Source organism: Pinus tabuliformis, chromosome 2_1 (assembly GCF_031772625.1).
Source record: "Pinus tabuliformis cultivar Carrire ecotype Pingquan chromosome 2_1, CPIR1, whole genome shotgun sequence".
In the NCBI taxonomy this organism is placed as follows: domain Eukaryota; kingdom Viridiplantae; phylum Streptophyta; class Pinopsida; order Pinales; family Pinaceae; genus Pinus; species Pinus tabuliformis.
Genome location: NC_142299.1, coordinates 190485736 through 190629914, shown reverse-complemented (window position 1 = coordinate 190629914; position 144179 = coordinate 190485736). Strand labels below are relative to the sequence as shown.

Genomic DNA, 144179 nt, shown 5'->3' with positions numbered 1-144179 from the left:
CCAAGGGATTACGAACCAAAGGGAAAAATATAAAAGTGAAGGGACAAATATTATAAACCCAAAGATAAATATTATAAACACTAAAATAAACATCCTTAAATATGGTTGAATTCCATATTGAGACAATCCTTATGACAATGCGACATTGGAATATGGTTGACCATGGTTCATATCATAAACTGAAGGGTTAATATTCAAAAACAAAGGGAGAGTAAACCCAATCAACTAATATACCCAAGTGATTGATATTATAAACCAAAGTGAATAATAAACCTAAGGGACAAAAATTATAAACCCGAGGTATATTAACCCTAAGATAAATATTGTGAACCCTTAATTATACATTGTTCACCATGGTTTAGCATGGTTCCTTTCCACATGGAAAAGTTTGAGCATGGTTGATGATAGTTGAAGGGATTATAAACCGAAGGGATCAATATTGAAAATCAATGGGATTATATAACCAATGGAATAATATTAAAGCCAAGGGAATATTATTAAACCCTAGAAATATGAACCCTTACATTAATAAACCCAAGAGATTGATATTATGAACTGAAGGGAATAATTAACCCAACCAACAAAAATTTTAAACCTAAGGCATACAATGCCTAAGATAAATACTTTAAACCCTTAAATATACATGGTTTACCGTGTTTGTCCTTGGTTTATTTCCACATGTAGACAATTGAAAGACAATATTTGTTAGAATGCAACATTGAAGACTCATTGACTATGTTGACCATGATTGCAACATTGGACCACTTTTTACCATGGTTGACCATGATTACAACATTGGACCAATTTTTACCATGGTTGACCATGATTGAAACCAAAGATATTTATATTAAACTCAAGGAGAAATATTAAAACCCCCTTTAATATTAATAAACCCTAGGAATATGGCCATTACCTGAATGAACCCATGGGATGAAAACTGAAAACCAAAGGGATTATACATGTAAGGCAATGAGAGTAAACGTATGCCCAAATATCGTAAAGTGAAGACATAAATATTTAAAACGCTTAATAAACATCTTCCACAATAGTCCACGATGAAAGATTTTGCACTAGAGAATAGGTTTCACAATGCAAAGCTCGGGTATGGTTGAAAACTCTCCTACAAGATTTTCAACAATACAACTCCACACAATGGTTGTCCATGCTTTATTTTTCTCTTCATAAATTCATCAACATAAAGCAACAATTAACCATCATTGACAATATTTCAAAATGTCAAGTCGTTGAAAGAATATCTTTCACAATAGGAAAAGTTTGGTTTATTATCCTATAAATCAAAATCAAGAACCAAATGAAACTGATAAAATATATAGCATATGGCAATGACAATCATATGGAAATTGAATATCCTCACATTTGAACTCGGAAAATAAAATAAAAATTAACATTTTATTGTAAACTGTATATAGAGGTCAATTTATTTCACATCTCTCAACATTTTCAAATTCGTGAACAAAACGATAAAATGGTGAAAATGTCGATACTAAACTGTTGAATTGGGGATGCAAATTTTGCAGGTGATTGGAGACGGCGGAGGCTTTGCAACTTGATCTAGGGTTGGTGTTAGGGTTTGAAGTTGGGTACCATGGCAAGAGGCATAGGGGGGAGTGCTGCTCCCTCCTACAGTCAATTAGTCACAGATATAAGCAAGGACATTGGAAAGCAGCATTTCAAGAAACCTTTGGAGAAGACAACAGAGTCAAGTAACACAAAAATATTTGGAAGAAACAAACCTCATGAACAGGAAGGGGATCAGCAGGAGGCTAGCAAGGAGAAGTAGAAAGGTGATAGCAGTAAAAAAACTACTTCTACAAGGACAACCGGGGTATGTGAACCCAAGTCAAACATCATTACCCGGGTCATCTTAAGCATCCTAGCGCTACAAGCGCATATGGATCATATGGGAGAATACGTGGTTATATGCAAATTCATGGGGATATGGCCGACGGAGAGCGCACTGCACGTATGGATAAGGAGCCACTGAAAAGCAAAGGGGAAAATAAAACTTCATCTGGGATCTAAGGGCTTCTTAGTAGTGTTCACAAGCCTAGAGGATAAATATAGAGTGTTAAAAGGAGGACCATATTTCTACGTGGCTGCAGGCCTCTACATGCAATCATGGATGATGAACTTTGTCCTAGAACGTGAAACATTCACATCGGTACCAGTATGGATTAGACTATACTCCCTTCCTCTAGATTACTGGCTACCAGAATCTCTGAAAATAATAGGCAACAATTTGGGGAATTTTCTAAAGATCTCAGATGTGACTCTGAAAGGAAAATACACCTACTTTGCCGAATATGTGTGGAAATGGACTTATCTGGAGCACTTCTGGATGCGATAATTTTAGAAGCATATGATGAATAATGGGTGCAGGCCATGGAATATGAGCACATCCCATCTAGGTGTCACAAATGCCATGAGCATGGGCATCTATATAGAGACTACCTAGCAAACAATATGGAGAGAAATGTGAAAACCATTGTGGATAAAAATCTCAAGGATTTCACCAAGGTTGGGGGCAAAGGGAAAGGCGGGAAGCGGCCAGAAAAAAAGATCAATGAGGATAGACAACCATGCCACAGTAGGTTTAAGATCCTAGGAGAAGAAGATGGAAATAAAGAAACAAACCAGGAAACAGAGAACATTATCACTGAGAAGGAAATGGATGCTAGCATGGAAGATATCATAGAAAACAGCTAGCAAAATGAGGATTTTCCAAGGATTATGGAGATAAATAGGGACCATGAGATGAATCAAAGTGAGGCGAGAATAGAGGACCATGAACTGTAGGAGGTTCTAGAAAGGGAAAATCAAGATCTAAAGAAATTTCTGGAACAAGGGATGACCAAAGGAGTGGACTATCGGCCAAAAGAGGAATATGATAGAGTTCAACAACTCTTCCTATGGAGATCACAATTGAATGGCTCTGGAGTCAAAAGAAATCACGAAATCCAAGAGCATAGAGGTGTCAATATGATGGAGGAGATACAGGCACAATCTCCAAAGAACCCAGGCACAAAAAGAGGAAGAAAAAGATAGAATGAGTTGCTGAACAAATGTGGGAAACTCTTGATCAACTAAGGTAATATGAAAGATCTCACCAATTATTCCTTTAGAAACCTTTCTTAATGAAGCTCACAACTTGGAATATTAGAGGTGTAGGAAATAGAAGGAAGCAAATAAATCACTGTAACAGAATAAAAGAAGAAAAACCAGATATGGTTTTTATTCAAGAGACAAAATTCTCGATAGATAAGATTAGAGAAATTCATAATAAATGGCTAATAAAGTATGAGTATCTAGATGTTAAAGCAAATAACTCGGTGGGGTGGATTCTCACGCTTTGGGATCCCCAGAAATTTTGAATCCTGGATGTTGAAGCGTCGAGGAACTATCTTTCTTTGGTATATTAACCTTTAGGGGATCAGAAGATATACATGATCACAAATGTCTATGAACCTCAAAAGAAAGAAGTTAAACTCAGGCTTCTCACCTCCCTTGAGGAACTAAGAGCAACACACCCCAATATGCCCTAGATCATTACAGGAGATTTCAATATGGTAAGATCTCTTATAGAAAGAAAAGGCGGTGTCAGACAGCTAGGAAGAGACTCCATGGCCTTCCAAAACTTCATAAGCAACATGGTATTAGTGGACACTGAAACAATCAAGGGGACCTTCACCTACAACAACAAGAGGGTAGGGGCTTCACAAGTCACCTCTAAACTCAATAGATTTATTATTTCAGAGGACCTCTTTCTTTCAGGCCCTGCCATGTCAGCTTCTATTCTTCCGATTGGAGGTTCGGACCATTGGCCTGTACAACTGGAAGCCAATTTCATGGGTACACCAAGAAACACACCCTTCAGACTTGAAAATGACTCGCTCTCTCACCCTAAATTCACTAGCAATATTGAAAAATGGTGGAGTAAGGATCTGAACATTCAAGGCACTAGAATGTTCCTACTCCAGACAAATGGTGGAGTGAGGATCTGAACATTCAAGGCACTAGAATGTTCTTGCTCCAACAGAAAGTTAAACATATCAAATCTAGGCTTAAATATCTGAACAAAAAGGAATTTGGCAATATCTTCAAAGCCAAAAGAGAAGCTGAGCAGAAACTCCAGGAGATCAATCAGATCAGCATCACAGATGGCTTTACCGAGGAGCGAAAAAATCTAGCTGTCTCTCTGCAGGAAGAATGGGAATATCGGTGCATGCAAGAGGAAATTTTCTGGAGACAGAAATCAAGGGTGCAGTGGATTAGAGAGGGAGAAAGAAACATGAAGTTCTTTCCTAAATTCACATGGATCATAGGGCACACAACAAAATCACAAAGCTCAAAGATTCTCCAGGGATAGAACTCATCTCTCACAAAGATATGGAATATGTCCTTGTTCAACACTTCCTTAGTATAGTAGAGGAGCCTCTGGTGGATAGATCCAGGGTCATCAACAATTTCAATCAGTACATCCCTCAGCTGGTCACCAGAGAGGACAACCACAATCTTAATAGGCCAATGTCGGAAGAGGAGGTCAATGAAGTGATTAATGAAATGCAAAGTGAAAAAATCCAGGCCCGGATGGGTTCAATGTAGACTTCCTCAAATGCTGATGGAAAACAATAAAACAGGATATCCTTTAGGTGGTGGAAGACTCAAGAAGATCCAAAAAGGTTTTTAAGACTCTTAATGCTTCCTTCATAGCTTTGATCCCAAAATAGGAAAAATCCATGACTCCGGAGGGCTTCAAATCCATAGCTTTATGTAATGTGGTGTACAAAATTATTACCAAGGTGACCGCCAATAGACTCAAGCCCCTTTTACCAGATCTCATCTCAGAGGAGAAAACATGATATGTGGAAGGAAGGAAAATCCTTAATAACATCATCCAAGCTCACGTGGTGGTACACTCTCTTTAAAGCAGCAAACATGCTGCTATGATCATTCAGCTAGACCTAGCAAAAGCTTACAACAAGCTAAGTTGGTCTTATATAAGGGCAGTTCTAGGAGCATATGGCTTCGACCAAGACTGGATAAGATGGGTTATGGCACTAATCACAACGACCAATTTTTCCATCCTAATCAATGGCGCTCCTTCAAGAACCTCCACACCCTCCAAAGGTCTAAGACAAGGGGATCCACTCTCATCCTTCCTCTTTGTTCTCATGATGGAAGTGCTAGGTAGAGCGATTAAAATGGCAAATGCTGAAGGAAGAATCCAAGGTATCAAACTCACATTGGATGGAGCGGCAAATACTCGTCAACAATTTGTGGATGACATAATGTTGTAGGGCATACCCATAGTCAGGGAAGCCAGAGCGATCAAACAAATCTTAAATGACTTTGCTATGGCAGCTGGCACAGAGGTAAGCCTCAACAAATCAAAAGATTTTTTTCTTTAAAAATGACATTGCTATTTAGAGAAACATCACCAGGATTCTTTGGTTTCAAAGGGACTGGTTACCTTCCAAGTATGTGGGCATACCTCTTACAGATAAGCTTCTAAGCAAGGGAGTATGGGAGCCACTAATAAATAAAGTTCATGACAAGATCAGAAAATGGACATGAAAGTCTTTAAATTTGGTGAGGTGCCTTGTGCTCACATAGGTTGTCTTGCAGGCAATTCCCATTTTCATGTTCTCATCTCTTCCTAGTCCTAAAGGAGTTTAGTAACAGATGAGGAGCATATAAAAGGATTTTTCTATGGGGCAGAGGAGAAGGGAAATAGAAATGGGCTCTAGTGGCCTGGGACAAGATATCAAAACCCAAGAGCCATGGTGGTTTGGAGCTTCATGACCCTGAAACCCTCAACAGAATTTTGGGGGCTAAACTCTAGTGGAGGTGGATCAAGGAATCTGAAACACCCTGGGCCAGGCTTTGGAAACTAAAATATGTCAAGAATTGGCAGGAGAAGGATCACATTCGAATGTCAGGGCATATTAAGGGCTCCCACATTTGGAACCTTGCTTGCAAAAATAAAGGTATTGTTGAGCAGCATAGTTTCTGGGAGATCTGAGATGGGAGCTTGGCTAGGTTTTGGGAGGATAACTGGCAACAGGAACCCAAGGTGTATAATGATGAATTAGCAACTCTCAAGAATGATACCGATAAAAAAGGTCTATTCATGGTAAATGAATTCTGGGACTAGGTAAGAAACAATGGAAAATGGAGAATTTGGAAGGATCTAGGCCACAGTGAAGAGAGCCCTCTAAAGGCCCATGTAGACTCTCTTGCTCAGGATCTAGAACATAGGAGGATTTTGGTATCCTCCTTCCCTAACCAACTAATATGGGGAAGGAAAATTGAAGAAAACTTCAACCTCAAAGAACCTAAACAGTTAGTAACATGGTTTTACTACAAAAACCCTCATCAAGTATGGAAGAATCTTTGGCAGAGCCTCCATTGGATGAAAATAAAGTTATTCATTTGGTTAGTTCATCAAAGGAAAATTTTAACTTGAGAGAATCTCTTGAAAAAAGGCTTCACTGGCCCATCCAAATCTTACCTATGTGGCTTACAAAAGGAGACGATGGATCACCTTCTCAACCTCTGCCCTTTCACCTCTACCATGTGGGAATGGGTGGCTTCAACATTTAGGCACACTGATAGGGATAGACTCAGTATCTCCAACTCTTTGAGGAATTGGAGGAAAAACTTCTCAGGGAATGAAATCATCAATAAAGCCTGGACTTTGATTCCAGTCTTTGTTATCTGGGATGTTTGGAAAGAATGTAATAGTAGGATCTTCAAGAACAAAGCAAGCAAGCCCTAGCACATAATTAATCAAATTTTAAGGCAACTCAAAGACATAGTCAGAAGCTTCTTGTGGAAACTTCCCAAGGACCCTCCTCTGCCCCAAGATGTGTGTATACTACTACATTTGGGTCTCCAGTCTATAAGCCCACAAGGCATAATTAAGGGTGTGAGCCAAATAAATGTAGATATAAATATTTGGAAGGCTCCTCCACATGGTTTCTTAAAAGTCAATATAGACAGAGCGTTTAAGGGCAACCCAGGGTTAGCTAGGTTTGGGGGTGTTATAAGAGATGAACAGGGACGAATAAAGGAGATCTTTCACGGCCACTTGAGAAGGCCACTAATAACATGACAGAACTCATGGCCTTAGAGCAATGCCTGGAAATCTTGGTGGACTCAAATTCACATAATGTCATCATTGAAGCAGATTCAAAATTAATTATTGGAGTGACCACAAAAATATGCAATGGTACGACACTAGATAAAGTGTCAAAACATTGGAGGCTATCGCAGGTCTTTCTGTGTATTTATACCCACCTCCAAACCTTAAAAAATATAAACTTTGTCCATGTGAAAAGAAAAGCTAATATGTTAGCTGATCATCTGGTGAACGAAGGAGTGATTAGTAAGGAAATGGACACTCAGCACGTTTGAAAGTTGATACCCTGAAGCAAACTTTTAAAGGATTGTCTCTATCAAGCTACCAAGGATAGGGAAAGATGGCATGACAGGCTTGATTGATGAGGCTCAGGAGACAGGTTGGAGTACATGGAAGCTTAAACTGTTTTCTTGTTGATTGGTAGTAGTCTACAGATTGTACTGGCATCAATATTCCAATGGACTTCAACCGATGGTCGAGATCAGCGCAGGAAGACCAACGACGCAGTGGCATGGAGATTGATTTTGGACCGATAGATCTTGATGGAGTTACATCTATAGTGTTTGGACGAGGGAGTTACCCGATATTTAACAAGTAGAGGTGGGTTGGAGAAACCCACAAGTGGATTTCGGGTGGAGGAAGGGCCGTAAGGGGTAATTCCCCATTGGCTCCGATTCCATACACATAATGACATGCAACACTGAGATGAGAGAGGGAAACCACTTTTTGGGCAGCTTTGGAGTGTGCAAGTCAACTAGTTGAAATAGGTGTGAGTCGTTAGATCTAGTGGAGTGAGATCGACGGTTGACAGTTGAGGAGCAAGTTTCGAAGTCGGGAACTATTGTGACTGTTGGATCTTTTATAGATCAATGGTGTAGAAGTGTTGATGTTTCTTCAGAAGGGTGAATTTCAAACTTTTTTAAACTTTGGTTTGAATTACCGTCGAGTCCTATTAAGTAGAAACGGGTTGAGGAAAAGCCGTAAATGGTATTCCCTAGTTGGCTCTGATTCCACTCACTTAGTGACACGCATCAACGAAGTGAGAGAGGGAAACTGCTTTTCGGGCGGATTTGAAGTGCACAAGTTAACAGGCCGAAATACGTGTGAGCCATTAGATCTAGTGGAGAAATATTGACGTTTGACAGACGAGGTGAATTTTTTGAAGTTGGGAAGAGTTGTGACCATTGGATCTTGGATAGATAAATGGTGAAGAAGTGCTGAAGTTTCTTTAGAGGGGCATATTTCAAACTTTTCAAACTATGGTTTGTGTTAGTAGTAGTTTAGCGGAACTCTGCGACTTATGGAGGGGTTTGTTAGCTTAGCGGAAGCTCTAAAGTTGTCAGTGGATGACAGAGAGCCCTTAGGAGTTTAACACTCCTTCCCATTTAAAGGTTTTCAGAAATCCGTGAGAATTGGTTTGATCCTGGCTTTTGTTTTTCCTGTTGATCACATCCCCACAACAGGTTGGTTCTTGTTTAGGTATTTTCATTTGCAAAGATGTGTAACATATGTAATGTACCTGTATGGTTAATAGAAGGCTCCATTCTTACTTGACCAAAAAAAGAAATTTTCTTCCAAAACACACCGTGGACAGTGACAAAAACAACACCATCTCAAATCAACATCAAAATGGTCATGATACTTAATGCTCTCTAAACAATCCCTTCTAGTTTTCCTCTGAGCTTCTCTTATGTGCAAATGTACAACGTTTGCACATCTGATTTCATTACACCCAAGACACGAATATGATCATCAATGAAACAAGGATGGAATCCATGTTTTTTATCTAGTTTTTTACGAATATATGAAACAAATCCCAACCTTCAAGCAATAGATTTAATCGCCTCAATGTAATACATGCCATCATTCTTGTCCATATCTTCATTTCAACCAGACAAAGGTAGTAAATAAATAAGTGCACAAAGAAAGAAGGAAATAAATATAAAGAAACATAAAATGGGCTGAAATTTTTCTTTTTTCTATTTTCTTTAATAGGAAATAAACAATTTCTTTGACATAAATCAAATATAATTGAAATTATGGAGAGAATAAGGAAAAAGAAAAATTAAAATTATTGAAGCAAAGTATATAAACCCTCACATATTGTTTTATCGTAGCAAAAAAGAAAGACAATGGGCATAAATGTAACAACATTAAAAACCAAGAGAAAAGATACCAAAATCAGGTCACATTAAACAAAAGAAACAACTAAAACCAAAGAAAGAAATCAAAGCTGCATGCAATATTTTGAAAAGGCTCATTTTTTTGTTTGACTTTTACAATGGACAAATATATTGAAATGATGAGAAACAAAGAGAAAGAAATTGAAAAAAAGACAAAGAAATTATCATGTTGCATCTTTAATGTGTAAGAAACAACAAGATATATATAGAAGTATTGATCTTTTGAGAAACGTATGCATAGATAGTAAATCATTCAAAAAATATGAAACCCTTCAAATGTCAGTGGTAAACATTAACAAACATAAAAAATTGATATGATAAAGAAAGGTACATAAACAATAAAAAAAATATGAGCAACGCTATGAAACAATTAAGAAAAGTGATCAATAGTAAAAGCCAAAACACATTGTAAACTGAAGGGAAATATATTAAACCCAACGGATGAAGATAAGAATCCCAAGGTGGATGAACAACAACACGTATGCCATTTTTTCTTCAGACGTTTAACATAAGAAAGAGAAGAGGTAGAACCTTCAAAAAGTAACTAAACACATGGCAAGGAAAAATCATTAATGATTTGTAGCATTTCCACCCACTTTACCACACCCATCAACTCATTTTTTTATTAAAAAACCTAAAAATGATATAGACTTCAATCGCTCCTCCTCTTTTTTCTTGAGTGTGACATAAGCACTTCTTTGCATTTTTGCATAGTGTTAATAAGAAAAAGGAGGTGAAATCCACAAACAGTCAATTGATATCACACTCAATATAGTTGTAAAGGTGAATCCTTGCCTCTGGCTTTCTCCAATATCTATAGTGGCTAGTTGCAAAGTCATCGCTTGTGACTTATGTATAGTCAATTCCCAAGCCATTGTTAATGGAATTTGTTTAAGATTCCCTCTTACAATAATTTTTATCGACACAACATTAGGACAATCATTGTTAACTGCAAGACAATTATACTTCTCGATAATAATGCTTGCAAATTGTGGAAGTTAAGGTGGGTGTGTAGCACGCCAATAAAATATATCTTCTACAAACCCAACAAGACCATTTACCAAACCAGCTTCCACCCACAAATTACACATAGGCATGACACGCTGACGATGACAAAATAAGGCCTCAAGATCCAACTTACAATCGTCATTGTCAACAATACCCACTCCCCTGGCACATTTTGCAATACATCTAGCAATTGGGCAATTCAAGGATTTGAGCATTTTATGATTGGGCAAATTAACGCAGTCATTTGTTGCAAACAAATGTACTAAAGAGTCAAATAAATCCCTATATCGAGAATCAAAGAAGCTATCTACATGTGTCATAAGAAGATCCCAATCATCCAGAAAAGGCTCAACATTTCTTATATTAGTTAAAAGTCTACGAAATGAGGCCTGGCTCAGATCATCTCCCTTTTACCTATAAATTTTATCCAATGTGAAAACAAGGTTGAATCATTCCCATACACTTTCACTATTGTTCTCCTTGCATAAAGGGGCTGATCCCTAACTGAAGGAAATTTCCCAAGATCACCCACAAGAATCATTGACCTGCCAACAAATGGAGAATCCCTCTTTTCTCAAAGGCCTCCCGCAAATGTGAATCTATCTGTAGAAACAACTTGGGCACAAGAAAGATCATTTCATTAATTAAAATATAAAAAACACGGCTCATTTATTCCTCAAAATTTCATGGAGCTGGACCATTAAGTGGTTTCATATCTTTAATAGGAATTTTCAGAGTAGAGTGTCTTGTTTTAACATGTATATTAAAAGAAGCCAAACCATTTGGAACAAGCAATAATATTGCATTGTTTCCACCGATCGTTGCAGCTGAAAGAGCATGACAGATACAATGAATGAAAGAATATTTTCCCATTCCACTAGCTCCTGGAATAATCAACATCAGAGGATCATCCTCCGGAGCATTTGCAAAGTGGCGAAACACAATTTCAAAAGCACCACGTTTTTTCCTCGATAAATTTGAAGGCAATAAACTTGTCTTCTGGATAAAATTTATAATAATAACATCCGAACACTTTGTGTATTCTATAAAATGGATTGCTTGTTAAATAATTTCATCTGAGAACCATGTTTCCTGCCAATTATGGTGAATATCAAAGTCCCTTCTATTAGAAAATTATATATTACAGAGCAACGAAACACATAAAATATATTGCAAAAATACAAACACAGAAAACACATAAAATAGGAGAGACACAGATATATGTGCTTGACCTAATTTGGGCTACGTCCACAGAGAAACAGCTAGTCATTCCTTTTATATTATACAACAAACTGAAAAGATAGAACCTACAACAGATCTGCTGTAATTCCCTCTTCTCTCTCACTCAATCTCCTCTCTCTTCTTGCTCAGAATACATATCTACATAGACACAATACAATTCCCTCATATATAGCGAGGGGTTGCCTTCTAGGGCAAAAAACCCGAAATTAAACATAACTTCTACCATCAAATAACTGCTTAATGAACGACTCAGATTGACTATGAAATTACAACATTTTACAAGGCAATTTGACATCTATTTTTAGCTTCAGGGGCACTGCCCCCTATCCCCCAAACAAGGGGAGGCTCTCAAAGGTCACATTCGCCCCCCCCGGACCCCCCTGCAGCGAATATTTTATGGGAGGTGTTGTCACCACATTACGAAGTGGGGTCCAATGTAGCGATACCTCTAAATAAAGAAGATAATCAGGCTCCACACCCAACACCTTTTACGAAGGATTTGAAGATCTGAAATCTGCACATCGTTTGGGGGAACTATTTGAGATAAAATCTTCCACTCTTCAGAATCTCAATCAACATTTTCCTCTTGCACTATGGGCTCAACATCTTCTTCATTTATTTCATTTTTCAAAGGATTGTAATGAACATGCAACAAATTATGTTTGAAATTCCTCTGGTACTATATGATTGTTTATGTTCTGGTCCCAATATCTAAATCAATATCATTAAAGGGCTTTTACAACAACAACTCTGAGAAACAAAATGTTTCTAATGATTCAGATTCCTCATCTGGAACAACATAAAAGCATGGCCAGACCTAAACAATACCATGTGTTTCTCATTCTTTCCATTGCTCTTTTTTACGGCCAACATCAAAAGTCCGTGATCTTATTGTTTCAATCAAACACAAATGGGCCAAAAAATGCAGCTTGGTTTGATAAACCTCTACAAAATTTTTCCCACAAGAAATGTCATTAAAATGTACTATAAGGCTTTGTAAGACTGTCTTTGCAAAATTCAAAGAAAAAAATTTACGACTACAAACTGTTAACACTCAGATTTTCCTTGAAGTTGTTGGAAGAAGGAAAGGGGTCTGAGGTCACCACAAACCAATATTTTAAGTACAGAATATAGCCAATCTGTACTCAGAGAGGGCTCTCTCTTTATGATTTAGCTTTGTTTATGGGATATTAGGCTACTTATGAAATTTTGGGGGGTTTTGATTTTGTTTGGTGGTGGAATTCAGGAGTAGAAGGATAGAACAAGGTATCTCAAGCCATTGGGTTATGGAGTCAACTGAAGATGGCATAATTGGATCAAGTTGATTTAATAAAGGAGGGTTTCACAGGGGAAGATAGCTAAACCAAAGACAAATGATAGCTTAAAAGGGTGAAATGGTCTTGAAAAGGGAGGAAGGGAAATTAAGAATCCTTCAACAAAGTTCAAGATGTGGGAAAGTGGGTGGTCATTAACAAAAAGGAATTAAGAATTCTTTTTTAAATGGTCACAGTGATAAACTATGAAAGCAGGGAGAAACTAAGAATTCCCTACCTATAATAGCTTGGAAGAAAACATTTAGAAAATAAACGATTTTAAAGACAGAATGCAGTAAAGCTCTTTCTGAAATATAATTTTTCAATTATCATTGAGATATGAAACTCATATGAATATTTAAACCAGAAAAATGTAAAAACATAAGATACAGAATACTCATTTGTTTCTCCTTTGACACAGGTATCCTGCAAAAGTCCTTTGCTTTATTACTTTGTCTGTTATGAAACCAGCTCAAGAAAAAGATAGAAAAGATAGATCAATGCCTTAGAATTCAACCTCTTCGAGGGGGCAACCTCCTTTACATTACATAAATGAACAATTCTTGGATGATACAAATGAAAAGACCTCCATTCTATATATAGGAGTCTAAGGGTCATAATATAATTAGAGCTGACATAACAATAATAATGTAAGGGTACAATAATAACACTAGTGGGCTTCTATGGGGTAGAATAGTAACAATATGGGCACTACATGGGTACATCAATATAATAAGGGGGTTGTACTAATAACAATAAGGGGTTACACTAGTAGTATAGGGGCCTAACATGCCCCTCTCCTTCAAAAAGCGTTGTCCTGAATGCTTGAGTAGTTCTTGATGATTCTCTATAAAATTCTTGTCCTCCCATGTGGAATCTTCAGCAAGTAAGTTCTTCCACTTGATGAGATACTCTAAAATTGATCGATTTCGTAGCTGTCGGGTTCTTGTTTATGTGACTGCTCTAGGTTCCAATATGATTTTTCCTTCCTCTTCAATTTTTGGCAATATTGTTTGAATTGGGATCTTTTGCAACTTTTGAATAAGTGGCCATAATTTTTCATCCTTCTTCCATTCATCCCTTGCTTCGTTTATCCAATCTGGTTGGATAATAGAAATATTACAAAACAATGCTTCCACATCCTCATCCTTGAAGAGTCTTCCCATTCGGTAAGGTCGCCATTTTTTAAGTGCATGTAGTATTTCCAACATTTCCTTCTCATAAATATCTTGCTTGATATGTAACAGTAAAAATACCCAATCACCTACATCAAAACATTTTTCACTATGACATTGATCTACCTGTTGTTTCGTTTGATTTTGCACCAAAGTGGCATTATCCTTTAAAATTCGGAGAACTTGTTGTTGATGCTCAATGTGATATTTCACTGCTTGAACCTTTTTCTTCTTGATATGCCCTTCTATCTCTAGAGTTTGAGGAGTGGTAATTTCTTCTAATCCTTTACAAGATATGGTCGGATTCATTTCTCGATGCTCGATGTGATCTTTCACTTCTTGAACATTTTTCTTCTTGATATGTCCTTCTATCTTGATAGTTTGATAAGTGGTAATTTCAACCAATGAATTAGAAGATATGGTTGGATTCATTTCTTCTTTCTCAATGTGATCTTTCACTTCTTGCACCTTTTTCTTCTTGATATTTCCTTCTATCTTGAGAGTTTGAGGAGTGGTAATTCTTGCCAATGCTTTACAAGATATGGTTTGATTCATTTCTTCTTTCTTCAGAGTGGGGTCCTGGCGTATATCTTCTTCTTTTGATGTTTCTTGATCCCTTTTTTCCTCCTCTTCATATTCTATGTAAAATAATTTCTTCTCAGCACACTTATGACCTTTAGTGCATTTTCTATCACAATTGTAACATAGCCCTTTTTATCTTTTTTCTTCCAATTGTTGTGGTGTAACCCTTGTAGGTTGTGGAAGACTAGGAGAAACAACATTCCATCTTTATAGTTGTGAGGGGTATGCTTCCTGGTTTCCATAATTTTCCTTTCCACTATGTCACAAAGCCCTTTTACTCTTTCCAATTGTTGTGGTGTTTCTCTAAAGAAGGTGTTGCTCTTTGTATCCTCATAATGTGCTATCATTTCCTCCATGAAAATTGACCATGTAACAAGTTGTTTATGAGAACAAAGCCCTTCATACCATAAAAATTGATCCGGTTATAAATATGAAGATGAAATACATACCTTTTGTAACAGTGGTACACCATGTAGATCAAAATATTGCTCCATCTGAAGTATCCAATTTACTGAATCCTTGCCATCAAACTTCCTCATCTTGCTTTTTCTTGATTTTAGGAGCTCGATCTTCAAATGACTGTACCTCTGTACTTTCATATCTTTAAGTTCTGAAATTATGACCTATAGTAGCCCTTTGTGTCCTATTTCCAATGCCACCAATCTGATCCAAATTGGATTCTCCAAGAAAGAGTTATACACAATCTCCCAAGATGACCTGATTATAGACCTTTCCAGAAGAGAGAACTTGTATGAAGTGCCACGTGTCCCTGTTTTGACCTTTGGCTCTAAAAAATATCTACAAGAAACTACAGTCTGTTGTCTTTCTATACCTTCTTATGAAATTTCAATCCGATGCTTGGAGAGAAAGTTATGATGATTTTCCCCAGGTCACCTGTTTGGAATGTAATTCAGGAGTCCGCAAAAAAGACCAACTTCCTCAGATCATATCTCCCCAAATATAGCGCGAAAAGATCTGAAATTCAGACTCGAGGTTCAACGCGATTTCTTCTCGAATGGTTTTTTTTTTCAACTTCTGAAACATCGCAGAAAAAAAGTTATAGCAAAAATTCCATGATGACCTATTTGGAGTAGCGAAACCCTAGAATCCAAAGCTCTGATACCAAATGTTACGAAACCAACTCAAGAAAAAGATAGAAAAGAGAGATCAACGCCTTAGAATTCAACCTCTTCGAGGGGGCAACCTCCTTTACATTACATAAATGAACAATTCTTGGATGATACAAATGAAAAGACCTCCTTTCTATATATAGGAGTGTAAGGGTCATAATATAATCAGAGCCGACATAACAATAATAATATAAGGGTACAATAATAACAATAGTGGGCTTCTATGGGGCACAATAGTAACAATATGGGCACTACATGGGTACATCAATATAATAAGGGGTTGTACTAATAACAATAAGGGCTTACACTAGTAGTATAGGGGCCTAACATTGTCCAACTAGCCATACAATAGTTGTTCAACAACACTTCTATTCCAAAATAAAGTGTCTACAAAAATGTCTAAGAATCCACCCAAAATACTTCAAATGAAGAATTATTTATGCTAATTGTAAATTCAAATATCTTGAAAAAATATCAAGATTAGTTTCACAAATATCTCCAGCTGTTTACATTAATAGAACTTAAATAAAGGATATTCAAAACTAATGAATCTATTTGGCACTATTTCTATGGATTTATGGTGAAAAAGAAAAAAAATTTGAATCTGACAACAACTCTTAATTGATGATGAGGCATCCCAGTTACTAACTACATCCTTCCTTTGTGCATTATGCCCCAGAAATTCTGCAAACTTAGGGTCCAATGATACGCTTGTATATCTCAATTTGTGATAGATATATAAATAGTGAAAGAGGTTTTTGTAGATAGGAAAGTTTTTGAGATAAACCTTTCTCAGTTTCCAAAATTCATCTCCCGTTGTTAACAATATGCTTTGGAAAAAGATGTCAAAAACAAGACTTTGCACAAACTGAAAAATAGGCTGTAAAGACATGCACTACTCTCCTTTTTGGTAATACCTGTGTAAAACGTGAAATAGGTTTTTGTAGATTGGCCTGTCAAGAACAAAAAAATCTTCCAGTTTCTCAAAATACTTCTTGGATTGGCCACAATAATTTCTGCAAAACTATGACGTAAACAGGAAATTTCTGAATAATGTGCCATTTCTGCTCTGATTTCATATTTTAACCTTAAATTTGTTTCAACTGTTTTTCACTTTTACTTTGGATAATCTTGATTGTAGCTGGTGAAAGTGTTTTCATCTTTGCTTAACCCTTAATGTCTTCATGTTTACTTTTATTGTTTATTGTTTACTTTTTACTTTTACCACTCTGTCTGTTCATCTGTTTTCACTTTGACATGAATTTGTATGCTCTGTTTTGTAACTGTCTTCCCTACTGTTTATCTTCATGCTAGCTGATTTACTTGACTTGGTCTTCAATTTGATGCTCTTTAATCTTCATACACTTTGACTGTTCTTTATTGTGTCATTTTACCTTCAATGTGTAGTTTAGGTTTCTACTGTCTGTTTCAACACTAAATCGTTTAATTTCATGTTTCCTTTGCTTGTATTTTTACTATATGTTTTATCTTCCACATCTATTTGAATATATTTGATAACAATCTCGAAATAAATAGCCCTTATGACTAGTATTAAGACTATTTATCCAAGGCTGCGGTCTTTTGATCAGCTGTAAAACCAAACAAAATGTTAAGAAAGAATTAGTTTGTATGGGAGGTAAAAAAGGTTTCATTTGAGATTGAAAAGTTTGTGGAGTGAGTCTAGAATGTTTTTCTAGAGGTAAACCATGCCCGAATCGATTAACACAGGCTTCAGGTGGTGCAGATGGGTTACATAGGGTTTTACTACATAATCAAGTGAAAACGAGTAAAACTGGGGTTTTGTGTTTAAACGGGTAAATGGTTGATATTGGCGGGTAAAATTTGAATGAACAGTGGAAAATTTCACATATGCAGAGAGTGGGAAGCACGGGCGGTAATCGGATTTTATCGGACCGCTTTTGGAGGGTAAGTGGTATTTTGGGGCAGCCGTGTGATTCCATACATTGCTCGACACGTAGCATCGGCACTATTAACAAAACCATTCACTTTTCACACTAAAGGTTGACCAAAAGGCTCATGCGATACGGGCGAGGGCCATCAGATCTAAAGGATCTGATCGAACGGTAGACGGGCAATGACATGACTGATGGATAACAGGGGTGGGCCCGATATTAATTAAAGGAGTTAATTATATCGGGGCCGATTTTATTGGTTGGGAGAGTTATTAATTAGTCTGGATGACTAAATTAATCCTCATTAAATAGTGGCAGTTTCGAGTTCTTAATCAACTACAGATTAGTTAATTAATCCCATTTATTATTTGTTATACGGTTATACTTAACCATCGGGGCAGGATATGTAATAATTTTTGGTTTTGCATAATATAATAATACAGGCGTGGGTAATTTTATTTTATTTTGGAATTATATAATAAAACATTAATGGTTAATATGACCAAATGAATGGGAAAACGCTAAGTCCAATGTTTTCTGAAAGTATTTCATCATATAACAGATTGACTTAGGCTAAAGTGTATAAAAGGGTTTTTATGAAGGTTTATTTCAATTTCCCTATGTAAAATAGGATTTTACTTAGGAAAAGTTTTATCAAATGAATTGGTGATCTTATGGGGGGGTAATGTTGATGAAAGGGACTTAAGTACTTTAGGCATTTCCAATTATTGGGCTGAGGGTCCGCTTCCTCCAAAAGACAGAGAAATGCTCTGAGCCCCTCTAACTTTGGCAATTACCTTTAGCACTTAGGGAATTAGTGAAAATTTTAGGGGAATGAGTGGGGAAGTTAATTGTTTTGACTTTAAATGTTGATGTGCCTTTCCATGTGATACATGCCTTGCTTAGTGGTGAAAGTAAAATATTTAAGCATTGTACTTAACCATTTCATACAACCATCATCTACTCACCCTACCTACTTTATCCTAGCATTTTAACTTCTTTCTTAGGGTGCACTTAGACTGGAAGACCCTTATCAAAATTTCTTTTCTTTTACATATGAATTCATATCTAAGACTACACTTATTACATCCAAGGGCTTAGATTAAACTGTTGAGCTCCTTTCTCACTCTAGTTATCTACTTATAGGCCAAGATTAAACTGTTCGGTCAAAACTTTATTCTCTACTTCTAAAACATGCAATTGAAAATATGAGTTAGTCAAGCTTAAACTATTTGACTATTCATGAATTGTGGCATAAGTAAAAAGTTGCACACAATCTTTACTATGCATAAGGTAAATAATAGTTGCATTTAGACTTGCACACTTTCATGGTCTTTTCTTTTTGTTGGGTTTCATTTTATTTCCCTTATTGACTTTTTCTTTATTCTTTTTGTCCTTTTATTCTTTTTCTAGGACATACCCTCTTTTAGTTTTTTAAATTTTTTATTTTTCACAAATATGGAAAATATTTGCAGCAAGCAAATGTATGAACATATTTTAGAGCTAAACAAAGTCAATCATGATATGTGACACCTATTGTATCGGAACCTAACAGTGGCTTCACTTGGGGATGGCTTTCGCTGGGGAAATTCAAGAACAGTAGATCAGTGGCCTTTGAAAAATTGTGATTATGCTCTGCAAATCTCCTTTTTCCCGCTGCTTTATTTGTATGTATGATAGTAATGCTTTGCGTGCTTAGGGCCTTCTCTTCAGGCTTCAACTCCAAAATTACCATACAATCAACACCAAACCTTTATTCTCCCTTCTTGAATCCCACTTGAGCATCTTGTCACTTAGGTAGGAATCTTCAGAGCTTTGAGATCTGGCCTGAAACTAAAAGGTGTTGCAACCTTCAAACAAAATTAGTAAATTGTCAAGATTTAGGGTCTTTTGATTGGATTCAAATCTTTTAGGATTTATTTCATAATATAATTAAATCCTACCTACTCTATATTGTTTGAGAATCAGGCTGATTTAAAAATTACAAAAATGCCAATGAAGCCAATCAAGCAACTACAAAACAGATGAACTGCTTGACTGATTGTCAGTAAAGTCAGAAGCATAATTTGATCATGTAACCAAATAATCAAAATTGTGATATATAAAGGCCACTACTGATGTATTTGGTCCTCATAGAGAAAACATGTTAAAGAACTTGAGTTGAGAAGAACCTCCATATAATCTGCTATAGGATCAAAAAAAGCATCAAATATGATAGTTTCTTCTAGGCCTTCAATGTCTAATTGATCAGTTGTATCCTCAATACTAAATCTTGAAACTACTTGTTCAGTCTTGCTCTCAAAAGCATAATCATCCTCAATCTGCAAATCAAAAGGCAGTACAATTTCCTTTTCATTTAGAGAGGGATGATTTTGTAAGAATTCTTTAGGATCTCAGAAATTATATGACAAAATTTGAGAATGCAAAAGTTTAATTTCATTTTCATATTTTTCAATAACTAAATTAAGAAAACACATTTTAGTTTCATGAGAGAATTTTCTTATTTTGACAATTATAAACACAACTCTTAAAAAATCTTCATCAAGCTGAAATTTTGATAACTCATCCCTGAATTCATTTAAAATTTCATCAAATGAAAGATTTTCCACAAACCTTGTCATCTTGTCTCACTATTAATGCTTTTGAATATGGATTATTTGGTTGTGGAATTTCTCTGAAATTTGAAGCTCTGGATCTTTGAACAATGGAGTCTTGATTGTTTGGGGCTTCTTGATTGGAAAATGATCATCAAAAGCATCAGAAGAATGATGCTCAAATGTGCAAGGATATTTTATATTTATAATTTCCAAAAGAAAATAATTAAAATCTAATCTACGATCTTCTCTAAAATACTATATATATTGAAAGATTTTCTTGATGAGAAAGAACATAATGTCTCGAATAACAATCCAAGTTAAAAGCCTGATATTTTCACATAGTTCTTTCATGTTCATTCCTCCAGTGGAGTCTTTATTGTAGAATTGTTTTTGGAGTCGACAGGTGGACGATTTTAACCTTTATGTGCCTGATCCCTGTCCACCATCATAGATCAGATCTAAACCTGTAAAACAATTCTGAAGAAAAAGTTAATTCTCCAGGAAGCCAAATTTTGAGTAATTTATGATTATTTTGCTTTTTTTTTTATGAATTTTCAAAATAACTTCTAATAATCCTTTAATATGCTTCAAAATTAAACTTTATGGTTCTTAAAGGATTATTTTAACTAAGGATTTGTTCTTCCCCAGTGGAGTCGCCACTATGTTATCACTCAGATTTTCCTTAAAGTTGTTAGAAGAAGGAAAAAGGTTCGAGGTAACCACAAACCAATCTTTTAAGTACAGAATCTAGCCAATCTGTACTCAGAGAGGGCCCTCTCTTTATGATTTATCTTTGTTTATGGGATATTAGGCTAGTTATGAAAGCTTGGGGGTTTTGATTTTGTTTGGTGGTGGAATTCAGGAGCAGATGGATAGAACAAGGTATTTCAGGCCATTGGGCTATGGAGTCAACTGAAGATGGCTTAACTAGATCAGGTTGATTTAACAAAGGAGTGTTTCAATGGGCAAGATAGCTAAACCAAAGAAAAATGATAGCTTAAAAGGGTGAATTGGTCTTGAAAAGGGAGGAAGGGCAATTAACAATCCTTCAACAAAGTTCAAGATGTGGGAAAGTGGGTGCTCATTAACAAAAAGCAATTAATAATTCTTTGTTAAATGGTCATAGTGATAAACTATGAAAGCAGAGAGCAATTAAGAATTCCCTACCTATAATAGCTTGGAAGAAAACATTAAGAAAATAAACAATTTTAAAGACAGAATGCAGTGAAGCTCTTTTTGAAATATAATATTTCATTTATCATTCAGATATGAAACACCTATGAATATTTAAGCCAGAAAACTATAGAAACATAAGATATAGAATACTTATTTGTTTCTCGTTTGACACAGGTATCCTGAAAAAGTGCTTTGCTTTATTACTTTGTCTAGCCAGCCATATAATAGTTGTTCAACAACACTTCTATTCCAAAATAAAGTTTCTATAGAAATTTCTAAGAATCCACCCAAAATACTTCAAATGAAAAGGTATTTACACTAATTGTAAACTGAAATGTATTGAAAAAAATATCAAGATTAGTTTCATAATTATCTCCAACTGGTTACATTAATAGAACTGAAATAAAGGACATTCAAAACTAATGAATCTATTTGGCACTATTTCTATGGATTTATGGTGACAAAGAAAAAAATTCGAATTTGACAACAACTCTTAGTTGATGATGAGGCATCCCAATCACTAACTGCATTCTTCCTTTGTGCATTCTGCCCCAGAAATTCTACAAACTTAGGTTCCAATGATACGCTTGGATATCTCAATCCATGATAGATATGTAAAAAGTTAAAGAGGTTTTTTTAGATAGGAATGTTTTTGAGATAAACCTCTCTCAGTTTCCAAAAATGTATCTCCAGCTGTTCACAATATCCTCTCCAAAAGGATGTCAAAAACATGACTTTGCACAAACTGAAAAATAGGCTGTGAAGACATGCACTTATCTCCCTTTGGGTAATGCCTTTGTAAAACGTGAGATAGCTTTTGTAGACTAGCCTGTTAGGAACAAAAACCTCCCATTTCTCGAAATACCTCTTGGATTGGCGAAAAATATTTTCTGCAAAACTATGACTTAAACAGGAAATTTCTGAAGAATGTACTATTTTTGCTCTGATTTCATCTTTTAACCTTAAATTCCTTTCAACTATTTTTCACTTTTACTTTGGATAAACTTCATTGTAGCTGGTTAAAGTGTTTTCATATTTGTTTAACCCTTAATGTCTTCATGTTTACTTTTATTGTTTATTATTTACTTTTTACTTTTACCGCTCTATTTTTTCATCTGTCTTCACATTAACATGAATTTGTATGCTCTGTTTTGTAACTGTCTTTCCTGCTGTTTATCTTCATGCTAGTTGATTTACTTGACTTGGTCTTCAATCCGATACTCTTTAATCCTGATACACTTTAAATGTTCTTTACTGTGTACTTTTACACTCAATGTGTAGTTTAGGTTTTTATTGTTTGTTTCAACAGTAAGTCGTTTAATTTCATGTTTCCTTTGCTTTTCTTTTTACTGTATGTTTTATCTTCCATCTCTATTTGAATAGATTTGATAACAATCTCAGAGTAAACAGGCCTTATGAATAGTATTACGACTGTTTATCCAAGGCTGCGGTCTTTTGATCACTTGTAAAACAAAACAAACTATTAAGAAAGAATTATTTTGCAGGGGAGGTTGAAAAGGTTTCATTTGAGCTTGAAAGGTTTGTGGAGTGAGTCCAGAATGTTTTTCTAGAGGTAAACCATGCTCAAATCAGTTAACAAGGCTTCAGGTGACATAGATGGGTTACATAGGGTTTTACTGCACCATCAGTTGAAAACGAGTAAAATTTTCATATGCCGAGAGTGGGAAGCAGGGGTGGTAAGAAGATTTCATCGCACCGCTTTTGGAGGGTAAGTGGTATTTGGGGGGAGCTACACAATTCCATACATCGCTCGACACGTAGCATCGTCACTGTTCACAAAATCACTCACATCGCACGCTAAAGGTCGACCAAAAGGCTCGGGCAATACAAGCGAGGGCCGTCGGATCTAAAGGATCTGATTGGACGGTAGAAGAGGCAATGACGTAACTGATGGATAACAGCGGCGGGCACGATATTAATTAAAAGAGTTAATCATATCGGGGTTATTTGATTGGTTGGGAGAGTTATTAATTAGTCTGGATGACTAAATTAATCCTCATTAAATGGTGGCAGGGTCAAGTTCTTAATCAACTATAGATTAGTTAATTAATCCCATTTATTATTTGTTTTATGGTTATACTTAACCATTGGGGCGGGATATGTAATAATTTGGGGTTTTGCATAATATAATAATACATGCATGGGTTATTTTCTTTTATTTGGGAATTATATAATAAAAAAAAATAGTTAATATGACCAAATCAATGGGAAAGCGCTAAGTCCAATGTTTTCTGAAAGTATTTCATCATATAACATATCGACTTAGGCTAAAGTGTATAAAAGGGTTTTTATGAGGATTTATTTCAATTTCCATAAGTAAAATAGGATTTTACTTAGGAAATTTTTTATCAAAGGAATGAGTGATCTTATTTGCGGGTAATGTTGATGAAAAGGACTTAAGTACTTTAGGAATTTCCAATTATTCGGTCTAGGGTCCGGTCCCTCCAAAAGTCAAAGAAATGCTCCGAGCCCCTTTAACTTTGGAAATTACCTTTAGCACTTAAGGAATTACTGAAGATTTTAGGGGATTGAGTAGGGAAGTTAATTGTTTTGATTTTGAATGTTGATGTGCCTTTCCATGTGATACATGCCTTTCTTAGTGGTGAAAGTAAAATATTTAAGCATTGTACTTAATAATTTTTTGCAACTATCATCTACTTACCCTACCTACTTTATCCTAGCATTTTCACTTCTTTATTAGGGTGCACTTAGACTGGAAAACCCTTATCAAACATTCTTTTCTTCTACATATGAATTGCTATCTAAGTCTACACTTATGACATCCAAGGGCTCAGATTAAACTATTTGGTCAGATCTTTATTCTCTACTTCTAAAACATGCAATTGAAAATATGACTAGTCAAACTTAAACTATTTGATTATTCATGAATTGTGGTATAAGTAACAAGTTGCACACGATCTTTATTATGCATAAAGTAAATAGTAGTGGAATTTAGACTTGCACACTTTCATGGTCTTTTATTTTTGTTGGGTTCATTTTCTTTCCTTTTTTTACCTTTTCTTTATTTTTTTTGTCCTTTTAATCCTTTTCTAGGACATACCCTCTTTTCATTTTTTAAATTTTTTATTTTTCACAAATATGGAAAACATTTGCAACAAGCAAAGGTATGAACATATTTTAGAGCTAAACTAAGTCAATCATGATATATGACACCTATTGGTATAGGAACCTAACAGTGGCTCCACTTGGAGATGGCTTTCACTAGGGAATGTCAAGAACAATAGATTAGTGGCTTTTGAAAAACTGTGATTATGCTATGCAAATCTCCTTTTTCCTGCTACTTTATTTGTATGTGTTACAGTAACGCTTCTGGAGCTTAGGGCCTTCTCTTAAGGTTTCAACTCCAAAATTACCATCCATTCAACCCAAAACCTTTATTCTCCCTTCTTGAATCCCACTTGAGCACCTTGTCACTTAGGTAGGAATCTTCAGCCTCGGTCATTTTATTAAAAAAAACTTTAAACTTTTCTTGCAGAACTTTGAGATCTGACCTGAAACTAGAAGGTGCTACAACCTTCAAACCAAATTAGTAAATCATCAAAATCTTAGGGCCTTTTGATTGGATTCAAATCTTTTAGGATTTATTTCATAATCTAATTAAATCTTACCTACTCTATATTGTTTGAGAATCAGGCTTATTTAAATAATACAAAAATGCCAATGAAGCTAATCAAGCAACTGCAGAAACAAATGAACTACTTCACTGATTGTCAGTAAAGTTAGAAGCACAATTTGATCATGTACCCACATAATAAAAATTGTGATATATAAAGGCCACTGCCGATGTATTTGGTCCTCATAGAGAAAACATGTTAAAGAACTTGAGTTGAGAAGAACCTCCATATAATCTGCTATAGGATCAACAAAAGCATAAAATATGATAGTTTCTTCTAGGCCTTCAATGTCTAATTGATCAACTTTATCCTCAATACTAAACCCTAAAACTACTTCTTCAGTCTTGCTCTTTAAAGCATAATCATCCTCAATCTGCAAATCAAAAGGCAGTACAATTTCCATTTCATTTACAGAAGGGAGATTTTGTAAGAATTCTTTAGGATCTTGGAAATTATATGACTGAATTTGAGAATGCAAAGGTTTAATTTCATTTTCATATTTTTCAGCAACTAAATTAAGTAAACACATTTTATTTTCATGAGAGTATTTTCTTATTTTGACAATTATAAAAACAACTATTAAAAAATCTTCATCAAGCTAAAATTTTGATAACTCATCCCTGAATTCATTTAAAATTTCATCAAATGAAAGATTTTCCACAAACTCGGTAATCCTGTCTCACTATTAATGCTTTGGAATATGGATTATTTGCTTGTGGAATTTCTATGAAATTTGAAGCTTTGGATCTTTGAACAATGGAGTCTTGATTGTTTGGGGCTTCTTGATTGGAAAATGATCATCAAAAGAGTCAGAAGAATGATGCTCAAATGTGCAAGGATATTTTATATTTACAATTTCCAAAAGAAAATAATTAAAAACTAATCTACGATCTTGTCTAAAATACTATATATATTGAAAGATTTTTTTGAAGAGAAAGAATATAATGTATCAGATAACAATCCAAGTTAAAAGACTGATCTTTTCACATATTTCTTTCATGTTCATTCCTCCAGTGGAGTCTTTATTGTAGAATTGATTTTAGAGTCGTCAGGTGGATGATTTTAACCTTTATGTGTCTGATCGCTGTCCACCATCATAAATCAGATCTAAAACTGTAAAACAATTCTCAAGAAAAATTTAGTTCTCCAAGAAGCCAAATTTTGAGTATTTTATGATTATTTTTCTTTTTTTTATGACTTTACAAAATAAATTCTAATAATCCTTTAAGATGCTTTAAAATTAAACTTTATGTTTCTTAAAGGTTTATTTTAACTAAGGATTTGTTCTTCCCCAGTGGAGTCGCCACTATGTTATCACTCACGTTTTCCTTGAAGTTGTTAGAATAAGGAAAGGGGTCCAAGGTAATCACAAAACAATCTTTTATGTACATAATCTAGCCAATCTGTACTCAAAGAGGGATCTCTCTTTATGATTTAGCTTTGTTTATGGGATATTAGGCTAGTTATGCAAGCTTGGGGGGTTTTGATTTTGTTTGGTGGTGTAATTTAGCAGTAGATGGATAGAACAAGGTATTTTAGGCCATTGGGCTATGGAATTAATTGAAGATGGCTTAACTGAATCAGGTTGATTTAACAAAGGAGGGTTTCACAGGCCAAGATAGCTAAACCAAAGACAAATGATAGCTTAAAAGGGTGAAATGGTCTTGAAAAGGGGGGAAGGGCAATTAAGAATCTTTCAACAAAGTTCAAGATGTGGAAAAGTGGGTGCTCATTAAAAAAAAGCAATTAAGAATTCTTTGTTAAATGGTCACAGTGATAAACTATGAAAGCAGGGAGCAAATAAGAATTCCATACCTATAATAGCTTGGAAGAAAACATTAAGAAAATAAACGATTTTAGAGATAGAATGCAGTAAAGCTCTTTTAAAAATATAATTTTTCGTTTATCATTTAGATATGAAACACATTTGAATATTTAAACCAGAAAACTATAAAATCACAACATATAGAATACTTATTGGTTTCTCGTTTGACACAGGTATCCTGCAAAAGTCCTTTGCTTTATTACTTTTTCTATCCAGCAATACAATAGTTTTTCAACAACACTTCTTTTCCAAAATAAATTGTCTACATAAATGACTAAGAATCCACCCAAAATACCTCAAATGAATAAGTATTTATACTAATTGTAAACTGAAATATCTTGAAAAAATATCATGATTACTTTCACAAATATCTCTAACTGTTTACATTAATAGAACTTAAATAAACGACATTCAAAACTAATGAATCTATTTGACACTATTTCTATGGATTTACGGTGACAAAGAAGAGAAATTCAAATTTGATAGCAACTATTAGTTGATGATGAGGCATCCCAGCCACTAACTGCATCCTTCCTTTGTGCATTCTACCCCATAAATTATTCAAACTTAGGGTCCAATGATACACTTGTATATCTCAATCTGTGATAGATATGTAAATGGTGAAAGGGGTTGTTGTAGATAGAAATGTTTTTGAGATAAACCTCTCTCGGTTTCCCAAAATTCGTCTCCAGCTATTCACAATATTCTCTACAAAAAAATGTCAAAAACAGGACTTTGCACAAACTGAAATATAGGCTGTGAAGACATGCACTTATCTCCCTTTTGATAATACCTATGTAAAAAGTGAGATAGGTTTTTGTAGATTAGCCTATTAGGAACAAAAAAACGTCCAGGTTCTCGTAATACTTCTTGGATTGGCCACAATAGTTTCTAAAAAACTATGACTTAAACAGGAAATTTTTGAAGAATGCACCATTTCTGCTCTGATTTCATCTTTTAACCTTAAAGTCCTTTCAACTATTTTTCACTTTTACTTTGGATAAAATTCATTATAGCTGGTGAAAGTGTTTTCATCTTTGTTTAACCCTTAATGTCTTCATGTTTACTTTTACTGTTTACTGTTTAATTTTTACTTTTACTGCTCTGTTTTTTCATCTCTCTTCACTTTGATATGAATTTGTATGCTCTGTTTTGTAACTGTCTTCCCTGATGTTTATCTTCGTGCTAGCTGATTTACTTGACTTATTCTTCAATCTGATACTCTTGAATCCTAATACACTTTGACTATTCCTTATTGCGTCCTTTTACCTTCAATGTGTAGTTGAGGTTTTTATTGTCTGTTTCAACAGTAAATTGTTTAATTTCATGTTTCCTTTGCTTGTCTTTTTACTGTATGTTTTATCCTCCATCTCTATTTGAATAGATTTGATAACAATCTCAGAGTAAATAGGCCTTATGACTAGTATTAAGGTTGTTTATCCAAGGTTTCGGTCTCTTGATCACCTGTAAAACAAAACAAACTATTAAGAAAGAATTAGTTTGCAGGGGAGGTCAAAAAGGTTTCATTTGAGCTTGAAAGGTCTGTGGAGTGAGTCCAGAATGTTTTTTTTTGGAGGTAAACAATGCTAAAATCGGTTAACACTGGCTTCTAGTGGCACAGATGGTTTACATATGGTTTTACTGCACAATCACGTGAAAATGAGTAAAACTGGGTTTTTTTTTTTTTTTTAACGGGTAAATGGTTGATATTGGCGAGTAAACTTTGAATGAACAGTGTAAAATTTGTCATATGTGGAGAGTGAGAAGTGGGGCCGGTAAGCGGATTTCATCGAACTGCTTTTGGAGGGTAAATGGTATTTGGGGGGAGCTGTGTGATTCCATACATTGCTCGACACGTAGCATCGACACTGTTTACAAAACTTCTCACATCGCACGCTAAATGTCGATCAAAAGCCCCGCACAATACGAGTGAAGGCCGTCGGATCTGAAGGATCTGATCAGACAGTAGACGGGGCAATGACATGACTGATGGATAACAGGGGCGGGTCTGATATTAATTAAAGGAGTTAATCATATCGAGGGAAATTTTATTGGTTGGGAGAGTTATTAATTAGTCTGGATGACTAAATTAATCCTCATTAAATGGTGGTGGGGTTGAGTTCTTAATCAACTACAGATTAGTTAATTAATCCCATTTATTATTTCTTTTACAATTATACTTAACCATCGGGGGGGATATGTAATAATTTGGGGTTTTGCATAATATAATAATACAGGCATGGGTAATTTTCTTTTATTTGGGAATTATATAATAAAACATTAATGGTTAATATGACCAAATGAATGGGAAAGCACTAAGTCCAATGTTTTCCGAAAGTATTTCATCATATAACATATTGACTTAGGCTAAAGTGTATAAAAGGGTTTTTATGAAGATTTATTTCAATTTCCCTAAGTAAAATAGGATTTTACTTAGGAAAAGTTTTATCAAAGGAATGAGTGATCTTATGGGGGGGTAATGTTGATGAAAGGGACTTAAGTACTTTAGGCATTTCCAATTATTGGGCCGAGGGTCCAGTCCCTCCAAAAGTCAGAGAAATGCTCTGAGCCCCTCTAACTTTGGCAATTACCTTTAGCACTTAGGGAATTAGTCAAGATTTTAGGGGAATGAGTAGGGAAGTTAATTGTTTTGACTTTGAATGTTGATGTGTCTTTCCATGTGATACATGCCTCGCTTAGTGGTGAAAGTAAAATGCTTAAGCATTGTACTTAACCATTTTATGCGACCATCATCTACTTACCCTACCTACTTTATCCTAGCATTTTCACTTCTTTATGAGGGTGCACTTAGACTAACAAACCCTTATCAAACTTTCTTTCCTTCTACATATGAATTCCTATCTAAGTCTACACTTATTATATCTAAGGGCTCAGATTAAAGTATTGAGCTCCTTTCTCACTCTACCTATCTACTTATCTACCAAGATTAAACTGTTTGGTCAGATCTTTATTCTCTACTTCTAAAACATGCAATTGAAAATATGACCTATTCAAGCTTAAACTATTTTACTATTCATGAATTGTGGCATAAGTAACAAGTTGCACACAATCTTTACTATGCATAAAGTAAATAGTAGTGGCATTTAGACTTGCACACTTTCATGGGCTTTTCTTTTTGTTGGGGTTCATTTTCTTTCCTTTTTTGACCTTTTCTTTATTCTTTTTTTCCTTTTATTCTTTTTCTAGGACATACTCTCTTTTCATTTTTTAAATTTTTTATTTTTCACAAATATGAAAACATTTGCAACAAGCAAAGGTATGAACATATTTCAGAGCTAAACCAAGTCAATCATGATATATGACACCTATTGGTATAGGAATCTAACACAAACAACAAGAGGCAACTTTAACAACATATGGCAACCTTTATGTGCTCCTAAGTCACGCTCAACAAGAGTTTCAACAAGGAACTTTCTATATTCAGCCATTGCAGGACCATCAGATGCACTGCCAGAAGCAATTCTTGTCAACATACCATGGTAACTTTCAAATCTTCTTTCTTCCTTTGAAGCATACTTTTCAATATATTTCAACACAGAATGATGGGAAACAACAGGTTAATAATCAGCGTTTTCTCGCCACATAGTAAAAAAATCGGCATTGTGAACATTTAATTGATCATCGCTTTGGGCAGGCACATATTGTTTTTCCCTTTTTGATTGACATACAAAAATGACTCTTCTCGATCCTCCCATGGACCTTCGTACCGACAACAGAGGATCAACCCCTTCTTCCTCAAACACGAAACCACACCACATTTCGTGTGCCTCTGCACTCAAGTGACCAGATGCTCATAATTTTGTTCAGCGTTAGTAGAAAATATTGCAGGGAATTTAAGAGGCATGGATCATCATTCATAATTCTAGACACCATGACATTTCGATGATGTATTCCATGCAGATTCCAAGTTGTAACATATTTATCAAGAAATTGCTTTGCTAGATTGAGACTCAAAGGGTCTGATCAAACTATTCTCTCAACATCAGGAGCCGCATGAAACCATAGAAACTCGTGGATGTGTCAAGAACCTCTATGTTTCCATTCATATCTCACAAAATGAGACATTTATTGGCACACACAAACATAAAAACAATTTCAAACAAGAAGTTCAAAAGGAATCACGACATAACAAAAACGAAACACAACAAACCTTTACCAAAAATCGCTCACCCCAAGATATTTCTATAACGTAACCTCACAGAAAATAGTAAATATCTATTGCATATAATTATAAATAATATGTAGATATTGTATAACATTGGAAACTTTTCTCGCATGCTCATTTCAATGTCCATACTGGCTATTCAAAGGCATGACACTATGCGAGTGTGGCCACTTTGTGTCTGCTATGGTTAGTTTGAAGAACAGAGTAGGACAACCCAACTGGGTGATCATGTTAGTCAACTCTAAACGACACTTTTTCCAATATTCCCTTATACACCAAATGGACGAACCACATGCATCAATTTTTCATCCAATTTATTGTTTAGAAAATCACAAAGTTCTTGCCTCAATTCTTCACCAGTTGAAGGGTGAATTTTCATGTAAACCCGTTTAAAAAAAATATGTTATCGTTCCCTGACTACGATCCGCATAATTATATTCAAAATAAAGTACTAAAATCCAAGGTGGCTCCCAAATCTTTGATCATTATATCTCAGTAAGTGCAACCCATATTCATGCATTTTAATGCTGCAAATATGCAGCTGCAACCAATTAGCATCTCCAGTGGGGAAGAAAGTTGGGAATGCCATGCCTAACAACCCTTATGTATTGTATTCATTGATAGGAGATGTAGTTATATCTGACTATTCTAAAGGCTCTGCATCTGTCGCTTCTGCATTTTTAATAAATCTTCTTATTTTATCAACCTCCATGTAATCATTAGGTAAGCACAACAAAAATGACGATGGATAGATTTCAAGGAATCAATACACTCTCTTTTGATGTCATCCCCAACCCCACATGTTTCATCTAAATTGTTATCAACATGTTGTAGAATCCTTGACACATCAGTAGGCCTTTCGGGGATTGATGCAACCAGATCCATATCAATTTCAACATCCCTATAATATTTATCCTTTTTAATTTCCTAAAGCAACGCATCCAGCCCAGAGTTTCTCTTCACATGGGATTCATAATATCTCGATTCAACAACAGATCTTATCACAATAATAGAATCTTGTTGTTCAACACGAGGAGGAAGTTTCTTCACAATTGTGGAGATATAGTGTGAGGAAATTACTGTATGTCCACTATATTTATATTGACCACCATAAGCATGTGACATTTGAAGTATTGGATTCACCCTTGCTATGAGCATTTCCTAAACATGTTTCAAAACGATTAGAACTTCACGCTGCTCCCCTTGATCCATGTTGTTAAAATGTGAAAAATAATGTGAGCCTTTCTCCCCTTTGCACCTTTTACATATAGGCCCTTTGTGCTATCTTATAACTTGTATAATTGGACATGACTCATTACACACTTGGCCCATTTTCACAATAGACAAGTCATCAAGCTTGGAACAAAATTTTCTATGTGTGTCACGCAGGTCATTGCTAAAATGAAAAGAATCACATCTGTCCCCCCAACAAATGGCATGCAAACTTGTCAATGGCCAGAAACAATCGAGGTGTTTGCATGGCCAATGTCATTTCTTTCAATGAAACGACGAACATCCACTCCCCTTACTTCATTAGAAATAAGTTCATTCTGCAAAGAAAAATTTGTAAAAAAAACTCTGTAAAAACAAAGAACCGTAACAATGAAAACATAATTTCTTTGACTAACCAACCATTTCAAAATAAACAGAACATAAATTTGGCTGGTCACTGCATTCTCCAACCAGAAGATGGGGCGCTGATAGAGATTGTGTCGCCTAGTAATATGGTTACCCTCACATATTGAAGTCACACATTGTCATTTGACATAATAAAATAATGAATGAACACAACAAACGACATTCTTTATCAAACCATTGAAAAGCTAAGAAAGCAAAAAAATCATCGGCGCAATCCTGAAAGGGGAATTTTGCGCAATTTACCCCCGGCGAACAACATTAGCAGCAGAGTTACATGGAGGGACACCAAGGCCAACATGCACAACAGATTGTCACAAATTATCAACCATCCTAGCAATCATACTGCTATCAGCAAAGAAATCAGACGCAAGTTCTTATTCAAGGCCTTCATGTTGGCCACCTTCCATAATAGCAATTCCGCCATCAGTTGGAGATCGCCGGCAATTCCCACTTCTTTAAACGCAGAATTTGTAAAGACAACCCACCGGAAAAATAGAATAAAAAGACCATAAATTCAAAGAGGTGCAAATTTTTTTTGCAATAGAAGATGTGATTAACTCAATATTCCAAAACATGTGTTTATGCGAGAAAACACCTAGGCTTCTATATGCACTAACCTCAAGAGCACGAGTCACTCCATTTATTGTTGTCTTCGAACCCAGCCTCCGAGCTTCAAATCCGGCAGAAGAAGCATGCTACAGAAAAATCGAACAAGACGTAAAACGAAAATATGTCACAAAAATATCAAAGCAAGGAAAAATAAAAAGGTATTGCAAAGTGTAATCCTATTCCCCTATTTAGTTTAAAAAGTATTTCACAACATAGATCTATGAGTTGATATGACGTCATGATTTTCATTTTCATAAGAACGTATTTATTTGCTAATTTACCCCACGTAAAATACACTCAAAACTAGATATATAATTTTGTTCAATCATTTCATATAAAACCCTAAAATTCGATATATAACTTAAACATCTCAAGCTTATAATCACACATTGCAATTAGAGAGTAAATAACCATAATGGTATTTCCATTAGGAATTTGCTAATTTACACCACGTAAAATACACTCAAAACTAGATATATAATTTTGTTCAATCATTTCATATAAAACCCTAAAATTCGATATATAACTTAAACATCTCAAGCTTATAACAATACATTCCAATTAGAGAGTAAATAACCGTAATGGTATTGCCATTATGTGGATGAAAAAATTAGATTTAATTGTGGTTAACGTGAAAGTAATGGTAAAAATTTAAAATTTAAAATTTTATTGAATCTGAATTTTAATTTTTATAAAATTATTTAAATTCTATAATATATATTATTATTATTATTATCAATAAATCCACCTCATATGATGTCATTTTTTTATATATGATTCTATAATTTATTTTAAAATTTAATAAATTCTCCCTCAATTACAAAAAAAACAACATCAATAACTGAAATTTAAAATGTAAAGGAATCGACCACCACAAAAGTCCTAATGTATAATAATCAAAACGATCATAAAAAAAACTACATCTATATAATTAATAGTTTTAAGAACTCTAAATACTTATATAAAAGTAAATCAACTAGATATAATATATATTAACTTAATTAAGAATATTTAACTATTAATTTTACAACATTGAAGATATTGAAATATTTATTAACTATTCATAGTGTTATAAATTTACATTGTATTATATATATATATATATATGAACAAAAATCGCTCTGCCAAAAACCCTAATGTCCAGGCGACCATTAGAATGATGGCGGGGAGAAACCAAGACATACAACGGTGCAGAAACCAGAGAGTAACATGAAAAGACAAGCGTGGAAACTGAGAGTAACATTAACGACGGAAGAAGTCAGGAGAGGAGAGATCCCCTCCTACCGAGACGCCACGGCAAGTGAAGGACAAAATAGTGAGCTGGCAGCAGGAAAGCAAAATGCAGGCCTTGTCCTAGGGGCGACCTGGCAAGCAAGCAGAAAGGGAAAATGTCTACCATGTGTGGAGGAGAAACCACGGTTCGTAATCCCACCAAATAAACTGGAAAGGTACAGAAGCTACATGAAAGATCACGCCATGATCTGCAAGTTCGTTGGAGTATGACCGTCAGAAAAAGACCTCACCAGATGGATTCAACAAAAATGGTAGCCCCTAGGACACATTGAGCTAAAGCTAGGAGCAAAAGGATTCTTTACGGTAATCTTCTCTAACCTACAAGACAAAGAAAGAGTGTTTGAGAATGGCCCTTATTTTTACTATAATGTTGGTCTATTCATGAGATATTAGGAAGAATATTATAGCCGCGATAAAGAAAAAAATTTAGCAGCACCGGTATGGGTTAGATTATTTGGCTTACCAATGGACTTCTGGGACCCAGAAATTCTGGAAGGGATAGGAAACACGATAGGGAGTTTTGTGAAAATAATGGAAACTATGAAGAAAGGAAGGTATACTTCATATTCTAGGATATGTGTATACATGAACATTGCTAACCCGATCCTAGATACAGTAGAGTTAGAGTACCAAGAAGAAGTTTCGCAGCAAACCGTGGACTATGAACATATACCCTTTAGATGCCACATATGTCATGAATGTGGACACCTGGTCAAAGAGTGCCCTCTAACAATGGAAGAAGAAGAGAGAAAAGGTAAGCGACAGAAAAAGAAACAAACAGACCAGGAGGGATTCTAGGAGGTGAAGAGTAGAAGAAAACAAACAAAAGAAAACTCAAATGAAGGTAAAAAGGTATAACAAACACACCCAGGTAAATCAAATAGCTTCGAAATCCTCCAAGAAGAAGGGGAAGATGAGGATCAAACCATGGAATACAAGGAAGACAAAGACAAAGAAACTAGCTCAAGCAGCGAAAGGACCCACACCAAGAGAAAAGCACAGAGTGATATCCTAGAAAAACATAAAGAACAGGAAGAACATACAGAAAATATGGAGACAGAAATGGAGATAAATAGGGGGGAAGACCTAAGCATAGAAGAAGAAGTCCTGAGAAAATCGTTAACTGAATGGAGAAACCTGGATGAGCGATTTATCCTCGAGGATAAAAAGGAACTCTATGCGGAAACATTCTAGCAATATCAAGCCAAACAAGACGAAAGAAAAACAAAGATGGAAGATCATCAAGATAGTCAGAGGGACAGTCGACTAGACCAAAAAAGAAAAGTAAAAGGAGGAAAAAAATGAGGCCAAAAAAACATTAAGGATTCCATCCAGCTCATGGAGGAAATGTAAGTAAACACAGGGAGAGTTGTTCCGCTTTCGGTGGTCTTCCAAAAGCTCAATCAAACCCCCCAATGATTATTACATCCTGGAATATAAGAGGTTTGAATAATAAAGGGAAACAGAGACACCTAGTGGAATGGCTGACAGAAGACAAACCACAGATAATGCTAATCCAGGAAACCAAAATCTCAGGCCAGAAGATGGAGGAAATCCTAAAAAAAATAAACCTAAATATGAGCAAGTAACCCTAGATGCTAAAGGAAGTGTGGTTGGGATAACAGTCATCTGGAACCCAGCAGAAGTCACAACAGACTGGTGGATAGGACTACCCAGAATCCTTATAGGAAAGTTTAGACTCATAGGGCAAAGTGAATGGTTTCTAGTTTCAGCAGTCTATGGGCCCCACACCCCAGTAGATCGAGGTAGCTTCCTCACTCATATGCAAAAGCTTGGGAATATGCATCAGGAACAGATGTGGATCATTGCAGGAGATTTCAATATGACAACTTCCAAAGAAGAGAAGAAAGGAGGAATACAGAGAGAGGACCCGGAGATGGAGAGATTCAGAGATCTGCAAATGGAATTAAGGTTGGTGGACATTCCAACTATAAACGAAAAATTTACCTAGAACAACAGAAGAGGCGGGAACAGAAAAATATCATCAAGGCTGGACAGATTTCTAGCCTCTGAACAATTAATAGGAAAGGATATCTTCTATGAACCTTCCATTCTTCTGTCTATAGGGTCGGACCACTCGCCTATTAAACTGGAGATTGCAATGAATCCTCAGAATAAAAATAGGCCATTTCGGTTCAAGGCATTTTGGCTAAGAGATCCAAATTTCCTAGACAAAATGAAAACTTGGTGGCAGGAGAGTAAGAACGGCACGGAAGGTAGAAACAAAATGCATGCATTCCAAATTATACTAAAAGACCTAAAAGGAAAAATAAAGAAATGAAATAGAGAGGAATTTGGCAACATTCATAAAGAGAAAGAAATACTAGAGGAAAGAATGGAGAGAATCCAACAACAAATCGTAGAGGCAGGAAGAAGTGCGGAGCTGACAGAGGAGGAAGGGAGGGTGATTACCCAAATTGAGGAAAGAAGAAAGCAAGAAGAAATTCTATGGAAACAAAAATCACGAGTCCAATTGTTGAAAGAAGGGGAGGAAAATACAAAATTCTTCCATACAACAATGTTGAACCACAGACATCATAAGAGAATCTTCTCACTCAAGGACAGTCAAGGGAACAAGGTACTTGAACAAAAAGAAATGGAGAGGTTACTAGTAGACTACTTCAAAGGGATCTTGACTGAACCTAATATATGAAGGGAGGAGGAAATAACTAATGTCTACCATATATCCCCAAAAAAGAGACTAGAGATCAAAATCTGGCCCTACTTAGGGTGATCACGAAAGAAGAAGCAGAGGAAGTGGTAAAAAAATGGTGAAGAACAAGGCCCTGGGGCCTGACGGATTTACTATAGAATTTTACCAAGCATCCTACAGCTTCATCAACCAGGACCTCGTCGAACTAGTGGAAGAATCAAGATGCACAAAGTTCATGTACTCAGCCCTAAATGCCACCTTCCTTGCTTTGATTCTGAAAACAAAGAACTTAGAAGAACCCCAGGGCTTCAGACCAATAGCTCTATGTAATGTAGTATACAAAATACTGGCTACAATAATGGTAAAAAGACTCAAACCAATCTTGCTTAACCTCATAGCTCGGGAGCAATCTAGATTTTTTAAAGGAAGACAGATAATGGATGGTATAGTAATTGCTCAAGAGGTAATACACTCACTGAAAAACTCCAAAAACAAAGGCATGCTAATAAAATTGGACATAGCGAAGGCTTATGATCGTCTTAGCTGGGAATACCTGGGGGGTATCCTAAAGGCTCATGGCTTTGACGAGAGATGGGTGAAATGGATAATGTCAATGGTAAGTACCCCGGTGATGTCGGTTCTACTAAATGGATCCCCTTCAGAAGCCTTTAACTGTACAAGAGGGCTTAGATAGGGAGATCCCCTCTCCCCATTCCTATACATTCTAGAAGCAGAAGATCTCGGCGGGCTGGTGAAAGCACTTCTAGCCAATGAACAGATAAAGGGACTACGAATTTGGGGTAACAAAATTCCTATAACACATCAGCAATTCGTAGATGATGTCATGATCTATGAACAAGCTACTCTCAAGGAAGCCCAATAGATTCTAAAAATTCTCTCAGAGTTTACAAAAGCCTCAGGGACAAAGATTAACAATGAGAAATCATAAATATTCTTCTTTAACACCCAGGTAGCATCCCAAAGATTCTTGGCAAGAACAATGGGATTCCGATTAGGAAGTTTCCCAACAAAGTATCTTGGCATCATGCTCAATGAGTATCAGTACAGAGTAGCAAATTGGGGACCTCTCATAGGCAAGATAAGAAAGAAGATAGATAATTGGACATTTTGGTCTCTGAATACCCCTAGCCGGATAATCCTCCTAAAAGCAGTATTGCAATCAATCCCAATATACTAGATGTCTAGCCAAGCTATCCCTAAATCTATCTGTCAAAAATTAGTAGCCATGTTTAAGAAATTTTTATGGCAAGGAACAAGTAAAACACGAAAATGGGCATTGCTCTCCTGGGAATGGCTCAGCAAACCAATCAAAGATGGAGGCTTAGGTCTGCGTGACCCTTACACCCTTAACCAAGTGATGGGAGCAAAAATGTGGTGGAGGTGGACACAGGGCAGGCAGGACCTATGGAAGAAAATTTGGGAGAAGAAATACGAGGCGACAGAGAAGCCAGAAGACAGGATGAGAAGCCAAATAGAGAAAAAAGGATCAACAATATGGAATTTGGCTAGGAACAATAAAGATATGATAAGAGATTACAACTTTTGGGAAGTAAGAGAGGGGGACATAACCAATTTCTGGGTGGAATCTTGGCAACAGCGAGAAAAGCTTCTCCATAAAGAAGCCCTCCAATAAATCCATGAATTTAACTCCCAAACAAAGGGGGAATTGGTCAGAAACTTCTGGAAGCCAAGCATAGGGGAATACTGGCGAAATTGGAAGCAAAATGATGACTAGGTAGGAGCCCTAGAGATAGCAAGCTGGGGAAATTACAACAAAGAAATGGCATACAGGAAAGTTGTGGTTAAAATAGGGAAGGACATAGTCTGATGGGGACTTGAATGAAAAGCATGTTCTCTATAGTAGAAGGCTATCATTTAAATTCAGAGCACAATCAACCGACAAAATCAAAAAAATGGAAAAAAATCTGGAAAATTAAGACTTGGCCTAAAGTAGCTTTCTTTCTATCGATTTTACATCATGGACGGGCACTAACCTGGGATCAAATATGGAAAAAAGGCATGCAGGGACCCTCACGATGCGCACTATGCCAAGAACAGGAGGAGATGATGGAGCACCTAACCAGCAGCTACACCGAAACTACCAAAATATAAAAAATACTCTGGAAAATTGGCCAAGAAAGCCTTACCAGAACGAGATCTTAAACTGCACGTGGACGCTGTCCATGGGGCTCATGCTTTGGAACATCTGGAAGGAAAGAAACAGCGTGATATTCAATGAAGAAAGGAGAACCTCGGCCGAAATATGGAAGCAAACAATACAAAATATCAGAGAAACTATTTTAACAGAAAGGTGGAATGATGAAGACTGGAAGATCAACCAAACAGAGGAGAGAATTTTGCAGCACTTACAATTAAAACAGAGCATGATAGACAGAACACAAAGTAAACCTCAAACCAGAGAGGTCAAGGAGATTAGTACTTACAGGCATCCACCGCAAGGCTTTGTCAAGCTAAACTTTGACGGGGCAGCAAAAGGAAATCCGGGAGAAGCAGGAATTGGGGGGTTACTCAGGAATGATGGAGGAACCACTCTGAGAATTTATGCGATGGATTGTGGAGAAGCAATGAACAATGAAGCGGAGTTACACATGCTAAAATGTGGACTTGAAATTCCCATCCGAGAAAAGTACTAGAACCTTCAAATTGAAGGTGATTCGAAACTAGTAGTTGACGTGGTAAAATAACTGCAAAACAATACACCGGCGGAAAATATTAGCAGGAGCTGGAGAACAGCATGGTTAACCAGTGAAATAGGGAAATTGATAAAAAGAGTAGACTATCTTATTCCCACACATGTAAGGCGAACATGCAACGGACCGGCAGACTAGCTGGCTAATTGGGGGAGTCGAAACAGGGGAAGGTCGATGGACATTGGAGGAACAGAGCTCCCTCACCCGGAGGAGAAGGCACAGCTGTAGAAAATCCTAGAAGTCGATAACGATGGCAATAGCGATCCAGAGAGGAATGTTCAGGAAAAGGAAGCAAGTGGCAGACGCGGGGAAAGTACACAACCGGTGATGACAGATAGGACACACACACGAAATGAAAGGAGTAAATGGAAAAGGGGGCAGCTGACAGAGTAGGGCAGGGATGGATCACATCTCGAGATGCCAGCAAAGGTGCAATCAAGGAATGAGATGGTGGAGGGTAGGTGCGAGGTCAGGCAAAGGGTCAGAGAAGGGACAACAAAAGGGCAGAAAGTACACGGCTAGAGTAGCCAGGAGGATGTGGGAGTGATGGGAAGTAAAGGCCGATAGAACGGTCGAGGTACATTCCGAGAAGAGGACTCCAGAAAGAGTGCCGGTAAAGAAATAGGACAGGTTGAGGTCAGAAGGGACAGAAGGAAAGGAATAACCCCAAGAGGGCCTGTGGTGGCAATAGATATTTGCATGCAGCAGAGAACGAAGCCAGGTGGAATGAAGAAAGGTGGTAGGCAGGAGCAGAAAACAGACAAAGGATATGGCAATGACGGGGTAAGGTTGTATGTAGTCTCAACCTCTTGCTCAGTATTTTACGTTGTAGCTAAAAGTAGGAGTCTAGGCAACATTTCTGAGAGGACCATGAAGCCTAGATCAGAAGGTAGACATAGCCAGCATGTAGGAGCCCTCAGACCCGGGTAGCAGTGTCCACCTCTAACCAGAGGAGTAGGCCAGAAAGCCCTGGCTCTGAGGAAAACTACTTGTCATCTGGGGAAAAATTCTAAAGGTCTCTTGAGGAAAGGAAAGACCAAACCCAGGAAAGTTCTTAGAGAGGGGAAGGAAGGAACCTCAAGAAGGAGAGGTAACCCTGTAAGTAGCTGGACCCAAGCACCAAAAAAATTTGTAGAAAAGGCCAGAGGAAGAATGAGTAGGAAATCCCTGGAAAAAAGGAGAGAAAGCCACCTCCTTCGATAGTCGGGGAGAAAAGATGACTAGTACAGACCCTCTGAAATCCAGAAACATGGGCAACGAGGGGTATCTGTAGCCATATCAAGTGGAGAAAATGAAATGGGCCAATTTAAAGGCTGGACCTCAGTTCGTGATGCACCTTCATATCCTTCTCATACCCTAGGAAACCAGAATCCTGGCAAGGAAAAGATGGTAAGTAACTAGATCAAAAATCAAATTCTAAATTGTGTTACTAACTTATGTTATCATGTCTTAATAGGTAAGAGATATTCAATAAAGTGCAACATTCATTCTAGAAAAAAAATGGCCCCACGGAAAGCAAAATGGGTACCAAAACAGGAAGAGGGAACCAACAAAAATCCGAAAAGGAGAGGCAGGAAATCAGAGGCAGAGCACATGATGAGCATTATAGATGCTTACATGGCGGGGAACCCACCCAAAATTAGGGAGCAGATATATGGTTGGGAGAAAGAGCTGAGATCTATCAACTTGAACCAGGAGGTCCCCACGGGAGAATGGGAGGGAATGGGGCTAGACCCTGGCAACTCGTGCAACCAGAACTCCCTATTCAATATAACGCTCGAAGAATATTGGATAATGAAGCATGTGGTAGCCAAAGCCATGAACGTGAATCGGGTTCTCTGGGAAGAAGAAGAGGAGGAAATGCGGTAGTGGAATGAACAGTAACGGAACCAGAACCAGGAAGAAATGGAAAACATGAAGTTTGTGCTCCTTAATGAAATTACAGCTGTACAAATTTAGGCCTCTCACAACAACCTCATCTTGGGGAGAATTGAACAGATGCTGAGGGACCTGAAATGGATAAAGGAGCAGAGAAGCGAGATCCTTAGATCAAGCGCAAAGGTGCATGCCCTGATAATTTCCTTGGATGAGGACTGATGCAGTATGTTAAGTCTGTCAACGTTTTTTAGTGATAAACTGAAATATGATGTACTACCTTAGAATAAAAGCTAGGATAATGAGTAGAGCTCAGAAGAGCAAACATGTTAAAAACATAGAGATGAACATTTTCAAATTTTGGGTCGGATTTAGTGCAGACAAGTGGTTGCCTAGTTTCCTCTGGGCAGGTTAACCACCTGGGACATAGGATGGATGTAAATTTTGATTTTGAAATATAGATAGCAACTCTGCCAAAGTTAACAATATATACATATATATATATATATATATATATATATATATATATATATATATATATATATATATATATATATATACTCTAATATTTTATAGATTATATATTTATGAAAAAATAAATGTTATACCAAATAAGTTAAAGGATAATAACTCGAGTGGTGTGGTGAATAATGTATTTCTCTTGCGTGTTTAAGAATGACTATTTTAAATTAATATGATGTTGTTGTGGCTATTCATATCGATGATGATAATGATAATAATGATTAACTTCCACTAAGACCAATACCAATATGTTCTATCAGAACTTAATAAAGTAACACATTAATTGAGACATTTTAAAATTTTATTATAGTGATAAAAAGGAAGGGAGGAAAGAGTTCCTAGAGCAAGATTCATGAAATACAAGGGAGATCGTTTTTCATATTCAACCCTCTTAGTGCCATAAAGTTGATAGCCTCTTTTGTTCCAAGGTGTTTTGGGAATAGAGTAGCGCCTAGTTTCACTTGAAAACCCATAAGAATTAGTTTAAGGTAATTCTGGTTAGCAAAAGTGGGGTTGACCTCCTGCTTATAATATTGTAGATTCCTTTTTCCTTCTAGCTCCTTCTCATCCCAAAACTTATCCTTAAAATTGGGAGTAATTTTATTTTTAATATTATCTCATTCTCCAAGATTAGATACTCTTTTATCCCATAATGGTCAAGGCAAGATTGTGCATCCTTATTTAGGCCCTACTTGAACAAGAAGTGGGCATTTTGGCTATAGGTAGAAGCAATTTTGGGGAACTTCTTAGCATCCATGTTGTAATGCTTCATATTATACCTTAGATACATAATGATATCCATGATTTTAATGTTTGAATAAGGAATTAGTGAGGTGGGGGGAGAATCGGTAATAGTGAAGTTCTTTCGAACTTTAAGTATAAGTCTTTAAATATTTTCACTACAATTATTTACTTGTGGGAGCTTCCACACAATAAAAATAATTAGCAAGATAAGGGATTGACATGTACATACAATCCATCACATGAGAAACATAAACATATTGGCACATGTATTTTTACGTTGAAACACAAAACAAAAAAAAATAAATTTTTTTGTTGTTATGATGTGAATTAACCACCTACTTAATTACATCAATTCTTTTGTGAGCACCCACTCATAGGAGGCAGAAACCCCGTTAAGATGGAAAGCACTTACTTTGTAAGAGGCATCAACCTCTTATGAATGCAGGCCACCACATCCTCTAGCCTCTGTTTTACCTTTCATACAATTCTCAAACTAAAAATAGGGGCAAATGCATATAGAGAGAAATACCAATCTGATTCCTTGTAATATCATATTTTGGCTCTTGACCTCTATGTTTCCACTGGAACTCTTGACCTCACACAACATCACTGGCCCACTTAGCCTCTTTTTACTACAATATAGGCACAAACAACCTCTTTTTGCATCATAGGTACACTTCACCTTGCATTATTGAAAGTACATTCCAGTGGAGAGGGTTTGATGCAATCCTTGAGAATATTTTCTACGTGAAACATGGCTAGATACGCTTTTCGATTGTTTGCACCTTGAAACTTCTTCTCGTGTGAAAAATCTCAAATTCACAACCACTATAATCATCATTTTATGGCTTCTCCACTAGGCCTGCCAATATGGTGCTTCTCTAATAGAGACAAAAACAACCATGGCGCTCTCTCTGAGCTTGACAAGTCAAGCATATCAATGGTAGCATCTACTCCCGCAAACATCCATGCTAGTAGGTTGACATCAATGCCAACAATCTTACGAACTGTAAGATAATGCCAACATCCCAACACATCTCCCAGCATGATTTTTGACATAAATGCCAACACACTTGCATCCACTATCCATTTAGACAAAGCTAACTATCCAATAATTAATGCTAAAAGCTACATCCAGCCAAGAGGATAGGGGAGTGAGTATTTCCTTTAATATTGAGGTGGTACATTATAAATTTATTTTGGATCAGTCTGATCTTCCTACACATTTCTCTAGATATATTGCAACCCAAAACCTCACATCCATAAAAATAATAGGATTAATAAGAGTCTCAAAGACGAACTTTTTTTACTCCATACCCAAATATCTTTCAACTTACAATTGTTTTGAAGCTCATATTAAGTTTTCCAACCTATTGTAATCCTTTTCTCAATGTTATAATTTTGGTTGACTTGACGATGATGTTAATACCTAAATATTTGTATGAAATAACCTTCTCCATGTAATTTTTATCATAATTGAAATTATCATAGTTGATGTTTTAAGACTTAATTACCATCACTTTAGTCTTCTTGTTATTAATAGTCATACCCACCTTGGAATATTAATCGCAGAGGAAGCTAAAATACTTCTTGAGATCATCATGGATTCTAGTTAGAAGGATGATATTGATAGCATAAATGAGAAGAGTAATAATCATATCAGTGAGCTTGAGGCGAATGCACCTTCTAGCTTCCAAACACTTTTCTAACATATCAAAGTAAAAGCCAACAAGAATAGTCAATAAGATACATAATTTCTTAAATCCAATATTGCATTTAATTTCTTCATATCAACCCTTGGTGGTCTTAATCTTGGAAAAAACATACACAAATAGCTTAGTCACAACAATCCTCAACTCGAGAGGAACCATTATCTATTCAAGCCTCTAACATAACTTATCTTGAGGAAGATTATTGAACGCATTTCTCAAGTAATAAAATAAACAAAAGAGATTATTTTTACTGTTGCAACATTCCTTGGAAATGATCCTAAGAGTAACAAGATGATCAATAGTTGAGTGATGTATACTAAAACCAACAATCCCTTTAGCTCTTTTACCATGGATTTCTAGTAAGATGCTTATCTTCTGTTTGAAATGAGCCCATATAGTTTGGCGAAAATGTGACTTATCATAACATACCTATCGTTAGAGGGGGCATTTTTATCTCCAAATCTAAATATAAACATAATGAGGCTTTGCATTCAAGGCTTAGGGAAGCCATGTTTCATTGTTAAATTGAGTGGTCGTGAATATGAGGGATGAGGATAGACCTTTTGATTTTGAAAATTTCAGAATCATAACCTTCAATCTCCCTAACTTTCCTTTTAGTGAGTCTATTAATGTTTAATTCCATGTCTTCCAAAGAAAATATATTCTCCTCAATAGGAGTGCTTAGTATGTTTCCCATGGTGTCTACACAGTGATAAATATTCTTAATACAAATATCCCAATTCTTTAAGGGGATGAAATTATTTTCTTTTGTTTTACGAACAATCACATTCGTCAAAAACCTTCTAGGCTCAACTTTAGAAAAGTGAAGAAGATTCTCTTGCTTCTTATTTATATAGGACATTTTCTTCCGATTGATTGGGTCTTTCTATATAGTTAATTTTTTTCATCTTTACAGTTTCATTATGAAAACATCTAATGATTTTCCTAGAAATTTTACAACCACTATCATACCAAGGGTTGGAAATTCTATTATTCTTTTTATATTACACCTAAATGAATAATATCTTTAAAAATATATTCAATAAGAATTATTCATTATTAATAATTTATATTATTATACAAATTGTTTTCCTAGCAATTTTACAATCACTATCAAACCAAGGGTTGAGAGTTCTATTATTTTTTTATATTATACCTTAGTGAATAATATCTTTAAAAAAATCAATAAAAATTAATTATTATTAATAATTTATATTGTTATATATTTATGTTTATATGCGGTATTGAAATTGGCTTTAAAGAATTTATATTTTCAATAAAATAAATTGTTAAAATATTGCAGCAAGTAAATATATTTCCTATTAATTGGTTCCCCTTCATGAATAGTTTTCATTGACGCAACTTATATGCCACATGTTAGGTTGCAAGGTGAATCCTTTCTATTCTATTTTCCATCGGTTATGTTCCATTTCTTTTTAGAAAATATCCTATTGCCAAATATTTGAATTACACGCCTCTGTTTATAATACTACTTCCATGTGAATTGCACACCTTTGTTTACAATGCTACTTCCATTTGAATTACACACCTTCGTTTATAATACTACCTCCCTATCGTATTTCGATAGAGCATCCTACAACCCAATATCACAGTGTATTAAGGTTGGGGGCGTATTTCGGCAGGGCATCCTACTGCCTCAGATTAGAGTGCATTGAGGTTGGAAACAACCTTAATCGACAATCACCACCAGCAGAACCAATGGATAGAAAGTGATCTCCGTAACTCTCATACTAGATTTGTCAGGTATCATATTGGATTTGTTAGGGATAGCTGCAACATCAATTGATCAGGAGATCCATCGTTAGTCTTTATTAGTCCCTGCCATCTGGCAATCGGCAAGGACTATAGTAATCGAACAGCTTCGACTTAGCATTAGTTTGTAGTTTTATTAGTGTGTTATTCGGTGATTAGTATAAAGTTCCCAAATGTGCTGTGCGGTGATGTGCGGAGATAGCCAAAGTTTTATTCCGAGCTGAGGCTTTGCCATCTTATTTGGCCTCTTCCCGAGGCGGAAGAGGCCCGAGCATAGCCTAAATTGCTATTTAGGCCCAGTTCATTATGGCTGACCGTCAACGGTCTCATGTTAATGTTAACATTAATTCGTTAATTCGTATTATCTGCAAACAGGTATGCTAAGGTTGCAGGGTATGCTACGGTTTGATGTTAACGGGTGTTGTGCAGGTGTCCGTGCATGGCGGGAGGTGTCATGAACCACCGCCTACGTTCTTCCCTACTTTGCCTCTGTACCCGCTCGCTACGCTCAGCAGAGTCCGGCCCTCGGCTTCTTGTGGGTGGCATGGGGTTATAGATAGGCTACGGCTGGTTGTAGGGTAGCACAGGGAACCTGGGGCAGAGATATAGGCGGCTACGGAATTGCCGGTCCGACAACACCTCTGACCAATGTGCATATGGAGCAGCAAAACCCATTGGAGCAGTGAACTCATGGTGAACATGATGGATCTTCTCATAGCCCCATTTGCAGTGTAGCCACCTGTGTATCCAATAGTTGCCATAGTCTTCAACCATGAAATAAACTGCAAGGGATTGCATCAAAGCTACAGAAAATGTAGACATGGGAGAAATTTCGTTTTATAATGGCAGGCCTGTTCTGATACCTACAAGCTGCATGCACAGTAAAATCACATCTATCATGTTTTAGTATCATTGTTGAGGTCCACTGTAAAGGCTGTTTGTTAAACATTATATATTGTGGGCATGTCCTAAGGCTTTTGGTTCCAGAAAAAATTGTTGGTTGTGTAGCGATTTTCAATACAGAGAGGTGATAAATTGCCAGACTCTATTTCTCCCCAAGTACTTAAAGATTTTCATAAATATAATTAAATTGAAAACAACTAACAGTAATTTTTTGATGGATGAATACAGATTTGCCGATTTAACAAGTACAGAGCTCATTTTGTTCATACAGCGTGAACCTGGGTGGGCGGCGGGCCGGGGCATACCGATGCGTACGTAGGGAAGGAAAGAGGAGGAGGTAGAGCCTGAAGCTAGGGTTTCTTGGCCTTCATGGCCTCTAGACTTGTCGTAGGCGGCACTCCAGGCTTTATGCTCCAGGATGACATACACAGAAATCCGACCAAACAGGGAGGAGAGGATGCCGAAAACTGCAAACGCCACAGACAGACACGGTTAAGGAACCAGATCCCGCTGAAGAAGGAAAGAGAAACGAGTTACACCAAGGGTCAATCCGAACAGAAGCAGCTCCCGACCCCAACGAGGGAGGGCGCCCGCGCTACTATACTCAGACGTTACAGAACGCCCTTTACTTTCAGACATATTGACAGGGCCTGGAGATAATCACAATGGGGGTTCCTGAGCGGCTTTGCATATGGAGTTCATTCCTGGAACACCCATATATCTCTTTGCTGAATGTTCCTGCTAAAACAGGCAGGAAATTACTAGTACAGTGCTCAAATCCGTTAATTTTATGGAAAACTATGAAAGGGAATATCTAATGATAAATGAAATTCGCAAGAATCAGTTAGAGCTTATGCATTACCGGCGTTGAGACATGCGACCTCCGGGGCCTCGGGCAGACTCGAACACTGTTACTGCAATTCCTTTCTCAGCTAATGAAGATGCGCAGACAGCCTCGTGTCGAGGTGCGAGGGATATGTGTCATTTTGTCACCGCTCCTCTTCTTTTCCGTCGTTGATATTGTTTTTAGTATATATATATGTCTTTCGCTTTTCTGATAATGTGTTTTCTTTAATGTAATAAATTTTATTTCTGATTTCTAATTTTAATCTTAATTTAGATCTTAATCTAGAGTATTATACATTTGAATGCTGAGAGCCTTACTTTTAAACATTTTTGGTAATTCTTTATTTGAATATTTCTATAATATAAATTATTATTGATCGCAGGTTCAATTTTGTAAGTTGAAAGTTATGGAACAGGCGAGAGAGATGCTCGGGTTACTACACAGATGTCTTTGCGGGAAATTAGCTTTTAATCTTAAATATTAATTACCTTGATTTTTTTTAAACGCCTTGCTGAGAATTCACTGTTTAGTTTCAAGTCTAGGACACATAGTTGGTGTAGTAAAACTTTTTGTTCAGGTTTATTTCCTTTGAACTTTTTTGTAAAAGACTTTGGTCGAGGTTGCAGAGAATTATTCTCTTTATTAGCTTGATAATCTGTACAAATCAAGGAAATCTTGGCATACGAATTTGTTCTAGCATATAAAGTTTGTAGTTTTTTATGGTAAGAAGACCATATAACTCTGTTTAAGATGCAGAAATATGGTGTGCTTGCAGTTTTTGCTTAGAGATACCAAGATTCAGTTCAGAGAATAACACCAAACTGGAATGACCAAAATAATTGCATAACAGTTTCTGATTATGTCACTGCAAGCATTACAGCTCTTGACCATTGTCTAAGGTTGTATGGTGATATTCACATCCCCAATGGCAAGCATCTTACCAATGGTGTAACATTGTATGTAATTCTAGTGTTCTTCTATATCATTTAATATAAAGTTTGTTTGAGGCAAATACCCAGCTTTTTTCATCTGCCCAACTAACTTTTGCAACATGGCATAGATCTCTTGTATTTGTTGGTGTGATCTATCTCCTACAGGGAAAACGTGTACCCTGCTCTTTACCTCAATCCAACTGCATCCAAGTTCCTTCTTTATACCTCTGTCTTTCATTGCTTTCCTCAACTTTAACATTTCCCCCCACTTACCAGCTGTAGCATAAATATTTGACAACATGACATAATTTCCAGCATTTTGTGGATCTAACTCAAAAAGGTGTTCTGCTGCAACTTTTCCTAGCTCCATATTGCCATGGGCTTGGCAGGCACCAAGTAAGGCTCCCCAAACAGTAACATTAGGTTTAAATGGCATTTTTTTTATAAAATCATATGCCTCATCCAAACAACCAGCACGGCCAAGGAGATCAACCATACAGGCGTAATGCCCTGCTCTTGGTGGGATACACTGATCTCGAGTCATGGTATTGAAATAATGCCAACCTTCATTCACTAGACCTGAATGGCTGCAAGCAGTCAGAACAGCCAAGAAGGTGACATCGTCAGGCTTCAAGCCCGATTGCTTCATTTCTTCAAAGAGTTGGAGAAACCACATCTGTTTCGCTCATTATCTTGTATACAAGGAGCGCATTGTCGAGGCTTCCACACTTAGAATACATGTCAGTGAGGCCATTCCCTAAAACTAAATGCAACTTAAACCCATTTATAACCATATGGGCATGGATCTGATTGCCTTGCTCTATGTCCCCTATGCCAGCACATGCCTTTAAGGCAGTACAAAATGTGACCTTGTTGGGCTTGATGCCAAACCAAGGCATTCTACAAAAGAGTTCCATGGCTTTCTTACAATTCCCTTGCTCCGCATAACCTGCAATAATGGCAGTCCAGGACACTAAATCTCTAAGAGACATTTCATCAAATACTCGACGTGCATCCTTGATACATTTGCATTTTGCATACATGTCAACAAGAGCAGTCATGAGAACAACATTAAACCCAAACCCACTTCTGATAGTATAGGCATGGACTTGCTTCCCAAGTTCTAGTGCTACTAAGCTAGCACACACCTTGAGGACACTTCCAAGAGAAAACTCATCCGGTGTCATGTTTGTCTCTCCCATTTGCCCAAAAAGACTTATAACCTCCTCATCCATGCCACGACGAGAGTATTCTGCAAGCAGAACATTCCATGAGACGGAATTTCATTTGGGCATTTTGTCAAACACTTGGCGTGCATCCTCCAGATTGCCAGACTTCGCATAAAAAATGATAAGTTTTGTGCTCAGAAAAACGTCTGGTTCAAATGCATCTTGGATCATGCGAGCATGCAATCCCTTTCCCTCTGCAACCTTTTTCTCATAAATGCAGTCCTGCAATAGGCAACAATAGTTATAGGAATCTGTCCAAATCCCTCTTTGATTACCAGTAGACAAAACATTCAAAGTTTCATTCATTCACAGTTCTTCAAGCAGTGTGTTATCATATTCCTGAATGCCACTTTCATCATGGCCACCTCCCAGTTCTTTGCTAAAAAATTTCAATGTCTTGGGTTGTAATTTAAAGCCATTATTGTCAGTTGTGCTTGCAGAGGGATTACTTTGCTGATGCAGTAGCTTAATGAAATAAGTCATTTTCTTTTGTCTTAAATGCCAGCATAAGAAAGAGAAACAATATACCTGTAACAATTTGGTGTGGCTTGCTCCATTGCATCAAAAGCTTCCAACCAGTGTCAAATTTGATGGTACTACTGACATTACATTTCTTTTAGTTTGTTTGATTTGCCTTTCCAAGTTATGTGACATTGCATTTACTTGCATAATTAGCAAAAACAAGGTCATTGGGTAACAATTGAACTGAGGATCTGTTCTCATTCTGATTATAAACATTTTTTATAAGAAACTGATTATGCAATATTTATAAGAAGCTTAAATTGATTGCAAAAATTTTGATCCTGCAACAATGTATACATTCAGGTTCATGGAATTTAGTCAACATTACTCATCATTAATTTGTGAGGACAGAGCCTGAGATTTCTCTCCAAGCCTGAGATTTCTTTGGCTTGTTATTCTTATAACGACATAAACATAATTAATAGAGGGATCCAGGGCAGAAGAGGTAGGATCTAGCACTTAGTCTCCATTACTCAAATGATTTCGTGAGAGAAGACAGAGACTGATTGCTCTGCGTGACTTCGCTTTCTTTGGCTCGTTATTCTAATCACAACCAAAAAACAATTGAACTGAGGATCTGTTCTCATTCTGATTATAAACTTTTTTTATAAGAAACTGATTATGCAATATTTATAACGATCTAAAGCCATATTTTATGGGCAGCTTCATACTGCTTCATTTAGGGAAGTTGCCTTGTAGAGTCTCACAACAAGTGCTGCAAGATGATTCATATTGACCCTCTGTTGCAGTGACAGTGGACTTTGAGGGTTCATCTTGTTTGCCTCTTGACTGCAACTCTTCCCAAGTGCTAGCTTTTGAGTTTGAAGAAAAATCCTGACTAAAGGATCTTATATGACTATTGGCCATGATAAAAAAACTTGTTTGAAACCTCCTGTATCTACATTAGTGATCTTTTACTAATGATTTGAATTGGCCATGATAAAAAAAACTTGTTTGAAACCTCCTGTATGTACATATATCATTAGTTTTTCTTGCTTTTATTTCTAATAATGAGGGGGCACCCATGCTTATGGCCCTGCACATTTGCAGTTATGTACAATTGTGCCTTTGTCAGACTTGTATGACAAAATTGACTAGTGCACATACTACTACAGGAGTAGTTTCCAAAGCTTCATCTAACATAGAAAGAAAGTTGCCTTGTAGAGTCTCACAACAAGTGCTGCAAGATGATTCATATTGAGCCGTGGACTTTGAGGGTTCATCTTGTTTGCCTCTTGACTGCAACTCTTCCCAAGTGCTAGCTTTTGAGTTTGAAGAAAAATCCTGACTAAAGGATCTTATATGACTATTGGCCTCAGTTTTGCTTGCAGAGGGATTACTTTGCTGATGCAGTAGCTTAGCGAAATAAGTCATTTTCTTTTGTCTTAAATGCCAGCATAAGAAAGAGAAACAATATACCTGTAACAATTTGGTGTGGCTTGCTCCATTGCATCAAAAGCTTCCAACCAGTGTCAAATTTGATGGTACTACTGACATTACATTGCTTTTAGTTTGTTTGATTTGCCTTTCCAAGTTATGTGACATTTCATTTACTTGCATAATTAGCAAAAACAAGGTCATTGGGTAACAATTGAACTGAGGATTTGTTCTCATTCTGATTATAAACATTTTTTATAAGAAACTGATTATGCAATATTTATAAGAAGCTTAAATTGATTGCAAAAATTTTGATCCTGCAACAATGTATACATTCAGGTTCATGGAATTTAGTCAACATTACTCATCATTAATTTGTGAGGAAAGAGCCTGAGATTTCTCTCCAAGCCTGAGATTTCTTTGGCTTGTTATTCTTATAATGATATAAACATAATTAATAGAGGGATCCAGGGCAGAAGAGGTAGGATCTAGCACTTAGTCTCCATTACTCAAATGATTTCGTGAGAGAAGACAGAGACTGATTTCTCTCCGTGACTTCGCTTTCTTTGGCTCGTTATTCTAATCACAACCAAAAAACAATTGAACTAAGGATCTGTTCTCATTCTGATTATAAACATTTTTTATAAGAAACTGATTATGCAATATTTATAACAATCTAAAGCCATATTTTATGGGCAGCTTCATACTGCTTCATTTAGGGAAGTTGCCTTGTAGAGTCTCACAACAAGTGCTGCAAGATGATTCATATTGACCCTCTGTTGCAGTGACCGTGGACTTTGAGGGTTCATCTTGTTTGCCTCTTGACTGCAACTCTTCCCAAGTGCTAGCTTTTGAGTTTGAAGAAAAATCCTGACTAAAGGATCTTATATGACTATTGGCCATCATAAAAAAAACTTGTTTGAAACCTCCTGTATCTACATTAGTGCTCTTTTACTAATGATTTGAATTGGCCATGATAAAAAGAACTTGTTTGAAACCTCCTGTATGTACATATATCATTAGTTTTTCTTGCTTTTTTTTCTAATAATGAGGGGGCACCCATGCTTACGGCCCTGCACATTTGCAGTTATGTACAATTGTGCCTTTTTCAGACTTGTATGACAAAATTGACTAGTGCACATACTACTACAGGAGTAGTTTCCAAAGCTTCATCTAACATAGAAAGCAAGTTGCCTTGTAGAGTCTCACAACAAGTGCTGCAAGATGATTCATATTGAGCCGTGGACTTTGAGGGTTCATCTTGTTTGCCTCTTGACTGCAACTCTTCCCAAGTGCTAGCTTTTGAGTTTGAAGAAAAATCCTGACTAAAGGATTTTATATGACTATTGGCCATGATAAAAAAACTTGTTTGAAACCTCCTATATCTACATTAGTGCTCCATCTCAAAATCAATTATCAAGATATATGTGTAGTGATTCCAGTTCTGATACTGATGCTTTTATATATAGATATACCATCTTCTGGCAGATTTTTCGCTTGCACTTCCTTCTCTAACCTTTCCACTTTGTGTCAGCAATTATACAAGAAGATCATGACCCAACATTGCATTTAGGCTTATGTTTATGAGTCTAAAAGATATCCGTGAGCAGCCCATAGCTTCTTCGGTAAAAGCAGGTTGTTATGGGAACAGGTTTAATATCTACCCGTGGGCAGTAGGTAAAATAGCAGATGGTGAAACTTTGGTAACTCGTGAACAGGTTTATTCGATAACTGAGTCCATTTGGGAAGTAAATAGGCTTGACCTTCTGTATACAAGCCAATGTGATAGCACATGTTAGTGCTCTTACTCACGCTTATTGGAGCACATATCAATCTGTCTCTTAGCTTGCCACTGCTTAGACAGCTACCTGCATAACTAAGTAGTCCAGTCATCTGTCTCTTTAGCCAATTATTTATTAGAATAGCTTGGCCCCAACCTACCACCAAGATTTCATTTGAGATCTGCCCCTAATGTCAGATACATCACCTAATTTCGCATTTACTTCTGTCGTCACATACATCATTTCATATACCATTTGTCCCCATGTCAAATTGATCACTTAATTGCACCGATTGCTCACTTAACATAAGCTTTCTGCTTTATGCCGACCATTAAATACTGGCCTGATCCAATAAATTCTCCTCATATTGGATTATATCCCCTCCAATCTGATTTTCAAGTATTCCAGCTCCATTCCAAATCAATCCGCATATGTACTTACTTCTGCACATGTCAGGAATCCACCCCGCATTCAACTCTCGCGATCTAGCACGCCTATCCTTATTTGGTTGTACAGTAAAATATTATCAAAAACCCGGTTCCATTCACACTTAAAACCAGCTTGCAAACACGTTGAAATCTTTTATAAATTCGCAAAAGCAATGCCTAATTTCTCGCTTACAAAACAAAACCACCTTCTGCACCTAGATATTGACATACATCTCCCTGCTTCACATAACATGGAATCCATTAGCATAAGCCAACTTACTCAACTCGCGGCATTGTTTCTCTTAGCACTTGTTCTCATGGCTCTTCTGGTTATTGACATCGTAAAAGTCGAAACACAAAGAAAAAAGAAACCGAAAAAACAATAACATCTCGAACGAAGACCTATTTTTGCATTATTTTACGCGTTGTCTTAATTCCCCGCTTCCTTCTCTGTTACAGGTCTACGACGGATGCCTCCAATATCCATTTGGATCTGCCATGGTGGTGCAACTCGCATTTTTTATGCTTCTATCGTTTCTCCTGGGATGCCGCTCTAATGTCCTAATTGTTAGCATTCGTGCTTGTCTTGTATTCTTCACATGTTACCGTCTGTCATAAGAAATGCTTATTTTCAAGGTTAAATGTAAGCTTCAAGGCAGTTTTCATGTTACTAGTGTCTTGAATTGATAATATGCTAGCATTAAGCATTGATTACGCTTTATGTAAACACAAATTCTTTGCCCCAATATAGTCATCAGTTCTCTGGTGTACCATTTATGCCTACCTACCTGAAGCATGGACTACAGGGGTACTTCTTAAATTTTCCATGGTCTCGTGCATTCCTTTCATCAGTGTGATCATGCAATAATGGGCATTTGGAGAAGCTGCATCCTTCTTTTACTAAGAAACACATAAGTGATGGGTGCTTGAAGCTGGCTTATTGAAGTTGTAATATGTGAATTGTACTTCTTAAATTTTCCATGGTCTCATGCATTCCTTTCATCAGTGTTAGAATAACGAGCCAAAGAAAGCGAAGTCACGCACAGCAATCAGTCTCTGTCTTCTCTCACAAAATCATTTGAGTAATGGAGACTAAGTGCTAGATCCTACCTCTTCTGCCCTGGATCCCTCTATTAATTATGTTTATGTCGTTATAAGAATAACAAGCCAAAGAAATCTCAGGCTTGGAGAGAAATCTCAGGCTCTGTCCTCACAAATTAATGATGAGTAATGTTGACTAAATGCTATCGCGGCTGTGGCAAGCAGTTGAAATTGCTCAGGGAAATTAGTCTGGCCAAGATGTACCATTTGTCAGTATTTATTTTCTCATGTATGAAAGTTGCAAATTACTAGATGTTCACTAAAGCTAGCTAGTACTGTAGATGTTTTCTATTTTTTTAATAATCTATTTACTGAAATTCATTTAAATGCAAACTTGGTATTAGCTGTGTTCTCTGTTTTGCAAATATGACAGGAATATGCTGTCATTTAGTCATAAAGTTTCTAAGCTCATATTTTCAGGAGATGACATCATGAATCGCAAAGATATTTCTCTCTTTATTGAGCAGGGTCTATTTATCTTTATGGTACTGTTGATCGATCTGCCATCCCCTCCACCGGTCTCTGTCTTCTCTCACAAAATCATTTGAGTAATGGAGACTAAGTGCTAGATCCTACCTCTTCTGCCCTGGATCCCTCTATTAATTATGTTTATGTCGTTATAAGAATAACCAGCCAAAGAAATCTCACGCTTGGAGAGAAATCTCAGGCTCTGTCCTCACAAATTAATGATGAGTAATGTTGACTAAATGCTATCGCGACTGTGGCAAGCAGTTGAAATTGCTCAGGGAAATTAGTCCGGCCAAGATGTACCATTTTTCAGTATTTATTTTCTCATGTATAAAAGTTGCAAATTACTAGATGTTCACTAATCTATTTACTGAAATTCATTTAAATGCAAACTTGGTATTAGCTGTGTTCTCTGTTTTGCAAATATAACAGGAATATGCTGTCATTTAGTCATAAAGTTTCTAAGCTCATATTTTCAGGAGATGACATCATGTAGCAACGACTATCTAAGTTTACTGGACTTGTTCCTATCTCTGGAAATCTCTTGGCCTAGGTTTGCTTACTAAGCACGGCAGGGACTTGTTGCTTGCAACTCCCCTTGTTTATATTATTTTTTATGGACAAGTGTGCCATTACTTTGAACATATTACAATTGTACCATCATTTTGAATACTGCAAAATGAATTTTCATAGTTCAAATTGATCCACAATCAATTTTGACAACCCCCTACGTTGCAATCTGCAAATTCCATTTTAAGCTGTTATTTAATTATTATAGGGACGTGGTAGAGGATCAACATATCTAAGTTCTTAGTGGAACACCTCTTTGGTGCCCGGTTACTACATTGAAAATATATAGTCAAGTTTAATTTAAAAGATATATATGAGGGTTTTTCATAAACTGTTACATAACTATCTTTTTTAAGTATAACTTCAGAGTATTGTTATAAAGCCTTTTTTTAAAATCCCATTATTAGTTACAATTCATAATCTTATTATACACATTTAGGTAGTCTTATGCATCATGGAGATGGAAATTTTGATTGTTCTAAATGGCTTGCCTCTTCGGTGGTCGGTGTCTTATTTTTAAGACATTGAAAATATATATTTAATTTTAATTGAAAAGAATTGAATAGTTATGTTCATCATCACGTTTAATTTTGGGGTTTTATGTCCAGAAAGCTGGAATAGATGGGAGTGTTCGAATTTAGCATAACTATGATTGTATTAAACCATGCAGAATAGTAATTAACATCGTAAATTTGATGAGGATTTTCAATATCATAGATATTGAATTACAAACATAGATTTTTTTAGCACTAAAAAACTATATATTTGTATTATATTATAATCCATGATTGATATACATATGCAATGTCTATGTTACTGTTGGATGATAAACTGTAGATTGAAAACATATCCCACTGTCAAACTGACAAAATAATAAAAAATTTCGAGGATACATACCCAGAAACTGAGTAGATATCAGCTGTGATAGGGATCAAGAAAAAAAAAATTCAGAATCTGCAATGTATGTTGCAAATAAAGAAGAAGTACCTGCACTGCTAGAACTATCATGTATGGATAAGACAATTATAAAAAAACCAAAATTTTCTACCCTTATTTAATGCTATATGCCTTGAAAATGAAAATCCTAGATCTGGTAGATATTACTGTCCGCCTTTATCTGCATTCTCCATAAAACTTGGGGCGAGGTTAGACCTATTTTAGATAAAGAATCAGTTGTTTTTGTTCCTGTCAATATGACAAATAGAATAGTCCCTCTTGTTTTTCCATAAAGCTGCAATCCTGTCCAACTATCCAGCAAGATGAATGTTTTTTAAGTGTTACTTTGACAAAACATGTTCCGTAATTACCTTGGAATCTCCATAGATTTGCAGGTTCAGAATATCAAGAAAGTTGCTGAAGGAGAGAAGACCCGCTAAAACCATTACTTCAACTCTATTGTTTGTCCCCGGACCAGCATTCCAATAGATTTCTATAACTTGTATATTTAATGTTTTCATGTAAACACCACATGCCCAAATTCCTTGTTGAGCTGCACCGCACATGGTGTTGCCGAAGCAGTCATTTTCATAGTTCTTCTTCCACTCTCATCGCTGTAGATTGTTGACTCATAATTCCTTCCATCACCGTTGCTATTCTTGGAGGATATATCGAGGGCACTGTATAGAGCTATTATAGAAGCAGTTACAGAAAGTTAGTTTTAACCTAAAGAAAACTAAAACTCGCGCGAACGTACAAAGAAAACATGAAATATAAGGAGACAATATAATCAGAACAAAACAATACCATAAGACTAAAATAATATAGTCAGCATTAAACGACGATAGAAAATATTTGCGAGCATTCAAGAGTATTGCGAGCATTGAGCACTTAATAGCATTTCGCGCATAATATGTTGTCAACCTGATATGAAGTGATATACTTGAAATCAAATTGATAAACTCATTTAGTAACATTTTGAGCATAATATTGTTCATCGTAACAATAATATATATTTGTAGATGGAGGTTGATGTCAGATTTTGCAGTGATAAAAAAGTAATTTTTGATTAGATAATATATGGTTTTAAATATTATTATTATTATTATGTTTTTGTACAATCATACCTATTTTGAATATAATAGTTGTGCTAGTTATTAGTGAAATTTAGTTATATATATAGTTTTTGTTACATAAATTGTATTATGATTATTATAGTAATTGTGATGATTAACGTACAATAACATTTATATAGCTTACTAAATCATAAGAATGTAGGAGATTAATGAAAAACATTTATAATTTTATTTCTATGCTCAAAAATATTGGAGAGAAACTTTCATAGATCATCATAGTTTTGTTGACCTAAAAGTTCAAGAATGTAACTAGTGTGACCAATATTTTAAAAACTAGATCGCATGTGTTTATAAAATTGACATTGTAAGAGAAACTAGTTTCCTTCTTCAATCCTCGTAGGATCATAGATATGACAAATAGTTTCATCCCATGGAATTTTTGGAATAATCCAACACCAAGTTTCACATGAAGATAGATAAAATTAAGTGATATATCGGAAATGTTCAATTTATTCTTACAGCTAGTGAGGACAGAAAGATAATTTTAGTTTTAGTGATTGGGATTGGCCACCTCATTGTATATCATAGTTTATGTTTTCCCTCTACTGTTTTATTTCTCCACAATTTATATTTAAATATAGAGTTCATAATAATTTTAATAGTATCCAAAATTTACAAGATGATCTAATCCTTTATTCTACAATTGTTTGACCACGATTGGGCATCGTTGTGGCACACCTCAGATGAGCTAAAAGTGTGGTTTTCAACTGGAGTTATAAACAATTTTAGGAAATATGATTGTGTCAAAGTTGTATAAGTTCTTATTATACATAAGATACCTACTCATAAACATTCTCTCTATGAGGTAAAGTATTTCCTCAATGAGGAGGATAGGGTTGAGAATATTCCCTTTAATGTTGAGGTTGTAGGTTGCAAATTGATTTGGAATTATTCAACTTTCCTCCATGACACGTTGTATATACCACAACATGGAACCTCTCATGTATATAAAACAATGACAGTAATGAGATTTCAAAATATTAACTTCTTTGTAATGCCAAAATCAACTAAATTCCAACTTTCAATTGATTTCAAGCTAATAATAATCTTCTCAACCTCCATTTTCCTTTTCTCAATTTTATAATTTCAATTGAGTTTATGATAAATATCAATTCCCATATATTTTTATGAATGAATGTCCTCCAAGGAGTTGTCATGATAATTGAAAGTATCATACATGATCATTTTAGATTTAATTGCTATGACTTTACTTTCCGTGGTATTAATAGTCATATCCATCTTGGGGTAGAAGTATTAGAGGATATTGAGTTTATTTCAAAGATCATAATGGATCCTTGCAAAAAGAGAAACATCATCAGTGTAAAGAAAAATATTATGAAAATACAAATAAACATGAGGCTAGCACAACCTACATCTTCTAAATCTCTTCTAGCTTAATAATATATATACCAAAAGTGTAGGGGATAAGGGACAACCTTACTCGACTTCAATTTCGCATTTAATTTCATCCAATCAACCATTATTTGTCCTAATATTGGAAATGACATTAGCGTATAGCCTTTTCATAAAAACCATCAACTTGAGAGGATTAATCAGTAACTCCTATAACCTCTTCCTCTTCCATAACCTTTTTTAGGAACAATGTTGGTATGACTTTATAAATTCAATAATATAATAGAGGAGATCAACTTTATTATGTAGAATTCATCTTCAATTGTCTCGAGAATAACAAAAGGATCAACAATTAAATTATGTTTTCTAAACCTAACTACATTTAAAAAATTTATTTATATATTTATTTTTCTTTAAATACTTTAAAAATAATAGTAATACAACTTAAAAATATGTTGGGTGTGGAGCCTGATTATCTTCTATATTCAAAGGTATCGCCACATTGGACCCTAGTTTGAAATGGGGCGGCAACACCGCCCGTAAAATATTCACTGCACGGGTTGTCTAAGGGGGGTGACTGTGACCTTTGGGGAGCCGCCCCCTTGGCGGGGAGTTTCGGGGGCAGCGCCCCCGAAGCCAAAAACATATGTAAAATTGCCTTGTAAAAGTATAGTAACTTCTAGTCAATCTGGGCCGTTCACTAGGCAGATGATATGACAGTAGAACTTATGTTTAGTTTAGGATTTTTTGCCCCAGAAGGCAACCCCTCTCTTTGTATGAGGGCATTGTATTTGAGGCTGTGTAATAGAAGTGTATTCTCTGGGTGAGAAACAGAGAGGTGCGACTGTGAGAGAAAATAGAGATATTACAATTGATCTAATGTAGGTTGTATCTCTTCAGTTTGCTGGATAATATAAAAGGAAGGGCTGGTTGTTTCTCCATGGACATAGCCCAAACTGGGCGAACCACATATATCTGTGTCTCTCTTGTTTTATGCATTTTCTGTGTTTATATTTTTTCAATATTTTATGTATTCCATTGCTTCGTAATATATAATTTTCCAACAAAATATAGTTTTAGTAATTTCTAATTAAATTGTAAAGAGAATTGATCAAAATATATAAACAAAAATAATAATAATAAATTAAAAAAAAAATAAACTACATCTACATTGAGTGATATAAATTTATATTAAATTTCAATTAATTAAATACAATCAGTAGATTTTATGACATTTTTGCTATTTGAGAAATATTTTAATTCTTAACTCAATTAATATTAAAAGGTTAAGCCTAATTATATCTTATTTTTCTAAGCTTTTTAAAAATTAATATTTTTTACTTTATTATTATTATGGTGTTATATAAAAATAACCATATCTAGATAATATGCCCAATCAAGGTGCACAATCATTTTGAAGCAAAGGTCAAGAGGGGTCGACACCCCCACCTCCCACTAGAATTAAGAGGGATTTGCATGGCCAACTCCTCCCATTAATGAAGCGTGTGAGATACTAATATATTTTATGTCTGTGTTAAGCTAAGTGCCCCCTGTTGGTTGGATTTTATTTCCCTTTATGTTTTATTCTTAAGTATGTAATCGAGGACAATTAGTTGGATAAATGTAAAGAAACCCAACTTTTCTTAACACATGGGTCACATGGTGAAGGTGTTGCAATGGAAGTTAACCAGGAAATACCATTTTTCTTTTGCCTTTGGTATCTAAGAGAGTAATTTGTTTGATTTGGACTGTGGGTGACAACATTATTACTATTATTGGCATGATCGTAGCTCAATAAGTGAGGGCTCTGGCAGGTTTGTTGCACTACATGTTGGAGATTGTTGTAGCTATCACTCAAGTTCAAAGGTTGAGGCTTTTCTTTTGGATTTTCCCTCCTTGGTTGTAGATTTTGGGTTATTTCTTTTCCATGTTTGGTGAATTTTATTTCATGTTACATTTATGATTTTTGTTATTTTTTGGTCACTGGTGTTACATTTATGATTTTGGTTATTTGTTGGTCGCTCCCATGATTAATGCATTATTGTTCATGGAGTCTTGGCACACTAGCAACTTTGGTAAATGAGGTGTCATTTGCTTTCTTGGATTAGTCTTCCTATTATTGCAATTTTCTTGGCTTTATTTATTTGCTACTTTTCTATTTGGGTTGGCTCTACCTTGTGTCCCTCACGCTATAAATATTTGGTTATTTAGCAATTAGAGAGGGTAGAAATTTTGATTCTTGGCTTTATTTATTTGCTAGTTTTCTATTTGGGTTGCCTCTACCTTGTGTCCCTCACGCTATAAATATTTGGTTATTTAGTAATTAGAGATGGTAGAAATTTTGAGAGTTGATACTAGTCTGGTTGTTAGTTTTTTTTAGGGTTATTACATGTTCTTTTGTTTTTTTTGTAAAATTAAGACGTTATATTAATGATTGAGAATAAAAATACAATGGTCCGCAGGGGTCAGAGCGACCTGCTGCGTTGACTGGGTGGCCTTTCCAGGCAAATTCCTACAGCATATACAGTGCTCTGTCTAAGTAGAGTTTTCATGGAGCCCGTGAGGTGATATTGCAAGAGTGGTGGGCATCTTGCTGCGAGGTGGGAGAATGCTGCGAGGTGGGCAGATTGCTGCCTGAAGTTCCTGAGATTGTCGTGCTTGAAGTGGATGAGCATTCATTCTATTGATGCGTCTTTTGGGTGTGCAGTGATGTGTCTCCAATCTTGATTATGCAAGCCTGTTGGCGCAGATCTTCTCTTTTCAGTGGCGCATCTGCAGATCTTCTCTTTTCAGTGGTGCTTCTGCCGTGGTTTAACATTCCTTCCGGTGTTTGAAGCCATAGTGTGCCTTGCTGCCGAGGCCTAAGTGTGCAGATTTGTCTTCTGGGTCTTTTTGCAGTTTTCTTTGAGCACTCCTTCTACTAGATCGTGCCAGAAGTTGTGGAATTCTGCCACCTGGGAATCTATCCCTGCATTTGCTAAGACATCAACTATCTTGTTTGCCTTTCTGTGAACTGCTTGGAATGTAATCCCTTCCAAGTTGTAGAGATGATTTTGGAGATCCTGCAGTGTTGCTGACAGTCTCCTACTGGGGGTAACTTTATGTACCTGCACTCCCATCTGGAGTTTCTTTATCATCCTGATTATGATCTCCGAGTCTCCTTCCACTATCAGTGGTAGAAATCTGTAGCGGCCCGCCAAAATGAGACCCTGAATGAGAGAAATTAGTTCTGCAGCGTTGTTGGTGTTCACTCCAATGTTGCCATGATAGACGAGATGAATTGTGCCTGTGTGATCCCTTACTACGCCCCCATATCCAGCTATTCCCAGGTTCTTTCTTGAAGCCCTGTCGAAATTGAGTTTGAACGTGTTTGAAGGGGGCAGAGTCCAATTGTCCTGCGTTGTTCCGTTGGAGACGCAGTTTTTACCAGCAGGGTTGATCTGGGTTTGAAGATTTAGGATTTGAAGGATTCTGTCATCATTCGGTGAAGTGTTTCCCTCTTTCTGCAAAGTGCCCATGGCATTGACCGTTTCTTTGATGAGCTGTCTCACTTTTCCTATCAGCATGCTTACTGCCAGTGCAGAGTTTTTGAAGACTCGTGCATTTCGTTCTTTCCAAAGGATCTAGGCTATTGCTCCCGGTATTAAGTTCCAGACACTGTTGACAAAGGGATTGGAGGACATGGATGTTCTCCACTAGCTGAGTGAGAGTTGAATGGAGTCTCTGTTTCTGTCAGATTGTCTGAAGATCATAGCCATGTCATCCCACAGAGAGCAGGCCATTGGACAGGCATTGAGTATGTGATTGAGAGTTTCTGGGCCATCCTCATAGAGTATGCATCGTGAAGGGCCTATGAAGCCTCGTTTTTGAAGATTGTCCCATGTGAGTGCTTTGTTGTGCATGACCAGCCAGGAGAAAAGTGTGATTTTTGGCCATGTTCCTCTGCTCCAAAGGGTTTGCCAACTGTGGTCTGGTTGCGGATCCAGAGAGGCCGCCAAGATCTGATATGCTTCTTTGAGGTTGAACGTTCCTTTGGGGTTTCTTCCCTATCCCAGGATGTCATCTTTGTTGGAAATAAGGATTCTTCTTTTGTCCAGGTCTTCTAAAAGCTGGTCTACGTTCATCAGGCCTGCTTGAGCTTGCCATTGTTCTCTAGATAGCCACTTTTGCTAGGTGGTGGCCTCGCTTGCAGGTTGCCAGTAGTCTGCTACCGTAACCTTGCCAGCCTCCTGCATAGCTCTTTTAAGAGTATTCCAGTTTGGGTGTTCCAAGGTTGGAAGCTGCTGCCAACCATCTTCCCAAAAGAGGGCAGTTTTTCCTTGGTGCACTTCCCAGAAGCTATGCTGCTGCACGATATATCTTTTCTCCCAGGCTTTGTTCCAGATGGGGGATCCTTGCCTGCAGCCAGTCATCCGAATGAGGTCTCTGTCCCTGACTTGAGTTGTGTATTTCGCTTTCCACCAGGTTCCCCACAGGGAGCTAGGATTTTCTACCCATCTCCACCAGATTTTTGCTGCTACGGCCTTGCTTAATATTTCTGGATCTCTTAGGCCCAAACCTCCCTCCCTTTTTGGTTCGCAGATGTCTGTCCATTTGATGAGGGCCCATTTGGATTGCTTCGAGGCTCCATTCTAGAGGAAGGATCGCTGAATGCTTCGGATGGATTTGTACACCGCCTTAGGTGTACTAGTGTTGAGAACATATATGCTGGCATAGTTTGCAGGACTGATTTGACTAAGATCAGTTTGTTGGCCATGTTTAAGGCTCGGTATGTCCAGTTGCCTAGCCGAGCTTTCATTTTGTTGAGGAGGGCTTCCCAGTTGGCATATTTGTGGGCATATTCCAAAAGTGGTATGCCCAGATATTTAGTTGGAAGGGAGGTCTTTTGGATCTGCATAATTCTGCTAAGATTTCTTTGGACGGGAATGGATGTGTTGAAGAAATTTTTTTTTGATTTGGTAAGATTAATTTCCATACCTAAGGCCTCCGAGAAAGTCTTTAACACTTGGCTGATGGTTCGATCTTCCTGCACTGTGGGGGCGCCCATGAGCATTGTATCATCTACAAATTGCTCATGCGTTACTGTGGGTCCTTGGTGTGCCGGTTTGATGCCTTTGAGTTGATTCTGGCTTCTTGCCTTGGCTAAAGATCTGCCGAGCCATTCTGCCATTATGATGAAGAGAAAAGGAGACAATGGACCTCCTTGTCGTATACCTCTGGATGGTGTGAAGGGTTGAAGGGGTCCTCCGTTCAGCAGGATGGAGAAGAAAGTGCCTGAGACCAGTTCCATTGTCCAATTTATCCATTGCTGACTGAATCCAAAAGCCTGGAGGATTGCTCTCATGTATTGTCAGTTGATTCTCTCAAAGGCCTTTGACAGGTCAAGCTGGATAAGCATGCCTAGAGTCTTGTTCGTTTTGAGAGAGTGCAACACTTCCTGGGTGAGGATAATGCTGTCCGTGATCTGCCTGCCTTCGACATAGCCGGTTTGCTCCTGAGAAATAATTGAAGGGAGGACAGGTTTGAGTCTATTAGCCATCAATTTGGAAACGATTTTATAGAGGACATTGCAAAGGGCGATGGGGCAAAACTTGTCCGGGGAGTCAGCCTGGCCAGATTTGGGAATTAAGGTGAAGAAAGTGGCATTGATGGCTGGTAGCACTTTTTTGGTTCTGTGAAAGTTCCTTACCAGGATGAGGAGGTCTTCTTTAATGATGGACCAGCAGGCTTTAAAAAATTCAATTGTAAATCCATCTGGTCCGGGAGCCTTGTTTGTGGCCATGGTGAAGATGGTCTCTTCAATCTCCTGCTAGGTAAAATCCTTTAGAATGAGGGAGTTTTTCTCTTGAGTAAGAAGGCTGGGAATGGCATCAGTGATTGCATTGATGGCTTGGGTTTTGTTTAGGCTTGGTTCGTTGAGAAGAGAGGTGAAATAAGAGTTGAGTTCATCCCCAATGTGCTCCCTGGAGAACACCTTATCGTCATCAGCTTTTTTGAGAGAGAGTATTCGATTGCAGGCTCTGTGCTAGATAGTGGACTTATGGAAGAAACTAGTGTTGCGTTCTCCTTGTTTTAGCCATTGCACCCTTGATTTCTGTCTCCACATCATCTCTTTTTGCTTAAGTCGTTCTTCCCATTGTCTTTTTAGATTTGTTTCTTGAGCTTTCCTTTCCTCATCATGCCCATCTGTGATCATTGTTTGCTGTGGTAGTGCCATTTTTCCTGAAGTTCTTTTTTGGCTTGAAAGATGTCTCCAAAGGTGTCTTTGTTCCATCGTTTGAGGTTGGATTTGATGGTTTTGAGCTTTTGCTAGAAGATATACATGATGTTGTCGCTTCTTATGGTGGTTTGAGTCCACCAACTTTTTATGTTTTCCATGAAAGTAGGGTGTTCTGTCCAAAAGGCCTTGAATCTGAAAGGTCTGTTGTGGGGCTTTTCTAGATTGGTGAAGTGGATCTGCACAGGCCAGTGATCCGAGCCTCCTATAGGCAGAAGGTTGGCCTCCATGTCGATGTTTTGGAGCAGAATGGATTCCGATAAGAGGAACCGATCGAGCCTTGATGCTATCTGCCTGTTTCCTCCTTGCTTATTATTCCAGGTATGCAAACCATTGACTGTAGGGATGTCAGTAAGTCTAGATTCAATAATAAAGGTGTGAAATGCCTCCGAGTCCTTATCCAATTTTCGTAAGCATCCCTTTTTCTCCGCTAGAGTGATGATCATATTGTAGTCTCCACCTGCAATCCAGTGAGTTGCCCCATGGTGTTGTCTGACTTCGTCTAGGTCCTTCAGCATCTTCAGCTTTTCCTGTATTCTTTGAGGCCCATACACATTGGTGATACATATCAATTGGCTTGAATCAGGCATGTTGAGGATGACCAATAATTAATTCTTGGTGGAGAGAGCATTCTGCAAGAAGAATTTGTTTTTGTTCCAGAATGTTAATAACCCTCTTGATTGCCCAAGGGCATCTATGCTTATACATTGATGACTGTTGGAAACGAGTTTGTTAAGCATTTATGTGCCCTTGGGAGAGCATTTGGTTTCTTGCAGAAGGACAATGTTTGGGTGCTATGAGAATATGCGATTTTTCAGGATTCTTCTTTTGTTAGTGCCGTTAAGCCCCCTGATGTTCCAGGTTGTGATTTTCATTGAGCTTTCTTTGGAGCAGATAGGACCAAGGCCCTGATTTTTCCTTCATTGATGAGATGTCTGCCTAGCTCTTGTATTTGTTGTCTAGTGGATTTGCGTCCCCGTTTTCTGCCTGGTCCTTGTGGTTTGTATTCATCCAGATCTAGGTTGGCTTGAATACCTGTTTGGTTGCTATTTCCCGATTTCCTTTTGGCTGTGTTTTGGTTGATGTATTCCAGCTGTAGGTATGCCATTTCTCTCTTCTCCAAGTGTTCCTGGGGAATGGCATCCACACCCAGTTTGGACCATTGCTCATTGACCTTTTGGAGATCAAGATCTCCCAAAATCTCCTCCAGAGGATTGCTTGAGGTTGTAGTGGAGGGCTGATCTGGTTGCGGTTCAGTGCATTGCGGGGTTTGCATTGAGGTGTGGCCGGTAGTAGTCTGGTTGGAAGCGAGATTTGGGTTTTGTTGCAGTGCCTGGGCTTGAGAAGAGATAGAGGTTGTGCTTGGAGCATTGATCATCGTCATGGGTTGATTGGATAATGGTGGATCCTGAGCAGTGGGGGCCTGTGAGACTTTGGGGTGCTCCGGTGAATCAAGGTTGCTCAGAACTTCAAAGCTGTTTTGTTGTGTGGAGGCTTTATTGGTAGGGTTGGTATTGGTGGGGGGTTTTGTAGGCTTTTTTCCTTTCTTGCCTCTGCTCTTTCTTGCGACTGTGGTGAAGCCAGGCATTGGAGTAGCCTCTTGTTCCTATTGGGCCTGAGGTTGTGGTTTATTTGCAGTGCAGCTGTGACTTAGATGGCCATGCTATCTGCATGTACGGCATCTGAAAGGGATATTTTCGTAGTCTATGGTTTTCTTCCATTGCACTTCTTTATGGATCAATTCCATATGATCTGGGAGGGGCCCTGAGATGTCCATGTAAACACAGAGTCTAGCATAGGTTGTGTACTTACCTTGTATAGTGAGATCTGAGGCTTTGATGAAGACTCCCAACTGGTTTCCGATGGCCTCCAAGATGCGTTTGTTCTAGTAATCCACAGGTAGAGAGTGCAGGCTGATCCATACTAGAACTTTCATGAAATCCTCCTGCTCTGGTGCAAAGTTTGGCCTCCAGTAAGTTATGTATAATCCTGCAGAGTTGTAGAAATACGAGCCACCTTCGAATATGCGGTCTTTGTCATCCTTGTGAGCGAAAATTACTGTGAAAAAGCCTCTCGATCCCAACTGAAGATTGTAGTCCCCTTTAGTTTTCCATTTTTGGTTGATCCACCAGCATAGGGCCTTTTCGTAAAGTCTAACCCCCATGAGTGTACAAATCAGGGCCTGCTTGCTCATATGGTCCTTGTACTCCTCGATCCAACGGTCATCAATGATTAGTTTGGGTATTTTTTTTGATATGGGCTTGCATGTGGACTGAGTTTGCTTGTGGCGTTGTCCTGGAGTTTGCCCTTCGGACGCAAATCCTTTGGGCGCTGAATCGTTGCTTTGTTCCGCTGATCTGGAGTTGGATGGAGTATTGAAGGTGTCCGAGGGTATGCTGCCAAATATGAAGGGCGTGGAGTTTGGGGGGGTCGAATCCCCCCCCCCCCCCCTGTGTTATGCATGTGTCGAATCAGTTTAGAATGGCCCTGAGGGATCTATCTGTCGCGTTCCTGAATGGTTGGTAGGCTTGTAGAGTCGTGATCAGGAGCTATAGAGATTTGGCCCTAATCGCCTCTTCTCAGAAGCCCCAACCAAGTCCATGCTTCATATTTTGTCACGGGTTATTACATGTTCTTGGGTATATAATATGTTGTTGGTTTGAAGCTAACATGGACATAAATTCTAGGTTTTATTGGTGTGGGAAGGTTTTGTGGTCTCTTTCTTCTATTAAGTTACCCTACCTTTTATCCTCAATGTCATGACAGAGGATGTATAGGCACATATGGGATTCTCAATGTGGCTAGCAAGGGAGGTCACATGCCTATTCCTAGGCATAAGAAGTAGCTACCATTTGTAATTATTTGACTTCTAGCATGAACCTGGAGTCTAGTTACCTTGAGAATTATGCTACCCATCACTTCCATACCCACTTACATTTGGAAATTATGTTGCACATATCTAATTGGCTACCTTTCCCTAGTCATACCAAGGGAAAAAGGAATAAATCCATGCATTCCATTACTTTACACTCATAGTTGAAGGCCTTACTAGGCCAAATTGTAAAGAAGAAACATAGGGATATAAATGATATCATTTTGTCTCTGAATTGAATTTATAGGGTGTAGTGGAATTAACGGTCTTGTCTTGAGAACTTGGATGCTCATTTGGTCCATTGGGAGAGTCACATCCAATCCAAGGTGAAGCGTCTTGTTTCATCTCGTATAAGTTCTAAAGAACCAGCTCTGATGACTTCTTTGAATTCATTAATTTGTTGTTATGTGTTTCTCTTGTTATATCATGTACTCTCATTAAATTTAAAAAGAAAATTACATATATGTCATGAAAAATCATTATGTTTATTTTTATTTAACAATCTAGATCGAAATAATTTTATATTATTTAAAAAATATATTATAGGTTAAACATATCAATGTAAAAAACTAAAAAATAATTTTCTACAATTTTTTAATATTTTTCTATTAATATGAGAAGTAAGTAGAATAAAAATGTTTTTATAATTTTTATAGGATTTAATGAAATAATTATTTTATTTGTGAGTCCTCAAAATGAATGAATTATTATCTATTTTATTATCTGAATTGAGTTGGGGAATTATTATTGATTTCAGCTATCTGCATTGAATTGGGTATGAATAAATTTGTAAGAAGGTTGAATATGGAAGATTTTTTTGTTTGTTTATTTGTTTTCTTCTTTTCTCTATCTTATAGTCACATTCAATTTAATTTTCAAACTATTTGTCGCAGTACTAATTCTTTTGGAAATTTAACTTAGGACAATTATGGTGATCTAGACTTTTCATCTTTTTGTTTGCTAACTTGTGTGAATCCTAAGATGACTCCACAGTTAACCTTTGGCTTCAGAAGTCATGACCCATGATTTTCTAAGACGTCAAAATCACCCAAAGTCATATCTTTTAGATAATAAGACAAAATTGGTAAGGGAAAAACCATCAAAGGAGGGCCTTAATCTATTCCTTAACAATAGATAAAGAATAAACTATAGGATGGTGTGAATTGAGGAGGTCACCAAATACAAGTTACGCAGGGATGTTCAATACAAAAGGTCAACAATGACTACAAATGGTCTATATAGTTATAAACCCCCCTTAAGCATATAGAGATTTGACCAATGGTGCCATTGTGAATGATTCACTACCAAAATGTTTTCACTCCTCATTTTTTCCTTTTGGAATCTCTTGCATAGTCTAAAAAATGAAAAAGAACCCACGTAATCTTGATAGTTTATTTTTTGTGTACTTTTAATCAGAATGGAAAAGAGATAACAATATACTTGATAGTATGTCTTGTTTATGGTTTAGTGAGCTAGAAGAAGAGATAATAATATGATAAATAAAAAGCTTATTTCTTGTGAAATTTTAATGGGCCTGAAAAATAGATAAAAATATGCATAGTACCCTTTAGTGTTTAGCAAGCGTAATAATTATATAGAGGTATATTGTATTTTATATATGATTGGTATTAACATTAGCAAGTATTTCCGAGCTAAAGGAACAACTCTAAGAAAAATAAAGTAGAGACGTTGGAAAAGGAAACCCCTAATCATAATAGTCTCTCTAGGAAGGGATGAAAGATGAAGCAAAAGCTAGCAATAAGACCAATGATAATGTGACTACAATGACAATAATTAAGGCCATCATAGATTGACATGCAAAAGTGAATGAATAAATGTGTATCTAAAATCACAAGGTAAAAAAAAATTGAAATCCTCTTGGGCTATGGCCGAAATATGATAGGCAAAGAAAAAATTAGGCTCAAGTTCAACATCATACCATGTCTAAAGGAGGGTGTCTATGCCTATAAAATGATTTCACAAAGACACAAAACAAAAAAATAAGTGCTAAAATAAGGAATCCATGAAAAGGAAGGATCTATAATACTATTTATGATGTGAAAAAAGAAGGGAGTTATTGTTGCAAGCTAAGGGGATTGTATGTAAGCCACAATCAAGTTGATATTCATGGTTAATAATACATGAGTGATGACAAGGAAAGACCTACATCAACGAGTAGCATGTCATGTCATACAAGAACGCATCAGGGACTTAAATGCACTCCATATTGACTATAAGTGTAGCAAAATGGAGTAAAAACACTCAAATTAATGCTATATCTCCTAGGAAATGTAAAACCCATTTGTAAGATACTAACTCAAACAAGTGACATGTTCAAAAGGCGTGACCAATGGTGACATTTTGAATGATGGGCTACAAAAATGTTTTCCCTCCCTCGTCCCTTTTTTCTTTGGCATCTCTTTCACAGCTTGAAAATGAAAGAGAACCAAAATAATCTTGATAGTGTTTTTTTGTCTAGGTTTAATGAGCTTGAAAAAGAAATAAAAAGGATACTTGATAGGGTGTCTTTTGAAAACGAGTTAGAAAAGGTGATAGTAGTATGCTCAATAAAAGGTGTCCATTTTATGACATTTTAACAAGCCGCGAAAAGAGTTAAACAATGTTGGATACTATTAAGTGTTTAACAAGTGTGAAAATATTAGAAAGGAATGCTTTTCTTGGAGAAATGAGTGTTATAAATGGTAGAATCCTATTCCAAGTTCATCTAATCACCCTAAGAAAAATGAAGTAGGGAGTTTGGAAAAGGAAACCCACTGACCACAAAGATCTCTCTAGGAAGGGAGAAAATACCAAGTGAAATCTAGCAATGGGTCCAACTAAAATGTCAATATGATGACAATAACCAATTCCAAATTAGATCAACATATAGAAGTGAGTGAACCAATGTGTATCTAAAATCACAAGGTTAAAGAAATTATTGAATCATCTTAGGCCATGGCCAGAATATGACAAGGTGAGCAGAAATGAGGCTCAAGTCCAAAGTCATAGCATGTCTAAAGGAGGGATTATGGGCCTACGAAAATATTTCACATGGACATAGAAGCAATAAATAATTACTAAACTAGGAAATTCATGAAAATGAGGGCTTTTGATTGTAGTTACGATGTGAAAATAAGCGGGACTTATTGTCACAAGTGAATATGATTAAACCTAAGCCATAAAGAAGCTAACATTAATAGTAAAAATACATCAAGGATGATAGGGAAATACCTACCCCTATAAGACAAGGTCATAGAAACATCCCGAACATGATGTAGTGGGAAAATGGTCAATCCCTTTTAAAAAACCCATGACAAAAAGCAAAAGTCCTCAAAGACTCATTTCCTTCTTCCATATGAAATCTCATTTACGGATCCTCTCTTTTTTTTGATGAAGGAAAACAAAAACATCAATTGATATGATCAATACATAATTCCCAAGGCATGTCAAGATTCAGAACCTTAAGTTGGTCAAGGTGGGCCCTTTCCTCTAGTAATTTAATATGACGTCATCTGCCACTCTTCCAATAGAGTATCTACGTCAGGGTCATCTCACTCTTCAGTCCACTGAGTTTTTCACCTCACTACTAGAACTTGAGATAAGGATCAAATTTCTCTCTAGTTCATTGAATTTTATGCCAAGGATCCCTCAACTAGCAAATAACCGGTGACGGTCTCTACGTTGGGGTTAGTCTATGTTGTGATATTTATGGAATGAATAGGGTTCACAGTGGCCAACCTCTAACTATTGGAACATCACTCCAAAATTCAATGAAAAGCTAGATAATTATGTGTTAATTTGACTCATCCCCTGTGCAAGGATTCCTTCTTGGTTAATATAAGTTCCAAAATCCTTTTTAATAGAGCTTCAACTCAACTTTCTATTGTAACCTAGATTTATTCTCAAGTAAAAGCTTACCATTATTTAATGACTGGTAAGGGTCTAGGACGTTATCCCACATTGCTGCAAATATTTACAACTCAAAGGAATAAAGAAACAAAATTTACATAGACCAAGTTTTTCTAAAGTAACATAACAAGTAGCGAGCCATCTGAGAGAAAAAATAATTTTTTTCATTCTTTTTCTCATGCCTCGATATCTGTAAAGTCCTCGACATAAACATTTATACATCCAAGAAGGGAATGACCTAAAAATAGAAAGATTATCTATTGGTTAACAATGGCCTCTCTAAAACCTAAGATTTGGGCTTCTCTAGAAGTTGTCTATTAAAACCAAAACAATTTTCCCACATAAAGGGACATATTTATAATAAAAGAAAATGTACAATTGTCCCTCAAGGGCCAAATAAGAAAAATGTAGGAGATATTTATAGGTAAAGACATTTTCTTAAGAAAACAAAAGGTGGAGTGATGTTCATGCATAAATATCCCTTAGAACATAATATTGCATGGACTATGACCCATGAGGTCTACAATAGTGCTTCCACATTTCAGAATATATTTATTCATCCAAACTACTTATTTATAAAGTGGACCCTTTCATTTAACTAAGTAATCATAATAATTCTTGTTTAAGGTTCTTCTGATGAGTTTTTTGTCAGGATCCTCTCCATATATACCTTTTGGGTTATAGATAATTGTGTCTCCCACCTAATCTACTCTTATTCATTTATATTCCTTCACCAAGTTCTTGATAAGGATACATGCTTGTAACATTAAATATAGGAGATATTACTATATTCACAGGTAACCCGATCTCATAATTGTTTGCTAAAAATTTCGTCAAGACATTACAAGAACATTTTTCTTGTAACCTTAGGTTATTGTATTCATGCCTTTGGAACTGTTCCTTCCTCAAATGAGCTAAAACCATGTCTTTGACTTCAAAATTCATCTGCCTTTGTTTGAAATCAAATTTCTACTTATATTTAACACTTCTTTCCTGCATTTTCCCATTAACTCTCTCATGAATTATTTGCATTAATGTATCAAAGTCTTTTGTATCAATACTTTAATTCTCTTCTTTCCCAAAATTGTTGAGTTCAAATATACCCCTTGGATGCATGCCATATACCATCCAAAAAGGGCATTTTTTTGAGCTCCTATTAGGAGAATATTTATAGGAAAATTTGTCTTATGGGTGAACTTGATCCCATTTCTTATTGTGTACATGGACCAAACATCTCATCAAATTTTATCGACTACCATTTGCAATATCAATCCAACCATCTATTTTCAAATGGTATGTTAAGCTTTAGGTCAACGTTGTTCCCAATTTCTTCTGTATTGTTCTCTTGAAACGTCCAACAAATTTTGTGTCTCGGTCTAAGACTATGGTTTTGGGTAGCACATGTAGTCTCACGAATTCTTAGAAAAAAATTGGGTAATGTGGGAAGCATTATTTTTTTTGAACAAGTTATAAACTGCACCATTATAGAAATCATGTCCACTACAACAAAAACTAAGTCATTCTTTCTCCGAGTTCTTGGAAAACCTAGAACAAATTCCACACTAATGGTTTCCCAAACTATCTTGGGTATGGGAAGTTCTTGATATAGCCTTTAATTTTGTGGTCTTTCTTTAGCAAGCTGGAAAAATACTCATTTATCCATGAACCTTCTAATATGCTCCCTCATTCCTGGCTAATAATAAAACAAGTTTAATTATGCATATGTATTGTCATGGCCAAAGCAATGAGTAATCCCTCTATTGTGTTTCTCTTTCAATATATTATACCTCATTAATACTTTTAGAATGCATCAGTTGTTGCCCTTAAATAGATATCCTTCCTCATCCAAATATTTAATCCATGGCCTTCGGTATTAGATCAATGGGTTTCCAAAAGCTTCATAAATTTCCTTGAACTCTAGATCCTTCTTATAGAAATTGTGGAGATGCTTTATATACCAAAGTGTCGATTTGTAGCTCCTGAAAAACTAGAAATATCATGCTCAAATTGTCAATGGAATTGTTATCACTTACATTTACATGTTTCAACACAAAAGAGAAATTATGCTTGTAGTCAACCCATCTGGCATGCCACAGGTTCAACTTGTCTTGTTAGGTTATGAATTGTAATGTGTGATTATCTATGTACAAGATAAACTCCTTGGTCATAACGTAATGGCTCCACTTATTGAGGTACTAAATTACTACATACAATTCCTTGTCATAAGTGGTATAAAATGGTTATTCTCATTCAATTTCTCATTCAGATAAAAAGCTAATTTATCTACTTGACTAAGGATAGTTCCCATAGTTGTTCAACTAGCATCAGATTGTACCTGGAGAGGCCTTTGAAAATAAATATTTTTTTAAAAATATTTCTTTGTGACTTTTGTATTAAAATAGGTCACAAAACAGAAGAAAAGATAGATGAACGACATAAAAATTATCCTCTTCGAAGGTGAAACGTCCTTCACATTACATGAATGAACAATTCTTGAATGATACAAATGACAAGACCTCCTTTCTATATATAGAAGTATAAGGGGTCACAATATAATTAGAGCCTGCATAACAATAGTAATGTTAGGGAACAATAATAACAACAGTGGGCTTATATGGAGCATAACAATAACAATCTGTGGGCTACATTAGAAATAACAATAAGGGGACTACACTACTATTATATGGACCTAACTTACCCGTCTCCTTCAAAAATGTGTTTTCCTCAACATTTGAGTAATTTTGGATTATTCTATATAAAATTATTACCCTGCCATGTGGAATGTTCAACTAGTAAGTTCTTCCGCTTAATGAGATTTTCTAAAGATGATCGATTTTGTAGTTATCGGCTGATGGTTTTTGTGACTGCTTTCAGGCTCTAATATGATTTTTCTTTCTTTGTCAAGTTTTGGAAATATTGTTTGAACTAGGAGCTTTTCAATGATAACCTTTCTTAAGCATTAAACATGGAAAATTGGGTGTACTCAAGAAGATGCAGACAACTCAAATTTGTGTTACGAAACCAGCTCACAAAAAGATAGAAAAGATAGATCAATGTCTTAGAATTCAGCCTCTTCGAGGGGGAAACCTCCTTTACATTACACAAATGAACAATTCTTGGATGATACAAATGACAAGACCTCATTTCTATATATAGGACTCTAAGGGGTCATAATATAATCAGAGCCGACATAACAATAATAATGTAAGGGCATAATAATAACAATAGTGGTCTTTTATGGGGCACAATAATAACAATATGGTGACTATATGGGTACAACAATATAATAAGGGGGTTGTACTAATAACAATAAGGGGTTACACTAGTAGTATAGGTGCCTAACGTGCCCCTCTCCTTCAAAAAGTGTTGTCCTCAACGTTTTAGTAGTTCTTGATGCTCTTGTATAAAATTCTTGCCCTCCCATGAGGAATCATCAGTAGGTAAGTTCATCCATTGGATGAGATACTCTAAAATTGATAGATTTCGTAGCTGTCTAGTTCTTGTTTCTATGATTGCTCCAGGCTACAATATGATTTTTCCTTCCTCGTCAAGTTCTAGCAATATTTTTTGAACTGGGATCTTCTGCAACTTTTAAATGAGTGGCCACACTTATTCATCCTTCTTCCATTCATACATTCTTTCTTTTATACAATCTAGTTGGATAATAGAAATGGCGCACAACAATTCTTCCATATCCTCATCCTTTCTTGAGAGTGCATCTGCTAGAACATTTTGCTTCCATTTTTTGTAGATGATTTCAAAGTCATAACCCAACATCTTTGTGACCCATTGTTGTTGCTCTTCAGAGGATAATATTTGTTCTAAAAAGTATTTAATACTATCATGATCCGTTTTTACCTTGAAGTGTCTTCCCATTAGGTAAGGTCGCCATTTCTTAAGTGCATGTAGTATTGCCAACATTTCCTTCTCATAAATAGCTTTCTTGAGGGAAATTTGTTTGTATGTATGTAACCATAAAAATACCTGATCACCTACATCAAAACTTCTTTCATTGTGTTGTTGATCTTCCTGTTGTTTCATTCGAGGCTGCACCAAAGGGGCGTTATCCTTTAAAAGTTGGAGAACTTGTTGTTGATGCTCGATGTGATCTTTCATGGCTTGAATCTTTTTCTTCTTGATATGTCCTTCTATCTTGAGAGTTTTAGGAGTGTTAATTTCTTCTATTGCATTACAAGATATGGTCGGATTCATTTCTTGATGCTCTATGTGATCTTTCACCTCTTGAACATTTATCCTCTTGATATGTCCTTCTATCTTGATAGTTTGAGGAGTGGTAATTCTGGCCATTGCATTACAAGATATGGTCGGATTCATTTCTTCTTTCTTGATGTGTTCTTTCACTTCTTGAACATTTTTCTTGTTGATATGTCCTTCTATCTTAAGAGTTTGAGGAGTAGTAATTATTTCTAATTCTTTACAAGATATGGTTAGATTCATTTCTTCTTTCTCTAGGGTTGGTTCCTGTTGTATATACTCTTATTTTGATGTTTCTTGATCCTTTTCTTCATCCTCTCCATAATAAATGTAAAATAATTTTGTCTCAGCACACTTATGACCTTCAATGTATTTTTTATCACAATTGTAGAAAAGCCCTTTTTCTCTCTCTTTTTTCCAATTGTTGTGGTGTAACCCTTGTAGGTTCTGGAAGGCTAGGAGAAACAACACTTCCATCATTATCGTTGTGAGGGGTAGACTTCCTTGATGCCATAATTTTGCTTTCCACTTTGTAACAAATCCCTTTTGCTCTTTTTTCTTCCAATTGTTGTAGTGTTTCTCTAAAGAAGGTGTTGCTCTTTGTATCCTCATAATGTGCTATAATTTCCTCCGTGAAAATTGACCTCATAATAAGTGGTTTACGAGAACACATCCCTTTATACCATAACAATTGATCTTGTTCTAAATATGAAGATCAAATACATAACTTTTGTAACAGTGGTACACCATGTAGATCAAAATATTTCTCCATCTGTAGTATCCAATTTACCGGATCCTTTCCATCAAACATCCTCATCTCAATTTTTCTTGATTTTTGGAGCTCGATCTTGAAACCACTGTAACTCCGTAATTTTAGATCTCCAAATTTTGAGATTTTTTCATGTGGTAGCTCTCTGAGTTCTCTTTCTAACCCTGCAAGTCTGATCAAAATTTGATTATCTAAGAATGAGTTATGCCAACTCTCCCATGGTGACCTAATTATAGACTAATTTAGTAGAACGAACTTGTACGACATGCCATGTCTCACTTTTTCGACATTAGTAGATGAAAACTAATATACAGAAAAATACAGGAAGTTCTCTTTCTGAAACTACTTACGAAATTTCAATCTGATGCTCAGAAAAAAAGTTATGATGATTTTCCCTCCGTCACCTATTTGGAATGTAATTCGGGAGTCTGCAAAATGTCTAACTTCCTTAGATCACATCTACGAAAATATAGTTATACAAGATCTGAAATTCAAACCCAAGGTTCAGACCGATTTCTTCTCAAATGGGTTTTTTTTTCGCTTCTGAAACATCGTAGAAAAGACGTTATAGCAAAAATGCCACGATGATCTATTTGGAGCAGCAAAACCCTAGAATCCAAAGCTCTGATACCAAATGCTATGAAATGAGCTCACAAAAAGATAGAAAAGATAGATCAATGCCTGAAAATTCAGCCTCTTCGAGGGGGAAACTTACTTTACGTTACATAAATGAACAATTCTTAGATGATACAAATGACAAGACCTCCTTTCTATATATAGGAGTCTAAGGGGTCATAATATAATCAGAGCCAACATAACAATAATAATTTAAGGGCACAATAATAACAATAGTGGGCTTCTATAGGGCACAATAATAAAAATATGGGGACTACATGGGTGCAACAATTTAATATGGGGGTTTTACTAATAACAATAATGGGTTACACTAGTAGTATAGGGGCTTAATGTTATGAAACCAGCTCACAAAAAGATAGAAAGAAGAGATAAACGCCTTATAATTAAGGATCTTCGAGGGGGCAACCTCCTTCACATTACACAAATGAACAATTCTTGGATGATACAAATGACAAGACCTCCTTTCTATATATAGGAGTCTAAAGCGGCATAATATAATCAGAACCGACATAACAATAATAATGTAAGGGCACAATAATAACAATATGGGGACTACATGGGCACAACAATATAATAAGGGGGTTGTACTAATAACAATAAGGGGTTACATTAGTAGCATAGGGACCTAACATGCCCCTCTCCTTCAAAAAGTGTTATCCTCAACGCTTGAGTAGTTCTTGATGCTTCTATATAAATTCTTGTCCTCCCATGTGGAATCTTCAGCGAGTAAGTTCTTCCACTTGATGAGATACTTTGAAATTGATCTATTTCATAGCTTTCAATTTCTCAATTCTATGACTGCTTTGGTTTCCACTATGATTTTTCCTTCCTTGTCAAGTTCTTGCAATATTGTTTGAACTAGGATCTTCTACAACGTTTGAATGAGTTCCCACTCCTTTGCAAATATGGATATATGTAAGGCATGATGTTTGGAGGAGCACTCTGTGGAATCAAATGAATAGCATGATCATGATCACAAATAGGTGGGAGACCTTTGGTAGTCTCAAATACCTTGGAATGATTTTCCAAAACGTCTTGGAGATATGGAGAAATACATGATTTCGATGTGCAATCCTCTAGTGAATATAATTGTGCAATTACACCCCATTGCTCTTTATTTAGAAGCTTTGTCATGTTGTTAGAGTTGATTACCTTTCCAGGTTTTCTTTCGATACCTCTCAATTCAACTTTCCTTCCTTCCCAAAAAGATTTCAAGAAATGTTCTTAAAAATTAAAAGCTATCGTACCCAAAGATTGTAGCCATTAGACTCCTAGTAAAAAATTAGTACCACCCATTAGAATGGAAAGCATTGGGCTATTCAATACATATTCTCCCATGGATAGCTTGCTATCATGGAACTTACCAGATAAATTTACGGTTCCTCCACTTGCAACCATCACTTGACACTCTGGTGCTAGATATAGGAAGCAATTCAATTCCTTGGCTATCTTACAATCAATAAAATTATGGGTACTGCCCGAATCAATCAACACTCTTACCTTTTTCTTCTTGATATGTCCTTCTATCTTGATAGTTTGAGGAGTGGTAATTTCTTATAATGCATTACAAGATATGGTCGGATTGATTTCTTGAGACTTGATGTGATCTTTCAATTCTTGAACAATTTTCTTCTTGATACGTCCTTTTATATTGATAGTTTGAGGAGTGGTAATTATGTCCAATGCATTACAATATATGGTCAGATTCATTTCTTCTTTCTCGATGTGATCTTTCACTTCTTGAACCTTTTTCTTCTTGATATGTCCTTCTATCTTTAGAGTTTTAGGAGTGGTAATTCTTTCCAATGATTTACAAGATATGGTCGAATCCATTTCTTCTTTCTTTGGGGTTGGTTCCTAGTGTATATACTCTTCTTTTGACATTTCTTGATCTTTTTCTTCCTCCTCTCCACAATAAATGTAAAATAATTTCTTCTCAGCACACTTATGACCTTTAATATATTTGTTATCACAATTGTAACAAAACCCTTTTTCTCTTTTTTCTTCCAATTGTTGTGGCATAACCCTTATAGGTTATTGAAGGCTAGGAGAAAAAACACTTCCATCTTTATAGTTGTGAGGGGTAGACTTCCTTGTTGCTATAATTTTTCTTTCCACATAGTAAAAAAGCCCTTTTTCTCTTTTTTCTTCCAATTGTTGTGGTGTTTCTCTAAAGAAGGTGTTGCTCTTTGTATCCTCATAATGTGCTATCATTTCCTCCATGAAAATTGACCACGTGACAAGTTGTTTACGAGAACAAAGCCCTTTATACCATAAAATTTGATCTGGTTCTAAATATGAAGATGCAATAGATACCTTTTGTAACAGTGGTACACCATGTAGATCAAAATATTTCTCCATCTGTAGTATCCAATTTACTGGATCCTTTCCATCAAACTTTCTCATATCACCTTTTCTTGATTTCAGGAGCTCGATCTTGAAATGAATGTAACTCTGTACTTTTAGATCTCAAAGTTTTGAAATTCTCTCCTGCAGTAGCCCTCTCAGTCCTTTTTCTAACCCCACAAGTCTGATCAGAATTTGATTCTCCAAGAAAGATTTATGCCCAATCTCCTAAGATGACCAGATTATATAATATTTTAGTAGAGTGAACTTGTATGACATGCCACGTGTCATTGTTTCGACCTTTGGATCTGAAAACTATGCACAAAAAACTACAGTTTTTCCTATTTTTGTAACTTCTGATGAAATTTCAATTTGTTTCTCAGAGAGAAAGTTATGATGATTTTCCCATGGTCACCTGTTTAGGATGTAATTCAGGAGTCTGCAAAAACCCTAACTTCCTCAGATCATATATCTGAAAATGTAGTGAGACAAGATCTGAAATTCGGCATCAAGATTTAGAACAGTTTCTTCTCAAATGGCTTTTTTCTTTAGCTTCTGATACTTCGTAGTGAAAAGGATATAGAGAAACTACCACGATGACCTATTTTATATGAAATTCTAGAGCTTTCACAAACCCTAACTTCCTCAGATCATATCTCCGAAAATATAGCGCGAAAAAATCTGAAGTTTGGATGTAAGGTTCAAGCTGATTTCTTCTCAAATGGGTTTTGTTTGTAGCTTCTGAAACTTCATAGCGAAAATTTTAAAGCGAAAACTCCACGATGACCTATTTGGGACAGCGAAACCCTAGAATCCATAGCTCTGATACCAAATGTTATTAAACCAACTCACAAAAAGATGGAAAAAAGAGATAAACGACTTATAATTAGGCCTCTTCGAGGGGGAAACCTCCTTTACATTACACAAATGAATAATTCTTAGATGACACAAATGACAAGACCTCCTTTCTATATATAGGAGCCTAAGGGGGCATAATATAATCAGAGCTGACATAACAATAATAATATAAGGGCGCAATAATAACAATAGTGGGCTTCTATGGCGCACAATAATAACAATATGGGGACTACATGAGCACAATAATATAATAAGGGGGTTGTACTAATAACAATAAGGGGTTACACTAGTAGTATAGGGACCTAACACCTAACAATTTATATGCCATAATACGAATCTTTTGCAACACCTTGTAATGACCATAGTACTTGGGTGATAAATTATTAACCTTCTTATCTTTCTTGAAGGACATTTGTTTGTATAGTTGTAAAATTAAAAATACCTATTCACCTATGTCAAAACTTCTTTCGCTCTGATGTTCATTTTCTTGTTGTTTCATTAGATTTTGCACCACAGTGAGGTTATCCTTTAAGATTTGAATAAATTTTTGTTGATGCTCAATGTGATCGTCCACTGCTTGAACCATAGAATTTTCTCTTAAAGATTATGTGATGGAAGATGCGTGATATCCATAAAGTGTCATAAATGGAGTCATTTTTTCTGCAATATGGAAGGAATTGTTATACCACCATTTAGACAAAGGTAACCACTTTATCCATTATGTTTGTTTATCATATACAAAGAAACAAAGATATCGTTCCAAACATTTTTTCACTATCTGAGTTTTCCCATTAGATTGATGATGTTAAGATGAGTTATGAGATAATTGAGTACCAAGAAAAAGACAATAACCCTCTCCATAAATTTCCAGTGAAAATGGGATCTCTATCACTTACAATAATATTTGCGTTTCAATGTAGCTTTTGAATTGTTTCCATAAATGGAGTATTAATTGTACTGGCTTTAAAAGGATAAGATAGTACACAAAATTGTCCATACTCGGTAATTCTATCAACTATGACCATGGTGACACTCTTTGCTTTAGATATGGGTAAACCTATGATAAAATCCATTGAGACCTCCTCCCAAGGCTAACGTGGAATGGCTAAATATTGTAAGAAACCCAAGGTTTTAATTTTCTAAACTTTATTTTGTTGGCAAACCAAACATTCCACCACGAAATTTTGAATATAAGATTTATGGCCCTCCCATAAAAATTTCTTCTTGATCCTGTGATAAATTTAAAAAAATCCCGAGTACCCTTTTAAAGGAGGGCTGTGAAATTCGAAAATAATCTTTTGTTTCAATTATGAAATCTTACCAAGATATAAGCACTTTTTTTACCATAACAAATCATTTTTCCAGAAAAATGTATCAAATGTACTTCGGTCTTGTTGCAACTTTTGAATTGGCATCCACACCTCTTCGTCATTCTTCCATTCATCACTTGCTTTGATTATCCAATTAGGTTAGATAATAGAAATGGAACAAAGCAATACTTCAACAACATTTCACTTCTCTCTTTTGTAGATGATTTCAAAGTCATAACACAACATCTTTGTGACCCATGTTTGCTGCTCTCCTTAAGATACTATTTGTTTTGAAAATTATTTTGGACTATCATGATCTGATTTTAGATTTAAGTGTCTTCCCATTAGATAAGGTCGTCATTGATTTAGTGCATGTTGTATTTCCAACATTTCATTGTCATAAATAGGTTTGTATAAATACTTTCCTTTGATTAGATGACTTTCGAAAGAAATGGGTCTTCCTTCTTACATTAAAACAACAAAAATTCAATTTCTTGAGGCATCACATTCCATAATAAAGGGTTTTGTGAGGTCTAGAATAAGTAAGATCAGTGCTTAGCACATTTCCCCTTTAGATGTTCAAAGGTCTTAGTTCCTTATGGAGTCCAAGAAATCCTGTCAACCCAAGAAATCCTCAAAGATGATTTATGGTTGTGGGGACTCAACATTTCTTGATGCATTTAGTTTTTTTATGGTCTACCTTAACACCCTCACGAGATACAATACAACCCAAATATTCCACTCCCTACACTCCAAAGAAACATTCAGACGTTTTGGCATAAATTGTTTCTCCTCCAATAGTTTGAGCACCCTGTCAACATGTTGAAGATGATCCTTCCAAGACATGTTGTGGAAGGTTGAAAATGGAATTCATCAAACCTTTAAATGTGGAAGGTGCATTATTAAGGCCAAAAGGAATGACCAAAAGTTCATAATGACTCTCATGAGCATTGAATTTTATTTTTGGAATGTCTTCAATCTTCATTCTAATTTGATGATATATTGAATGGAGATCGAGCTTGGTGAAGTAAATTGCTCCATGTAATTCATCCAACAATAAGTCAATGATAGGAAAAGGAAATTTATCCTTAATAGTGAACCTGTTGAGTTTGCTATAATTTCATGATCCATCCTTATTGTGCACCAATACTACTCGAGTAGAGAAAGAAATTTTTCCATGTTGAATTTTACCGACCTCCAACATTTCTGCAACAATATGTTCAATTTCATTCTTTTGGGCATAGGGATATCTGTAGGGCCTGATGTTTAGAGGAAAAATTACTATAACCAAATGAATAGCATAATCATGATCACGAATTGGTAAGGGGCCTTTCGGATTCTCAAATACCTTGGAATTATTGTCCATGACATTTTGGAGATCTTGAGAAATAGATGATTTCATGTTTGAATCTCTAGTGAGCATAATTGTGTAATTACGCCCAATTTTTATTTATTTAGAATATGTGTTATGACATTAGACTTTATTGCCATTCTTAGAGTCTCTATTATACCACTTAATTCAACTTTCTTTCCTTCCCAAAAAAAATTCAAAAAGAGTTATTGAAAATTAAAAGCTATATCCCCAAATATTGTAACAATTGGACTCGTAGTAAAGCATCAACACCGCCCATTGGAATGGAAAGCATTGGATAGTTCAATATAGATTCTCCCATGGTTATCTTGATATTATGGGACTTTCCAAAGAAATTTATAGTTCCTCCATTTTCAACCATCACATAACTACCTAGTGCTTGATATAGGGAGAAATTTAACTCCTTCACTATCCTACAATGAATAAAATTATGATAACTTCCTGAATCAATCAACATTGTTACAATTTTTCTTCTCGATATATCCATCTATATTGAGCATTTGAGGAGTGGTAATTCGTGCAAATGCATTATAAGATATGGTTGGATTCATTTCTTCCTTCTTATCTGTTGGTTTATGGTGTTGTTGAAGCCTCAAAATTTGCTGCAACAACATGTGGGATGACCACCTGGTCCGAACCTTAGAGGTGCTCGTTTTCAGTTTGGAATGGTGATTCTGATTGCTTCAACTATGTCTAATTACCTTCTCTCAATCTCCAAAATGGCTTACAATATGACTTTCATCCATCAATGGAGAAGAGACATTATATCAACCCTCTTGCTAATCATGTAAGAAAGTGATCCTTAAGCTAATCTAGGGCTCAACCAAGTGACAGTTAAAGTTTGCCTCTTTGGGAAGAGGAATTTTAGAAATGTAGAATGAACCTAAATGCAAATTTATTCTAAAATGCAAGCAAAAAGAACTAAATCCTAATCCTATCTCAATTAGAAAGATATAGATTTAACCCAATTGAGAGCAAGATATTTAAATGATTGGGATTTAAATATGTATGGCTTATGATGAATATCAAGCTAAAGAAGTAGTTCAATTAATTGACATTATGAATACCAAGACAAATTCTATTAAGAGACCTCTTGACTAAATATTCAACTAACAACATTTAGGAAGATGTTCATAAAAATGATATTGATTGTTTAATCAGTAATTCGAATAATTAAACAATAGTATTAGGAAGAATTGCACAATATATTGCTATTTGTTAAATCAGTATTAAAAGATAGATTTCTGAGTAAATAGTTACTCAGAAATGAGAATTCAACCCATAAGAGCATAGATACATAATAACATATGATTGAGACAAGTTACTTATGCCGACAAAAGTGCACAAATATGAATAAAATAACAGACTCCTACCACAATAAAATGAAACTAGTATTTAAAATAGTAGTATTAGAAATACCAATTTATTGATTACAGTCGTTTACATTGCTTGAATTTCTATTGTTACAACAAGAGATGCAGAAGTGCAAACTCTACCCATCATACATAATTCATAATGCAAAAGAAAAATCCTCAATAATACCCAAATATGATATTTTCACTCCTCCCACCTACAACTCTAAAATCATATTATAGAAGTTCTTTTAGAATTCTAGAATTGCAGAGGAGAGAATCCCTTTTTACATTCTACAATCTGGTATTTATAGTATTTACAAAAGAATTTAGAATAGGAGAGATGGTTGAAGAATAAATCTGTTTAGTAAATTTTCATTGGCTCAAAATTCCATTATTCTATTGCTAGAGCCTTCTCATTGATTGAGATTCTTTGCTCTTCATCTTTTCAACTAGTTTCCTACAAAATCAAATCAAAACAAAATTAAAATGTAAAAATAAAATCAAAATGCCAAATATGGAATTAAATAAAGCTAATCAAATTCAATTAAATAAATAATTGAAAATGAAATGTAAGATTTCTATTGATTCCTGTGATAATTCAATTGGCCAAGGATATCATTGAAGAATGGATTTGCATCTAGAAGAGGCTTGGGAAAATGAAAATGTAGAAAATCAAACTCAGGAACATTAGTTTTATTAAAAATTTGGAGTTTGATCTTCTGCTAGATTTTAGACCTAATAAATGATCAAATCTGTTAGTGAAACCTCCTCATAAATGGTTTCCATGATTTTATCTTTCCAATGAGCTATTTGGGGCCTCATTTGGCCAAGTAAAACTCAATCTATGAGTCTCCAAAGTTGATGAGTCAATCTGGCAAGATTTTGGAAATTTTGTGGCCTAGGCCAAAAAATCAAAATTTGTTCATTAAATTCTAATCCTAAATTAAATTGATATTATTAATTAATTAATTAATTATAACTGCATTGTTAATTCTGATTAATTGTTTAATTAACTAAGTATATACGACTATTTTATTTAAATCAAATTAATTATATGTTAAATATTAATTCTAATTATACTAAAATAATTTAATAAATATTAAATTATTAATATTTAATAAATATAAAAAATTTGTTAATATATTAATATATATACATATTAATTTCTTGATCCATTTAAAACCAATTGAAAACAAAACATCAATTCAAAGTTACAATCGCATCGCCATGTCAGATTTTTTCGTTTTGTAAAAATGTTAAGGTTTAAAAATTTGTGATAAGACTTTGCGAGAAGTGTTTTTTTTTGTGAGAAAATTTTGTGCAATAAGATTTTTTTTATATAAGTTTTTTATGATCTTGGCCTTGGGGATATTAAATTAATGAAGATGTGTGGGGCCTATGTGAATTATAAATCCTACAAATTGAACTATAACAATTTTGAAATTTTGAGATTTCGAGCTTGGTACTTTGTATAAAAATAATAAATTGGAGTAAATTACCGAGATCCCCAAATGTGTTTTCATCAATTGTATGATTTAGCTGAGTCATTTTGTAGGACCATTGGTGAGAAAATGCAAAATTAATAAAAGTTAATTAAAAGTCAATATTTACAATAAATTATTATTGAACTTAACAACTTACAAAAATTGAAGTATTATACATTTATTTACAATTTTAGTCCAAGCGAGAAAATGATCAAACTTCAATGTAATGACACTTACAAACCGATTGACTAGATGAGGTGAAACACGTATCGATAGAAAGATTATGAAAAATCGGATTCAGTTAAACAATCAAAACATATATCCAACGAAAGTAAAAAAAAAAGGGAAAAAATTATTAATGAATTATAAAAGGTGTTTTGCCAAAAATCAATGGAAAGGGTCCCCATTATTTAAGTCAATAAGCAAAAAATGGGGGTTGTTGGGTTTTCCCTACAATAATGGCGACACACTGGGAAGAACCACTTATCTCTGGTTAAAAATAATGAACTTTAATTTACCCAAAGGTTAAAAATAATGGAGTTCACAAAATCGTCTAACAGAAAATATTTCCATAGGTCCCACGTAAAATAGATTACGCATTATGAGTTTGTAAAGATAAGTACTTAAAACAGAGTCAAGTAAAATTGATGAATCCAATTTTGGGAAGATATACTTTAAAACCACCTCATATAATAATAGAAGAAGGTAGAGATAGGAGGTTTTGGAAAAGCATATTGTAGGAATTTACAGGGTAAGTTCCTCAGACAGAACACCAAAGGACATTGCTCACAAACAGATCACAAGTCAATGCACCAATATTCTTGACGTGGTTAAAATCATCAAAGAGGGAAGCTATCCACGGCCTGAGCCAATGGGGCCACTTCAGACAATTTATTAATGAAAGAATGAAAATTTATGTAAGCTTCTCTCATGAACGATTACCCTACAAATTACCCTCCGAGCTCTTTAAATAGACATCATGGACCAATCAGGTGCTAAGCCATGGATCAAGTGTCGGTAATACCGAGGAGAGAATGAACCATTGGATCACTACATATCATGACCATCAAATGGTAAGTTACAAAAGTAAATAGTAATGAAACATACTTTACCTAACACTACAGTAGACCAATTTATACTTAACTATTTCCTATATGTTGGAATATCCTAACATCCCCCCTTAAGAACAACTTGGGATAGGATTGAAGGATGTACCAATATGACACAATAGGAGAAGGAAGGAGACATTGGAGCCTATCCCCCCTTAGTGAAAACTTCCTGAACTCCAACCATAAATCAAAGTTTAGTAAACTTCACCTCTGTGAGAGCCTTTATAAAGATGTCTGCAACTTGATCATCTATTGAACAATATTGCACTTCAAGAATATGTTCATGAATGAGCTTTCTCAGGAGGTGCATGTGTAGTTAAATTTTTTTGTTGTGTTGATGTTTGACTGGGTCTTTGAATAGTTGAATGGAACTTTGATTATCACACCAAAGAGTAGTCGGATGCTACTGCTGAAAGCCAAACTCTGACACAATCTGACAAAGCCACAAGGCTTCCTTACTAGCTTCTACAACACCACGATACTTTTCTTCTGCTGAAGAAAGAGAAATGGCACTTTGTTTCTTGCAAGCCCATGTAATAGGTCCTGAACCAAGAGTGAACATATAACCTACAGTAGACTTCCAATCATCAGGGTCACTAGCCCAATCAAAATCAGTGAAACAAACCAATAAAGTAGATGCTTCTGCACTGTAATGAATCCCACACTGAACTATACCTTGAACATAATGAAGTATTCTTTTGGCTACTTTCCAATGACTTTCATGTGGGTTTTTCATAAATCGAGCAATAAGGCCAACAACAAAGGAAAGGTCAGGACGAGTATGGGTCAAATACAAAATTTTTCCTACAAGTTGACGGTATAATGTAGCATCAACTTTATGGGAAGTACAAGTGACCAAAGGTTTGGCTCTAGAATAAAAGGGAGAAGGGGCTAGCTTACAGTCTTCCAAGTGAAAATGGCGTAGAAGATCACAGGCATACTTGGTCTAGGAAAGGGAAATACCTTCCTTGGATTGCAAGACTTGAATACCAAGAAAATAATGGAAGTGTCATAAGTTTGTCATTTCAAACTTCTTTTTAAGGTTGGACTTCACATGGTTTATAAGGTTGGGATCACTACTAGTAAGGATAAGATCATCAAGATAAAGAAAAAGAATGATAAGGGAGCTTCCCACTTTCTTGATGTAGACAATATTGTAAGAAAGGCACCAAGAAAATCCAAAAGAAAGCTATCCATTTTGGCATACCAAGTCCGAGGGGCTTGCTTGAGACCATAATGGGATTTCTTAAGCTGACATACAAGGCTGGAGTCTATTTGTATAAGGCCAGTAGGTTGTTCCATATAGATTGCTTAAAGAAAGTCCTTGTGCAAGAAGGCAGATTTAACATCCATCTGATGGACTTCCCATTTGAAAGAGGCAACAATGGAAAGAACAAGGCTGATAGAGTTCATTTTGGCAGTAGGGGAGAAGGTTTCAGTATAGTCAATGCCTTCAACTTCTAAAAAACCCTTAGCAACAAGACAAGCTTTATGTTTCTAAACTTTTCAATCTGGTCCATACTTGGTTCTGTAAACCCATTTGCATCTAACAAGTTTTCATCCCTTTGGAAAAGCAACAAGATCCCATGTATCATTTGCCAATAATGAACGATATTATTCATTCATAGTTGCGTCCCAATCTGGATGGCCTGAAGCTTCTGCAAAGGTGTTAGGGTCATAATTCGCTAAAGCTTGAGCCAGTAAAGAAGAGGCTCTATCGAACTGAGAACGTGTACGTCACTGATCTATAGGATCACTGACAAGAGCACTTGCTACATCCCGAGTAGCACGGACCCATTGTCGACGCTGAGGAGCTGAAGGAGGATCCTAAGAAGGTGGGGGAGGATTGTCATCCTCAGTGTCATCATCTGAAGAAGAAATATTTTCAGAAGTAGAAGGGATAGAGAGAGGTGGCACATCCGTCGAACTAGGCTCATGGACCAATATATTTTCAGCAAACTTTACATCTCTTCTAATGATAATTTTTTTTTACTTAAATGGAATAAATCTATATCCTTTGACATCTTCAGAATATCCAACAAAAATACGTTTTTCACTCTTAGTTTCTAAAGCTTTATGTTTCTCATCTAGAATATGGGCCCATGCTTCACTTCCAAAAACATGAAAGTGATTTACATCTAGTTTAATTGAGCTCCATGCTTCTTCTAGAGTGATATTCTTTAAAACCTTAGTAGAGTGTGATTTACTATGTAATTTCCAAAGTTAATTGCTTCTCCCCAAAAATTAAAACTAATTCCTTTAAATTGAAGCATACAATTAGCCATTTCTTTAAGGTGTGATTCTTCCTTTCAGCTACACCATTTTGTTGTGGAGTATATGGAAGAATATGTTGCATTTGAATTCCATTCTCAGTGCAAAAGTTGATGAATTTGTTGTTAACATATTCTCCGCCATTATCATATCTTAGCTTAATAATTTGATGCTGAGATTGTTTTTCAACAAATGCCTTAAAGGCCAAGAAAAAGTTATATACTTCACTCTTGAGCTTTAATAAGTATACCCAAGTGCGTCTGGAGAAATCATCAATGAAAGTTAAGACATACTTGTAGCCATAGAATGAAACAACTGGAAGTGGACCACATAAATCACTATGTGAAAGCTATAAAGGGGCTGAGGCATGCCAAGAGACACGTTTTCCAAAACTATCTCGATGATGTTTTCCGAGTACACATCCGAGACAAACACCATCTCTGCAAGATATCGTACGAAGACATGTCACCATATTTTCTTTACGTAGATTCTAAAGGGAGCGATAGTTTAAGTGACTAAATCACTCATGCCAAAGTTTGCTCACTTAATCATTATGAGCAACAAATACCGAGGGAAGATTTGATGACCCAAAGTTGGTAAACTTATGCAACCTTGTAGAATCATCAGCAATGCGAATAGCTAAAATCTGGCTAGGAACTCTTAGGTCATTAATTACAACATCATGAGTTGAAAATTCAATGATTTTACCTTCACATGAATGAGTTATCTGATATACAGATAGAAGGTTGAAGGGTAAGGTTGGAACACATAATGCATCATTAAATTGACCGTTGTCTAGATGAATAGTTCCAGTCCCTACAACACTAAGAGATCTATCATCACCAACATATATATTTTTGGTGTTATAGTCATTTAAAGAAAAAAAGATGGCTTTGTTTTTGTTCATGGGATAAGAAGCTCCAGAATCAATGAGCCACTCATGAGGATGAGAAGAAGGAGATACATTTAGTGCATAACCAGGCCGAGATGCTTGAAAACCACATGTAGAAAGTGATATTCTTGAAGATGAAGTTGAAGTTGAAGAGTGCTCCAAATGGATGTTATGTTTCTTCATTGTTGCTTCCAAGGCTTCCATCTTCTTAAAGCATTTGGATTCTAAGTGGCCATCTCGATTACAAAAGTGGCAATGTCTAATAGTCTTCTTCCCTTTGTTGTTATTTGCCTTATCATTTTTTTGAAATGATTTTTCATTTTGAGACTGAAATTGCTTAGGACCCTTATTTGGTTTAGGACCATTTTTTTAGGATACTGCTTCTAAGGATTCTTTGAATTTGGTCGTTGCTGGGTGGCTAAGGCTTTCTTCGAAGTATTTCCAAGATTAAGAAGACCAATATATAAGAGTTTTTCTTTTTCTCTTATTAAATAATCACAAAAGGAATCAAAAGAGGGGGACTTGTAGTCTTGTCCTTGAGAAATAAAGGCCTCTCTAGTAGAATGGAAGGTGGAAGCAAACACAGGGTAGGATGGTCCCAACTTAGTAAGAATGGAACAGATAAGGCTACCATCTTCTTTATTAACCTTAGCACCTTCCAAGAGAAGACTAAGGGTATTTAACTTGGAAAAAAAATATTGAATGGAAGAAAAATTATTGGGGTCTAATGTAAGGAACGCATTTTCGAGTTGATGGGCTCTAATTTCATTTTTAATTCCAAAAAGTTTAGTGAGTTGTTTCATTTCTTCATTAGGAGTATCAAGTTCTACAATATGGAATCTAAGGTCTGGAGAAATAGACATCCCTATCAATCCATGTGCTTGATCTTGCCTATTTCCATTTAGCTACCTTATCTTAATCTTGAGGTTTGGTTTCTTGGCCTGAGGCTATTCTATAAAGACCTTTACTTCTAAGTAAATCCACAATGTAGGACCACCATTGGGAGTAGTTGGCGTTGTCAAGAATAACTTAGCATGGACTTTTCATTTTGACATAAACTAAAGCCATATATGCTGAAACTAAGTGTTCCAATGTAAAGATCTCAAAAGATTCGGATGATTAAAAAAATAACAACTCTGGAAATGGCTGCCGAATGAAGAAGTTATGGATTTTTGACGAAACATTGTTGAAGATGCCGACAGAGTGCATGAATGTGTGGAAATGAATGATAATGTTATATTTAAAAAAATCCCCCCCCCCCCCCTTCCAAACTTAATCTAATTAGCTCACTTAAAAAAAAAAATTATGTGACTCACTTTTATAAATAAGTGAAAGTCACTTTTACAATGGTACTTTATGAGCTACCCACTAAATTGTAACTTAAATAAAAGATAAAGAAACTTTAGAATTATAAGTGACTCACCTCTTATAATGGGTGAGAATACTTTTACATAAAGTAACTTTAAAACATAAGTTACATGTGCTTTTTAAAAAAGTAACTCAACAAAAAGAAAGACTTGAACTCAAGACCTCTATTCTCATAAAGTAACTTTGGACCAAGTGAGCTAGTTTAAAAGGTTAGTAATTTTTGGAAAAGAGGAAGGGTTTTTTTTTTTTGGTCACTGAAGCTTTGGGGTGTGTTCTTACTTGAAAAAACCATTTTTTTTTTGCCTACAAAACAAAAACCACAGAACCCAACACGGACATACAAAAAAAAAAACAATCCTTATTGCTTGAAGCTAGCTTTAGCCAGAAACTAAATCTTTTCCACAATGTTTCAAATTTTCCAAGACCACACTAAGGCACAGCAGAAAAGAGCATACATATGAGAAAAATCCTTTATGTCTGTTTTTGATTTTCCTAGATCACACATAGTCGCATGACAAAGAGCATACTCAGAATTAAAGGTATAGATCCGGTAATAAAAAACAGACAGATAAATAAACCAAAATAAATAAAGAGAAAATAACTAGAAACTCCAAATAAACACGGTATACCTCAAGATCTTAAAAATGATGTAGCTAAAACTACCTGAAACCTTTTCGTGTGAAATGAAAGGGGATCCTCACTGGAATAGATGCTCCTAACACAATAGACTAGTCCTCTTGACCTAGAAGCAGTTAGAAACAGTAGATCTAGGAAACCACAGTCAAATGCAGTTGTACTAGCTTTAGATTTGGATCACCAACGGATATGGCCCTCAAATAGCTCTGATACCATGTAGGAATTTACAAGGTAAGTTCCTGAGACAGAACACCAAAGGAAACTGCTCACAAACAGATCGCAGATCAATACACCAGTATTCTTGACGTGGTTAAAACCCTCAAAGAGGGAAACAATCCATGACCTGAGCCAATGCAGCCACTTCAGGAAATTTATTAATAAAATAATTAAAATTTGCATAAGCTTCTCTCATGAATGGCTACCCTACAAATTACCCTCCATGCTCTTTAAATAGAGATCATCGACCAATCGGGTGTTAAGCCACAGATCAAGTGTCGTTAATACCGAGGAGAGAATGAACCGTCGAACTGTAAGTTACAAAAGTACATAATAAAGAAACTCACTTTACCTAACTCTACACTAGACCAAGTTATACCTAACTATTTCTTATTTCTCGAAATATCCTAACACATATATCCACTTTATAATTGTCTCTGACATCCCATTGCTGCCAGCGAGCTTAAAGATTACCCCGGTGAAAATTTTTTTGTGCCATACAATCTGAGTCCCGATGCCAGTGAGTGTTCATAGCCCTGATGGGTTTACTTGTATTTCCCTTGCTTCCTATTTAATCACTCTTTTGATAAGCGCATTTTCAATATTTTATTTTATAATATATCTCAGTGAAAGAGGTGGGATGGTAATAGATATTTATGTTTAATGGACATAATAGTTTCATAATGTTTTCTCCAAATTATTTCCTGAAGCTATCAACCAAAGACATTGATGTGGAGGGGTGGGAAGGATTCACTGTGTCAACTCAAATCGATTATTGCCTTGGAAAAGTAAAATCAATCACCTAGAGAGGATGTGTGTTCCTCCATGAAAAATATTTAAATCCAAATGATCTTATGGTTCCATAAGGATATGCCTTTAGTGATAAATGAAATTCACTAAAACGGATAGAGTTAAGAGATTTCCCATGTATGCCAATCATTGTCAGGCAAGGAAAAAGGCCTTTCATATAAATCATGGCAGAGTCACCAAAAGTGAAATCAAAATTGAAAGAAAAAAGGAAAATAATTCTTAAACTGAGGAAAGAAAAGAAATCAGCAAACCAAAATAAAATTGAAGAAAGCAAAAAATGAAATAAAAATCCCAATTTAAAAGATAAACTCTTTGAAGACTACTTATACAAATGTCTGTTATGAAACCAGCTCACAAAAAGATAGAAAAGAGAGATCCATGCCTTAGAATTCAGCCTCTTCGAGGGGGCAACCTCCTTTACATTACATAAATGAACAATTCTTGGATGATTCAAATGACAAAACCTCCTTTCTATATATAGGAGTCTATGGAGTCACAATATAATCCAGCCGACCTAACAATAGTAATATAAAGCCACAAAAATAACAATAGAGGGATTCTATGGGCACATTAATAACAATATGGGGGTAATGGGGGTACAACAATATAAATAAGGGGTATAACTACAATAGTAATGGGGTAATCACTAGTATTATAGGGACCCAACATGCCCCTCTCCTTCAAAAAAGTGTTGTCCTCAACGTTTGAGTAGTTCAGGATACTTCTGCATAAAATTCTCATCCTCCCATATGGAATCTTCAGCGGATAAGTTCTTCCACTTGATAAGGTACTCTGAAATTGATCGATTTCGTAGCTGTCGAGTTCTTGTTTCTATAATTGCTTCTGGTTCCAATATAATTTTTCCTTCCTCGTCAAGTTCTGGCAATATTGTTTGAACTGGGAGCTTGTTGCCTATAACCTTCTTTAAGCATGAAACATGGAAAACTTGGTGCAATCGAGAAGCTGTAGGAAGCTCCAATTTGTATGCCATAGTACCAATCTTTTGCAACACCTTGTACGGACCATAACACTTTGGTGATAATTTATTATCCTTCTTAGCTTGCTTGAGGGACATTTGCTTATATGGTTGTAGCCGTAGGAATACCCAATCACCTACATCAAAACCTTTTTCACTGCGATTGGTGGGCTCCCGTATTGTAGCAATAATGCTACAACTCCTGGAACTCCCTTCTTTAATTTTATCAACCCGGTAGTTCGTAACAAACTTGGAAGCGACGGTGTTGTATGCACAAGTACTAGCTCTTGCCGCAGCTGTCACTTGGTCAGCTGGCACAAGTCCGCTAGGGGCTCAAGCCAACTTCTATGAGCTCTTAGAAGAAGCTTTTTAACTGATGGACGAAAGCTAACTCAAAGGAAGCTAATCTACTTGCGGAAAGAAACTGAAAGCCAAAAAGAAATACAAACCCTAGCAAACCCTAGCAAACCCTAATTCTACCAACTAGTCCTACTGATGCAAAAATGAGAATGAAAACTACGAGAAGAGATGCCATTACTTCTAGGAAGGTAAAATGCATGTGTTTAAGTTATCACTATCTGAAGAAAACATCTTTTTGTATTTTTGCTTAAGTGGTTGAAATTATCATGCATGTGCTTCTAACTAGTTTTCCACTGTGCAGGGATGGATCAAGGGATGAAATGCTTTGGGAAAGGTTGGGATGGTACAGAGAGGGTCTAAGGGATCCCTAACATCCTTTCTGAGAGTTTCACAAAGTCTAGATGCCATGCAACCGTGTTTATGACTTCTACAGGAAGTCTGCAGGGGTTTCTACAGGAAGTTCTGTAATTCTTCTACAGGATGTTTCGAAATGGGATTTTTGAGGATGGGTGATTGATGGAAGATGCATGGATGGTTATGGAGGTAGGATGGGGGTCTGAAGTGACCCAGGAACTGATGGATGGAGTGGTGAGATGATATGTGGAAGGCTGATTTGGCTTTAAGGTAGTTGAGGCAACAATGGAGAAGAAGGTAGGGTTACGTGGGCAAGAGGATGGGTGTGAAGCGAGAAGCCTAGATATGGGATGAATCAGATGGCTCTGATGAATCTTGACCATGTGAGTGAGTGATAGAGATGCCCTGCACAATGCACATTCAACCGAATCAATGAACTCTTGCAAACAAACTAAGTCCTAGCTAACTTAATCTAACTGTCAATGAAATGAATAAACAACAGCCTCGTTTGGAAAGAGAACCATGTACATCACGTGAGCAAGAACATTCTAAAAGATCTAAATGCATGAAAAACTCCTACCAATCGATTCCCAAACATAAAAAGCTACTTTAACCAACAAGAACAACCAAAATAACAAAGCAAGATCTAAAGAGCAAATTTTATTTTAAGAACGCAGCAAACACACATAAAGATAAACAGGGGAGGTACTGGGCGCTTGAGATGGGCCCAACCCCAAGAGCTACAGCCTCCCAAGAGAGATTTAGAGGTGGTGCAAAGCTGAATTCATCTTTATTAATCAAGAAATGAAGAGTTACATCAAAACTGTCCACAAGAAGAGCTTGAGAATGAGCTGAAAGCAAAGCTAATCTATTGCCTACAAATCGAATTACAAAAATGACTACAACAAGGCTATGAAATGACTAACTACCAGCTACTATCTAGTGGCTAACTAGCTAACATCCACTGGCTACACTGGCTAACCAAATTGACTAACTGAAATGAGGTCTTAAGCCCTCTTATTTATACAATTTGAGGACCCAACAGTCTTCCTAAAATTTAGGGACTCGGCTGCCCAAGACTTGTAGTTAACAGCAGTCCTACTTGACTTGCTTGGCTGCCCTTATGCTGATTGATTTGGTGGCCCTTGAACTCGGAGCTGATGGTGGAGAATTCGAGGTAAGGGCCCATAAATGAAGGGGACACCTTCCTACAAATCCTCTAGCTTGTTCTCCCACGAATTTGGCTGCCAAGTGCTCATTAAGACCTTCAATTTTGTCTCCAAGTTGACCAAAAAGGCTACACAAAGCACCCATTAGACTTGTTGGCATAATGACTAACCAAATTCACTCTATTAACATAAATATAATAAAAAGCATGCAATAAACTAATGAGAATGGTGGATTAAGTCAAATTAGGAGGTTGAATGAGCCCAAATAATTATACATTTTTGGGGCTCATCATCACCCCCCTACTGAAAGTGTTGCTCATCCTCTGAGCAACCAATCTCTCTCCTCGTCTTTGATAGCCCTGGTGGCCTCCGTGGCTAAAATCTCGGCCGATTTCTCCTTTGGCTTCCCTCTTTTCAAACTTCCTGTAGAAACAGTTCGCTGGCTTCCTGTAGAAACAGTCGGCACTGTCTTCCTGTAGAAACAGTCTGCTATCAGTTCTCTGTCTTCCTGTAGAAACAGTCGGCACTGTCTTAGCCTGCTTGGCTGAGGGTGCTTTTCCTTTCAGCTTGGCTGTGGTAGCCTTCGTCTTCTCGCCCTTCTGCTCTTCTTCCTCACTGTCTGCTACTTTTCTTAGTGAATCCTCAGCCTTGTTATGAGTGCACACGTATATGCAATCATATGGAAGAAATGGTGCCCTCTTCTCTGTCAAAGACAATTCACCAGCATTTTGTGTGAAAGCAAATGTACCATCAAACTATCACCTCTTAGCTCCAAAGTAAGATCTTCACAGAAATCATCAAAGATGAACATCTTGCCAACAATTCCTCAAATGCTAAGTTGGACCAGTTAGCAGAATGAAGCCATCACCAAATCACCCAACTTTTCAAGGGCTTTGGTAAGCAGGTTATTGTGCTTAAGCATATTAGTAAATGGAATAAGTAGCAATATACGAACACACCCAAGTCCCAAGTTGAAAACACCTTCCTCTTTTATAAATTTCACAAACATCAGTGAAACAAGGAGACACAAGACAATCAATCAGAACCAAGCCAAAATAGTGTTTTCAGGACTTCCTGTAGAAAGTCCTGTAGCTGATTTCTAGCTTCCTGTAGAAGCCGTTTTTACACTTCCTGATTTGGCTTGCATGGCTGGGGGTGTCTTCTTCTTCAATTTTGCTGATGCTAGTTCCAAGACCTTGAGACCTGACCCTCTAGTGGTGAATGCTACCTACACTAGCATCCTCAAGTATCAAACTTGAAAATTTTGAGAAATGTATGCAAATTTGACTCCATTTCAGCTACCTGTTCGTCAAGGTAAATTAAGAAGCTCTGATATGAGTCAATCCCTTTGAAAATTGCATGGAAGTAATCATCTTCGATCTTATCTCTCTTTGCCAACAGGCCCTTGGTGTCTACTTTCTGATTTATCTTGTTGTCGTTTTCACCAGCATCATTTACAGCAGTTCTTAGAACTTCATCCATATTAGTATCCTTGCTGCCTGGATCCAACTGAAATGTTCTACTATTTTTTTGGCACAAGATGCAACTTCTTTGGAAGAGACAACTCTGGCTGGTTCCTCAGTCTCTTTTTCAATATCCATGTCAAAACGTGTAGACATTATCGTTTTAATTAATTGGGTTTCCTTTACTGAGATTGCCTCACCAAGCTTTGTCAAAGGCTCATCAAGAAGCTCCACATGGTTTTTTACAATTCTCCAAAGCTTGCAGCACTTTTTTTTTTCCCAGAAGCATTTCTCTTGTAAAAGATTCCTTGCCAGCCTTTACACTAGCAGCAGCCTGGAGTTTAAGTTTGTCCACAGCTTCTGTTAACCTCAGAAATCGAGATCTTGCACGGTTTGCTCTTTCAGAACTGCAAACTCGATGAAGAAAAGTCCAAGCTTTTCTGCTTTGGAAGGATATGCCATACTTCCTATAGAACTTCTTCTTGTAGAGCTCTCGTCTGCTTGTGAAGGATGTCACTGTGCCTCTAAATGAGCCCGGTACGTGGGAGGATTTCAAACTGGACCGAGAAGCTCGGTGGAGGACGACAAGTTAACAGCTTGTGCAGACTTCAATTGACGATGTGGCAAGTGCAGATGAACAACAATTCGTGAGATTCAGCTGAGCCTACTTTTAGTTGCTGCGTGATTTGTGGTGAGCTGGCGAAAACATGTGCACTGGCTTTTTAGAACTGCAGTGATGTTATGAACTGCATGTCTTCATCTATCTGTCAATCATCTGATGCCCTGTGCACTGGAGTTCAACAAATCTTCCATTAACTGTGTTTTTCAAATTTTTCATGAATGACCATACACGTATGCTGCGTGATTTTTCCTTGAGCGCTAGAGAACTGGGTGTCTTGCTACATCCATGGCTTAATTTCACCATTCCATTCGTTCATGCAATGCTTAGACTAGATTCATGCAATAGATGAACAAGGTTTAGTCACGTACCTGAAGTCAAACGGCTGCTTGTGAAGCTTTTTGCTGCTGCATGCTCTGATTCTGCTGCTGCATGCTTGGATCCTTTGATTGCATGAGGGCTTGGCTGATGATTTTTGATTGCTTTTCCTTGTGCAGGTGTCCTCTGGCCGGATCTGAGCTGCATGCAATTATTTCCACGTTCAGATCTGCACCTTCAAGTTGCTGTTGCTGCAATGTCACAAAACCAAAACTTGTTTTCGCCATTGCTCTCAAACGGTAAATCGGATTGATCTGAAACTTGGTGAGCAAGTTTCTATCATCATGATGCATCTCCCATAGCAAAATCGTGATCAATGGATGCACGGATTTCGAGAAAAATGGAAACTGGCTGAAGATTTCAGAGCTCGATTTCTCGGAAACCGTGCATCGGAATCAGCTGAAACTGCTTGGGTAGGTTACCATCACTCACATGCATATCCCCATGAAACAGGTTTTGAAATGGATGCACGGATATGGAGAAAATGCAAAAATGGCTGATGGTGATGGAGGCTGATTTCTTGGAAACCGTGCACCGGAATTGCATGGAACTGCTCAGGCATGTTGCCATCAACCTTGTACAATTCCCCATAAAATGGTTTGTCAAATGGATGCATGGTTTTCAAGTTATGGCAAAAACAAATTTTGTTCTAGGTATTTTTGCTTCAAGGCCTTTTGCAAGTGTTTGCATGGAAGGAAAAACTGAGCTTGGGCTGTGATGCAGGTATGGAGATGATGGAGGAGGAGTTGGAAGATTGCATGAGGGCTTCTGAACCCTTGAGGAAGCTACCATGTTCGCCAAACCACTTTTTGAAATCCATGTCTAGTTTCCCACAATTTCTACAGGAAGTTCCTGTAGAAGCACAATGAGAAGCACAATGAGGTGGAAAAAATGATGGAGAAAGGCAAGGGATGGACACACAAGTGCTTGTAGGCCTAATCAACAGATTCCCACCATCAGATTCCATTTTAAACTTGAATTTGGTTCGTCCAAAGGTTCTACAGGATGTTTCCTGTAGAAATACAGAGCTTCCTGTAGAAGGCACAAAAAAAATTCCTTTAACCTTGATTTGAGTGCTCCTCCTGTCATGAAACGTCCTTCTTGCAACCTGCAATTAGCCAATGGAAATTAGTTTTATTTTTCTTTTTATTTTTCTCTTTTTTTTTTTTTGAAAAACAACTAGGGCGCCTCATGGAGGTTTTCACCCTAATTGCCTGCCCTGGGCGCCTCCAAGGAAGGTTTTCACCCAGGGATCTTATTCCATTTTTATTTTCTTTTTTTTCCAACCCATTGACCGCCTCATGGAGGTTTTCAATCAATGAGCCAATCTAAGGCGCCTCCAAGGAGGTTTTCACCTTAGATTTTTATTTTTCTCTTATTTTCATTTTTTCTTTTTTTTCTTTTTTTTCTACCCTACCCTACTTGAAAAGCAAAATCATTTTCAAGTATAAGAATACTTCCAATGGAGCCATGTGCACATCGAGATTAGAGAAAAAATGATGTGAAGGCTCGAAATGCATGCTTGGACAAGTATCCAGATCTCAGAGACCAAATGATCTGGCGTTGAAGGGATCAAACAAAGCTGAGGAAGAAAGTACTGCTGCAACTTAGTGACCTTCTGAAACCATATCTCAATATAGCTTTGATATCCTTGGTTCTTTTGCTGATCTGGATCATTCTTCATGTCACCTTCTATCATGACCTTCTGATCTCCCTCTTTTTGTTGATCTTTCTCTTGAATACATGGAAGATTTGATGGTACCCATGAGGGAACTCTCTCGATCTCTGATTCTGATCTCTTCTCTTCATCAAGTGCAGCCCATGGTTCTTTGATCTCCTCTTTGGAATCTTCTTTTGCTTTTGGTCCTTCAATGTTGTCAATATAATCTCTGCTTTGCAACACTCTTCTTGAGCTTTGGTGAAGATCATTGGGCTCAAGAGGAGTTGTTTGGATATGTTGTGCCTCAGATCTGCAATGGGGTTGAGCTACTCCATTGTATGGCTTTGGAAATGGTACGGGTAGTTGAGTGGAGGTGTGAAATTGAGATGGAGATGGATGGCATTGTGGTTGGGTAGGCATTTGGGGTTGCCTTGGTGGAGGAGGAGGCGATGGTTGTGGATGAGCAGGTGGTGGAGGAAAATAAGCGGGATGAGAGTTGTATTGGGGCCTCCACTCCTGATAAGGTGCATTCCACTGAGGTTGTGGCTGAGCATAAGAGTGAAACGAATGAGCAGCTGGTTGGGCATAATATGGATCTGTGAAGGAAGAAGGAGGAGGTGTGAACCATGAAGGATAAGCAGGGGGACCCCAAGGAGGCATGAAAGTGGCTTGATAGGGGTCATAATAGGTCTCGGGTGTCCCTTGCAGTTCCTGCTGGTAAGATCTAGGTCCATGCGGCCAACTTTGGTTCATGTAATAGAGTGGTTCAGTGGCTCCTTTAACTCTTTGATATGCAACTTTAAGTCCAGGCAAGGAAGGGCACTGATTTGTAGGATGGTATTCTTCACAGATGAAACACACTTCTAGGGAGTGCATTGGACATTCGTTCCTAGGATGCTTTCTAGTGCACCTAGGACAAAAAATGGCCAAAGCCCTCTTGGCTTCTTCTTGCTTCTTTTGGATCCACAAGGTATCCAGTTGCATGGCAAGAAACTGCCTCATATCACTCTTGAAATCTTCGATCTGATTTTCAAATTCATCTTTGGACAAGGTGCTACTCCCAACGTTTCTGCTTGTAGCCATTTGCTCCAGAGGAATGTTTTCTTCTTCTTCTCCCCTAGAGGTTCTTTAAATATGCCTTGATGTCCACCCAGGGGTTCTTTAATCACAGCCATCGAAGAAGAGATAACGTTGGCTGTGTGAAGCAGTGGGGGGTTGTGCAATCATTTTTCTAACTTATCTCTACTCCTACAAGGCATGAAATGAAATCTTTTTGGTTGATTTTTTATTTTTTCTACTTCTACTTGCAAAACTGAAATAAATTGAACTGCAACTAACTATCTTGCTAAAATGAACATGCGGAATTGAAATGGAAGCAGGAAAGGACTAATCTATTTTGCTCAAATGAAATTGCAGGAATGAAATGCTAGTCTACGCTTGCGGAATTGAAATGCTAATCTACGCTTGCAGAAGTGAAATTGCGGAATTGAAATGCTAATCTATGAAAGCGGGAAATGCTAATCTACTTTTGCATAAATGAAATTGCATAATGGAAATGAAATAAACTACTTAGCAGAAGATTGTAGTGGGAAATAGAAGAAAAGCGACAATCACCAATACTCTGACGCTTCCCCGGCAACGGCACCAAAAAGATGGTGGGCTCCAGTATTGTAGCAATAATGCTACAACTCCTGGAACTCCCTTCTTTAATTTTATCAACCCGGTAGTTCGTAACAAACTTGGAAGCGACGGTGTTGTATGCACAAGTACTAGCTTTTGCCGCAGCTATCACTTGGTCAGCTGGCACAAGTCCGCTAGGGGCTCAAGCCAACTTCTATGAGCTCTTAGAAGAAGCTTTTTAACTGATGGACGAAAGCTAACTCAAAGGAAGCTAATCTACTTGCGGAAAGAAACTGAAAGCCAAAAAGAAATACAAACCCTAGCAAACCCTAGCAAACCCTAATTCTACCAACTAGTCCTACTGATGCAAAAATGAGAATGCAAACTACGAGAAGAGATGCCATTACTTCTAGGAAGGTAAAATGCATGTGTTTAAGTTATCACTATCTGAAGAAAACATCTTTTTGTATTTTTGCTTAAGTTGTTGAAATTATCATGCATGTGCTTCTAACTAGTTTTCCACTGTGCAGGGATGGATCAAGGGATGAAATGCTTTGGGAAAGGTTGGGATGGTACAGAGAGGGTCTAAGGGATCCCTAACATCCTTTCTGAGAGTTTCACAAAGTCTGGATGCCATGCAACCGTGTTTATGAACTTCTACAGGAAGTCTACAGGGGTTTCTACAGGATGTTTCGAAATGGGATTTTTGAGGATGGGTGATTGATGGAAGATGCATGGATGGTTATGGAGGTAGGATGGGGGTCTGAAGTGACCCAGGAACTGATGGATGGAGTGGTGAGATGATATGTGGAAGGCTGATTTGGCTTTAAGGTAGTTGACGCAACAATGGAGAAGAAGGTAGGGTTACGTGGGCAAGAGGATGGGTGTGAAGCGAGAAGACTAGATATGGGATGAATTAGATGGCTCTGATGAAGCTTGACCATGCGAGTGAGTGATAGAGATGCCCTGCACAATGCACATTCAACCGAATCAATGAACTCTTGCAAACAAACTAAGTCCTAGCTAACTTAATCTAACTGTCAATGAAATGAATAAACAACAGCCTCGTTTGGAAAGAGAACCATGTACATCACGTGAGCAAGAACATTCTGAAAGATCTAAATGCATGACAAACTCCTACCAATCGATTCCCAAACATAAAAAGCTACTTTAACCAACAAGAACAACCAAAATAACAAAGCAAGATCTAAAGAGCAGATTTTATTTTAAGAAAGCAGCAAACACACATAAAGATAAACAGGGGAGGTACTGGGCGCTTGAGATGGGCCCAACCCCAAGAGCTACAGCCTCCCAAGAGAGATTTAGAGGTGGTGCAAAGCTGAATTCATCTTTATTAATCAAGAAATGAAGAGTTACATCAAAACTGTCCACAAGGAGAGCTTGAGAATGAGCTGAAAGCAAAGCTAATCTATTGCCTACAAATCGAATTACAAAAATGACTACAACAAGGCTATGAAATGACTAACTACCAGCTACTATCTAGTGGCTAACTAGCTAACATCCACTGGCTACACTGGCTAACCAAATTGACTAACTGAAATGAGGTCTTAAGCCCTCTTATTTATACAATTTGAGGACCCAACAGTCCTCCTAAAATTTAGGGACTCGGCTGCCCAAGACTTGTAGTTAATAGCAGTCCTACTTGACTTGCTTGGCTGCCCTTGTGCTGATTGATTCGGTGGCCCTTGAACTCCGAGCTGATGGTGGAGAATTCGAGGTAAGGGCCCATAAATGAAGGGGACACCTTCCTACAAATCCTCTAGCTTGTTCTGCCACGAATTTGGCTGCCAAGTGCTCATTAAGACCTTCAATTTTGTCTCCAAGTTGACCAAAAAGGCTACACAAAGCACCCATTAGACTTGTTGGCATAATGACTAACCAAATTCACTCTATTAACATAAATAACCTCAAAAACATGCAATAAACTAATGAGAATGGTGGATTAAGTCAAATTAGGAGGTTGAATGAGCCCAAATAATTGTACATTTTTGGGGCTCATCAGCGATGTTGATCTGCCTGTTGTTTCATTCTATTCTGTGCCAACACGAGGTTATCCTTTAAGAGTTGGAGGACTTGTTGTTGATGTTCGATGTGATGTTCCACTGTCTGAACCTTAGAATTTTCTCTTAAATATGATGTGATGGATGGTGGTTGATACCCATAAAGTGCCATAAATGGGGTCATTTTTGTTGCTGTATGAAAGGAAGTGTTATACCACCATTCAACCAGAGGCAACCATTTGACCCATTGTGTCTGTTTATCAAATACAAAGCAATGAAGATATCCTTCCAAACATTTGTTTACTATCTCAATTTGCCCATCAGATTGAGGATGATAAGATGAGCTATGAGCTAACTGAGTACCAAGACAAGAAAATAATTGTGTCCAAAAATTTCCAGTGAAAATGGGATCTCTGTCACTTACAATAATCTTTGGGTTTCCATGTAGCTTTTGAACTGTTTCCATAAATGCAGTAGAAACTGTACTGGCTTTAAATGGATGTGATAATGCACAAAAGTGTGCATACTTGGTAAGTCTGTCAACTACCACCATGATGACACTCTTTCCCTTAGACTTGGGTAAACCTGTGATAAAATCCATTGATACCTCCTCCCAACGTTGCCTTAGAATGGATAAAGATTGTAATAGACCCGGTGTCTTAATTGTTTCAAATTTATTTTGTTGGAAAACCAAACATTCTGCCACAAACTTTTGAATATCTGATTTAAGGCCATCCCAAAAAAATTCCTTCTTAACCCTGTGGTAAGTTTTTAAAAATCCTGAGTGCCCTCCTAAGGGAGAAGTGTGCAATTCCATAAGAATCTTTTGTTTTAGCTGGGAATTCTTACAGAGGTATAAGCGATCTTTGTACCATAACGAATCATTTTTCCAGCTAAATGTATCAGACGTACTGGAATCTTGTTGTAGCTTTCGAATAAGTGCCCACACTTCTTCGTCATTCTTCCATTCCTCCCTTGCTTCATTTATCCAATCTGGTTGGATGATAGAAATAGTGCACAACAATGCTTCCACATCCTCATCCTTCCTTGAGAGTGCATCTGCCACCACATTTTGCTTCCCTTTTTTGTAGATGATTTCAAAGTCATAACCCAACATCTTTGTGACCCACTTTTGTTGCTCTTCAAAGGATAATCTTTGTTCTAAAAAGTATTTAAGGCTATCATGATCTGTTTTTACCTTGAAGTGTCTTTCCATTAGGTAGGGTCGCCATTTCTTAGGTGCATGGAGTATTGCCAACATTTCCTTCTCATAAATAGCTTTTCTTAGAAACTTTCCCTTGATTGGATGACTTTCAAAAGCAATGGGTCTTTCATCTTGCATTAGAACAGCACCAATTCCATTTCCTGAAGCATCACATTCCACAATAAAGGTTTTTGTGAAGTCTGGTGTAGCTAAGACCGGTGCTTGGCACATTGCCTCTTTAAGATGTTCAAAGGCCTTTGTTGCTTCCGGAGTCCATGAAAATGCATCTTTCTTCAATAATGTCGTTAGAGGTGCTGCTATTCTCCCATAATTCTTAACAAACTTGCGATAATACCCTGTCAACCCAAGAAATCCGCGCAAATGCTTTATGGATGTGGGGATTTTCCATTCCTTAATGGCTTTAATTTTGGTAGGGTCTACCTTAACTCCTTCATGAGATACAATATGACCCAAATATTCCACCTCCTGGACTCCAAAGAAACATTTGGATCTTTTGGCATATAATTGTTTCTCTTCCAATAGTTGTAGCACCCTGTCAACATGCTCAACATGATCCTTCCAAGACTTGCTGTAGATAAGTATATCATCAAAAAATACTAACACAAATTTTCTAAGAAATGGTTTAAAAATTGAATTCATCAAACCTTGAAATGTTGAAGGTGCATTGGTAAGGCCAAAAGGCATGACCAAAAATTCATAATGACCCTCATGAGTTCTAAATGCCGTTTTCGGAATGTCTTCAATCTTCATTCTGATTTGATGATATCCTGAACGAAGATCCAACTTGGTGAAGTAAATTGATCCATGCAATTCATCCAGTAATTCATCAATGACAGGAATGGGGAACTTATCTTTAATAGTGAGCTTGTTGAGCTCCCTATAATCCGGACACATGCGCCATGATCCATCCTTCTTGTGCACCAATACTACTGGAGCAGAGAAAGAACTTTGACTCAGTTGAATTATACCAGCCTCTAGCATTTCTGCAACCATACGTTCAATTTCACTTTTTTGGACATAGGGATATTTGTACGGCCTGATGTTTGGAGGAACACTTCCTGGAATTAGATGAATAGCATGATCATGATCACGCATAGGTGGGAGACCTTTGGGAGTCTCAAATACCTTGGAATGATTGTCCAGGACTTTTTGGAGATCTGGAGAAATAGATGATTCTAATGTGGAAACATCTAGCGAACATAATTGTGCAATTACACCCTTTGCTCCTTTTTTAGAAGCTTTGTCATACCATTAGAGCTGATTATCTTTCCTGGTTTCCCTGCAATACCCCTTAATTCAACTTCCTTTCCTTCCACAGAAAATTTGATGAAAAGTTCTTGAAAATTAAAAGCTATTGTACCCAAGGATTGTAGCCATTAAACTCCTAGTACAACATCAGCACCTCCCATTGGAATGGAAAGCATTGGGCTAGTCAATACATATTCTCCCATGGATAGCTTGATATTGTGGCACTTTCCAGAGCAATTTATTGTTCCTCCATTTGCAATCATCACTTGACACTCTGGTGCTGGATATAGGAAACAATTGAATTCTTTTGCTACCCTACAATGAATAAAATTGTGGGTGCTTCCTAAATCAATCAACACTATCACCTTTTTCTTCTTGATTTGTCCTTCTATCTTGATGGTTTGAGGAGTGGTAATTCCTGCCAATGCATTACAAGATATGGTTGGATTTATTTTTTCTTCATCTAGGCTTTGTTCATGGAGTATATCTTCTTCTTTTGACCTTTCTTGCTCCTTTTTTTCTTCCTCTTCACAATCTATGTAGAATAATTTCTTCTCAGCACACTTATGACCTTTAGTGTATTTGCTATCACAACTATAACAAAGCCCTTTTGCTCTTTTTTCTTCCAATTGTTTTGGTGTCAACCTTATAGGTTGTGGAAGACCAAGGTTCAACGCGACTTCTTCTCAAATGGGTTTTTTTGCGACTTCTGAAACGTCACAGAAAAAAAGTTATAGCAAAAATGTCGCGATGACCTGTTTGGAGCAACGAAACCCTAGAATCCAAAGCTCTGATACCAAATGTTATGAAACCAGCTCACAAAAAGATAGAAAAGAGAGATCCACGCTTTAGAATTCAGCCTCTTCGAGGCGGCAACCTCCTTTACATTACATAAATGAACAATTCTTGGATGATTCAAATGAAAAAACCTCCTTTCTATATATAGGAGTCTATGGAGTCACAATATAATCCAGCCGACCTAACAATAATAATATAAAGCCACAAAAATAACAATAGAGGGATTCTATGGGCACATTAATAACAATATGGGGTTAATGGGGGCACAACAATATAAATAAGGGGTATAACTACAATAGTAATGGGGTAATCACTAGTATTATAGGGACCCAACAATGTCTCAACAAAAGAGATAAAAGAAAATAATCATGTGAATGTTCCTTCTTTTGTTGAAATTTAGATAAATTTTCTCTTACAGAGTTATAAGCATTTTGGCTTTCGATAACAATGATGATAGATAATATATTAAATGAGAAGTCTCTTTTTGCTACAAACTTTCTTGTTTCGAAGAAAAACCTGCAAAAAACATCTTAATCATTTTTTAATAAAAGAAATGCTTAAGGAAATAGTTAAAGGTTCAAAAACTCCCCAGTTTAGCTGATTCAATGAGGATTATTACTGGTTCTTTTAAGAATCTCAAATAAAATTAAACAAAAGAGAATGAACTTCAACACTGATCTAGTAGAGGTGCAATAGGTTGATCAAGACCTGCAAAAACAAAGTTCAAGGTTAGCAAAAATTAAAAACAAAACTAAAAACAAATGTAAAGTAATGAGAATGGGTACATGAAACTTACCATTGGAGAGTTCCATTTAATATTACCTAAAAGATATCATTTTCTCCAATACTTGCTAACTTCTTACTTTAATTAGAATTAAAAGTATGAAGAAGTTGAACTAACTGAAATCTTATTAACCCAAAATCATATTTTATTAAATATATACTAAAACAAGCAACAAACAAGAAGAAAACAATGCTTCATGTTCTAGGAATCTGGAGTGAACTAAATTCATCAAAAATGAAAGAATTATTTTTAATAAATTGCAGCGATGAATGTTCTCATAATATTATAAGTTTCATATCAACTCTATGATTTTCATAAATATTTCAAAATTAAGACCAATTCCAAGATAATGAAATACAAAAGTGTAGATGGGGAGGTCTTGAATTTCATATATTAAATATAGAGTGATATATCTAAAGCTCAAATATAAGAGAAATAAAAATGATTTAACCATGTTGCAATTTTGTTACCAATTTCTTAATTACCACAGTGGTTACCCAAGAGTGCCTTAAAATATTTTATACAACACAACATCTTATCAAATTTTTCCCATCGTAAGTTTTTCTGCCATGTATAACCTCAAACTGTGAGATTCACCTTTGCCAATGTGCAACTGAATGTTATATATGATATTTAATCGATAATGGAAGATAAACATATACTAGAGTTTATCACATTGGTGAATCTTAAGACAGGGCTTCATTTGAGTTTTTCGTTGCGATATATTTGTTGCGATATGGAAACATGTGATGGGAGCTTGTGATGAATGATGTGACTCATTGATGGGATAGTCTTTGGGTTTGAAAAGAAATCAGTTATCGATAGATTTAAGTATGTGATATAGTATTGTGGATACACCATTGTGCGATGAAGAATGGACCCAATAAATTTATTATGTGAGTTTTAATATCCTATCGGATCCAGGACATCGAAACTTTTAAACCTATGCCCCTACTATAATTTCTATTTATAAGTGGATGCGATATCTTTATGAACTCGATATAAATTTCATATCATTTCCAGAATTTTGTAGTCATCGCAATATTAGTAGAGTCAATTATTGGAGATCGGTGATTCAAGATATTGGAGATATGCTCGATTGAAAACTTCTGATATGTGAAATGCGATATGAGACGTGGCATCTTTATGGGACTGACTTTGGGGTTGATAAGAGATCGGTGATCGGATGATTTAAGGTGAGACGTAACATCATTAATATGTTGATTTTCGATGAAGAACATACACAATAGTTTTATTAAATGGATGCAATCTCTTATCAGATCCAAGATATCAAAACTTTTAAATATATGTCCCAATTGAAATTGGGATTTTATGAGCAGATGTGATATCTTTTAAAATTAAATTAAATGTGGTATCACGTCTAGAATTTGGTGGATATAACAATACTTCAATTTATTCTTTATATAAAATGTCCCAACCTTGGGATTTTTTGATAATTCTATACAAAAATACAATGAGATTGGGATGTTTTAAAGTATTGAAAATACAAGTTTCCAACTCAATTTTCTTTTCTATAAAAACTCCATTCAATAATTTGATTAACCATCAGATTATTCAATATGAGGAAGATGTTATTGTGACTTTCTTATGACGAGATTTGCGATATTATAATGATCCAACATGAATTTCCTGATAATCTTTTTAAAAATATGTAAGTAAAATTAATGAATCCACAAATTATGAAAAAAAAACTAATACTTCCCTAAGCATGCCACAGATTTAAAATAGTTGCCTTCTTGTTTCAAGTTTCCAAAATCAAAGCAATGAAGATCTCCAAAAATAAACAAAATCATAAATAGGCAATAAATCATGAAAACAAAAAATCAAACAATAGATGTAGATGAACCTTTTAAAAATGTATACCTCAAAGAAAATTGACTGTAAATTTTACCTCATGGATCTTCAAGTTCTTCGCAATATTTCTCAAAATTTGCATATGTTGAACATCACCTACTTGTTTAATTTAAAAATTGTAAATAATGAATTTTCATATTGCATCCTCCTCAAATTTAAATCGCAAGACAAGAGTGGTGGAACTGAGCTCTTCTTCAGACATACTTGTGAATCAAAAAATTGTCAAGCTGTAGAAAATTCTTGGAATTTCATTATGTATGATCGCCATGATGATTTTTTTCCCAAACAAGACAATGAAGTGATTTCACAAATATGAATGATCTAAGAACTTCTAAATTTTTAAGCCGCTTTCCGGAAATGAAAGTGGATGCCCAAAAAAATTTAGATTCATTACTTTCTTTATTGAAAATATAAAATAATGAAATAAGTGCAAACATAAAAGAAATATAATCTAAATCTAATCTATTCCTAATTCAATCTTAATTAAGGAAATTTGACTAGGTATAGTCATACTTCCAATGTAACCATGAAAGCATTGCATGCATATACAAATCAATTATTTGTAACAAAAATACAAATAAAATTAAACTAAAGAAAATAAATATGAATTTAAAATGTATAGTTACTGTTAGCATTTTATTTATAATTACCTTCTCTTGAAATTCCCTTTCCAATTGAATTTCAATTAGATCATAGAAACCCTGATGAATTTCTACTAATGATTGGAAGGGATTCGAAAGAGGGGATGACATGCCAGATCGTGATAATGAGCTTTTAGATACAATGGTCTCTGTAAATTTGTAAATTTCAAATGATATCATTCATTTGTCTACTTGTGCTTTCTTGAAAAATATTGCTTTGTTGTCTTGAATTTGGCATTTTCTCATCATAAAAGAATTCAGAAATTTGTAACGCAAGCTGCGTAGTATTGGAAACTTCGATTACTGCCTGTACTTGCTGACTTATGTTCTGATTTTCTGAATTTAACACATAATGATTTTTAGATTTCAAAGCGTTATCTTCTTCAATATTATTGCTAGTATCTTCTTCGACTTGAATAGTAAAATTATGCAAGCTTTGTGATTGAGATTCACTCATATGTGAAGATGCATCATCATCATTATTAATACTGTAGGAAGTGTGCACTTAATGAAGAATTTAATCGTACATAATAGAGGCCACTTCATCATCATTTGTTTCAATCTTCGTATTGTAATTTTGAATTGTGTTAATGTAATCAAAAGGATTTTGAGAAAAGCTTGTAATAATTTCATGTGGAATATGAATGGGAGGAAAAGAGAAAATGTGTTCATAACAATCTAATAATTCTTCGTCTATAGGTTTTTCTTCAATTTTAAATTTCAAACAACTTAAACGAAACCTAATTGTACAATCAATCAAAGGTTCATTTCAAATCTTTGTAAATCTTCAAAATCATCACATAATTGTTCGTAGTTATAGCCATCAAATTTACAAAGGAATATTGTTACAAATTGATCCCAACGGTGAATTGAGGCAATTAGACAAGTTTGACACAAGTTTCTTGCTTTTTCCACAAACGTGAGAGAAAAGATTCTGCATAAAATGCCTTCATGAATTCCTTGAAAATCATAATTTGAAAATTTTTGAATAAATTTAAAGGCATGATTAAAAGCAAAAGAATTTCTCTTACCATTAAACTTTACCTGAGGCAAGAGCCTCACCACTTCGGGTGGATTGTTAGAAGATTCATATCAATGGATACAACTCCAAATTGGAAGTTTGAGATGAGCAACTGTGATAAATAAAAGGTTAGAATACAAAGAATCCACTTAGACAACAAGTTTCAGGCCCTCCTTCTAGTGCCAAAATGTTGAAGCCTCGAAATTCGCTGAAACAAAATGGGGGATGACCACCCAGTCCAGACCTTCAACCAACTCTTTTTCTGTTTGGAATGGTAGTTCTGACTGATTGAACTAGGTATAGTTACCTTCTCTCAATCTCCAAAATGGCTTACAATATGACTTTCATCGACCAATGGAAAAGAGACATCAGATCATCCCTCTTGCTGATCAAGCAAGAAATTGATCCTTAAGATGATTTGGGGCTCAGCCAAGCCACAACTAAATTTTGCATCTTTGGGAAGAGGACTTTTAGAAATGTAGAATTAGCCTAAATGAAAAATTATTCTAAAATGTAATAAAAAATAACTAAATCCTAATCCTATCTCAATTAGGCAGATATATATCTAACCCAACTGAGAGCAAGATATTTAAATGATTTGGATTTAAATATGTCTGACTTATGATGAATATCAAGCTAACTAAGTAGTTCAATTAACTGACATTATGAGTAGCAAGTCACATTATTTTAACACACCTATTGACTAAAATAATCAACTAATAACATTTAGGAAGAAGTACACAAAATGGTATTGATTGTTTAATCAGTAATTCAAATAATTAAACAATAATATGAGGAAGAAGTTCACAACATATTACTATTCATTAAATCAATATTAAAAGACATATTTCTGAGTAAATAGTTACTTAGAAATCAAAATTCAACCCATAAGAGCAGAGATATATAATAACATATAATTGAGAAAAATGACTGATACTGACTAGTATTTAAAATAGTAGTATTAGAAATACCAATTTATTGAATCCATTTCTCTGGCTTTGGTCTCCAATAGTCCTTTACATTATTTGAATTTTTGTTGTTAGAACAAGAGCTGAAGAAGTGCAAACTCTGTGCATCATACATAATTCAAAATGCAAAAGAAAAGTCCTCAATAATCCCCCGATCTAAGATTTTTTCTCTTGCCACCTACAACTCTAAATCTATATTGCAAAAGTGCTTTTAGAATTCTAGAATTGCGGAGGAGAGAAGTCCTTCTTACATTCTACAATTTGCTATTTATAATATTTACAAAAGAATTTAGAATAGGAAATTTTGTTGAAGAATAAATATGTTTAATCAATTTTTATTGGCTCAAAATTCCAATCTTCTATTGCTGGAGCCTTCTCATTGATTTAGATTCTTTGCTCTTCATCTCTTCAACTGCTTTCCTACAAAATGAAATAAAAATAAAAAATAAAATAAAAATGCCAAATCTAGAATTAAAACAAATCTAATCTAGAATTAAAACAAATTTAATTAAATATGTAATTAAAAAGGAAATCTAAGCTTTCTATTGATGCTTGTGATGATTTAATTGACCAAGGATATCATTGATGAATGGATTTGCATCCAAAAGAGGCTAGGGCAAATGAAAATGCAGAAAATAAAACTCATGAAAATTTAGTTTTATTAAAAATACAAAGCTTGATCTTCTGCTTGATTTTATAACCAAGAAATGATCAAACCTATTAATAAAACCTCCTCATAAATGGTCTCCATGATTTTATATTTCTAATGAGTCTTCATGGGCTTCATTTGGCCAAGTAAAACTCAATCTATGGGTCTCCAAAGTTGACGAGTCAAACTTGACAAAATTCTGGAAATTCTATTGCCTAGGCCAAAAAATCAGAATTTGTTAATTAAATTCTAATCATGAATTAATTTTCTATTATTAATTAATTAATGACAACTACATTGTTAATTTTTCTTAATTTTTTAATTTTATTTTTTTTCCGAAGGTGGCAAAACCTATCAAACTCAGGTGTCAAACCAACAGTGAGGACATCCATCTCTGGCTGCTATCCGCGAATGTCGGTTTGACTCATCACTGTTATCAAGGAAAACATTGCCACCTGTAATAACCCGCTGGTGGTCCGTAAGGGAGCAGGCTTTCACTCCTGCCAGATGCCTCTGGGTCTTGGGCCGTTAACCTGTTTCCTTACGTCCGAGGAAGACGAGCTCTTAGCCAAGCAGAAGCAGTTTTACGGCATACTCCAGGCCGATTCTTAATTTTGTAATTAACTAAATATATACAATTATTTAAATTAAATTAAATTAATTATATATTAAATATTAATGTTAATTATAGTAAAATAATTTAATAAATATTTAATTTATATATATATATATATATATATATATATATATATATATATATATATATTAACTTCACGATCAATTTAAAATGAATTGAAAAAAAAACATGAATTCAAAATTACCATCGCATCACCATGTCACATTTTTTTTGTTTTATAAAAATGTTAAGGTTTAAAAATTTGCGATAAGACTTTGCGAGAAGTCGTTTTTTTAAGAAAATTTTGTGTGACAAGATTTTTTTTTGAGAGGTTTTTTTATGATCTTTGTATCGGGGGCTATTAAATTAATGAAAATGAGTGGGGCCTACATGAACTATCAATCCTACAAATTGAACTACAACCACTTTGAAATTTTGAGATTCCGAGCTCGGTAATTTGTTTAAAAATAATAAATTGGAGTAAATTACCAAGATCCTAAAATGCAATTTGATCGATGGTATGATTTAGCTGGGTCATTTGTAGGACCATTAGTGAGAAAATGAAAAATTAATAAAATTTAATTAAAAGTCAATATTTAAAATAAATGACTAGTGAACTTAACTAGTTACAAAAATTGAAATATTATACATTTATTTACAATTTTAGTCGAGGCGAGAAAATGATCAACCTTCAATGTAGAGCCACTTACAAACTGGTTGACCAAATTAGGTGAAACAAGTCTCGATAGAAAGATTATGAAAATTCGGATTCAGATAAACAATCAAAACATATATCCGATGAAGGTAAAAAAAGGCCAAAAATTCTTAATGAAACTTATAAAAGGTGTTTTGCCAAAAACTAATGGCAAGAGTCCCCATTATCTGAGTCAATAAGCCAAAAATCGGGGTTGTTGAGTTTTCCCTACAACAAGTGTATATCCTCCTCTTTCGATGTTTCTTTTTCCTTTTCTTTGCCCTCTCCACAATATATGTAGAATGTTTTTTTCTCAACACACTTAAGATTTTTAATGTATTTACTATCAAAACTGTAACAAAGCCCTTTATTTTTCTTTTCCTCCAATTTTTGCGGCATAAACCTTGTAGGTTTTTGAAGGCTAGGAGCAACAACACTTCCATATTTATAGTTGTGAGTGGTAGGATTTCTTGTTTCCGTAATTTTTATTTCAACGTTTCTTGCTACCCTAAATGCATTTTCCAATGAATCAGGTTACCAAAGGAGAACCTCATGTTGGATGTTATATTTTAATGTCCCTATGAATACATCAATCCTATGCTCCTCTGGAATATCAGTTACCTTGACATTCAATCTTTGGAAGTGCTCAATGTGTTCCGACATTGAATGCCTTTATTTTAGATTTATCAATTGGCTAAAGACGGTGTTTCTCTTTGTATAATCATAATGTGATATCATTTCCTTCGTAGCAATTTCCCAAGTGACAAGTGGTTTATAGTAACAAAGTCATCAATACCATATAAATTGATTGGGTTCTAAATATAAATTTGTAGTGCGTACCTTTTATGTGTGTTGCACATCATGTCGATCAAAATATTCCTTGATCTGTAGTATCCATGTCACTAGATCCTTTCCATCAAACATCCTCATACCTATCTTTGGAATTTGGTTGTTCTTAAACCCCACATTGGATTATTTAAAATCATAATTTATATTCCTTTTGTCCTCATAATTATTTTCATGGAGTACCTTGTCACCATTACGAATCATTTCTTTTAACAACCTTTTCAAACCTTTCTTCAAACATTCCATGTCTTATTTCAAACCTTTCTTCAAACCATCCATCCTAGCTTCCATGTATTCTTTTAAATCATCCTTCAAAAATTTCACGTTTCCTTTCATTTTTGTTTCTAAACCATCCATCTTCGCTTCCAATTTATTTTTTGTTACTCTTTGCGAGAGAGAAACTTGTTGCGCCTGGTTTCATAAATTTGATATCTCATGCAACATTTCATCCTCTTCTTCATGCGTCATACAAGAACCTGAATGTGAACACCTTGATTGAGCCTAGGAATCCTTTGATTGGTGAATGGTGGGATACACGGTAAACCTCATTGGTTAGTACCCTTGATAGGGACTAGGAATCTGAGGATGTGATACATGGTAAATCCCATAGGGTGGAGACCTATAATTCCTAGGAATATTTTGACTGGTAATGGTGGGATACATGGTAAAGATGAGAGGATTGGATGGAAAAATCCCTCATGGTGTGGGTGGAGATATCGTGTGGAATCCATGCTTGTGTTTGGCCCAGTGATCCAGTCACGGTTGCAGTAAAGCCTCGTATTGTATGTTTATTGTTTATAACATAATGATCTGGTGGGGATTGCAGTAAAGCCTGGATCTATTGGTTAGGGTGAGGTGGTGTACCCTTGGGAATCCCTGGTTGATTTTGGTTATAGCTCCCATATTCATGCTTAAAATATGTCATGTAGTTGATTGAGGAAAATAAATATTTGGTTCAGCCAATCTATGGTCAGGTGGTATGTGGAAGTCTCGAACTTGGTTGTCCTAATCATTCATTAATAAGAACTATTTATCCTTGTTATTTTATGAGAAAATGTACATGTACATATGAGGCATTTATGGCTAATGTATCCTTGCTATTTATGTTGGTTATATGTAGGTTACGAGCATGTTTCATAACAGTGATGATTTATGGCTCTCATCATGTTTTGGTTTGTAAATGAATGTACAATGAATATATGACCTAATAGATGATAATGGAACTAAGGTGATAAGGAATCAATTTTTCCTAGCGATTCTCAAATATGTCTGAGACCCGTATGCTCAAATTTGTTGTTATGACCTGTGGAATCTATATTTGTGACAGTTTTGCTGTAATGCATGTCATGGATAGTAGGGGTCCAACCAAGTATTTATTCAAGTATTTTCATTTTTATCATTGTTTCGATGTAAATTTTTATTCCTTAAAGTTTCATGTAGTTCTTGATAGTGGCCTAAATCCCAGCCCTCAAAAAGTGGCACAGAAGTTGGGGTCACAGGCTGAGAACTATCTGAAAAACACGCCAGTCACTTGCATTCCCATGTTCTGAGAGTGACTGAAGGGCTTCAGTCACATGAATTCCCATCTCATGGGAGAGACTAAGGCTCTAGGGCAATGAAGTGTCAAGTTGTCAGAGTGGTTGATTATGTGGAAGGGTTGGCTGGCTCCCGTAGGTACTTTCGTATGTGTAGAAGGACGGATTGGTTTTTTTTGTGTCATTTCCACTTCATTAACTATACATGGGCATTTGAATCATACTGAAGTATCCTATAATTACATGTTTAGGAGGAGGGTGTTATTGAGTGCTATAAGAGCATGGTTCACCCCTTGGACTAGATGAGCGTTGTGTTTTGGTCATGCATTGATGTCAGTTGGATATGTGTTACTTATACTTGTGGTCCATTTTCTTATTCCATATGCATGGTGTTGGTCGTGGTTACAGTGATGTTGCCATGTGAAAGTGGATGGTGTGTTTTTGGATGTGTTTCTCAAGAGTATATGTTTGTTATGCATTGGTTATGCATGTCAGTCTTTGTATGTATCATGTATGCATGCATGTTCTCCATATGTTGATTATGAATACATTGATATGGGTGTATGTGTCATGCATGAGGTCATGATGTGTGGTTGATATGATCATCCATTGATGACTGGACTATGTTTAGGATGATATCTATATGTTGTTATGATTATTTTTATACATGTATTGCGCTAATATAGTTGATCTTGCAAATGAGATATCGTCCCTAAACTATACAAAGGTATGCTGATTATATTATATTTTGGTTTAGATGACATGGTATATTTTGTAGGAATAAAACAATAAATATGACTAGAAATATGATATATTATAGTACCCGAGACTCTCCTTATGGATTAGATGAGAATTATGGGGTTGGGAATTCTTCTGACTTAGCAGACACATTGAGAATATTGAAGGAAGAATTAAGAATTTGCAAGGCAGATAATGATAGAATTATGTAGGCATAAGAGAAACAAACAAAAGTTAATGCAGTAGTCTTTTATATTTTTTCATACTTGCAAAGACAATTTTGGATCATCCATGGATAACAGAATATGTCTAATTGGTCATATAGAAGTAGATCTCATGGTGGGCACAGGTCAGATAGGGATGACATAGTTATAGATGGCAGGTTCTCAGATACTTCATATTGGAGACGTGATGGACACGACTACTATCCTAGTTCTCATTCTCATAGGCACCATGATCATCAATGTTATCGTCCTTGTAGGAGTGACAGGGGATATTTTTCAGATGAGTTTAAGAAATCTAAGCCACTTACCTTTAATGAAGATTTGAATAAGTGGGAGGATGTAGAGGTTTAGTTACTTGGGATGAACAAGTTCTTTGAGTTGCATAATTACACATATAATATGAAGGATATACTAGATATCTTCATGTTGAAAGGTAAAGCAGACATCTTGTGGGAATATGTGAAGTGGGTCAGAGACATCATGACATAAGAGTTGAGTTAACATGAATTCAAGAGACTTTTCAGGATGAATTATTTTTGAGAGAGGTACTATGACAATGAAGCCAAGGAATTCTATGAGCTAAAAATGGGATCAATGATAGATGAGGCGTACCATACTAAGCTCCTAGAGTTATTGAGATATGTACCATATCTTAAATATGAAAATATTATAGTTAAGATATTTTGCAATTGATTTCCATTAGAAGTTGAGGATCAGATTGAGTATGATGAGCCTCCATCATTGGAGAAATTTATTGGGAAATTAAAGTATTGTGATGAACAGTCAAAATGTAAGACAAAATCTAAGTAAGTTTGGAAAGGGAAAATCAAAGCTAAAGTTAAATGGTAGCAAAAAAAAACAAGACCTCAAAATGTAGATGAGAAAGACAAAGTTTCACGATACAAGAATTTCAACGTAGCTAGACAGGGACATGGGTCACAACAACAGAATAGAGGTGATGGTACTAGATGCTTAGAGTGTTAGATATGTGGTAAAGATAATCTCAAGAGATATTTTCCATAGTACCAGGGTGATGGGCCTTAGATTTACAGTGCATAGGAAGTGAAAATTGTTGGGGATGTCGGGTAGAGAATTTGTCATATCTATGCAGTGATGGATAATAGACAGCAAGATCATCAATCATCTATCATTGAGATGGACAGTAAGTCTTGTTATAAAACTATTTCTATTTTGATTGACCTTGGATATAATTATAATTATGTTACTCTTGAATTGTTGGATAAGTGTGGATTGAATAAAGAAAAGGATCTTGGTTAGTACAGTTACCTATAGGTATAAAGAAGAGAGTTCATCATTGGATAAGAACTTGTGAATTCGAGTTGAATGGTATGCCTACACCAATGCATTTGAATGTATTGTCGTTGGGATAATACAATATGTTTTTGGGTATGTACTGGTTGTATCTGCAGAGGACCAAGGTTGATTGTTATGACAAAGCCATTGAATGCTCGGATGACAATCGAGAGCAAAGAATATTACAAGGTAAGAATAACGAAACATAAGTTAGGATGTTGACAGCTATATAGGAAAAGCGTAGTCATAAAAAAGGGCATGTATTATTTGTAGTACATATATCTAGTGACAAAGATACAAAGGACAAGGATGTAGAGGTAGTGAGGAAGTACACAGTTTTAAAACAATTTTAGGGTGTGTTTCGTACAGAGATTTCAAAGTTTCCACCTCACATAGAAGTGGACTTTTCTATTCAGTTGGTACCAGGGACAATGCCATCAAAGGAACCTTACAGGATGAGCACTCTAGAGTTAGTAGAGTTGAAGTTGCAGTTGAAGGAAATTCTTGGCAAATGATACATTAGGCCAAGTGTATCACCTTCTGGTGCACTGGGGTTTTTTTTGAAGAAGTATGGTACTCTCAAGTTATGCACTGATTATAGGATGTTGAGTAAGGTGACCCTCTAGAATAGGCATCTATTGCCAAGGATTAATGACTTGTTTGATCATTTGAAGGGAGCAGCAGTATTCCAAAATATTGATTTGGGATTCAGATATCATTAGGTACGCATTAAGGAGGCCATCTACAAGACAACATTTTGGAATAGGTATGGGCATTATGAGTTTGTTGTAGTTCCACGTGGTCTGATTAATGCTCCAACTACCTTTATGTGCTTGAAGAATTGTGTGTTGCATCCTTATCTTGACAAGTTTGTTATTGTATTCATTGATGACAACTTGATATATTGTAACAATGAGGAAGAACATAACGAGCATTTAGCTGTAGTATTGAGATTGTTGAGAGATCATCAATTGTTTCCTAAGATCAGCAAATGGAGTTTCTTTTCGATAGAGGTGCATTACTTGGAACATGGTGTTTCCAAGGAAGGCATAATAGTGGATCCATATCAGAAGATAAGGAATATCATAGAGTGGGATGCTCCTAGAAATGTAGAGTAGGTAAGATCATTTACGGGGTTATCAGGTTATTATAGGAGGTTCATCAAGAAATTCTCTTGGGTTTAATATCCTATTATGTCACTTGAGAGGCAAGGTAATAAATTTGAATGGATAGAGGAATGTCCAACATGTTTTGAATAGTTAAAGCAAGTATTGACAAATTCTCCAATGTTAAAGATTACAAATCCAGACAAAGAGTTTTTGGTATGTATAGATTGTTGCAAGAGAGGACTTGGTGGATTCGTTATGTAGGAGGGACGTGTAGTCTACTACAAGTAATGGAAACTGAATGAGCATGAGAAGAAATATCTGAATCAAGATCTTGAATTAGGAGTAATCATTAATTCATTGAAGATGTGCAGGCACTATATTCTTGGCAAGAGGTTTGTATTGATGAGTGATCACAGTGGATTGAGGTACTTATTTGAAAAACTGAATCTGAATTCTAGAAAAGCTAAATGATTGGCCACTATTAGTGAGTTTGACTTTGAGATCAAGTAGATCAAGGGTAAAGATAATAAGGTTGCATATGATCTGAGTGGGCGATTATTGGTAAATCACATTACAGCGACGAGTTCTTATGGTACAAATCTATAGGATCATATCTTATAGGAAGCTCAGCATGATAATAGGTACATCAAGCTCAGTCATAGGTTTTAGAAAAGGATAGGTACAAGTACAGGCACAAGTATAGGTAGTGGTACATGTGGACAGGATGTGGAGTACAATCTCTCAAAATATGTCATGATTACATTTAGGGGAAAGATATATGTGTGAGACAATTTTGAGCTCAAGAAGATTCCCTTGAGGGATTTTATATTTAGGACACCGAGGATATCAGAAGACATTGACCGCTATGAAGAATTTCTATTATTGACAAAATCTAGAGAAGGATGTGGCAGGGTTTGTGGCTAGGTGCTTGGATTTTCAGAAGGTGAAGGTAAACTCTAAGCACCTAGGTGGATTACTACAATAGATTATGATTCCAGACTAGAAATGGGAGGTCATTTACATGTATTTCATTATAGGATTTCCAAGGACATCTAGACAACATGATTCGATCATGGTTGTGGTGGACAATTTGAGAAAGGTAGCACATTTCATTCTAGTGAAGTCCACTTATTCACTGAGTGAGGTAGCAGGGGTCTTCATTAGATATGTCGTCAGATTACATGGTGTTCCGAAGAAGATTGTGTCAAACAGGGATGCTAAGTTCACTTCAAGATTCTGGAAAGAGTTATTTGAAGGTTTGATACAGAGTTGGCCTTCGGCACATATTATCATCCATAAACACATGGATAGACAAAGAGGGTCAAGAAAATATTGGAGGACATGTTGAAGATGTATGTGATGCACTAGTAGAGGAGATGGGAGGAGTATCTTTAGTTGGTAAAATTGTCTTATAATAATGGTTGCCATGATTCTTTAAGGATGAGTCTCTTTGAGACACTCTATGGGCAGATTTGTAATACTCCCATCAGTTGGAGTGATCCAGTGAACAGGGCATTGATTGGACCACATATGTTAGTAGATATGGAACAGGAAATGCAGGCAATTGAGAATAATCTAAAGAAAACAAAGGATAGATAGAAATGTCATGCAGATTGGAATGAGATGTTTAAGGAGTTTGAAGTTGGTTAATTAGTGTACTTGCATGTCAAGCCCAAGCAGAGTTCCTTGATGATTGAATCATGTGCGAGGATGGCACCTCAGTTTTATGTACCTTTCAAAATACTTGAAAGGATCAAACCAGTAGCCTATTGACTGGCACTACCTCCGATAGTGAAAGTCCATGATGTTTTCCATGCTTAATTGCTTAAGAAGTATGTTAAAGATGTTGATCATGTGATTTACTGGTTTGTATTGCAAGTGGATCTAGAAGGAGAATTTTAGCCATAATCATAGTGTATATTGTATAGAAAGACACTTATGCTCTAGAACCGAGTAGTCGAGCAAGTGAAAGTGCAGCGGATGTACCTTGGGGCCGATGAAGGTACATGGAAGATGGTTGATCAAATATGACCTATGTATCCATATCTATATGTTGGTTGAGCGAATATTTTTGGTATATGCTAAGTAAGATGTTTGGTATGTGTATGTATAGGTATATGGATGCAAATACCACCATGAGTTGTGTTATAAAGATCCAATAAGCGGTATAGGTATCACGTCATTATGGTTGTCATGTAGTTATGTTGTCATGTTGGTTTGCTTCTCGGCAGGTTGATCCCTATAATACTGCATATAGAAAAATTATTAAGCTCCTTAGGTAGTATGCTTTTCTTTTAGCATTTTGGTTTGTTGTAGGTTTCACTTAACATTGACGACAGTGTTCCCCTAAGGGGGAGGGTTCTATAATAACCCTGGTGAAAATTTCATGTAATAAAAGTACATAAAGTCAAAATAATAACCATGGTTATGGGACGACTATTCCAACATAAATGTTGGGAAAGACATCCCAGTGTGGGTGTTCATTTTCTTTATTATGGCTAAGGAAATTAGCAAAGGAAATGGGAGAGGCTTTGGAAAGCAAAAATGTTACTAATTAGCATTTTATTTATGAAAGTAAAGGAAATTAGGAGAAAAGGAAGTTGAGAGGTCATAGGTTGCATGTGAGTAGGAAAATGAAGGAAAATAATGAAAAATGAAGAAAATATGGGCCTCATTAATAAAAAGGCTTCTGAGGATCAATTGGTACCTTTTGTCAGTTCACTTTTGGAGCTCTCTCTTTATTCTCTCACCCACACTCTTGGACACTTCGATTTTTCTTGGATCACTTCAACATTGGATCAAGAAAAGCAAAGAAGGCAAGAGGAAGCAAAGATCAAGAAAAGAAGAGAAGGATCTAAAAGCAAAATCGAGATTAATTTCGGGTATCAATTTGCATGTGTGATTTAATTTCTATATTTATCATGCATGGCTATGCATGTGTGTTCTTGGTTCTGTTCTTGTCATGGGCATCAGTTTTTCCAAGCGTGACATTATTTTTATACCTAGCCTTTCCATTTCCAGATAGCCTTTCCATTTCCAGATAGCCATGGTGTGGTGCATTCTTTTGGACGTGGTTGAGCTTGACTGTTGGATGGAATCAAAGTTGAGTGGGGTGGTCCCAGGATTTCTCACAAGGATTAGGAATCCCGGGATGGGATACATGGTAAAGCATGAATGTTAACAACTTGATTGAGCCTAGGAATCCCTTGTCCAATGAATGGCAGGTACATAGAAAATTTCAGTGGTGAGTACCCTTGATTGGGTCTAGGAATCCGAAGATAGGATACACGGTAAAGCCCAGAGGGTGGAGACATCACAGGCTTAGGAATCCATTGACTGGTAATGGTGCGATACACGGTAAATATGAAAGGTTGGGATGGAAGAATCCATAATAATGTAGGTGGAGAGCTCCGTTGGGATCCATGGTTGGTTTTGGCCTAGTGATCTAGTCAGGATTGTGGTAAATCTTGATATTATATGTTTATTGTTTATGGCCTAGTGGTCCTGTTGGGATTGCACTAAAGCCTAATCATATTTTTGAGGTTGAGGTGGTGTAGCCTTGGGAATCCATGGTTTATTTTGGTTATAATTTCAACATTTATTCTTGGAATATGGCACGAGGGTGATTGGTAGAAAGAAATATTTGGTTCAGCCAATCTATGGTCGAGTGGTACGTGAAATTTAAGAACTTGGTTGGCCTAATCACTCATTAATAAGAATTATTTCTCGTTGGTATTTTATGATAAAATGTATTAGTCCATATGAGGCACTTATGGCTGATGTATCCTTGTTATTTATATTGGTTATATGTTGGTTATGAGCATGTTTTATGACTGGTATGATGTATGGCTCTCAACATGTTTTGATTTTTAAATGAATGTACAATGAATGTATGACCTAATAGATGACACTGCAGGTAAGGTGATAACATATCAATGCTTCTTAGTGATTCTCATATAAGTATGAGAACCCTATACTCAGAGTTTTTGTTATGACAGGTAGAATGCATATTTGTGACATGTTTGACGAAATTCCTGTCATGGCTAGTAAGGGTCCAGTGAAGTATTTATTCAAGTATTTACATTTGTATCATTGTTTCTATGTTACTTTTCATTCCTGAAAGTTTCATGGAGTTCTGGGTACTGACCTGAGTCATGGCCTTGAAAAATTCGCACATAATCTATTGTCATAGACTTACAACTGGCTGAAAAAGACCTCAGTTGCTTGCATTCCCATGCTATGAGAGAGAATAGAGTGCCTCAGTCACATGCATTACCATTTCATGGGAGCGATTGAGGCTCTAGGGCAATGAAGTGTCGATTTGTAGCAATGGTTGATCATATGGAAGGTTTGGTTGGCTCCTGTAGGTTTTGTGGTACGTGCAGAAGGTCATATTGGTTGTGTTTTGTTAGTTCGACTTCCTTAAATGTATATGGGGAGTTGAATAATATTGTAGTAGCCTCTCATCACATGTTTACTCCAACAAAACAGTTAACTTGGGTAAATGTGGGAGGAGTGTGTTATACACACACATACACACACGGTTATTTTCAATATAGTTAAGGGTTTATGTTTTTACAATAAATAGAATATTATGATTATATATTTAATTCAATCTTATTTTTATGAATTATGCATTAGTTATAAATTAATATTATTAATATAATAAAAAATAAATATCACATTGTATTCCGAGATATGGGGTCAAAATCACGAGATGATGGGTGCAAGCTTCTTCCATCCCACTAGGCTACACGACTATGAGACATGGAAACATGCCCTCATAGTGGTGTGATAAGGTACATCCATCATGCATATGAGTCTTAACACACTAATGAAGCTCATCCATTGTTATGAAATCGACTTCTCATTAAGAATCAATACCATCTAGCCCAATTTTGCATTTGTTGTGGACTTCAATTCACTTGGGAAGTCTGTTATTTCACTCTATCCAATTAATTAAAAATTAATTCAAGGGTAGGAAAATATTCTCAACTTTGGAATTTTAATCTTGGTTTTTATTATGTATCATAGCCTGGGGGGTATGTACATGAATTAAAGGTCGCAGGGTGTTTATTTAGATAACACTCCTCCTTGGCCTTTGTAGTATGATAATAAATTATTTCTCGTGGAGAGAAAGTCCAAGTTTATGTTTTTATGATTTTTTGGCCTATGATTATTTTCGGACAATGCAACCATTGGAAATAAAGTTGGAACTTGTAGGCTGACATTAATGGCCAATGTTAGTTGTTTGTTGATGACATTGAAGTCAATTGTTAAACCCAACTCAATCTTAGTGAGGAAATAAATTGAAATAGTTACATCAATAGGTGCACTCAATCCAAATTCCACTCACTTTTACAATAATGGGTGCTGTTTGCATCACATTTTGCAGGATTATATTCCTTTCCACCATGCAATTTCTTATAATTTTAATTATGGGTGCTCTTGCGTGGTTTGCATCTTCGGGTGAGGATACTAGCACATTTGTTGGCCTTAGCTTTCGATCCATTTTCTCTCCTTCATTTATTATAAATACAGTAATAACCTCTCCATCAAAAAATAACAAAGAAATATATTCGTGTGCCCATGTAAATAATAGAAGGGAAAACATGGAAAACTTGTTTTAAAACATTGAATATCTCGTAGAACCATACCTAATTTTTTTCATGCTTCTAATATGGGTTGGAACTTCACATATCATTCAGTATTGTACAATGATTCGAGTTGCGAGGTCAATCTCATTATTCATGCATATTTTTATTTTTATTTTTCTACAACCACAAAACTTTCTAAAGCATCTCAATTTCGTTATCTGAGCCATGTCGTTAGTAGAATCTACATAAAGGTTATGATCTCCTCTTTTGTTTCTAATATTTACCTTAGTTGTACTCATTATTTATATAAATAAATAAATCATACACCATGCGTGAATATAGAATTATGTTCTCACTATAATAATTTTCCATTAATAATAACCGTGGCTCAATTTCTAATCCTATGAGAAAATTTTATTTGACTGTATTTTACGGTACACAAAAATATATATATATATATAATATTTATTTATTTATTTATTGACCATCGTGTATGAAAACACTTAATTATATTTCACCTCTCTGACTCTTCTTCCCAAATGATTCTAGGATTATCATCGCTCCCCGTACCTTACTCCCTACATATAAATTGCATTGATTTTCTTTCATACATCTTGAATATTGATTGGTATTAACATAAGTTATAGCTACATTGTCGAACCTGCTTGTTATGATATCTTATCTTTTTCATATTTGTTTGTGGCATAAGGTTTTTCCTGGCTTACACTTCAAAGTCTCCCGACCCTGAGCTATAATCCTGTATGTTATGTTCAAGGTGATATAGATCGGTATTATCTTATAATTTATGGTACGATGGGTTGGCCTCATCTACATAGCACATGTGTTGTTTGGTATGATTGACAACTACGATTCATGAGGGTTAGCTTTTGGAGTAACCATGTTCAGATGCGTCAACTCCTTCTCTCATTTGCACCTTCTCTCATTTGGCTGGAGCTATAGGACGTAGGGTTTTTACTTCTCCCTATTTCCATCAGTTTTCAACATGCACCGCACACCTTCAAATAAATTTAGGCTCTTGAGTTTATTTCTTTGTATCGTAATAGTGGCCAACTTCTACCAGTTCTAAGTAAGCTATATAGTTGCTATTCTTTTACTTCTGCAACTTCTTTTAACGAGAATGGTTTTGTTTCCTTTATGCTTCTCATACTTCTCCTATTGTAGTTTGCATTATACTGTTAGAATCTTCATTGATTACTTAGGATCAGAGGAGTTGTCGCCCATACTCGTCACAAGTAAGTTAATGTTCTATCAACTTCTCCTGTAAATGTTTTTATCAAGGTTTTAGAGTAATTATTCTTATAAATTTTACACCCATAAGGATTTTTAACATAGCTCTGTCTTGATATAGGGCCTCCCTCCTTCCTTGATACAAAAAAAAACTCATTTGGAATGTATCTACTTTGCTCGAGTGTCTACTTCAACTTGCAGAATTTCACCAGGTTCTAACGTACATTTTCTATCATTTTTATGTCCGTGGTCCTCAACGAGAAGGTCATGAGCTTATGAGTTCCCATAGTTATTCAAGTTATTTTTTTTTTAAAGTCTTCTAATTTTTTTTTCTTTTATTTAACTGAGGTTGAGTCGCCAGAGGACTTTTGTTTCCCACAATTTATATGTACAAATGTATATTTCCTTGCTCAGAGTTATAAAGGGTTATGGCATATCAATTTTAGAGTTATATTCTTTAAGATACTTGCAGTTGTATTTCGTTTAATGTTTCATTGATACATTTTCTCTATCGTTTAGTTAAGGACTTTTAATTTAATACCCTCTTTATTTTAAAAACCAGGTTCTTTTTAAGTTGGTACATGCAACTCACTCCTAAACCCTTTCTAGTAAATGAATATTATGTCGATATTATTTTTGTACACAACTAAATATTCTTTGTTTCGATCTCTCGATTAATTTAAGATTGCATTCAAGAAATAGATTTATGTTTTTGTATACTTTAAAGATTATGTTGTAAAACCCTCATTATCTCAACTATTTAATTAGTTAGAGTATATAGTTCAGGTTGCAACTACAAATGTTATCATGTCATTTCTAAGGGCTTATTGTAGTCTCTTCTACTTGTAACAAATACAATAATTTTTGTTACTTTTCTTTATTAAATTTATTTTTATGAATTCTTAGTTAACCTTAAGGTATTGAGAAGAAGAAAATATTTATTCATTATTAGTTTACATATTTCTATGTAATGTAATAATGATTTCCCCACACACACACACACATATATATATAGATATAGATATAGAGATTTGTTTTTTTGATCGTCAAATGTTTATTTAAAATATATTCTAGAAACTTATGGGTCCTCTCATGGAACTTGTCTAGTATTTCTATTACCTATATACTTAAGGTCTAGGATTGTTCTCGATAGGAAAGTGGACATTAATGTTTCTAGGACTCTTAAAGGTAACTAACCTAAGTCCCCTTATACAACAACTTTATATATGCATAAACTAGTTTCCTTTATGTATACTCTCCTTCCTAATTTTACCACTAAATGGACCAGACATATAACAAGAACTGTATGCTTATTTATATTTGTATCTTTTTTTATTAATGCTTAGTGACCACTTATTTATATTATACTTGGTCCTTATAGAAATCATGTGTTTGGTAATGCCTCTCTACCTACACACATGTAATTCCTATAACGTTTACAAACAATCTTTCAACATTTTTCCTTATCTAATTAGCACGAGTAATTTGTATTCATAGTTATTTTCAGTATAAAGAAAAAAACCAAACAATGTACTTATCTAAATTATTCTAGGGAATATGTCAAGAGTTCTCCCGTTCCACCCAACCATAAGCTAGCTTGGTTGTCTAGCTGTCCCCAAGCCTCACCCCCTCTAGACAAAGAATCAATTGCAGAAATTTACTGCAGAAGGTTTTTCAACTAAAACTCAATGAAACATCGTAATTTTTTTTAGCTTCTAAAAAATATCTCTCTTACTCGTTATAATTGGGAATTACTATCTTTTTCTACCAAAGTATTCCCAGCTAGATCTAATTCCATGGAATTTATCTCTAGCCATTTCCTTCTCTTTTTTTTCGTATTTTTTTTTATCTCTCTCAAGATCTTGGAAAGAAGGAGAAATTCTTCTCTTTTATTGATATGTTTTCTTGGGGCATAATTACTTTTCAACTATATCTCTCACAATTAGGGGTTAAGTTCTACGTGACAACCCTTAATATATTCTCAATACTATTTGTTTCTTTGTAAGTCAATGGATTTAAATTAATTTAGAATAAAGATACATCATGGTGTGCTCCTCATATAAGAAAAAATGTCCTCACCCCTACCGGATTTGTGGGTCTCTAGATACATTCAAAATAAAACTAAGCGTAGCATCAAAAAACTAGATCACTTTCGGTCTGCATCTCAATAGGTTAAAAATTTATCAAAGAATTGTAAAAGGCCTACTTTCATTATGACATATTTCCTGCATTGGAGATTACTAAATTTATTAGTGAAAATAATTATAACATTTGTCCATAGCTAACTTGTGTTGTCATTTTAAGTGTGTGTTATAATTGTTGGCTTGCTTGCTCCTTATTTTTGTGGTAGAATGTTCTTTTTTATGGTTCATCAATATGTTGGCTTTCTTGCTCCTTATTTTTGTGGTAGAATTTTATTTGGTATGGTTCATCAACATGTTAGATTTATTATTAAACATAAATGGGTACTAACCATCTCACATTTTATATTATTTCATACATTGTTCACTTAATAAAAGATTGAATATCTTGGACAACATCAAGATATAATACAATTAATGGAAATTGTATTACATGTCCAAATGGTTTATTCAACAACCTTATCCTACACCATCTCTATTCATTGGAAGGATCATTGCATGAGTATGCATCTCTTGGCTTAAAAAAAAACTGGGAATTGAATCTACCTTGGTCTAAGCTTTACAATTTTTAACTAGAAGCTCTCCTAGGTAGAGTAAAAAATCTTGCATGCTTTAGAAGATTGCACCATTTCAATTCACATGCAACAAGTATTTGAAAGTTTTTTAATAACATCTAGATTCTCCCTATGATTTCAAATAAGGCTACCTCTCAAAATAGATCCTTCTACTAATGGTCATTTCATTGTATTTCATTACTAACCTTCTATGATAATAAAACATACCTAAGTATATTCCAAGACGAACTTCTCTAGCAATTGCATGACTTCAACAACACTTAGAAAACACGACAATATGTACATTTCTTATAAAATTTAGAAAATATAAAACAATGAGATTAAATTTCTCTTTCAAAAAAATTGTACAACTCTATTTTCTTACAAAATATCTCAAAGAATATAGTGGTATACATGATAAGAGTTGTTAGAAATAAAACATGATTTTGAAGACAAAAATAACCAACCAATAACAAAATAAATATATGCATGAGTTGCATCATATCCCAAACTTATGGTTATACCCTCTGTCACTTTTCCAAGTGTGTCATCTTGAGATTAAAATAGAATTCAAATAGGCTTAATAAAGAATGTCTCATGGGGTTAGAGGGACCATGGGTCCATAGCAAAAATAGATAGAGATATTTTTAGATCCTTTAGTGGAATAATTTTACTATTGCAAAACATAAATTAATAAGAAACCAAATCAGGTTTTTTGTTTATAAACTTGTAAAGGAATGTTAGTTCTATATTATTCTCTCATTCTATAATTTCTTAATTATTTATAAACATTGTAATTTATAAAATATTTTATATGTGTGATTTTTGTATTTGTACTTTTATTTACATTGCTAACAAGTTACATGAATTTATAAATTCTCTATATTTCTTAGTCTACATTAATTTTTTTAGAAGCCATAGGTAATAGAGTATTACCTTACCATTATGTTTAACATTCACTTTATGTCTACATGTTGCTTGAAACTTATATCTATGGTATATAGACCTACATTTCTATATTTGTGTCTCTATTTTCATTTCAATTTATTTAATAAAAGTTACATCATGACAATTAGGTTATAAATGAACATATTTAATTTTTATAATTGGATGATCTAGCTACTACCTTGCACTAAATGATCTCATTAAGTTGAAAAAGGACATTTCTAATAGCTATTGAATCAATTGTATAATTCATACCATTTATCACGTTTCCAACCACAACTTGTACAAAATGTTGAATAGGCAACATCACAATGTGTCCCCTAATTCATTATGACCAATTCATTAGTTAACCACATTCGTATGGAATGTCCTTATAGATTCATCCAATCAATGGAGAGAGGATTAAGAAAAATCAACTCTCCCTCTATCCATATAAGTTGATTTTGTTGATCTTGTCAAGTTTCATCCTCAATGTATTATAGACTTGTTGTAGATACTAATCCCACTTATATGTATGAAAACATAAGAAGATCCATAGAGATATAGGCATTCATGACTCCTACAACCTCAACATTTTTCTCATCAAAAAATACATTTTATATTCATTCTTAGGGTTTAGAGGAAATTTTCTAGTAAAATACCAAAGAACATTAATTTTTAACATAATTTCCAACATTTTACTCACATGAATAATGGTAGATTATTTCTTAGAGAATGTGATCGTGGGAAAATTATTAGAAGTGTATATCTCGAAGTCAAAAATTAAGATAGTAAAATAAATTTAGCTCAACATAAATGTGAGCAAGTGACATAATCCAAAGTTTGATGGGATGAGCCCGTGACTTATGGTTTAATCACCACAATAATAATTAATCAACAAATGATTTAATCAACAATTATGTGATTAGTTTGATAAATAAGGATTAGCGCTGATATTTTGGTTGCATTGATGTTTGTATTGATTACCCTGTACGCCGTGAGGACAGTTGTCCTAGCATCGGGTGTCCTTCCTGTTCTTGCCTAAACCCTAACTCTTTCATTATTCTCCATAATTTTCATTCTGCTCTATTTGGTGTGAGAGCTCTGCTCACTGGTTCTGTGGGTGACTGTAACTGTTTCAAGCTGATGCTTTGTTCATGCCGATTATGGGCTTATCTATTGGTAAGTGGGTAACTATGCTCAGTGTTTGTGTTCACATTCTCGTTAGCTTGGCTCTATCACTTGATTGTTGGCTTTATTGTGAGGGTTTCTCTACTCCCTCGGTGGTCCAATGCTCACTATCTCTCCTTCGTTCCTCACGCGTTCTGCTGAGCTTTCTTAATGGTTTCTTCAGCTGTCTGTATGGTTATTTTGTTGTTTGATTTGTCTACGTGTTGTGAACATAGGTTGCAGCCTGAAAAGGACCCTTTCCTATGCGTTCGCTCAACTCCAGCAAGGTATTAACTTGTTCTCTCCTAAATGGTGCATCCATAGTTTTTCTTGTGTGCTAACAGTTACTGCTCCTTGTGAGCAGGGTTTCTTGTAATGGTCACGACCCAAGTGTGGGTTCCTTCATCCAGCATTGGCTGTTGAACTGGTAAGTCCTTTCAATGCTTCTTCTCACTTACTCTAAGTCATCCATTTTCCTCCTTTAACCTTCATTTAACGATCCTAATTCTTTGTTATGGTTTCTGTGGAGGTCGTTGTGACTTCTGGTTGGATTACTACTCGGCCCATCCTTCAACCGAAACCGGTAGGATCATTCCTTACTGTAACTTGTTTAGTCGAGGGTTTCTTTAGTCATTTCCTTCTGTAGTGTAGTCGGTTGACCTGGGTCTCTGTTGTATCGTCATCTAGTTGATGAAATTTTGGCCTTCTAGTTAATTTGTATTTGGTTTCATTGATTCTTCAGTGGTATGTAATGATTCCATGGTTATAACCCTAACCCTCGTTTGTCTGTTCTGCTCCCGGAAGAGGGTTTGCTTGGCCTTAAGGTCACTGGACTTTAGAACTTGTATTTATATAATTTACATGTAGGTTTTTATACTGTAATGCTTTTAAAGATGAATGAAAAGAATTTTTGTTGTATAGGGTTACCTCTTTTATGAATGCTCTTCTCTGTGGTTGTATTTGTTTAATGAACAACTTTGGCTGTAGCGTTCTCTGGTACTTCTGTAGCTTGTTGATATGACTAGAACTGTATGCTCAGTCTTCGCATTGATATTGTGTCTGTCTTCGATTTTTAAAGTTGTATCTCTGCTTGTCACTTGATTACTGGAACTTAGTCTTTGTTTAATCTGGAAGGATTTCTGGTAAATTTTACAGTTGTCTTTACGTTACAGATGATAGAAATTAGATAATAAAACAATATTTAGACAGATGGATTCAGGAATGAAAAATATATCTCTTTTTATTACTCTTCTGTGCTGGAATGTCGAACCCTTGCCACATTGTGGTACATCTGTTTTGTAATGTTACAATATAGTTATGCAAACTGTTTGTAGTTGTTTCTTCAGTTATACAGTTGATAACTATCTTGCTGTTTTAATTTTTCTCGTTCAGTAGAATACAGAGATAATATATTTCTTTCTGTTGTTTTTTTTTTAAAGTAAATAATTGTAAAATAAACAAAAGAAAGACAAGACAACAGTGTGGCTATAACCACCTCCACCTAACTGTGCTGACCCTAAATACCTATTAACTGACAATGACATAAAACAAGTTCCTAACACTGTTTTTAATTAACAAACATAAATAAAATTTAAATAATGATGAACCTCTCCTCCTTAGCTGAGACCAACACCGAGTCATGGTGCCCTTAGCTGGTTGCTCCTGCATCAGGCTCCCAGGGTAAGAAATATTCATGACTCCTGTCCATGAGCTTCTCAACTGAATAGCCTACCTGTTGTATTTGTCTGGAATTCAGACATGAACTATCCTTAATGGGACGGTTCTTCCACTTGACCAGATATTGCAGATATTCTTTCCACCAAGTTCGCTTGGCCACCTGAGTGTCGAGGATCCTCTCGATCTCAAGGGGCTGAGCGTAAGGCATTTGTCTCATCCAAGTCTCACTTCCTTCCTGTGTGTCCCGTGTAGGCCGTGTTGTATTGTCTTCCTATGGAGTAACAGTGTATGGAAATAGGTATACAACATTAAAGATAGGTGAGATGCCTATTCCTGGTGGCAGCTGTAATTCACAGTGTTGATAATATCGGTATCGGGAAAATATCAGCGAGGGTCCGGAAAATATCTTATCGGAAATATCGGCGAAAATATCGGCAAAATATCGGCAAATATCGGCAAGCATAAAAAATGCATAATATATTCATTTTTTTCAGATTTCTAAACATATAAAGCAATAACAACATGAACTAAACACATTGGCACATAAATATGAAGAAAACACTGATATATATGATGTCAAATAGAAATGATACATCAAACTTCAAAGGCGATACCAAATCCTGCTGATCCCTAATAGTGATAAATTGATAATTGTCCAATCAAGGACTCAAACAAAAATTAAAATAACATCACACATCCTGCTGATCCCTGATAGTGATAATTGTCCAATCAAGGACTCAAACAAAACAACATCACATATATAAAACTTTAAAAGTATTTCATCATCATGAGTTATAAACTTATATGTAGCAAAAGTTGCAAAACAAATAAAACTAGCAGCTATCTATCTGAGACCATTGGCCTCTCCCTAGCAGCTTTCTTTCTGTCTTGTTCAGCAATTGCTTCACGAGCTTTTTGTATAACCTCTGCACTAGAAACCATACAAGGCATGACATCTGCATCATATGCAGAGATTTTAGCCAGATGGTATTTCAATCATGTAATCCCTCCTGACATCTTGGTCCCACACAAGTTGCATGATATATATGCCTGATTTGCCCCACCAACAGCCTCCCCATACTCCCAAAATGGGTCCAAAGCTTTTGGCATATTTGACATTTGTAGTGAACTAATTCAAACCTAGGGCACAAAAAAAACAAAAAATTGGCATTAAATGAGTATAACTATACAGTGCACAGCAAACACTCATTTGTAAAGAACGTGATTCTTAGAAAATTAGTTGATTAACTCCTAGATAGTACATAATACATATGAAAAATCTCACTTGCTTCCGCTTGTCTAGGTCCCTAGGATTTGTAAATACTAATTTTCGATGGATCCAATGGAGTACAGGATCTCAGATACCTCTGAAATCTCGGTGGTGATTACAGTAAGTAATTACAAACTAGTAACAGTCGATTAAGATCTGTTCTGGTGAGCTGGTCATTGTAATATCCAAGGTGGTTTAGAATTTAGATATTGGTTGCCTAATATAAAATGAAACCTTAAGTGAAAATCTACATGAAAATATGGAAGCAGTCTTGTTGCTTGTGTCAAAGTGACATAACCCAGCTCAGAAAAGGAAGGCATAGAATAACTCAATCTCATAATTAATACAATGTAACCTTCTCACTGTCTCAGTGGTAAGTTGGTAACAGTCTCGAGTCTCGACATAGCTGTGACAATGAAGCTCTTGGTACAAGGAGAACACAGTCACAGTCTCGGTGAAAATCTCAGTGTAGGAAGAAAACATAGTTCTAGTCTCGGTGATGAAGATGATCTCAGGGATCCCACAGTAGCACACACAGTCACGTTCTTGGCATAATTATGAGGATCTTTGTGATACACTCTCGACATGCTCTATAGACAGTCACAATCTAAGCATCATTGTGGTGAGAAGGATCTCGGTGATCCTATAGTAGCTCACTCTGTCTCGGCATACTTATAGTCTTAGAGTATTAGAGATATATGAACAAGAATAAATTATTGGTCTTTGTAACTCAAAAGATAAAGAAAACTCCACGCTATTTGTATGTTCTGGTTATGCTTCTCAATAGATATATCATATTACCAATATAATGTGTTGCAGGCTGCAGCGTTGCGTTGACGGTTGTATTATTGAACAGTGAAGACGTCGGGACTCGGACGATTGCACCGGGTAAACCCTCCTTCGCAGCACCGACCGCCACCGGTTCCGTCTCTCTCCAGCTCGCACGAAAACATTAACAAAGTGACGGGAAAAGCAAAACACTATAACCATTTTATAACCTGATTAAACCTAACCCGCGATATCTACAGTCGTAGCGCGATATTTATGAAAATATCGCCGAAATTTCGAAAATCTCGCGAGAATTTAAAAACATGAAAATATCGCGCTATTTTCCAGCCGAAATTTCGTTTTCACCAAAATCGCGCGATATTTACGAATATCGCCGAAATATCGGCGATATTATCAACACTGGTAATTCATAAGCATTGGTTGAAAATTTCTGGAGAATTTTGCAGGGGCCTATCTTTTTTACTTCAGTTTGTTGTATGCACCTCTAGGAAAATGTTCCCTGCGCAAATGCGCGAGGACTTGATCCCCCACATTAAACTGTACCTCTCACCATTTCAAATCTGCCAACTGTTTATACTTTTGACTACTATCTTGCAACTTCATTTTCACCTACTCGTGTAGATCATTCATTGCTTTGGCGAAATCTTCCCCATCAGCACTCCATCTTTCCTACTGTCCTAGATCTCGTAACTCATGCACTCCGCGAGGATGCATGCCATATAAGATCTGAAAAGGACTGTAACCCGTGCTGCGATTGGGCGAGTCGTTGTAAGTGAACTCCACCTGGGCAAGTACTCGATCCCACATTCATGAATTTTCACCGATCAAACTTTCTAGTAGGTTCCCCAAGCTCCTGTTTACCACCTCTATTTGCCCATCGGTCTGCGGGTGATAAGCAGAGCTGAAACTTAACTATGTGTCCATCTTCTTCCACAAGGTGCACCAAAAGTGCCCTGTAAACTTCACATCCCTGTCAGAAAGAATGGACTTAGGTAGACCATGTAGCCTGACGATCTCTGTAAATAACAAGAGGGCCACGTGAGTAGCATCGCTGGTTTTTTTACAAGGGATGAAATGTGCCATCTTTGAAAATCGGTCTACTACTACCATCACAAAATCATAATCCCACTGCGTCCTTCGTACGCCCAAGACGAAGTCCAAGCTGACTAAGTCCCACAGTCTACTCGGAATGGGCAATGGTGTGTAGAGTCATGTATTCTAACTCTGTCCTTCACCATCTGACACACTTTACATCTGGTCACAAATCTCTACACATCCCTTCGCATTCTTGGCCAATAATAAAAATGGTTGAGCTGTTCTAACGTTTTTTCTATGCCAAAATGCCCGGCTAGACCTCCATTGTGCTTCTCCCGAATGATATTCTCTCTCATTGAACAATCGGGAATGCATAAGTATCCCCCTCTAAAGAATAGCTTCTCCTGCAAATTATAGTCCAACCACGGACTATTGTTTCTTAGCAAACGATTCTGACAGGCTTCATAAGCCTCTTTGAAATCCACATCGGTCTGATACAAGTCTTTCACATGCTCAAATCCCAGCACTTGTATCGTACTCTCCTGCAAGAGCAAGGCACTTCTGCTTAATGCTTCCGCCACCTTGTTGGCCTGGTTGCTAATGTGGTTCAACACAAAGGTGAAACTCTCCAAATATTCAACCCACTTAGCATGGTTGTGATTTAGCTTATGTTGTTGCATCACGTATTGCAGTGCAGAATTATCCGAAAATAAAACAAACTCATTCCCCAGAAGATAGTGTCTCCAATGCTTCAGTGCTTGGATGACAACATAAAATTTTTTGTCGTAGGATGAAAACTTCTGCCTACTCTCATTCAACTTCTCGTTGAAAAATGCAACAGGTTTGTCTTCTTGACTAAGTACAACTCCAATGGCCATACCACTTGCATCGCAACGAACCTGAAAAGGCTTTTTAAAATCTGGCAATCTCAGGATTGGTGTTTCTGTGATCTTCTTCTTCAATAGCTGAAAACTCCTCTATGCTGCCTCGGTCCAATGAAAAGGTTGACTTGCCTTCTTTATAGTGTCCAACATAGGTGCGCAGATTTCACTGAAATTCCTTATGAATTTATGATAAAAACTTGCCAGCCCATGAAAAATACGTACCTCAAAACAAACTTTTTGAGGATGGCCAGTTGAGAATTGTTGCAATCTCCTCAGGGTTCATCTTCAACTTGTTTTTTGTAATAAAAAAACCCAAATAAACCAGTTCCTTTTGTAGAAAAGTGCATTTTTTCAGATTTATCAGCAGCACATTTCGAACATGTCAAAAGTGTTCCTCCTCATCTTGCTAAAAATTAATATGTCATCAAGATACACTATAACAAACTTTCCAATGAATTCTTTCAGGATTTCTTTCATCAATCGCATAAAGGTACTGGGTGCATTACTCAGCCTGAATGGCATTACCAGCCACTCATACAGCCCTTCATTGGTCTTGAAGGTTGTCTTCCACTCATCCCCTTCCTTGATTCAAATCTAATGATAGCCACTCTTCAGATCAATCTGCCCCGCTCAGGCAGTCCATCATGTCATCCATTCGTGGTAGTGGAAATCTATACCTATTGGTAATCTTGTTGATGGCCCTCGAATCTGTGCACATTCACCATTATCCTCCTTTCTTGGGAGTGAGAACTGTTGGAACTGCACAGGAGGTAAAACTCTCCCTTATCAACCCTTTATCCAGCAATTTCTACACCTTTTTTCTAATTTCCTTGTTATCTTTGGGGCTCATCCAGTATGTTTCCTTCTTTGGTAGACTTGCTCCAGGTATAAAGTCAATATGATGACTCATACTTCTCTTAGGAGGCAACTTATCTGGTAAATCATCCACTACTGTATCGTTGAATTCCTGCAGCATTTCCTAAATTTCTGCAGGAAAATTAGACACTTCTGTGTGTAACAACACTGTCTTTTCTCTTCTTACAACAACATAGCTTACTTCATTGTCTTCAATCTCCTTCAAAAACTATTTTCCACCCATTAGTAACACTCTTGTCACACTTGTTTCTGTTGTCTCCTCCTCCTTGATGGGCACAAGTGTGTGCTTGATCCCATCCTTAACAAACTTATAACAATTTGTCTTCCCATCATGCACTACCTTCCGGTCATACTTCCATGACCTCCCTAGCAGTATATGACATACGTCCATTGGCATGATATCACAAATAACCTTGTCTTTATACCTGCCAATATGGAACTCAACTTCACACTATTTGTCAACCAACAGCTAATGTCCTTTCTACAACCATGATACCTTGTAAGGAGTGGGGTGATTTAGCCACTTCAAACCCAACTTCTATACCATTTCTGTGGCAACCAGATTATCTGTGCTCCCACTATCTATAATCAACTTGCAGCATTTTCTGTACGACTTAGAAACTGTCCGGAATAATGCTTTCCTTTGAGTTTGTTTAGTTGTTTCTTTGGCTGGTTCAACAATACTTTATTCAACACCAAGGCTTCCCTTGTTTCCAGCACATTCTCTACTTCTTGAGGTGGTGTCTCTGCTTCCTTGGGTTGTGCAACAAACGCTCCTCTTTGACCAGCTTGTTCCGCTTCAGGACATTCAAAAGATCTGTGCCCCCACTTGTGACACATGTAGCACTGATAGTTAGCTCCTCTGCCTTGGCCATTCCCTCTTCCTCAATAAAATGGCATGCCACCTCTAGTGTTGTCTCCTTTATCTATTGTCCTTGTATTTTTGGAACTGTTGCCTTCTTCACTATTGCTGGTAGTTCGTCCTCTGCCATAAGATTGTCCTCGTCCTCTACCATAAGATTGTCCTCTTCCTCTATCGATTCCCCGTCCTCTCCTAGAATTTTGTTTTCTGATGATCTTTTCCTCTGCCTTCATGGCACTCTGGTAAGCTTCCTTTATATTTTTTGAGGAAAGAATGCTGATTTCATCTAATATTTCCAGTCTTAGACCATTTACATACCTTGTTGTTTTCTCCAGGGTGTCCTCTGTATAACCAGCTCTTAAATTTTCCTTGTAGAATTCTTCAGTATACTCTCTTACTGTCATCCCTTTTTGTTTCAAATTCTGCACTTGCCGATGAAGTGAAATCTGGTAGTCTTTGTGTAGAAATCTACCTTTCAACTTGGCCACCATTCTTGACCATTTATTTATTGGCAACCTGTTCATCCTTCTTCTCTCCACTTGGACACTGTCCCACCACAGGGTTGTGTGTCCCTTCTGCTTTGTTGCAGCAAACTTAACTCTTCGATCTTCACTGACCTCTTCAAACTCAAAATATTTGTGCAATTCGCTGATCCAGTCCAACAGAACTTTTATGGACAAGCTACCATCAAAATTTGGAATTTCTAGTTCAGGGTTGCTACTAGCCAATAGGACTGACCTCAACAATCTCATTTATGGTTAGTCTTCATCTGATCCATCTGTTGTCACTACAACTTCTTCTTCACTACCATCTCCTACCTCTAGATCCCTTCTCCTCCCTACTTCAACTATCTCCAAACGGGCTATAAGGATCCTGATTTCCTCCCGCAATCCTTCCTCTTCTACTCTCTGGGCACCTCTTCCATGACGTCGTCTTCCTACCTCGATTTCTCAAGCAAACTCTAAATCCTGCTCTGATACCACTATGATGGGAGCAGCTCATGACTTATGGCTTAATAACCACAATAATAACTAATCAACAAATGATTTAATCAACAATTATGTGATTAGTTTGATAAATAAGGATTGGTGGAGATATTTTGGTTGCATTAATGTTTGTAGTGCTTACCCTGTACGTCGTGAGGACAGTTGTTCTGGCCTCGAGTTTCCTTCCTGCTCTTGGCTAAACCCTAACTCTTTTGTTATTCTCCGTCTTTTTTGTTCTGCTCTATTTGGTGTGAGAGCTCTACTCACTGGTTCTGTGGGTGATTGTAACTGTTTCAAGATGATTCTCTATTCACTCCGATTATGGGCTTCTCTGTTGGTATGTGGGTAACTATGCTCAGTGTTTGTGTTCACATTCTCGTTAGCTCAGCTCTATCACTTGATTGTTGGCTTTGTTGTGAGGGTTTCTCTGCTCTCTCTGTGGTCCGGTGCTCACTGTCTCTCCTTCATTCCTCACGCATTCTGATGAGATTTCTTAATGGTTTCTTCAGCTACCTATATGGTTATTTTGTTGTTTGATTTGTCTGCATGTTGTTAACACAAGTTGCGGCCTCAAAAAGACCCTTTCCTCTGCGTTCGCTCAACTATGGCAAGGTATTAACTCGTTCTCTACTAAATGCTGCATCCACAGTTTTTCTTGCATGCTAACAGGTACTGCTCCTTGTTAGCAGGGTTTCTTGCAATGACGATGACCCAAGTGTGGGTTCCTTCGTCCAGCATTGGCTGTTGAACTGGTAAGTCCTTTCAGTGCTTCTTCTCACTTACTGTCAGTCGTCCATTTTCCTCCTTTAACCTTCAGTTGACGATGCTAATTCTTTGTTATGGTTTCTGTGCAGGTCATTGTGACTTCTGGTTGGATTACTACTCGGCCCATCCTTCGACCGGAACTGGTAGGATCATTCCTTGTTGCAACTTGTTTAGTCGAGGGTTTCTTTAGTTGTTTCCTTCCATAGTGTAGTCGGTCGGCCTGGGTCTCTGTTGTATCGTCGTCTGGTTGATGGCAATTTGGCCTTTGAGTTCAGTTGTATTTGGTTTCGTTGATTCTTCAGTGGTCTGTAATGATTCCAGGGTTATAACCCTAACCCTCGTTTCTCTGTTCTACTCCCAGAGGAGGGTTTGCTCGGCCTTAGGGTCGCTGGACTTTAGAACTTGTATTTATATAATTTACATATAGGTTTTTATACTGTAATGCTTTTAAATATAAATGAAAAGAATCTTTGTTATATAGGGTTACCTCTTTTATGGATGCTCTTCTTTGTTGTTGTATTTGCTTAATGAGTAACTTTTGCCGCAATGTTCTCTAGTACTTCTGTAGCTTGTCGATATGACTGGAACTATATGCTCAGTCTTCGCATTGATATTGTTCCTCTGTCTGTCTTCGATTTTTAAATTTGTATCTCTACTTGTCACTTGATTACTAGAACTTAGTCTCTATTTAATCTGGAAGGATTTTTGGTAAATTTTACAGTTTTCTTTTCGTTACAGATGATAGAAATTAGATAATAAAACAGTATTTAGACAGATGGATTTATGAATGAAAAATATCTCTCTTTTTATTACTCTTCTGTGCTAGAATTTCGAACCCTTGCCGCACTGTGGTACATCTATTTTGTAATGTTACAATATAGTTATGCAAATTATTTGCAGTTGTTTCTTCAGTTATATAGTTGATAAATATCTTGTTGTTTTAATTTTTCTCGTTCGGTGGAATACAGAGATAATATATTTATTTCTATTGTTTTGTATTTTTTTTAAGTAAATAACTGTAAAATAAACAAAAGAAAGACAAGACAACAGTGTGCCTGTAACTGCCTCCACCTAACTGTGCTAACCCTAAATACCTATTAACTGACAATGACATAAAACAAGTTCCTAACATTATTTTAATTAACAAACATAAATAAAATTTAAATAATGATAAACCTCTCCTCCTTAGCTGAGACCAACACTGGTCATGGTGCCCTTAACTGGATGCTCCAGCATCAAAGTGACTTGTAAATAATGGTGGCTATAAAATAAATGACTTTAATTCTATATTGAATAACTTAAAAATTGAAAATATGAATAGTAATGAATTCTAGAAAAAATTGATACCAATAAGGTTTGCTATAGCACTGGAAGAGAAGGAAGAATAACTAAAAATATAAAACAACACAAAAAAAAAGATATATTGCTATCACGATATACAAATCTATAATATCATTTCAATATACTTTTAACTATATTTAATTTATG

General features: G+C 36.1%; 1 pseudogene; it reads right to left on the bottom strand.

Moving 5' to 3' along the window:
* Positions 1-49436: 49436 nt before the first annotated feature.
* Positions 49437-50937, bottom strand: LOC149199370 (pentatricopeptide repeat-containing protein At2g13600 pseudogene; annotated as a pseudogene).
* Between the last annotated feature and the right edge of the window lie 93242 nt (positions 50938-144179).